A 144,179-nucleotide genomic window follows, 5' to 3' on the forward strand; every position below is an offset into this window, starting at 1 on the left:
AAGCCCTCATTTATTTCCTAGTCCTTTTGGCTTCAGCCAGAGAGATAAGAACTGAGAATCTCTTTTTAGGCTTGGCAGGACCGGAATAAGGGCTTATGCTCTTTCTTTGGCTGGAAAGCTCTAGCTATAAGCCCAAGAGATATGAATATAAAGACAAATATAAGTATCATTTCGGTAACTAGAGATAGATTCTATACTTATGCTAAAGCTAATTCTAGATAGAAATGAATATATAAAGTCAAGAATGACTGATTAATAGTCGCCTACCGCTAACTTGAAATAGTATAACTAGATAAGCCTCTGGGAAACAACCCGTATTAGTGCTGTAACACGCTAACTCACTTTCATATAGATTCATTACCTACTTGAATCTATATGTATGTCATTACTCACTATCTCTTTATTTATGTAATTACTGAACTGATTGATGCTCGTAATTAATGACATAAAGATGGAATGATATAAGGATATCCATTTCATGGCGGCGACTTCGAGTGCGGATTGATTAAGGTGCAGATTCGGGACCACCTACTATGGATCATCAAAAGGCTCATCACTCTTGATTTCTGGTTGGTGATTAGGGTAAATATAGTGACCGCGGCGGCTACAGATGCCAACGGACCTATCTTCTACACGGGCTGGGGTTTACAAGCGAGGGAAAGCGCCTCCCCTTCGTGGAAATACATAGTAGGGAAAGACTAGCCGAGCTACATGGTACAACAACGATGGGCAATCAACCCGAACCGATCCACTCATTCAAACCGTCAAACAATCGATAGCCACTAACGCCAAAGGCAAACAAATCCATCAGCAAAGGCTCATGAACCCGATAAAACATGAGCAATACAACTGAACCAGGGCCCAACGAGCCATTGAGCCATGAACACCCAGGGAGACAGAACAAATCCATCCGAACAAGTAACCCAGGTAGAACAAGTGATCAGACATGAAGCCAAAACCAACGAGGGAAACAGACCCAACGAGTCATCAACCACAACCCAGAGACACGAAGGAACTACACCAGAGGAACACAGATACATTTCCAACCACGGAGGCACTACCCAGGACAATGCCCATAGCCAAGGGAAGGGATTGCCGGATCGAAACTGAGGAACCATCGCATAACCCATCGGAGCTAGCCATTGATGAATGCCAACGAATGCCTCCGATAACCTTGGGAGTATTCTATTCTATTCGACCTATCGCAATGATACAAACCCAGAGCAATTGAGGAACCATCGTAGCCTTACTAATTGGATCGTATTAGCCCATATAAACCGAGGAAGAAACTAGAGGCACATATACATATACACACATAAGAGCTAGACACATCATCAACACAGCCAATCCACATCACTGAAGAAGCTCACATATGAAATAACATCATCACTGACCCTTGATCGGTCTCAGAAGTGGAAATACTTCTTGGTGTGACTCATCCTCACTTGTTCGGGTGAGTGCTAAAGCCCTTGATGCAGTGAAAAGTGTTCATACTTTTTTCCTGGTATTGCTAAGAAGTGGGAATACTTTGATCTCAATCTCAGTCCATTAGTCAATCCATCCCTCAAAGGTGAACATAACATACCGAAATATGCTTGCCTCAGAGATTTGGATGGAAGCAGTGCCTACAAAGAGCTGTACTAATCCTTACCAGTGCCCATCAATCTCCATCTCAGTGCCATCCATTCCAGTGCCTTTACCCTTCAAAGAGTGCTCCCCTTCCCTTCCTCAGAGGCTTCACCGGGACTAAAGCTTAGTGGGGTGGCTTCGAGGGAGTAGTGGTTTTGTACCCGAATTGTACCCAAAATTGTACCTTAAATGGTGGGGGCTATCGAGTACCAAAGGAGCTACTACCGAATACCGATATCGAGGGTTTCAATTATGTATGTGAGCTTCGATCGAACAGCCGTATAATCAATATTTGATATGCTTATTTATACTTAGGGAAACCAGCGCAGGCAGGGTTTTGTTAGAAAGAAGCACAGTACGAGGTGTTACCCCTGATTTCGGGATCGGGAAAGGAATCGCACTGATGCTGATGGGAGAGGCGATTGCTCTGAGATCGATGGGCACGAATGGCTCGGATTCTGATGGGAAAGCATGGTAATCGATACTTGATTTAAAAAAAGAACCCACCCACCCTTGCTGCAGTTCTACAGGTGGGCAGGGAAATGGCGTTTTAGGCCGTTATCGGACTTGCATTCGTGGATCATATAATTTAGCAGGCAGGTATGCTCTCTTTACTGATCCTAGACTGGTTCAGGGAGGTAAATTTAGCACATGCCACAATGCTTTCATCAGGTCAGATACAGTGGAGTGCAAACGATTGGTCGATGGGGGCTCGAGTATAAGGGGTGTCATGTGGAAAGAGTCGACGGTGCGGACACAACCGACCTCCCTAGAAGCAAAAGCTTTCTAGTGACAAACAAGACAAATAAACACTACCTTTCTCTAAACATGCATTGAAAATACAAGTAATCAGTGGATCTTAACATACCTTTAGTCCAACGCTTCGTAGTAGTCCAGTCTCGCCGATCCGGATGAGCTCCTCCTTCTCTTCGAAACCTGCATTCACTAACAAGCCAAAAAATTAAATAGCACCTGATAAACTCATAAAACAATACATATCCATCATACAGACCAAGGAGTATATGAAACAAATCATGAATAACAATCTGTTGAGAAAAATGAGTTCATTTGTATTAAGAGGAAACAAAAGGAACCATTACAACCTGAGCCTTGGTGTTGTGCAAGTCCCTCCTAGGGTCCAGCAAGAGTTTTCCTTTACTTTGATCAGCTCACCCACTCTCAAATAAGGCTAGGAAAGGATGGGAATCTCTCCTCTCAAGCTTTACAAGGGAGTCCTAATTCTAGCAGCATCTACCCTTAGGAATGTTCAACTTTCAACCTCTCCTCCCTCTGGCCCAATGCCTGTATTTATAGTGCTCTAGAGGAAGTTATTCAGGTCCACCATCAATGGGATAAGTCCCTCTTTGGATGGGATAGCTCCCCTCTTGATGGGATAAGTTCCTCTTTGATAGGGATACATGAACCATCTGGAGGCGCTCCATACACGTCAAACAAGCTTCTAGAATGCTCTAGAAATGACCACAAGTAACTTTTTTGGAGTGAAACTTGCGCCTTTTGACCTTTACAGGAGTACGCACCCTCCTCTTTACATACAGAGCGTACAAGTACGTAGGTATTGTGAACTTGGGGTGCGTACACGCAGGTAAGGCTAAGAGAAACTGCGTACCCAGAGATATATAGATTTTTAATGACTTTCTCTCTTTCTTGGAGTTTGACATGGAGAGCAGAGGTATGAGGCTTGCCAAGGAGGATAGTATGACAGTTGATAGAGCCATACTAACTGCAAATAGTCATGGTGACAAATTTTAGTGTAACAGATTTCCCCCTAAAGTGTGAACCCTGTAGTAGATAAGGGTTGCATATCATCTAGGAAGGGTGAAGTACTTTATCATTTCAAGGATTATCTTGTGGAGAGCCCAGTCGGAACCTGCAAGTATTCAATACAAAATACATATATAAGATCATATCATCGCTGAGGTAGGCATTCCCATACTCAAATTGAAAACTTTAACTAATTGACTATCTACTGCTCTGATACAGGAATGATTTTGCAGTACATCATAATCATAGACTTTTTGTAGACACAGTATGGACGCAGCCATCTGTTTATAGTTGGTATACTACATAATGAATACAAAACTCCTCGCAGCCTGGATGGTGGAAACTAGATCCAGGGTCTTCATTTCTACTTCTTGAACATGTACGATTCTATCCATGTGAATAAATGAGTTGATGTCGAACATGGTAGAAACCACTTGATTACCAGTCAATGATGTAAACTGTTAACAAGTGTGAGAGGGACCACCGGTGATGTCAATGGTTCTCAAAGTACCCAGTACAATCCATGAGATGTGAATGAATGAGTTGATGTCGAACATTTCACGGAATCCTTCGATCGAAATTCAATGATGTAAACCGTCGTCAAAGGCGAGAAACCTGCCATTGATGCATGCAGATTTCAAGGTACTGACGATTCCTAGGTCATCTTTCTAGATAATGTGCTGATGTCGATAGAAAGCGACCCGTTGCAGGCAAGCCCACAACACGAAATCATAGATCAAGTTGAAGAAATGTAGTTGTAAGGACTGACTCAGGGATGGTCAAAATGGATGACGGGTATTTTGCAGATGAATGGTTTATATGCAGAGACCTCTTGAACACATAACGACACGACAGATGGCTTGGTGACATTTGACCCAAAGTTAATACCTGGCTGAAGACTTTCAATGTGGTTTGATCAACTGTGAGGTAAAGGATTTCCCAACCCAGGTGAATGAAAAGTGTCGTGTTCAAGAGTGGTAATAAGGCTTCTTCTAAGACAAAGGATAACAAATAGGCTCATTTTCTCTCTTTTTCCCCACCATTTCTGGCAAGCACCTCTTTATTTTTAACAAGCTTGAGGAGGATAACATATGCTTGATTATAAGCTCATCCTTCGGATGAGTCCAACTTAGTTTTGATTCGAACCCTAAGAAGGAGTGGTCCGTTCCTGTTTGTAATCGAACAGGTCCTTTACTGTGAAATTTTAACAAGTCCAGTATAGGAGAAACTCGGCGTTTTTCATTTTTAGAGAGTCTGAAAAAACTTAAGAAGACTCCAGGTTGAACTTTTTCGTAAAGTTGTGTCTCCCAAGCCCGAAAAAGTATAAAATAATACTTGAGAGAACCGCTTGATCTTTACGACCAAGGAGTACTTTCATGATTAGTGTCTTTGACCTGAAAAGTAAAAAGCGATCAAGGACACGTTGTTTTATTTCCAATATCGAATTTGAAACGACAAAAATCCGGCAATATTTTCGTGTTTTTACGGTCAGAAAAGGGCTGTAAGAGGACCGTCTTTTAATTCTGTTTTAACGAGTGTAAAAGAAACGCTCGGCAATCTTTTCATGTTTTAGGAGTCAGAAAAGAGCTTAAAAGAGAACTCCAAGGTTTCACTTTTTCGTAAGTTTTAACGAGTTCGAAAAAATGATAAAAATGTACTCATGGTTTTCATTTTTCGTAAGTTTTAATGAGTTCGAAAAAATGATAAAAATGTAATCATATGGCCATCTTTCAATTTAATTTACGAGCAGGAAAAGATGGAAAGAACTCGGCATTTTCATTTGTTTTACGAGAATGAAAGATAGCAAAATAATCTCGAGATTTTCATGAGTTTAACGAGTCTTGAAAATAACTGAAATTGACTCGAAATAGGTTTCATTTTTACAAAAGCTTGAAACAGAGAAAAACTATGCTTCAAAGTAGTTTCATTTTTACACAAGCTTGAAACAGAGAGAAAACTGTGCTTGATGCCCCCTAAGCGTAACCCACTGATTCATTTTTTAACGAGGTTGACACAGTAAAAGGAACTTTCCTCGTACTCACTGATTCATTTTTTAATGAGGTCGACACAGTAAAAGGAAGTTTCCTCGAACTCACTGATTCATTTTTTAACGAGGTCGACACAGTAAAAGGAACTTTCCTCGTACTCACTGATTCACTTTTTAACGAGGTCGACACAGTAAAAGGAAGTTTCCTCGAACTCACTGATTCATTTTTTAACGAGGTCGACACAGTAAAAGGAAGTTTCCTCGAACTCACTGATCATGGCTTCCAACTGGAAGAAAGACATGTCAATGGACACACCTTGATCATGGCTTCCAAGAGGTCTTCATCAGAAGGAAGAATACTTCTCTGGAAGGAACACATATCAAGGGACTCAAAAGGGATAAGAACATTGTGTTCAAGTAATCCCATAGAGTTTTCCATGTCAATTACCGTATCTAAATCAAAGGAAGATGAGCAAACAGTGAGAGGCTCACTTACATCGGTAACTGAAAACATGGGACTAGTTGCCACATAATTAACCCGTGGCAGGGTAGATACCACTCTAGAATCAGGAACTTTTAGGGGTGTCATATTATTGGTAGTTGAGACAAGACTAGGGAACGAAAGCTGGTCTACAGTCACAATACTGCCATTGTGAGGGAAAGACATCACGCGAAAGAATGTTGATATGACAGCTTTCATTGCATAAACGTAGTCTCGTCCAAGGAGTAAATTGAAATCCAAGGGACCTCGAACTACCATAAGATCAATACAGACAGTTTTACCTTCCAAGGTAATAGAAAAATTAGGAAGGATCCGTAAAGGTTCACTAATGGTTTTGTTAAAAGCTTTCAGATTCTGCGTAATAGGCGCAAGCTGAGGGGAACCCAAAGCTTTCCAAACAGTTGAGGATAAAATACTAACAGAAGCACCTTCATCTACCTGTGTACGATGTATGTCCCTACCACCAGCCTTGACAATGATTTGGAAAGGGATGGAGGAAGGAAGACGAGGTTCTGTCAATCTATTCCAATCAAAGGAAAAGACCTCAGTGCTTGGAGGGGGTTCTATAGAAACTGGTGAAATGCCCCCCGGCATAAAAGAATCTGATGTAACAAGAAGAACCTGAGCGGTATGAAGTTCACTCTCTAAAGGGAAAGTGGGATCGACCGAATGTGAAATTGAATCGACCACTTGATCAACTAATGGATCATCAACCTGAGTGACATGAGTTTCAGTCTCCAATGGGAGAGTGTGATCGACTGTACTTGAATTTAGATCAATCACTCCGTCAGTTGATGGTAGGTTGGGAGAAAGTTTACGGTAACCAGTTGGAAATTCTTGCTGTGGAACAGTAAGGTTTTCCAACAATGTTGAGGCTTCATCCATGTGAGGGCAAATATGATTTTGATGACTCCCTTTGCATAACTTACAAGGAAACCTAACTTTACCCTTTTTCCCAGGAACCTGACTATCACTGGTTGATGGATCAACGGAAAGTTGATGAGATTTTTCTGACCATACTTCCAAGACATTTGGAATACCAGGACAATTGACAAGGAAGTGGTCACCCTTACAAATCCTGCAAGGGTATTTGGGTTTACGATGCATGTTGGAGTTTTCCTCAACACAACTAGCACTTACAGCCACGGTTGGTTGGTTGACTTCTTTCTTATCTTGCTTCTTCTTCTTCTTCTTCTTCTTCCCTTTCTTCTTCTTCTTAGACACCTGGTTACTAACATCAAGGCTTTTACCAAGCGAAGAGGAAGAAATGGAGGAAGAAAAATTAAGCGAAGGAGGTAAAGGGTCAACAGAAGGTTGGTGATGTTGAGATGGTGAACTCTGTTGAGGTGAAGCATTCGGTTGAGGTGAAACAATTGGAGTATTTTGGGCCAATGAAGTTGAAAATAACCATATCGGTAAACCTATTGTAAATCCAGGTAATGACAAAGTAGCCATATAAGGAGGACCAACATTTCCAAAGTAAGGAAAAGTACTAGGATTCTCATTAGGAGGGGTTCCTAGGTTGGTAAATTCCGGAACATTTGCCATTATATTCAACTTCAGTGAATTTTATTAACAATTTATAACTAAAATTAACAATTCACAATTCACACCTAACAATTAAAATTCACAATTCACACCTATGGTCTCTAAAAGTAAAAACAAACAAATTAACACGCGCTATCAAATCTAGGAGTCAAACCACACACAAACAGTAGCCTTCCAGACTGAAAACACTAGTTGGTGATGAAATCCAACATCGCAGAATTCAGTACAGAAGTGGCGGGTGGAACAGTTACCCCGGCAACCTGCTTAATGAATAGACTGGACCAAGTTCCTCCACTTTAACCGTCTCGAGTGAAGTGAACCCCCCAGAAAATCCAAGTGAGTCTAGCCGACGTCTGCTCCAGGTACAGTGGGATCTTCCCTCCACCGTCACCTTGGGTAGAACCCTAAAGATAATAGTCACTAAGGTTACCAACAGCAACAAATATACCTAGGGGAACAGTCTACGACCCGATAGCACGCAAGGGCAGAGTAACAAGCTCAATCCCCTTGCCGGCTCCTTGACAATAATCCAAGGTTTACCGACAAGTGACCCCAGGCTCCTCGACAATGGTCAATCCTAGGTTTACTGTTTGTAGTACGTGCGTATCTGGCGTCGTTCCCAATGAAGGAGGATTGATCCCCTCACTGGTTCGGACACGATCTCGTGCTTCTCCTTTAAGAGCAGCTTTCCCATAGCATAAATGTAACAGTTGGATTTATCCTACCACAAGATGAGCTACTTGTTTGGTTTTACTGTCTTGGAGAGTTAATTACTCTCCTACTCCAAGACACTAGCCTAAGCTATGTTGGTGTATCAGAGCCCTAGAAATGTAAAAAATTACTAGATGAATTTTAATTAAGCGCTGTGTTATTTAGGCTGTTATTACTCAAAGGGGTAAATGGATATGAAACCAATGGTGTTATGACCCGACTCAACTGAATGCAATCGAATATGATAATGCAATCCTTTCAATTCGATGAATCCTAACTAGAGTAAGGAGAGAGTTTCCATTCACTTCCAACAATGCAAAAAATTGATCACTAAGAGAAAATATAACAAATTCTCTAATGCACTAATTTTATCAAGAAAAACTAATGCAAATCAATTTCAAACCATTTTTTATTTTTTTTTTAATTTTATGTAAATTCAAATCAAAGAGAACTGATCTAAATCTACGATTGATCTTTCAGAATGTAAACTATGCAATTGTAATCTATGCACAATTCACTTGAAAAGTATGCAAATGTAATCTATGCACATTTTTCATTAATATTCTGAAAATGAGAATTCTAATTATGCAAATGTGATCTATGCAAGAGAATTCTCAAACACAAGACGATTCTAATGTAATCTAACAACCAATCAAGTGCAAGTCGAGAAAATTGGGTGAGAGTTCCAAAGATCAAAAAATAAAAACACTCAAAGGCGATTAACACTCATACACAATTTAGCCCCCCCCGGCGAATGAGGGGGAAATTTTTTTGCAAAAACAAAAGAAAAAAGATGCAAAATTGTGAAAGGACTGAGAGAAACCTCCAAGCAATGACCAAAGGAAAACAAATCAAGAATTTCTCAAGAAAGAGACTCAAAACACCCAATTGATGAAAGCTTAAAGTAGGAATGCCAATGAAATTAGCCAGGATGAAGATTTATGGCAGGTAACCAGTGGATCTGGGCAGTAAAAATAAGCTATAAAGAAAATCTAATAGGAGAAAAAGGAAAAAATGGAAATTTTCTAAGCTTTTGATAGGGGTACGCAGGCAGCCTGTTTGCACAGGTGCGTGTACGCTCTGTGCACAAAGCTGCAGTGCGTACAAGTACGCACTGTGCTTAACGCATAGGCTGCGTACTTCTAGCAAAAACCAAGAAAAGTAAAATCTAACTTAACCCTAAGCTATTCCACCCAAATTCACAGTCAAACAGCCAAAAACCAGAAAACAAACGACTTTTCTCAGATCAAAATTTCATACAAAGGAAAAAACATTCACATCAATGGAGTTCCCCAGCGGAGTCGCCATTTTGTCATGCGGAAAGAGTCGACGGTGCAGACACAACCGACCTCCCTAGAAGCAAAAGCTTTCTAGTGACAAACAAGACAAATAAACACTACCTTTCTCTAAACATGCATTGAAAATACAAGTAATCAGGGGATCTTAACATACCTTTAGTCCAACGCTTCGTAGTAGTCCAGTCTCACCGATCCGGATGAGCTCCTCCTTCTCTTCGAAACCTGCATTCACTAACAAGCCAAAAAATTAAATAGCACCTGATAAACTCATAAAACAATACATATCCATCATACAGACCAAGGAGTATATGAAACAAATCATGAATAACAATCTGTTGAGAAAAATGAGTTCATTTGTATTAAGAGGAAACAAAAGGAACCATTACAACCTGAGCCTTGGTGTTGTGCAAGTCCCTCCTAGGGTCCAGCAAGAGTTTTCCTTTACTTTGATCAGCTCACCCACTCTCAAATAAGGCTAGGAAAGGATGGGAATCTCTCCTCTCAAGCTTTACAAGGGAGTCCTAATTCCAGCAGCATCTACCCTTAGGAATGTTCAGCTTTCAACCTCTCCTCCCTCTGGCCCAATGCTTGTATTTATAGTGCTCTAGAGGAAGTTATTCAGGTCCACCATCAATGGGATAAGTCCCTCTTTGGATGGGATAGCTCCCCTCTTGATGGGATAAGTTCCTCTTTGATAGGGATACATGAACCATCTGGAGGCGCTCCATACACGTCAAACAAGCTTCTAGAATGCTCTAGAAATGACCACAAGTAACTATTTTGGAGTGAAACTTGCGCCTTTTGACGTTTACAGGAGTACACACTCTCCCCTTTACATACAGAGCGTACAAGTACGCAGGTATTGTGAACTTGGGGTGCGTACATGCAGGTAAGGCTAAGAGAAACTGCGTACCCAGAGATATATAGATTTTTAATGACTTTCTCTCTTTCTTGGAGTTTGACATGGAGAGCAGAGGTATGAGGCTTGCCAAGGAGGATAGTATGACAGTTGATAGAGCCATACTAACTGCAAATAGTCATGGTGACAAATTTTAGTGTAACAAGGGGAAAGCCAAGGCGAAGGGTCAGGGGTAGGTCAAAGGTACTCGGGCCGCCCTAATCTGGTTCACCCTTGTCGTACTGATGACTCTAGATCGAGGGGTTGATGCCTAATACACGAGTTCTGCCCTCATGGATCTGGAAACCGACACAACATGGAGGAAACTTGCGTGCGGAGCGCAATTAATTAACTAGTAGTGCGGTTGGATCTTCCAGCACTAGCGAACTCTCTATGGGACAGGAGGAAATTGATGGGACGGGATTGAGACAGAGGAGTTGATAGGTCAGGTAGGTAATGGGATGTTCTAGCACCGGCGAACTCCCTATGAGCTAGGAAGGATTTGATGCTGATGAGCGAGCAGCGACCTTCCACTCGTACTGATTCTGCTGATCCGGTCCCAATACTAATCGTACTGATGCTTAGTCGGCAGATTGATTGATGGATTGGAAGCTGGGTAGCTGGGTACCGGATAACATGTGCTAGCAAATGGAGACTTCGCCGCTTCAACCCTCATGACATTACCAGCCAGCCGGAATGATGAAAGAACTATTGCCCCGCAAACAAAGAGAAATATTATATCACCGGTGTTAGGGGAAGAGGTGGAATGGAATTTGAATTGGGAGGCAACGGAAACTGAAAACGAGAGGATTCAGTAGTCAAAGACGTACCTATTCCGAGCCCAGCTCCGGCTAATCGATTTACTCAATACAATCTTGAAAAGAGGAGGAGGGCGAAAACGAGCAGGAGGATCATATGTAGCAGCGCCAGGGTTACCGTCCCTCCAATTCGAAAGCTAACGTGAATCTCCCTCCCACTTAACCCGACCTACTACCGGGAAAGGGATAACCGGTAAGGATTAATCCGGTAGGCGACTGACCCGACCTTTTTGCACTACGTGAAAGAAAAGAAATGTATAACCTTAACCAATTCCACGATGGATCGGCATCGTAAATGATGGGATGGTATCGATTTGTTCGTTTCATTATAGGGGATTGGACCATGTAGGGGAGAATGAGTAGATACCAATCCATTCTTTCGATATTGATTTTCACTATAATAGAATATAAAAGACTCGTTCTTCGCATAACAATTGAAAGACTTTACTTGGGCCATACATACGTTATTTAAAAAGGATATTTATATTGATCGGGAGCCAACTAACTGGGCCCTGATCGATTGGGAGCTAATCCATCCATTCATCCACCTTTCTCTCTGCGAGCATGCATGGAAGGAACCCTCCCTTGGGTAGGTAGTTTAACCTATTTATTAACTTAAAGAAAGAGAATATCTGGTTCCGAAGGGGAGACGACCTCCTTAAAATGCCATTGCCCAGACTATCCATGACCAAGAGATATTCTTTACTGCATTAGATAGCCAGGTGCAAAAAAGATAGATTCTATACCGCATTAAGACGAAGACGATAGCCAGGTGCAAAAAACAAAACATAAATAAAACGAATGAGGAGTATGATCATCGATAGCCGCTAGCTTCAAATGAATGAGCCATGCGTGTCGTGTATAAATCATTTCATTAGCCGCAGGTCAAGCTATGTATCAGGAAGGTGGGAGAGAAAGGCTGAATCTCATAGTTGCAAACATGCTCTGTGCTGCGCCAAGTAAAGACTAGCCAATGTTCGCTTCACTGGCGTCCCATCGTTTTACGCTTACTAGTCCAGTTCCATACCTAGCCAATAACGCCTTTCACCCTCCCTTGTTGGAATTTTTTGATAAATTCCATAACAGACAGACAAAAATTGCTCTGTTTTTGTACTCTGTTTTTGCACAGAAAAACAGAAAATCGCTTGCTGGAAACGGTGTTTCAGCAACACAGTTTTTTTTTAGTTGCTGTAACTTGTGTTGCAGCAACGTAAATTTTTGACGTCAAGTATTTTTTGAGTTACGGTGTAACAGCAACAGGAAAAATTAACTTGCATTTATTAAAAATAAACTAATTGTTACAGATTTGTCTTCCTCATACTGAGGGAATTTCACAACTTCTATTACAAAACAGATTCACCAAGGAACCCTTCTGTTCCACACAAATAAACATCTGTTAAACAAATTTCATTCAAATATCTGCACTGCTATGAATTTTTCCCTTTCTGCTCTCTGCTGCGCTGTTGCATCTACTCCTGCTGTGCACTGCTGTGCATTTCACTATCTGGCAAGTATTATCTTCACGCTGTTGCATGCTCTCCTCTGCTCTCTATCAATCTGTTGCTAACCTTTACATTTCAGTCCCTGCACTGCTGTGCAAAAAGCTTCATTCATATGAGCTCGTGCTGCTGCACATTCTTTTCACATTCAACAGAAATTACATTCGAGCGCTGCTGCGCTACATTGCAGAGATGTAAATCACTACTGCCGCTCATTACATTTATATGTTTAAAACATATCTGATTTAAACAATAAAATAATCAAAATATCTTCTAACGCTTATCTGTGAATTGAATGCAGCAAGGCGGTGATGCCTTTCTCAAGAAATCAAGTCGCCGGTTGCAGGGGAATTCATTTCTGAGAATTTAATGCACATTATTGTGCAAAATATCAGGCGTGACTTTGATGCATCGAACAGCCTGGAATATCTACAGAAATTAGATTTCTGTCCAGCTGTTCATTGTTGCAGTTGGAATTAAATTCCAACACTCCCCCTTAATTTCAACTGCTGGGTTATCAGTCATACCCAGACACTTCATCAAAAATTCGAAATTTTTCTGATCCAATGGTTTGGTCAGAATATCAGCAACCTGCTCCTTCTCTGCTCTTATGACAGATTTAATTCCATATATCTCCCCTATAGGAAGATTGATATGATAGAGTTCTTCCAGGGTCATCAATAAATCTTCAATCTCTTCCTCTGTCATATTGACAAGGGTTTTGGCAGTGAAGCCCATCTCAGCCATCTTGGCAAGAGTTACACATTGAACTCCATATTCTTTAAACAGATCTTCAAGGAACTTTAATTCCTTTCTCCCATTCATGGGTTCTGTCCATTTCCTATCTTGAACTCCATCTTCTAAATAAACAGGGTCATCAACATGACTAGATAAAGCAAACAAAGAATTTGTACCTTCATTTGTTGCTTCTTGTGGTGTGCTTGGAGAAGCACATTCATTTCTCCTCAGGGGTGCGACTTGCTGCCCTTGTGTTGGTGCCGGTATTTGGGGATGTACTTTAGCCATCTCCTCATCACCTTCATCGTGAGACAAACATATTTTATCATTCACTGTTTTCTCTAAGCTTTCATCACAAGCTTTCTCCTTAATGAACTGAGGTTTTGCTGTCTTAACTTTCTCCATGCCTTGATAGGTTGTCTTGAGAATATCCCATGCCTCTTTGGATTTTTTTGCTGCTGCAATCCGTGGAAAAATACTTTCATTCACTGCTCGATACAAGAAGTAGAGGGCCAAAGCATCTTTCTTCTTATAGTTCTTCAACAGCTCCTTTTCTGCTTGAGTTAAGCTATTAAACTCATCATCATTTGCTGGTTCTTCAAAACCATCTTCAACAAATTCCCATAAATCTTCTGAGAAAAGAAAGGCTCTCATAACTATTGTCCAATAGTCATAGTTTTTCCCATTAAGTAGTGGGAGCTGAGTATTAAAAATACCCATGCTAGTGCTAACGCTGGTCATTCCTTGCACTTTAAATTATGCTTCAAATACTTGACTGTATTTGAAAATCACTGTCTGTCTTCAACAGTAACACAGAAAAAATTCTTGAGAAATACCTTAGATTCTTTCTTGGCTGAGTCTTCACGCTGCTGGAGAAGTTGCTGCTGCAAGAAATCTTTCCTTCAGCTTCTTTGACACTTCAAAGAGCCTGGACTAGCTCTGATACCATGTTGGAATTTTCTGATAAATTCCATAACAGACAGACAAAAATTGCTCTGTTTTTGCACTCTATTTTTGCACAGAAAAACAGAAAATCGCTTGCTGGAAACGGTGTTTCAGCAACACAGTTTTTTTTTAGTTGCTGTAACTTGTGTTGCAGCAACTCTGTTCGTGGTGTTGCAGTAACGTAAATATTTGACGTCAAGTATTTTTTGAGTTACGGTGTAACAGCAACAGGAAAAATTAACTTGCGTTTATTAAAAATAAACTAATTGTTACAGATTTGTCTTCCTCATACTGAGGGAATTTCACAACTTCTATTACAAAATAGATTCACCAAGGAACGCTTCTGTTCCACACAAATAAACATCTGTTAAACAAATTTCATTCAAATGTCTGCACTGCTGTGCATTTTTCCCTTTCTGCTCTCTGTTGCGTTGTTGCATCTACTCCTGTTGTGCACTGCTATGCATTTCACTATCTGGCAAGTATTATCTTCACGCTGCTGCGTGCTCTCCTCTACTCTCTATCAATCTGCTGCTAACCTTTACATTTCAGTCCCTGCACTGCTGTGCAAAAAGCTTCATTCATATGAGCTCGTGCTGCTGCACATTCTTTTCACATTCAACAGAAATTACATTCGAGCGCTGCTGCGCTACATTGCAGAGATGTAAATCACTACTGCCGCTCATTACATTTATATGTTTAAAACATATCTGATTTAAACAATAAAATAATCAAAATATCTTCTAACGCTTATCTGTGAATTGAATGCAGTAAGGCGGTGATGCCTTTCTCAAGAAATTAAGTCACCGGTTGCAGGGGAATTCATTTATGAGAATTTAATGCACATTATTGTGCAAAATATCAGGCGTGACTTTGATGCATTGAACAGCCTGGAATATCTACGGAAATTAGATTTCTGTCCAGCTGTTTCATTGTTGCAGTTGGAATTAAATTCCAACATCCCTTTCTTGGGCTTTCTCTTGAATAGAATACCTCGGGAAAGCTAGTTGCCTTAATATGGTATTATATTTAGGCACTTCAGTGAGCAAACTGGCTTGATGTATGCATCATAAGGTCCTTTCCTCTGTTGCTTCGGGGTAAGAAGCATTGGTTAGAAGGAACCAAAAAGCCATGGTGATTTAAGGAGAAGGCTCCGGCTGGTAGGCGAGGAAGGATGGGGAAGGTGCCTGATTTAGTTAGTTTCTTTCTCTCAGGATGATGCATGCGATAAGCGTTAGCTAGTAGCTCCAATCGGAAAGAGTAAAAGAAAAAAAGAATAAATAGCTTTTACTTAGAAAGAAAGAGAGGTTTTGGATGTGGGAGCATTCATATAGTGGAAAAAAGGAATACCAATTGGAGTGCAGCACTCATTCCTTCCCGCCTAGATATACAACAGCTGGTTGGGGTGCAGCACTTATTAATTGATATACAAAGGATTGAACATGTGGGAGAAGGGTTTGAAGCAGAGCGATCTAGGAAACACAAGTAGTCTGCCTCAACAAAGTGAGTTACACGTACAGTAGAGAGAGAAAGAATAGTTTAGATGGACGAGGCCGCCATCATTCCTATTTTATATAATATGTGGAGAGCACTCCCGGGGTTGGAACTTGGCAATAGCAGAACTAGGAAAACTTTGGGACTTTACGATAGAGAAATAGGTTGGGTTGGGAAAGGACGGATGAAAGGAAAGGGAAATAATTGCATAAATAAAGGTCCCGGAGGGGCTTGCGCTTCTGAGGGCAAGGAATGCGAACCCCAAGAAAGGAGCTAGAGACGGAGCTGATCTATTAGTGGGAACGGGGTGTAGAATAAGCAAATAAAGGCTCAGCGAAGGACGGACTCTTTCGCGAGTAACCTCTGTCATTGAAGGGGCTAAGCTGGCACAACATCCATTTATTGGCTAGGTGAAATGGATATTCCATTGGCTAGGTTAGTCCGAGAGTAGGGTACTCCCATGATCTCCTAATCTCTAGGTATTGGTATGGAATCAATAGTGTTACTGAGGACGGAGGCATAAACCAATCATCTCGTACGGAGAACCAACTAAGTGCAAAGGAGATATAGCTGATGCCGTGGACCAAGCCTCCTAGCGCGTAGGGGGTGTACTCTCAACATTGGATAACTGGGATAATTGGAGCTAGACCCGCTATGTTATGTGCACCAACCATAGTGAGTCGCCTTCGGAGCTTTGATTAGCCGAGATCCTATTTCTACGTAGATAAAGGCTCTTGGATCTGCCCACTACACAAGCTCTATATGTCCAATTTTGGCTTCTGCTTGAAAAGGATCTTATTTTCTTCCCGCTCCTGGAGAATAGTAAGGTTTTCCCGCTACTGGCAATAGAAGGTGTCCCAATAGGTATGACGGGAGATAGTTGAGCTAGAGTGCACCCGACGACCCCTTCACATTTCACATGACTTTCACGCTCGCTTTCAAGCCTTGCACCGTACTTAGTTCATAACTAAGGCAGATGGTAGGAAACAGCATCACTGAACAGGCAGATGGATATTCACTATAGTAAATCCTTGGTGCCGTGCCCTAATGCTTGGTGCCGCCTAACAGCCAAGGGATGGACAAAGAGGAGGTGGGAGGTGGGAGAAGCAACTAGTGGGGTGAATCCGGGCCCTATTCCGTTAGTCGAGTAATAAACCTACACTATCTCTATATTTGGGCCGGTGATATGCTTTACCTAAAATTTGATAAGAAAGGAAGAGGTGGGCGTCCCCTTAGCTCCAGCGAATAAGCTATAAGTTGTATCCTTTGAAAGACTATTCCACTCAACTCTGATTTCTGCCTTATTCAACTTCAGCCCATGGTTTTACTTGAAGCGGGTCGAGGGGTATTATAACTATTTTTCCTTGCACTAGGAAGCGCAAGCCCCTCCGGGACCTTACCCTTCAATTAGAAAGCTAAGGGAGATTCTTTATACGTCATTTCATATGCATATTACGTATAGAAAGAAAGCCCGAACTCGATCTCAGTCAGTTCGCTGTATCAGCCCCAGTGTGGCAGCCCCTTCCTTATATATAGGATTAGGGGCCGGAAGGACGGACCGGCAAAGCATCATGTCCCCACCCACTCCCAGCGTAAGGACCCAGCCAGAGAGCAGCCTTCGCCTTTGGATCATCTATCTAATAGTAGGGGAGGGAGGGACGCGCAACACCGCCTATCGATCGATATATTGAATCGATCGACCAACCATAGATGGATGGATGTCGGTTGAGGGAGAAAGCTCGACCTTGAATATCTCTCGGTTATGACAGTATGAAACTATAAGTATATCTGTAAGTAAGAACGAACGCCCAGCCCAAGGGAGAGAGCATTAACTCGACCCACGAAAGAAAGTAGGGCCTACAGAACAGATTAGGCACCCACTCTGCCTATTGAATTGATAGGGAGAGGGGAAGCGCATTTCTCTATCCATTGCATGCATTTTCCTCCCATACCAGACAGAAGCCGCGCTCGCTAAACCAATTGTAGCTGCTTCCTTCCAACCGGGCTGGGGAGAAGAATGGAGCGGGGCCGGGACGCATGACAATGATTCCGTCCGGTGTTGGATGATGAATTGCCCAGTTCGGTCACTAGTAAATAAATCCGAACAAGGGCCCTATATTATTTAGGGGTCACTCACTATTCATATGGTGAGGGTTTATTGGAGCTGGAAAACATCGTAGCTCGGGGATACCCAGCCAGACTACCTATTATCCATGCAGATCAAGGTGCTTGTGATTGCACCATCCGAGAGTGCATTATGATTTTTAGAAATGCATCTTTATCGCTATTTCCATGCTGACATGAGTATTTGGTTGGTAAAGGCTGACCAAGCCGAGAGTAACGAGCGATAATCCAGGCTATTCTTTAGTTTAGTTAGTTCGATTCATTGGGATAGATGGGAAAGCTCAAAATCGCTATTGCTCACTGCACCATCTCCTTCTCTATCCATGGGGCTAAAAATAGCAAGTCCACTAGAATCTAATGAATGAATGGTCAAGTTTGACTCAAAACCTGAGCGACAGCGAGAAGTCGTTCTGCCCGATTTCACACACACAATAGGTAGGCATTGAACCTGACTGAACACTGAAGGTATGGAGTCACTCACTATTCATATGGTGAGGGATTTGACGAAAACTAACTAATAGGTACGATGAGTCACGGAGCTGCTGCATCCCTGTTCGATCGGTAGCTTCTTCTCCATTTGCCCCTTCTCCGATTATTTCTTCGCTGGTCTCTTTTGTGGTTATTTTCTGACCAAATATGTATGTATGTAAATATGTATTTATGTATTTATTTGGTTCTTATTGGCAGGTGTTGGTTGGTTCGAATTCCCCCTCCCATGGATGCGCGCTACCATGTGAGTGAGTGTGTTCCAATAACCAGGTTCCCGAGCCAACGATTTCACCTCTCCCTTTTACCGCCCGGTAGTTCGAAGGATCAAAGATGGATGGCTGGAAGGTGATAGGGGTAGCCCCTATATCTATTTGGGCATCACCACCTAACTGGCTATCTATCTCTCTTATCGTTCGTTATTCTCTTAGAAAACCTTCTTCATGCATGATGGTTGTGCTCGTGAAATGGGGGCGCGTAACGAAAGGAAGAATCTCAAGTGTCACTTGCATGTGATATTCTTTCTCTCGCTTTATCGGGCCATATGGACAATGAATATTTCGGATGGGCCTTGCCTAGATATAGTAGGTGAGTGAATAGGTTACGCCTACGCTGGCTGCTTGCTTGCACTAATGCCCACCAAGAAAGAAATAGGGAAGGCCAAGCCAAGAAATCTATTTCCATGCCCATGAATGCATCCATACGTAAGGGGGTTGCCCCGTAGCATATATAGGAAAGCGATAGTGCACTCAACATCCGACCAAAGAAGAAAGAAAGGGTACCTAATGAGCTAAGGAGAGGGATATCATAATGGTATCTGTTGATTGGATCACTTGGTAGGGAACACCCAGTGGGTGCGGGGAGAGTAGGATCATGCCGAAACACGGATAGGAACTTATTTATTATAGAGATGGAACTAGATCGAGAGGGAGAGCCTGATTGATATAGTATAGACGGGGCTATTCCCCTTAGACAGATACTACGGTGGGTGGCAACAAAGGCTTCAGTACCACTAGCAACATATCAAATTAGCTAAGCTACTAACACCAGTTCCAAAATAAAGAAAGGATCTAAAGCAAGGGACGGAGTCGCTCACTCATTCATATGCCCCCCACCCAATAAGCATCAAGGAACTCGTTCCACTTCTCCTGCTTTCTCTACGTAATGATTCGCTTCCCAACGGTTGGTTCTACTGTTGCGAGAGGATACGAAGCGGAAAACAGAACGTTCGGTTAACGAGCCAATTAAGTCATAAACCAGGAGGGATATTGCTTCTCAAAATGTTGTTACGTCACCTTAAACTCCCTCTATTTTCTAAGAACCATGGCAATTACACACACCTGGTTCAATGATCACACTTGATGGGTATATAGTTTACCAATGTTCTATATAGTTCTTTCTCACTCCCCTATGATTGGCCAACCACAAAACTGGAGGACCCGTTTCGCAAAGCTTTTCATTACCACGACCAAGCTCCCCCTTTCTTGATTCCTTTTTTCACGTTCTATATATACATCTACGAGGTTAACCATTTTGTATCTTTTTTTGAGTGTAGCTTGATCTCTGTATCTTGCCCACCCCTGCTGGCTATGCCTGTGCTCTAGCTGCTTTCACTCGGGCAACTTCAATTTCTAATGCAACTTTCACTCCTGCCCTTGCCCGCTCACATCCTTTCAACCAACCTACGGGACAACCAACCATAGCTTTTCATTGATAGATTAGCCGCTCAGTCTAGCGAGGCTCGCCCATAGTACTTTGCAGGCCGATTAGCCCTCGCCCCGCTACTAACCCATGATTAAGAGCGCCTCATCCAATGAAATGAACCCTTGTCCTATCAGAATAGATCCTTGTCCTATCAGAGGAGATAAGGTCACATCCGCAACCCTGCCCTACCTATCCCGGATTCGTTAAGTCATGGTAATAAGTTGACCCGAAATCCCCGGCTCGACCAATACTTTTCTTGATTGCTTGCACCTCAATCGGGAAGCTCGACCATAGCCTATAGGTACTTGCCCGAGCGTAGCGTAGCGTAGTTCATTGTCAGTGCAGCCACTTACCCGAGAATCTTACCCGCTTACCCGAGCCCGAGAATAGCATTGAAGATATTCATTGTCACAGCGTACAAGATATGAATCATCAACGTAGAAGATGTTAATAAGAAACTCACGGGACCAAACCCATAGGCCTAACTAGATTGTTATCAAGGAAACTACAGGTAGGCGATAGTCAGCTTTCAACACGCTATCTCGATAACTATGAGAGTTCGAACATCACTATTAGCGTATATAACTATGATGTGTTAATTAGGTTCATATTGTGTTATATTCAACATGCTTGATTAGCTGTAAGTACAGGTGTAATCATTGAGCTGTGTTTTCTGCATAACATCTTATAGCTTCTATTACACTTAGTTGGAACAAGAAGCTCGTATTATATACTAGTAACTCTTATTACGCCATACCATGGATTTAGTTCACATGTTATAAGCATTCAATCTACTAGTCTCTCTAAAAGGAAACCCATATCCTAGTGCTCTTTATTAAGATACTTCATCATATCAAATACTCTTGTTCCATACTCATCAAACAACCTGGAAGACTTATGGAACTATATCAGGTTCATGAAAGCATAGTGATTACGACATAGAGCTAGAACACTCGAATCAGATTAGATATGTGATATAACTAGCCAATAACAGAGCTCGGATTGGATAGAGATGGTGGTAAAGCCATGTAATGATTACGTATCGTATTGACCTAATATATGATGCAGAGTGAATAGACATTACTTGTAGAGAACAGGCAATACTCACAACATAACAACAAGTTTGGTTACTCATCTTCTACATGCATTGTTTCCATAATAGTTACAACTTAGTATAAATGTGAGTTCATTGGTTCGATCTGCTTGGGTACTGTGATTACGGAAAGAGCTCATACTCTTCTCATAGAGACTTCTATTCCCATAGCTATTAAGTGTTGTGCTAATTAAGAGCAGCTTATAGATAGTCATGTAATTAGAATGAATGAAAGCAGTCATATTTGATAAGTGTGATGTGTAATGTTATAGATGGTAATCATACTATAACTAAGGAGACTAGAATCCTAAGTATTAACATGATAACCACTAGTATTGAGCTTCCTATTAGGTCTATTAGTAACCAGTATGTACATAATATATGGGAATACAAGACCTTTCTTATATGTAAAACAGATACAACAAGCTTATCATAGCTGTGATAAAGTGGACCATAGTGTGATAGGACTGGGTTGGGCCGAGCCCTGTAGACGTAGGTAGATTGGTCAATGACTCTTGTTGGCCCGGTGTGCGTTCCAGGCTCAAGCTAACAACAAGATGGCAAGTCTCTTTAACAGATGGTACAGGGAAGCAATAAGTGTGACGGGCAGAAGAAACCGTAAGTTAACCTCTTCCTTCTCTCGGCTACTGGCCTTCGGGAAAGCTTGGCATTCGTTGTTCTCACTTCACTCCAGTCAATCAAGCCCAATCAACTTTACCTAACTAACTCACTAACTAAGTACAAAGGAAGGGATATGGGCTGGCTTGCTACACAAAAGTGAGGCTTGCTTGTTATAAAGAGTGGATTATTCTCCGTCAAAATTTCCCCTAATTGTCACTGCGACGGACCCTTTGTCGCTGCGACGTGAACTCCGAAAAATAGGGATACTAGCAAGGAACGGTTTCATGTAAGTTTGTGCTCCGAGTTCCTCCGATGGATTGATAGGGGCAAGCAACTGTGACGGGCTATCTTCCCCTCTTCTGATCGAAGGACTGGATCCTTCTTGTGATGGATGGGATTGACCCGATTGATCAAAATGATGGGTTAGATCGAAGGTAGAGGTGAAGATTGGGTTGGAATGATCCCACCATGTTGCTTGTTGATCGAAGAGGCAAGGGAAGATATTAGTTGCTGGATCAATAGAGGGAAAGGGGTATATCCCGATTGCGCACCCCTCCCCTAATCAGCTATTCAGTTTGATAGTGAGCTAATCAGCTGGTCAATAGTGACTAATCCAGTAGTGAAAATCCTTCCCTGATTACAGGAAAGCGCCCTCCGGGTCCTTGTTGCCAAGCCGGGGTAGTAAGCCCCTAGTGAGTGGATGAGGAACCAACCCTAGTCATGATATTTCATCCTAGTGCTTTAAGTCCAAGGACCCTGAACCTTGCGATATTGTTTCTTATGCTTTCCATGACCCCTAGTGGATCGTTCATTCTTTGAAGCCCCCCCACCCAATAAGTAACTTAATCAATCGCTTGAAAGACAAGACCTTATCGCCGGTACCACACCCTCACCCATGCCTGGCCATCACCGCACACACCTGCCTCACCCATACTCATTATCACTATAGCAGCTTTTAGTGATCGCTATCGCGCCCCTTTAACCTGTGCCAGAATCAATAAGAATCTGGGGCCCCTCCCCCTAGGTTCCGCAATAGAGAATAATCTGGTGAGGTGAGTTAGGTGAGTCAGTCAGTAAGGGTTTCCATTCCCAATAGCCCTCAAGTCATTGTTTTTGTCCGTTGTGGGACCAGATGGATTGACTAAAAACCTTATTCATTTGGCTTTTGGCCTTTGTCAAAACCTCATGAGATAGGAGACTCCGCTACGCTAATTGGGCAGACTCTAATGGGAACCAAAGGAGCCATGTTGGTGACTTAACGAGCGTATACACCAACCATGTAGTAAAGCTAGTAGTGTCCATATAGGCTAGTGGGAGCTAGTACTAAAGCAAATTGACATGGAGCTTCTCCTCACCATATGAATAGTGAGTCCCTACCGGGCCTATGGCTTTCACTATTATATGGCCTTAATCTAGGAAGTGTGTCCTAGGGGTAAGCTCTATATAATCCGCCTTCTTAACCTACTATTGCAGCATACCACCTAAGCATAAACCTATTACTTACGAGCATGCCACTTCAGTCATTTGGTCCAATTAAGAAAGCGCAGTCTCTAAGGCCTTACTCCCGACCTACAGCTACCGACAACCATTTTTACCCCCTTTCATTAGCTAATAAAAAATTCTTTATTGGGCAGGAGGACGGGCTTGTAAATCTAAAACTTACTGAATACTTATTGGTTTGGTGCTTTATCCGCGATTCTTTATATAGGTGCTTCTTTCAAGTTCTAGATATGGGTGCCAGTATTGCTATTTAGACCTTCTGCTTCGCACCGCTACGCCCCTGTTGGACTGCTAAGTTGTGGGTGAGGAACGAACGAACTGCCCGAATTATTCACTGTTATATTCTTTATGATATCTTACTTACGCGCTTGGATCGGCACTTACAGCTTTGTATTGACAACCTGCCTGCTTATACCCCCTCCGTGCCTTCTGTTCGATCTAAAGCAACCAACCACCTGGCTGGCGTATTCACAACCCCTTAGAGAACGGTCTAAACTTAGAGCTTTGCACGGACGTTCGAAAGGAAAGATAGATAGCATTTTTGTACGGGCGTTCAACAACACACTTGCTTAAATAATCCTTAGTTGGTAGGCACTTCAACAAGCCATTGTACCTTACCTTTTAGCATTGCCCTTCGATAACACTTGCTTGAGGCACGGAGTGAGGTGGCACTATCTTCTCTTTCTTGTCGGGCCCGGCTAAACCCCAGATACACTTTCTTAATTCAGACAGACAGCACTGGCACAACTCCAGCTTTGACAAGTAAGTGCTGCTTCCTTAATCCAACTACTTCAACATTGCCCTTACTGCTTTTAGGGAAGACCTCCTTATTAATGCTTGTATACACAATTCATATATTTTTTACAGCTACCAACCAACACCCTGTATCTTTAGAACCCTTGATATACCGGCTTACCTGCTAACTTAAAGCATTCATTGCATGAGTGGGCTTTGAATACACTTGCTTGAGGAACGAAGTGTGGTAGGGTAGCAGCACTATACCTTCTTTTGTAGGGCCCGGGCTTAACCCATAGATTCTTTATTTCTATTTTTACAGCACCTTATTTGATTTGCACAACCCCAGCTTTTAGAAGAAGTGCAGAATCCAACTACTTTCACACATGCCCAGATTGCCTTTTAGGGAGGACCTGCTTATTCCTATTTGATCAATTTGAGTTTGACAGACGCTACTAACTGTTGTGGATTGGATCCTCACAACTGCCTGAAGAGAGAGATAAGAGGGAGGTAGACACTTAGACGACCATTTGCTTTCGCACCTTTATAAGCCTACATAATGAATGAATTAATGAATTGTTACTCACAACCTGTTGTGTTCACCATCCTTTCTATACCGGCTCAAAGACCTCAACACCGGCTCAAAGACCTCAACTTAGAGCTTTGCTATTCACCGCTACGCCCCAGCTGCCTCACGAAACTTAGTTATTGAACCGAACGAACCGGCTGGGCTGCTTGCTTAGGCACTTTGAAAAGTCTTATTTACTTGATCAGCCTACCTTACCCTTTGACTTATGAGCATGCTCCTGTTCTGTTTACCAGACTCACCACGGATACCTACTTAGAAAATGGAGGGAGGAACAGACTTGTCTGAATAAACCTTCTTTAGACATAATTTGTCCCCCACTAAACGCTCATATGGGATCTTCTTGAGAAACTTACCGCTCCGCCTCTTCGATCCTCACCGCTGCGCGCTTCTTCTCTTATGTTGCCCCCTTAGTTTTTGGAATACTCTACCAACAGATGTGCCTTCCTATCAGTCGATATCTCCATGAGTGAGCATGCTGCGGGCTTTCTCGAAAGGGCATCGGCGGGTTATCAAATAACTTGAGTAATCCATATGCAGCAAGATGACCACGGACCACCTGGTCCCTCCTGACCTGTCTCCGGAGATGGTGGAAGTATCTATCTCTCCACCGAATCCTCATCAGTGCTCAGATGATCTGCAACAGAGCCCGCTCAGTTAACCTATATTATATTTGCTCGTGCCGCCTGTCCGGCGAACACTCGCCCAGGACTTCGATGTAGCCGAGATGGATCAAATTGTTGAACGATTCTAACAGCGGGCCGATCGTGATTGGAGGAGCTTTAGGATTATGAAAATGAAATGAAGTCGTTAGGTGAGGTACGAGGGACATTAAGTAACTCAATCTCGCCCATCCTGTTAACTAAAACCAATTCCCATAATCATGGGTGTGTTTCTTTTTACAGTAAATACCTGGGATCATAGATTGATTTATAGCACACTGGTTTTTCTCTCTTTACTGCGATTTTCACTGGCTTTGCTCCTGGTGCTATCTTAGCTGGATCAAGGGTTAATCTACAGATGCCTCTATATACGATGCTTCCTTTGCCCTAGGTGCATCTGGTGAGACTAATGGATATGCGAACAGGTCAATCAGCAGCTTCATCAACTACTGAAGAAAGATGAAAAGAAAGCCGAAGAAGAAAGACTCTACTGAAGCACCAACCCTTGCTTCCTCTGCTCTTGCCTATGCTTCTTTCTACACTATAGGTGGTTCCTGGTACCGGTGCTGAAACGACTGCTTCATCGACTGGATCATATGGATCTTTACCTGGAAAGTATGCTGCTAGTGGTGCTTATGCCGGGTGTTAGCTACCTAGACCAATAGGTTTCATATTTCATGATTGGCAAAGAAAGGTCCAAATATGCTCTGCTTTGATGATGCAAAGATCCCATATTTCCAAGAGAAAACAATGTGCGTACATAGTTCTATGTTGACTCAATTTTGATGGGTGATCCAAAAGCCCAATCTGGATCATGCCATATTTCAATCTTTTGTTGTAGAATAGAGGAAGAAGTCTGTCAAAACTGTTTAATATTGGCAGACCAGTAGCTAGGTAGAGAATTAAGGTTCCCAACTGCTTAATCTGGGACCTTGGGAGCAATAAGGGTAGCCTTAGATAGAAGATCAAAAGAAAAAGCCAAAGAAAAGAAAAGGCAAATAAGGGTCTGCAAGTCTAAGTGCACCCTCCATGAAGAAACAAAAAATGCTAGGCAAATAGATGGGTAAGCAGATGGGGTTGCAGAAATATCATTCCTTTCAAGTAAGTGTTTGATAACATAGTTGCAAAAGAATATCAGTGAAAAGAGAAGCTCCTCTTCTCCATCATGTTGCAACAAAACAAAGGAGCATGCCTAACTTCCCATTTTCCCCTTTCACATTCATTTGCTAGCATCCCTTCATCAGTTCAGATTCATGAAAGAATTTAAGGTTCTATGGTGGTTCTTATTCCTTTAAAAAGCCACATTTCTTGTCTAAAATTCTTTTTATTTTGATCTACTTCCTAACTAAGTTTAAGCTCCATAAAGCTTAGTAAACACCATTTCCCATTCTCACTCCCCCCCCAGTACTAAAAACTAACTCTATCTATTCTAAATCCCTTATGTTCCCTTTCCCCCTACTATAATAACACCATGGTGTATAAATCCCAAACAATGTATAGATATCCTCCCCTTTTAGCACTATAGCTAATAAAGTTTGTCTAAGGGAGACATTAGTCCACCAGGGACTATGGTCAACCCTGTCATGCGACTGCCCTGACCTCTGGTTGGAGTAACAACCTCCCCCTAAGCCCTCACTTTTCCTCTGTCCAACAAATTCCACAAAAAAACCCTTTACCTCTGCTCAAACCCTTTTTTAACCCCTTTTTCCTAAAGATTAACCTAAAAACCCTTTTCCTACAGAAAAAACCCATCAAAACCCTTAAATCCTAAGTTCCGCGCATATATATTAAATTGAATATTTTAATGCGGGCGGGACCCGACCCAGGAGCTGCGCGACCGACGGCAGTACCCGCCAGCTGTTCGATCTCTGTTGCCCTGATCTAACGGTGGGCGGGTGATTTTGCTCCCCGACCTGCCTCCCTTTAACGTCCGGGGAAGGGCGGTATTGGGGGCCGTACCCAGGACGCGTGGCAAGCGCGGGGGTTGTTCGGAGCCCCCCTCCCCGATACCGCCTGTCGCCAAAAGCGGTGCGGGGAGACCGCTTACCGCCTCCCCGTTACCACCCTTCCTACGTCACCGCCCACGTCACTCTACTGGCGCGTCACCCTGTCCACCCCTCGCCCCGTGGCCCTCCACGTGGCCTGCCACCGCATCCGCCTGCCACCGCGTCTGCCACTCTGGCCGCCAGCTCAGCATCCACGTCACCTCCGTACCCGGGCCCGCCGTGACGTCATGCTGACATCATTGGCGGAAAAGCGCCAATGACCCTTTTTTCCGAATTTGTCGTTATAAACGCCCAAATTAGCCGTTTGCGGTCATTTTCACGCGAAAACGACGCAGCCGTTGTCAACCAGTTTGCCGCGAAATTGCCTCCAGCCCTCAAATTCGAAGCTGCGACCACTATAACGCGGAAATCCAGCTGCAGTGAGCTCCCCTGTTCGGCCCGAAGGCATTCCAGCTCATTTTCCAGGTATTTCACCGCAAGTTCCCTGTTTTCCCACTGAGCATACCAATTTCTATGTGAATTCTCCATAAGAAACATTCAATTGCCAAATTGCACACTGTTTTTCACCAAATTTACCGTCAAATCCACCTGCATTATCCTTTGCCCCGGCAATTCACTATTAAAACGTTAATTCACGGTCGAAGGTTACCAGTTCGGCCTCGAACTTGCCCGGCATTGTTCCCTTTTGCCGGGTGAAGCACCAAGGCTGTATCTCACCAGATTAAAGTCCGCTCACCCTCTGCAATCATTTTTGTGAATTCACAATCCCTGTGAATTTACCAACAAACAAAGAAAACAAGTCTGCCAAGCCTGCCTTTTCACTTTGAGCAAGATTTCAAGCACTATCTGAAATAAGCCTGTCACCCAAATCCTTGAGGAAATTTAATCACCTGGTCTAAGTTCAAACTGTACAATGGCTGCTCCTGCACCCACAGCTCTCAGTGTGGCTCCTATGAATCCACCAAATAAAGACCTGCAGTCCTTGCCTCTTGCTGACAAGGACTACCTTATCCAAGACTCTGTGACTGGCAGGGACTTTTTGCAGACCTACAAACAATTGAGAGATGACTACCTCCAAGGCAAGGACACCTATGGGATCTGGGAATCAAATCTACCAAACTGCTGCCTTCCCTCTGTCAACTTTTTTCCAGAGGTCATCCACCTATGTGCTGAAAACTATGATGTACAGCACAGAGCTGTTAAGTCTCCATCTGGGAGCATCCTATTCCATATCAATCCAGAATCTATCAATAAGATGCTCAACTTTGATCAAACAGAACTGTTGTTCCCTTTTTCTATGAATTATCTGTTGGACAATGGTGCCAAGATGACCAGTGAAGAGATCCAAAGAATCACCAAGACATTTATGAGGCCTGAGTGCCAGCCCACAGGGCCACCTCCCTACCTGGATGTCTATTTCACCGATGAAGGCAGGCTTTTGCTGGACATGATTGCCTATGTGTTGGGATACAGAACCAGTGAGCATGTGGATGCAACAATGCTGGTATTGTCAGCTGCTTACAGCCCAGGCCAGCCCCCTGCCCGCAAGTACAACTTTGCTAAGTTCATAGCCAATAAGATTCATAATCAGTTGTGCACAGTAGACAGACAGGGTGTCTTCAAATATTCGTCCTATATCTACCACCTCTTCATGTACTATCAGTCTGAGATTTTTCCATGCTACATCAAAAAGCTGGACTCTAGAGGGGAAAGAAGATCTGTGATCTTTTGGACATCTGTCTACCATGAAGTGCAGAATTCACCCTATTCTTATTGTGAATTTATTGATCAATTTGTATATCTTGTGTCTTGCTTATTGATGAGGTGCCCTCCTCCCAGAATATCAGTTGAGATACAGAAGGTCCTGCAGCTCTCCAGGAAGTATAAAATAGGTGATTGGTACCTATATGAGGACCATACAGTCATCAGAGTCTATGGCTGTGAGCTCTGTCCATACAGACTCCCAAAATATGTGCCCATGAGGTTATTTGCCTTGGAGTATTATAGGCAATTAATTCACTCTGACCTCACTCATTTTCACAGCTCTAAAAAGAAAGCCCATCTTAAGTTCAAGGACCACCTGGGACCCTTCGTCATGAATAAAAAAAAAGGATGGACAGAGGTTGACCAAATCCTCAAAAACAAATACAAGCTATCACAGAGCTTCCGGTGGGTCCCTTATGACCCTGAAGGCTTCATTACTGCTAGAAGAGTCAAGTACAGACTACTAGGCTATCAGCACTGCAAATATCCCCACATTGAAAAATATGCCAACTAGCGAAAATGGCAACCGGATACTTTAGTTGAAAAATTAACTGAGGAATAAGTAATGCAAAAGAAGGTCAGAGAATTGGAAAAGATGCTTGACTTAGATTCTATGCAGCAGGTACCCTTCAAAAGACCGCACCCAGCAGGAGAAGGGACCTCGGCCACAACAGCTGCACCAACTACACGGGTACCCTCTACAGCAGCACCAGGTACTGACAAAGGCAAAGGAATAATGGGTGCAGAAGAAGAAACAGTGAAAGAAAAGCCTGCCCCTTCAAATGAGTAGCAGCAAGGGCAGCAACCAGAACAGCAACAAGAGCAGACTGCCCCTCCACAAACGAAGCTACCAGCAGCTCTAGCAATGCAAAATCCACCTCCACAGACTGAGCCATTGACTGCTCCAATTTTGCAGACCCCAGCACATGAGGAAAGGGGTATGAAAAGAGATAGAGAAGAATCCACTCCTATTAGTGGATCCTCCCAACAACCAGGAGCCAAAAGGCAAAGGGTAGACTCCCCAGAGGTAGAAGACATCACTGAAGATGTCCTGGACAGTGCAAGGAAAGATAGGGAGGGAAGCCAACAGACAGGTACAAGCTCCTTTCAGCAGGAGCAAGGATTACAACTTGGTTTGGAGGTGTCTTCCTCCTCCCAACAGAGCAAGAAGCCCAAGAGCACTAAGGCTTCTTTCAAACAAATAAAAGCTCAGAATGATCTGCTGAGGGTAGAGGTCTACAAACAATTTATAGATGCAACACCAGCCCAGCAAGAAAGGCTAATGTCTGTGTATGACATTAAAGAGGAAAAAATGATCCTCAGTCACTTTAAGCCTACAGTGCCGCAGCCTAGGTCAGCTGCAGATTTTGTGAAGACAAGGGTGGAGGTCCTAGCCAAAGACATCCATCCCATGGACCAAATTGAACTCCACAAACAGGCTGGAGAAATGGTCTATGCAACCTTGGTGGAGAGGGCAACCATGGCCCATGAGCTAAAGGAATCCCTGAAAAATACCAACACACAGTTGGATTTTGAGAGAATGTCCTCCCTGGCCAAAGACAATAGAATAAAATCACTTGAGGACATCATTATTGATCTAGGACATGATCCTAGTGATCCAAAGGGTGTAAAGGCCCTTCTGAAGAAGAAAGAAGATGACCTAAATGCATTAAAGAAGAGGTTGAAGCTGCTGCCCACAGAGCACCCTCAAACAGCAGAGCTTCAAAAGGAAAAGCAAGCCGATGAGCAACTAGACCTCATAATGTGGCTAAACCAGAAGGTCCTCGACTTGGAGAAAGAGCTTGAGGTAATATTACAAGACAAACAGGGGGAATCCACGTCCCAAGCTCCTCCAACTACTTCAACAACAGCAACAACTACAGGGGCAGCAGTGGCCCCCACAACAGAAGCAGCAGGAACAACAACAGCTCCAGATGCCAGCACAAGTGTAGAAGAATTGACTAAGGCCATCAAGGAAATGGAGCTCCAGGCAAATGAGATAAAGAAGGCCAAGGAAAAATTGGCAGAAACGGATGCCAAGTATGACAAATCAAAAGTAACTGTAGCAGAGTAGGGCAGAGAAATAAAGGCCCTAAAAGACAAGATAAAGGCCTTAGAGAAGGATCTGAATCTAGAGACTGCCATGGCCGACATAAAAAGGATTCTATGGGCCAAAATTGGCCAATCCATCAGTCAACAATGGAGGTCAATCAAAACAATACATGAGTAGATGGACTTAATGGGCCAAGCACAAGCAGAAATCCATAAGGCCAAAACATTACTGGGAGACAGACCTGAACAGGCCAACAGAATGATAGACTTCCTGAATAGGCAAGAAAAGGAGGAACTGGCAGCCATAGGCATTGCCAACAGAACAGAGGCTGTCCTCACTGCCAAGAAGGTACTAACTCTCAGGAATTATGTACAAACAGTGGAGAGGAAGTGTTATGAGATACAGGGTGATGTGGAGGAATATAAACTCAAGATGGCAGTGCTGCAAGCAAAGGGCCTGCCCAGCCTCCTAAGCGGTGCAGGAAGATTGATCTCCCGAGATCAATTTTCCAACAGAATGGCAACTTTCATTGAAAATCAGATCACTGCATCTAGCAGTACATCTGAGCAAACAGGGCCTCCTACAGGACAGAGCTTATATGAAAAACTTGAAGGCCTGTTCTTTATTGAAAATGAGGTAAATCATCTTTTTGAAACTCCTCCTAACTTTTATAGATATACAGAAGCCGATGAGACCTTGATAAAGATTCGGAGACATCAAATGCCTAAGGAGGATTGGTGGCAAGCAATGCTTCAGATTTTGCCACGGTAGCCTCAGTTGTTCGGCCACTGCCAGCTCCAGGTCACTACAAAACAAACAGCATGACAAAGTCAGCATTAAAGGCAGCTGAAAGGTGACTCAGCACATGGACAATGACAGCTAGCCTAAGGGATAAGACAATACGCAAATTTTGACAGCGTATCCTCAGCCGACTCCAACAGCCGCCAAACCAACTACTTCTGACTATTTTTGACAGCTAAGGCACTAATGAGTTATTTCAACATTAACTCTCTCAGCTACAATGCTCCAGGAGTTGGCATAACATAAATGAGCCATTAACTCATTCTCTGATATTTTTCTTATGTAAATTTTGTATATATACCCCCCTTGGCAACGCATTAGGGGTTGGTGATTTTGACTCTAAGGCAAATCTATTGTATACTTTCAGTTTATCTAATACAAAGGGCTGGACCAGCTCAGTGATTTCCTGAAATATTTGATGTCTGGATGATGCTATGTGTGCTGATGCAGAATTCCTGTGCTGCCTGATGAAATAACAAGTTTTCCTCAATCTCTGTTCTTTTCTTCTTATGTTTATTAAATCATACTCATGTTACACTAAACTAGCAGTAGAGAAAAAGAATAGTGCAGGATTTGTTTTATTACACCTTGTGCTCAATTTTTACTGTTGTAAATGTTTGTCTTCAGAATTAACCATGGACATGAATTCTTAATTGCTCATGTTTCTATTAATTCTATAAGTATGAATGTTATCTAGAAATTCTTCATTGCTTCCAGAATAATATTCTCACTGTCTTTCCTTAGCAGTTTATTGTAAGATTCTTAATTGCCTTGCGTAAACTGGATACACCACATTCAATCACCATTTCACAAAATTGTTTCTCAGACACTAATCTGGCTCTGCAGCATCACTTCATTATCACACAGCACATCAAGCAAACTAAAGGACCACTGACTCCATGCCCAATGGACTAAGACATGCTAGCAAGCACCTATATATATTGACTGGAATCATCACCAAACACATTCCAAAAACAAAACCTTGAACATCATAGCTAGCCTAAAATACTATGAGAACAGAGACAAATCATAAAGAGAGAGCCCTCTCTGATTACAGTTTGGCTAGAAACTGTAACCCAAAGATTGGTTAGTGGTTACCCCGGCCGTATTCCCTTGGGAGTCATAGGGAACAACCTGGGTGATAACACCGGGCATGGAGAAAATGCTACTGGATTGGGCTTACTAGGAGTTTCTTAGAGAGCTTCTTGCTTGGCTTAGTGTTCTCTTAGAGAGCTTAGAGAGAGCTGACAGAGCTTCCTTGGTGTTGTTTGCCCAGTAAAAGAGTGAGTTCCTAGGAGGTGATAAGTGTGTTCTTAATATGCAGAGAGCTAAATAGATGGGTGTTTATCGAGCGAGAAAGCAATGGCGGCCTTATAAGTCGAGCCTGCTTACGCATCCTAAGAAGGGTGAGCAATATAGTGCCTTTTAGGGAGATATTCCCTTCCCCACCACGCCCAGCAGCTAACCCGACAAGTATATAAGAACCTTTGCTTTCTCGGTCAACCTTTGCAGACACCACCTTAGGCGATCCCGGCCCAGCGGCTAAAGAAACAAGCAGATAAGAACTCTTTTCTTTCTTTTATTGGTGCACCTTTGCAGAAACATAATCTATACCCATCCCCCTGTCGACTGATCCCGCAGCGCAAGAACCTGGCAAGAAGCATATAAACTACCTCTTTCTACTGGGTGCACCTCAAACTAACTACTACTACTATGTTGGTTGGCTGCTGTTGTCCGTCCGTTGTTTCCGTATCCGTTGTCGTTGTAGCTGCCGTCGTTGCCGTCGTTGCCGTATTGGTGCCGTAGCTGTTGTCGTTCGTAGTTGCTGTATCTGTTGTTGTAGCTGCCGTAGTTGCTGTATCCGCCGTTGTAGCTGCCGTTGCTGTAGCTGCCGTTGCTGTAGTTGGCGTTGTAGTTGTTGTATCCGCTCGCTTTTGCTGCCTGCCGTCGTTGCCGTATTCGTTCCGTAGCCTGTCCCACCCTCACCAATGTGAGCTATGGGTCCAGAAGGCGTGGAATGAGTATTGTTTCCTGAAAGCATAAAGTGTAGATGCGGATCGATGCCAGGATCTCCCTGTCATATATGTCTAACGTACGAGAGGCTGAGTTTCATAACCAAAGTAAGAAGGTCCCAAGGAGGAGGTGAAGCTCCCAAGTCAGTCTGATTTCCAAAGGCAAGTTGTAGGTATGAGGAAGGCTTAGTTTCAGGTCCCAAGGAGGAGTTTTGTGCATTATATATGTTATTATACGCAGTAATCAACCGCCGTAAGCAACTATATATCCCCCCGTAATTGTTGGAGGGGGGCCCTCATACAGAGGTCTGTAGCGGACAACAGAAAGCGTACAACAGCGGGCATCATACGGACTTAAAACAGACATAAAGCATACAGGAAGCGTACACGGACTTAAAGGGGACATCATACCGAGACAGGAAGCATATAGAAAGCGTACATCATGCGGACAGAAAGCTCCCAGAATGGTTCATGGTCGAGGGGCGGATCTATAGCGAACATAAAGCGAACGGCTAACTGGTTCCTATGGCGAACAGAAAGCGTACACGGAAAGGAAGCGTACTTAATGCGTACAGAAAGCAGACAGAAAGGTAGGTACCAGATATAGAGGAAAGGGGCGAATGCAGATGTAGAGAAAAAGACTAACAGAAAGGGGCGAACTGACTGACTGGGGCGGATTGAATACGGCTCAAATGCGGACGGACTGCGGACCTCATACGGGCAAAATGCGGACATAAAGCGTACATCTATAATACGGGCCTAATACAGACTAAAAGCAGCGGCTTCATGCGTACTTAAAGCGGACGAGAAAGCATAACATAAAGCGTAAACGTACTTAATGCTTCATGCGGCATGAAAGCGGATTGCGGGAATGCCAGAAAGCAATAATGGGGTAAAGCAAACTGAAAGGGTCATGGTCCGAATGCATATCTAGAGAAAGCTCACTTGCTATGGCGAACTGAATGGGGCCTGCTCACTGACTACGAACTGAATGCGGACTTTAAGAGGACCTCATACGGACTTGAAAAAGTGGATCTCATGCAGAAAGCATACAGAACGGGGACATAATAGGACTCCATAAAGCGGACACGGACTTTGGACATCCGTCATACGGACCATAAAGCGTACCATAAAGCGGACATCGGAAATTCGTAAACGGATGCGTACATAATACGGACTTATTCGTGCTTAATGCGGATTGAAGTAAGTAAAGGGTAGTAAGGGTTTGTTCAGAGGCTGCTGCATGGCATGTAAGGTTCCAAGAGGTGTATGAGGCGGTCCCAAGGAAGACCAAAAGTCAGGTCCCATCCCAAGGTCCCGGAGGGGCTTGCGCTTCTGAGGGCAAGGAAGGCAGAGTTTTCTATTCCCAAGGTAGTCTACTATGAATATGAAAATCGTACTGGTTCGCATTAGCTTAAGTGTTGATTGTAGTACGGTGACATTCTCTTTGTTGATGTCGGTCCTGCTAAGATCCATCGGCTACGAGAATATCAAATTAATAATAGGCAGGTCGCTGGTGAATAGCTATAAAGTAATTATAGGTGTGAGTAGCTGTTTGGACGTCTCGACGGTGGAAGCAACCCTAGTAAGCGGTTTTGGTCGGCAACGCTCGTTGAAGGTGGAATCCATGGAATTGGAGCCCCGTCGTAGTCTGAACAGCGTGTGCAAGGAGCTCTTGGGTGTAACAAGTGGTGAAATAGTGACCTGGGGTATGTCGCTGTTGGAAGTAAGAGCTCGTTCATTGGCGCATACGCGCAAGATACGGGTAGATCTGGCCTTAAGGCAGGTTGTTTTGGGTGAATCAGATCTAAAAGTAGCTAAAGTTGAAGAGAGAAGTTCTAATGTAGAACTTTCCCCGTCAGCTCCGGCTGTTGAAGCTCTTGGAGGGAGTGAGGGGGCTCTCACTAGCGAATCGTTTGATGGATTGGATCCCTTTGCGGGTTCTGGAAGGTGGGAATGGGAAAAGGCTGGCTGGGATAATGCGAAAGGGAAATGGTTTTCTATCTGGCTTTCTGACTGGCTTTCTGGCAATGCTGGCTTCATGGGCATTGGAATCAATGGCTGGCAGGAGCGGAGCCCACTTCAGTGTCAGTGTTTGGAGCAATGGCAGGAGGAAATGGCGAGGACTAGGGACATGCCCATGCCTATAGCGGGGGTCTTTTAGTAAGGATAGGTAATTCTAGAGATAGTAGTGGGGATAGCCTTTATCTATTCTGGGGCTAGATAATAGGTAGGCTCATAGCTAGTCTCTAGGATAGGTAATCTCATATCTATGAGATTGATTCCCCAGAGAGGCGTTTAGTCGGCCCTACAGCAAGAGCGGTTAGTTAGCCCTACAGATAGTTAGTTATGGCAACCCTAGAGAGAGGCGTTTATGGCAGCCCTACAGCGTTTAGTAGGCCCTAGAGAGAGTTAGTCAGCCCGGAAAGGCGGAGAGTTAACCCCCCCTAGAGCGTTTAGTTATTCAACCCTAGCCTCGAGTCCCGAAGGCTTGCTTGCTAAGGTTAGCGGCGAAACAAGGTTAGGTAGGGCTTAAACTGCTAGGGCTTAGCTGGTTATGCAAGCTTATCCATCCAATAAGAAAAGGTTAGCTAGGGATAATTCCGATAATAAAGATAAGAAGAATTCCAATAATAAGAGTGAACCCTACAGCATAACGTTAGACCTACTGCATAACGTGGCAACCTACTGCATAGAGGACGTTAGACAGACCTACTGCATTGAGGCAGTGAGTAGAGAGGTCCTATAGCGTAACGTTAAACCCTAAGCATTGCCGCGGCAACCCACAGCATTTAGGTGGATAGTAAACCCCAAAGCATTGATTTCAACCTACAGCTATTCCGTGAAACCTAAGAGTCCCTATAGATAGGCAGTGGGAGTTAGACAGACCTACTGCAAGAGAGCAGACCTAGAGAGAATGTCCGATAATAATTTTTGCATAATGCATCGATCAAAATATTGAACCCTATAGCTATTCCGTTCAAACCTGCCGATAGTGAGTGGCAACCCTATAGCAGTGAGTTATTCCGTGAAAACCACAGATATAGGTGGTTAGTTGATAGGTCCTACAGCATTGAGTTATTCCGGTAACCCTACAGCATTAGACCTACGGCTATTCCGTGGCAACCTACAGCATTGCCGTGGCAATCCCATAGATAGGCAGAGAGAGGCAGTGGGTTAGTAAGACCTATAGCATTGAGTGGCAACCCTACAGATAGGCTTAGTTCAACCCCTTCCGATCATTCCGATAAGAAACCCTACTGCATTGCCGTGGCAACCCAAAGCAGATAGGTGGTTATTCAACAGAGAGAGAGGCAGACCTATAGCATTGGGTTTGACCCCTAATACTATTAGATTGGGTTTAACCCTACAACTGGTAGCCAAAGAGAAGAGTACTGGGTTATGGCCGAAGATTGGGACAGAGAAGAAAGGCTATGGGATAAAGCCAAGAGCACTGGGTAACGCCGATAGCACTTTATTTGGATAGACCCTAATAATAGATGCTTAGATAAAGACGGTAAGTAAGCGTAGAGAACTGGGTAACCGCCAAAGATAGGGTGGCTTAGAAAGAATGGCTATGGGAAAGAAAAGACTTACTGGGGTTAGACCCAATCAACTGGTAGCCAAGAGTACTGGGTCAGGCCGAAAGATTGGGCAGTAAAGAACGGCAGAAGATAAGTCCTATAGCCTAAGATTGGTTCTTGGCAGTGGGTTATTCCGTAGGTAAGATAGACCTATAGCCATTTAGTTAGACCCTAAAGCAAGTGCAGTGGGTAAGACAGAGATACTTAGGGTTAACCAAAAGCCTATCAGTTAGACACTAAAGAAAGGTTGTAGGTAGAAGATAAGACCTACAGATAAAGTCAGTGGGAGAAGCACTTAAGTTAGGACCTAATACTGGGTGGATGGGAGATAAGAGCACTGGGTCAGACCTACAGAACAAAGGCAGTAGGTAAGAAAGAAAAGCCAATCAGTTAGACACTAAAGAAAGGCTTAGAGAGGCTAAGAGAGACCTTTAGAGAAACCCTAATACTGGCAGATAATAAAAGTCAGACGGCGGGCGAAGCGTGGATTAGTGAGCGACTTGGTTGGGACATTCTTTTTTTCCATCCCGGTAAGTAAGTCGAGTATGGAGAGGTACCAGGGTAAGGTACGAGCCTCAAGATCGGTTGGCTGGCGAGAAAGAAGTTGGTCACTCACATCAGTCTGGCTAGTTAGATAAGTTCAGTGGGTATTTGTCTTATTTTGTTTGCCCTGGTGTTATTCTTTAAGGGGGGGAGTTACAGACTGGGGCACCCGAGGACTACGGGAGACTCAGGATAAGCTTTTCATTCATTTATCAGGCAGGGTTACAGGCAGCACCCCGAAAGCAGCTTGTCAAGCGAGAAACGGTCCCAGAACGAGCAATGAGCCCGGTTCCAGAACAATATATGGGGGCCCAGAGAGATACAGAGCTGGTCCCAGAAGGTTCAATTTAGAAGACATACGGCTGGTCCATATGGGACAGGTACACGAGAGCTGGCAGCAGCCACAAACCGGACCGGAACCTTTTACATTGATCTAGTGATTTATAAGTAGCATTTATTTCATTAAACAGTTCAGTTAGTCAGTTAGGGAGTAATTGATTCATTTATCTATGTATTGCAGTTCAGCATCCTTATAGAGTGGAATAAGAGAGTAGAGTGAAATATCCTATATAATACATGACCTTCTTAGTTCATCTATTGAATGAAGGAAGACGAGCTTAGCCAATGAGGAACTTAATAACGAATTACCATAAGGTAAGGATTTCATACCAGTCCTACCACGAGCTTAGTCGAGACTGTTGGTTGAGCTCGCTCACTCTGCTATATGGACAAGACCAACATTCGAGCTTTAGATTGAAAAGGTCCCAGAGGGGCTTGCGCTTCCTAGTGCAAGGAAGTCATTTTTTCAATGTTGATGCCTATAGAGTGAAGAATGATCCGCTTACTCCGTCCGCTATACTCGCTAACAACCGAAGCCGCCCATCCCATTTCATGAGAGCGGCCTGCCCTCCATTTCTTTCAACCTTGAAAGTCGAGTAATTCGCCTCTCCTCTCCCTATTCTTTCCTACTGACCCTGCCAGTGCCTCTTCTCTCTGCCTACTGAAGCACCTTCTTATCTCCCTCTTTCAGATCTGTTGTTCTTGCCAGTAAGGGAGAGGGATTAACGCATGAAGGCGAATTGGCTGTGAGTTCGCCCATCTATCCTCCCACCCACCCCGTTGCCCCCATGCCTTTATTTCTTTATCGATTGATTCTCCCGACCGATGGGACTGACAGAACTAGACCCCCCCAGCAGCTTTGGTTTGGCAGGAGCCGGAGATGGGATGGAGATTAGTAATGGATTACCTAGAGTGCTCTCCTTTCCGCCCAGAAAGGGAAACCGGGACTCGTGATGTTGTGCCATTTGAGGAGAGGATGCGTAAGCAGGCTCGACTGTTAAGGCCGCCATCACCTTTAGGTGCTCGACCATAAGGACCTTTAGGTGGTCGACTATTAAGGATGCGTAAGCAGGCTCAACTGTTAAGGCCGCCATCACCTTTAGGTGCTCGACCATAAGGACCTTTAGGTGCTCGACTATTAAGGACCCTTTAGGGGGCTCGACTGATAAGGAGAGGAGAGGGAGAGGAGAGAGAGAGGAGAGGAGAGGGATGAAAATCAGATGGGTGGATTGGATCCAAGGGCGGGCGCTAAGAAGTCAACTCGTTCGCATGGAACATATTACGTATATAAGACAGTGACCGATCCTCAACTATGAATTGAAGTCTCTATTGATGTTAATAAGTATATGATGTGCCGTTGGTTCTTCTAACCACTCGCCGCATATATCTAGAGGGGCCGAAGGTGGGAATACAGAAACAAAATCTTGAAAGAAAGAGAACCCGGGTCCGAAGGGGAAGGATTCGAAGAAACACTCTCCCGATGAACCGGCATCTCGTGATCCTCTCTCTTTATGTATGAAAAACCTCTCCAATAAGAAGAAAAGGGGCACTCGAGTGCTTGCTAATGAATCCTCCTTCTCGCTAGCTCCCTCCTAATGGCCCAAAGGGTTATGACTCCACAAGGACAGAGATTCTCACTCACGCATGTACATATTGATTTCTTCGCTCACCCGAACCGATGGGACCTCCCGATCGACCAGGGACAATGAACGAATAGAGGAACTAGGAGTATCGGGGTATAGAGAAGTCGTATCTCACACCTCCCTACCCACCTGAGCTTCCGTCCGCTTATGGCTATGGCACCCTCACGAGCAAGCAAGCATCTCCTCCGCCCCAACCGGGTAACAATAATGGATTCAGCACCGACATTCATTGCTTGCGAGATGGTAAGCACCTAGCAGGGGCACGGATCCATCGGAGATAAAGAAGCAAGGTCGAGTGAAAGCAATCATGAAGAGGGGTCGACTGTCTGTTAAGGTCCCTTCAGTCCCTTCGGATGCAGCTAATTAGTTGTTTCAATCAATCCTATTGTAGGGAGGGCCCCTACTATTCGTTGGGCATGAAACCGGGTCGAAATGAATCACCCCGGGGATCCTTTAGTGAACTGCTCCCGATAGAACTATAGATGGTCGGCGCGACCCCCCATCCCATATAGAGAATAGAGATAGGGGTCCTCGATCTATCGTCATATATCATATACAGGGTGCCGACTGACTATAGAGAGATAGTCTCCCTCGATCTATCGATCGAGACTCGACCTCCCTATCCTCTATATAGTAGGCCGTCGGGGCCTATCTAAAGTAAGTAGTCCCCTCCTCGACATATCCGGCCCCCAACCATTCTATCAACTAGAAACTATAGATGTTATATCTATATTACATACGCAATATCTGGGCCTTCGAACCAAACGACTAGCCTAGCCTATATATATAGCTTGCCCTTCAATTCATAGGGCCTCCCCTATAGAGAGTTGAGTTGGCCTGTCGCCATAGCCATATATAGGGGTGAAGACTATCTCTATAGCCTAGCCTAGCTCAGAGTGTGGATCTGATCTATATTATTTCCCCTTCTCCCCCAGCGATCTATAGTACTAGGAGGCAATCGACCCCCCTCTCTAGAGATGGGGTCGCTCGACCGAGAGATAATTACAAATAGAAGTGACCAGCGAATGAATACGAGTTCCTCACGAATAGATGATTGTAATATTCTGTTCCCCCAGCTCCTTCCTATGAGGTCCGGCTCATCCACTGGGATGGCTTAGTGAGCGACTGGCCTTCAGATGGCCTTGTCAAAGTGGGGAAATTCAGTAATCAAAGGTGGCGTATAAGGAGGAAGCAAAGTGTTCTCTTTTGGTATCCTTTTCTATGTTTCGGTGGTGGGAACCTGAGGGACAGATTCTTCAACCTGAAAAGGCACAGACTATACTGGCTGCATAGTACACACTATGGAGGGTCCGGAAGGACGCTGAAAATGTTTCTTTCAACAACGCTTGCACATTGAAACAATATGATGATGATAGACACCATGCATTCCATTCAAATTCCAAAGTATTGACTAAATGCACACTGCAGTAAGTTTCAATTCAGCATGGACTGTTATAAGACTTATGTCCGACCTAGGGCCACTGACAGTGATCAATTTTGGGTCTCTTCACTTCCTTTCATGCTAATAGAACATGTGTTTAATAAGGAGGTTTTCTCATGGATGGGTGTATGGAAGATGAAAACATATAAAGGTACTTTATACATTCTTCCGGAAGTTTTAGTGAATCGCTCAGGTCGGACGTCTCGAAAGCAGGTAGTTTCACGTTCTGAGGTCATGCAGAAAAGGCTTTGGTGGCTACTTCTTATCCTACAGGCAGTTCCACACACATACACACAATAAATAACGAAGGGGAGGTTATCCCTTTCCCGTAGCGAGAAGGGGTTATCCCTATAAGAAACATCTATGGAGTTGTGTTAGTTTAGTAAGCGGTAATGAAAGGCCCGAAGGGTAACCTCATGACCTGGAGTCTGATGGCTGGGATAGATGGATGGGTAGGTTAGATAGGCAGGCTAGGCAGGTAGTTTGTGTAGGCAGGTAGGTAGATAGAGAGATAGATAGAGCTGGGGTATAGCTGGGGATAGAACTAGAGACTACGGATGGGGCTTTGACTCAACACGGATGCAGATAAACACAGATTAAGCATAACGAAGCAATAAGATCAAGCATTCATATTCCAAGCACGTATGACCGCATGAGCATTAAGCAAGAACCAAGCACATTCACCAAGCCATAACCCGGATGGAGACCATTACAGGAGATGAACACGTATGAAGGAGCCTTAACCGAGCATGAAGCATTAATATACCCGTATTCAGAGATCAACCGATAAGCTCAAGCCTTCAACTCATGACCCATAATCTCAAGCCTTAAGCTCATGGATGCATATCATTAATCATCGGCATTTCCTTGCCCCTCCTATTTCTTCTCTGGTGGCTTCGCACCTTTGATTGAATGAATGTATACTAACCAGACTAGCATCTTCCTCCTTCCTTCCCTGTTGGTGTAAGCTTTCTCAAGGTCCTAGCCTGAGTGAGCTAGCTCTGCAAGGTCCTGGCCCTTGATTCCTTCCCCTTGACCAACCTTTAGTTACTTATTTTAGATGGCTCACTATTCATATGGTGAGGACCTTTAGGGTGCGTAAGCACGCTCGACTAATAAGGATGCGTAAGCAGACTCGACCAAAAGGGAGAGGAGAGGTGCTCGACCAAAAGGATGCGTAAGCAGGCTCGACTGTTAAGGAGAGGACCTTTAGGTGCTCAACTGTTAAGGAGAGGGAGAGGAGAGGTACGTAGTCGCTTGCTTGACGTTAGGAGAGCGTTGTCTGGCCATTAGCGCAATATCACCTTTTTCAAGAAAAAGTGCGTTTATCGCTAGTTTGTCGAGACCCATTATAGATTTGTCATTTCCAATATGAACTGGATTTTTTGATTAGGGAACCTCATCATTTCTCATACTGCATTCCGATGGCTTAGCCGGTCGTTTGGCTCTACCCCTGCCTGTTGGTTTGAACTTCAGGTTCTGGAAAGATTGAGAGGTGTTCTCCGAGGGACCGGACCTTGAGGTGTCCTCCGGAGGCCGGGCACCGTACTGAGAAGCTATCTCTCTATCATCCTTTAAGAATGACCAGCAATCACTTACTCATTGTCTTGGTCGGCATTCATTATATATGTAATTACGCTTTAGCAGATCATGCATCTATGGGCATATGTCATTACGCCATCTCACCGAGGTGCACATCTCTATCTCTACCTAAACTACCATGCTCATATATAACTAACTACCAGTAGCATTAGTGGCAAAGCCAGAAGCGAAAGCAAAAGACACAGAGACATATAGAGTAAAGCAAGTAGCCAAGGCGAGAACAAAGGTGCCCACACTGGTGTTGGGTCAATTGGTTCAGGATCAAGCACTTCATCCGCTGTAGGTTTCTCTTATTGATTGGAGAAAGGACTAGCATCCCTGCTGCCGTTCATCCGTTCATAGGAATGATGACCCTTTTCATGCATCTCGTCGCAAACCTCTCTATATCTCGAAATAAGAAGAAATAGGGGGAAGCTTATGACCCTTAACGAGCTGCGACCAATAGCAACAGTTCAATCAAAGCAAGTATATTGATGTGCAGAGATACAGATCCATAACTAGTTCAAGTTCAAATTGGAACACGCTACTATGATTGATATACAGAACCCGTTCCCAAGCGAGATGGATAGCCAGCATCCAAGCAAGTAGTAGTATCCCTCCTAGTTTGAGAGCCAGCACCTGGCCTAGCATCTATTTGTTCTTTTTCCAAAGCTAGTTGTGATGGCAAAGTTGCATAAGAGCAGTCTTCCCGGTTGTGGGTGGGAATAGTGCTTCGTACGGTTCAAGATCCGGCTAGTGCATATCGAGACCCAGAGTTCATTAATGACCCACTAGAAAAAGAAAACAAGCATATGAGGGCGCATCTTCTTTCTCCCATTTGGTTTTTTCTGCAGCATACTAGCAACCAGCCAACAAAGTTTATCCAGTTGATACGTCCAAAAGGCCAGGTTATCAAAGGATCATTTTCCATCCTAGTAGCCAGGTTTCTTAGGCGAATTTTGATGGCGGCCTTAACAGTCGAGCGATGGCGGCCTTTTAGTCGAGAGTTCGCTTTCATTTTACTTATTAGGTGGGGGGGCTGCTGACCCTTGATGCTTATTAGGTGGCCCCTCTCAAATAAGTCACTAAAGGGTGGTCGAGCCATGCTTATGCATGATGGCGGCCTTTTAGTCGAGCGATTTTCATTCCTCTCTATTATATATGATTTTATGGATAAGAAAGACTATTAAGACATCCTCATCAAAAGAGAAGGTTCTACTCTATCAGACCAGGACTAACTGGCCTCATGACTTGCCCCTTTTTCTTTGCATGGTTTAAGTTAATAGGGTCTATTATGTCGGTTAAGCGGATTTGCTTTTCTCGGTCCGGGTGGTTAATACGTATATAATAGACTCTACATGAAAGGGAGAATAGTTGGCCATATTATATACGTATTAACGAGTCGAGTGCCGGCTATCCCCCTCAACCAACATCTTCCCTCGACCTATCAGAAAGTCAAGCGATGGCGGCCCCTCGACCTTACTGCTTTGATAAGAGGTTTCCATCCGCACAGGATACAGGCAGCCGCAGGACACTCTAGCCTCTCTATACTATCCTATCATCTGGCTGGACCTTCCAGCGCTACCAAGCAAGCCTCAGGCACCACCTATTAGATGAAGCTTTTTGATTGAGGAATGGCTCCTTGAATCGTAGCTTCTAATCCTTACCTCTCGCTACGGGAAAGGGATAACCTTCCCTTCGTTATTCATTGTGTGTATGTGTGAGGGTTCAGATAGGGGGTTGCTTTCTATTCATGAGCGACGTGCTGCAGCATCAACCGAGAGTTCTGGCGGAACGAGGTGAATGGGAGAATAGAACATGAGGACTACTTGACTTGAATGGGTTCAATCCCCTTAGATATATAGGGGGGCTCGCCAATGACATCAATCTGAAAGATGCTCTAACTGGGTTTCGGAGATCCATTGATCGATGCTCCAGCCACACAAAGAGATAGATGTTCCTTGGGTTCGGGAGAAGGCAGACCGATTAGCGACCACATGGGACGAACACGGATGCTGTGATATAGGTTCAGCCGGTACTTCGAATAGAGAGCGGGAGGGTTGGACATTTATCAATTTTTGGATCAAAACCCTATAGGATTAGAACGGGAGATAGGATAGGGACCGGACTCTGTAGCGCGGTGTATGCCATGGTATTCGACAGCGAGCCCTATATAGATCAGCGTCCGTGATATGCCGAACAGCATTTACCAGGTCAGCAGATTCCCCGGATCGATAAGATCCAGTTGTTGATCGGGATGTTCCATATCGTACAGAGTAGGTTGTTGACCTTTCGTATCCATCCACCACTATGTAGTAGTAGAGTAAAATAAGGTGGGGTGGTCAAAAGGAGATGCAAAGAGTTCAAGATGCATATTCTCTAGGTGATTGAATTGGTCAGAATGACCTATGCCAGTGCCTGTGAATGACTCAGTTGAAGTCTAGATAACCTCGACCCCTTCTTTGTAGAGATCTATGCCCAGTTCCATTATCGATGGATGCCCAGCTCCCATTCGAGTCACCACCTCCTTATTTCCCATCAAGAAGGCCTTGTTGCATAAGTGTTCTCTTTGCATTTGGTTCGAGTGTTCCTGTGATGTTCCATTTGCACATGTGCTAACTAATGTTCCATCACGTGTTTCTGTAGTTACAACATTCTCTGTTCCCATTGAATGTGTTCGATTGGCTATTCCAAGAGGTTGACTTTCTACAATACATATTGTTTGCTTTTCCATCAATTTTTCCTAGGAGAGTAGTTCTCTTTTCAATAGTCAATGTTTCTGAAATCATTTTATCGTCAAATTCTGTGAAAAGTGAACCTAGCATAAATGTATATAATATATGCATCAAATTAGGTGAAATGTGAAACAAGCATAAATGCGTAATATAATCATCAAATTCAGTTCAATGTTGAAATGTGAAGATGGCATAATCGCATATAATATATTCATCAAATTGAATCAAATTCAGTGAAGTGAAATGTGAAACTAGATGGCATAATTACGTATATAATAATAACCTCACCGACCCTAACTAATCTTCCTTTCTCACTCCCACTAGCTCTCTCCACTTTCCTCACTGCTTTCCCCACTTTCCTCACTGCTTTCATCTTTGTTCACCCCTCCTAGCTCTTTCTTTTTTAGCATGGGGCGAGGTTGCTATTCTCCCATATCCTCTCCTTTTTCTGTCTGATTTCTTCCCTATGTTTCTAGGTGAGAATTAATCCCTTCACGTGCAATCGGGGGATTATCACGGGCGGGGGTTGCTTATAATAATCACGTGTGTGTTACGCGTAATAGTACTAATCGTGGTAAGAGTAAGTTAGGAAGGTAAGTATAGGGGTAATTGTATGTAGGAAGGTAAGTAAGCATCTAGTGTTGTATCGAGTGAATGGATGTCGAACCAATCCCAGCATTCCCAATCCCTGCATTAATTGCAGCATTGATTAATCGCATTCAATCAATCCCTGGCTTAACTCAAGCATCCCTGGCTTAACTCAAGCCCTGGATTAACTCAAGCATCGGTGAAATAAAGCATCGATTCAATCAAGAAATCCCATCCCATCCAATCATCCCATTCAAGAAATCCCTCCCCCTCGATTCATTGCAGCATGGATTAAGAAATCCCTCGACAATCAATCAATTCCAATCAATTCATTCAAATCAATCAATTCATTTTCATGTGATATTGATGGGATAACTTTCTGCTAGCATTATCGTCCCTAGAATTTTGGGTAGCTAACCCTTCCGGTAGCATTATCCTAGCATTTCGGGTATGGTGGATAAATCGAGAAAGTTGTGGCTTGCTGAGTGATTCTCAGGAGGGTCTGTCTGTTGAGGGAAGGGATCCCGGATGAGGCGAGCAGTGTATCTGGGGCTGTCAAACTTCTAAGCGATAGGGAACTTACTGAGAGAGGCAATAGAGAAAGCTTTTGCAAGTATTTGTGCGCGACTGAAATGCTCGTTCAAAGGTTGGAAGATCTGACCAAAGAAGGTGCCTCTAGCGTTCCTGAAAGTGGCATGGTGGGATTAATGAAATTCACTGAATATCTGTTTCGCCTAAGGTAAGATGGGAGCATTATTGGCGAAGCTAAGCTCATGCGATGTTAGTATTCCGGCTCTTCTGTGGCTCCCACGACATCTCATGGAGAAGAGGTGCTTAATGAGACTCCAAAATAGAAAGATTCTGATTCTCTGAGTCTATAGGTTTCGGGCCCAGGTGTCAAATGTGACTCGATGATCTAATGGGTGGAGGTTCTCTAATGGGCTTGTACCACCCGCATAATATCATCGGGGGTATCCAAAGTAACTAAACAATCTGATGGGTAAAAGTGGCAGGATGTTTTCTGGTGCACCCTACACATATTTCTTCGTCGATATGCTCTGTGCCCCTGGTGCACGCATCTATTGTTGGGGCTTTCTGCTCGTGAGGCCTGGTGCTCTCTAAAGAGGAAGGTGTCTCCAAAGATCTATTTCCGTCTCTGTCCTTTCGGATCCACTAGGAGTCTGGGTAGTTGGTGTCTACTGGTTCCCCCCTTTGAGAAAATATCCGTTTTCTTTCTTTCCAAATTCCCGGTTCTATTTGGTGTGAAGGAGGCTCTCTGACCACCACGAATTGGGTTTGGAAGGCTGTTTTGTTTTCTCCTCCAAATCAAATGCACATCTCATGGAGCTAGGTAGGCTGGTCTAATCAACTGTGTGTGTGAGGCTTCCGTTTTCTAGATTGAAAATCTCTGTCGTTTCAAAGGTCCTGAAGGAGATAAGGTGTGCTGCGGTCCGGATGGCATGCTTTCCCCGTTCATGTATCTAATGCGACGGTTCGAGCCTGAATGCGTACCGTGCCTGCCTGAACGGTTCATGTTTCTAATTGGACCCTGCGCATAATGTCTCTTAAGCTTTTCGCGATACTTACTAGGCTGATGGTCTTGTGCTGATGAGGTATTAGGCCTGGTATGTCTGTTAAGGCATTCCCCAGAAAGACTAGGCTGATGAAGTTGGACTGTTGCATACTGACTAGGCTGATGATCTTGGCATGAATAGTAAATAAAGATGGGAAAGACTAGGCTGATGAACTGAAGCTAGGCTGATGTTAGGCTGAGGAGCTCAATATATGGGTATGGGGCTGAAGCAATTAAGCAAGCTTGGGCTGATATTTTCTTACACCCGAGCTCTCAATTAGGAGGGAATTAGCTCTAAGGGAGTGTTGTCTCGCCGGGGTAGTGCTTTTCTCAAAGTTTCAATTTACTTATTGGGTGGGGGGGCTTATGGTCGAGCCCCTCACCCATCAGAATGAGTTAGTGACCCCTATAAAGGAGTAGGGGTGATGGCGGCCTTTTAGTTGAGCGTTCGTTACCTCTCCCATAGGTCGAGAGTTCGACAGGCTCACCCTCACCCTACCGGACCTCTCCTTATCAGTCGAGCCCCGTTGTCGGTCCTTATCAGTCGAGCAACTAAAGTTCCTCTCCTCTCCTCTCCTCTCCTCTCCTTATCAGTCGAGCCCCTCACCATCGGAATAGTGAGTGACCCCTATGAAGAAGTAAGGGCCCTCCGGTCCTTAAAATGGCAAAATAGGAGCTAAAAGTTAAAAAACCTCCGCCTCCTAAAATGGCAAGAATAGGACCTTTAGGTACTCGACCATAAGCCCCCCCACCCAATAAGTAAATTGAGAGAAATCTGTGATGTGAAAACCTCCGCCATCTTATCGGTCAATAATGACATATATAAAGAATGACCAACGGGAGGTGAACGTATGTTTCCTTCTTTCTGATGAACGTCTGAAGGCGAACGTAGGTGGGCTGGAAAGAGGCTGTTCATGAGGTAAGGGAACAGAGAAATAAACCATACAGCCAAACAATCTAACCGTCCACTACAAACCACACTAGCTAACCTACAAGCAAGCAACCTTACCGGAGCTTAGCTGTCCCGTACTTGCCTAAGCGCTCGAATCATCCGATTGGTATAGGGTAATTAGGAAACACTTAAGTGAAGAAAGAGGTAAGGTAAAGAAAGGTTTGATGTCTGCTTGCTGATCCAAAATAACAGAGGAAATCAGATTCAGATCAGCCTAGTTCCAGTGAAGGAACCAAGACTAGTAGGTATTGATTCAGGCTGATTGGTACTGGGGTCTGGGGTGAAGGTCTAAAGGTAAGGGTAAGTCAGATTCCGTCCTGCTTCTGCTTCTAAGAGGTCAAATAGTGGTACCTACTAAGCGCTAAATTGATCCAAGGTAGGGTAATAGGTCGGACAGGTAGGCAGGTAGTAAGTAAACACCAAATGAAGTAAGGTCTAAGGGTAAGAACGTTGTATCATGCATACGATGCCAGCCATTCAATCAATCAATCTCTAACACTTACTCGATTTACTCCGTTTCTCGATGCGTAATTACGTATATATAATTCCTCTCCTCGACCTCGTAACCTCGGCCGAGTCCCTCACTTCTTTGGGGAAGGTGAGCGATAAATCCCTACGGGCCTTATGGTCGAGCCTGCTTGCGCATCATGACCAGCAGTCGCTTACTTATTTACTTCGTCGGCGAGGGCAGAAAAGCGCATAATTACTGACTGCTATAATAGCGGCATTGTCCGCTAGCTATCCACACGTGCCATTTAGGAAGAGCCAAAAGCCCCGGCACGAATATATTCAATGTCATCCCGGGCAGACACCATTGGGCTTTCTTTATATAGTTGGGGGTGGGGCATGAATTTGACGTATAGAATCTAATCCCCAGAACCAACTAACTGACTACAATGGGGTGGGGGCGGAGACTCTTTATTTCATGAGATTGCTCTTCTTCTCAATTACTTATGAAGTTGAAGTCAGACATACCCGTACTCAGATCCGGTCCGGCCGAGCCTTTCCAGAATACGATTCAGTCTTACCAACTGCTTGAGAGGAAGATTCATAGAAGGAATCAATTTCTTATTGGGTGGGAACTTTGAAGCATTGCTAGCGCACCAACTATTGCTTAGTAGGTTTACCAGCTTTTGTATTAGCATAAGTAAGTATACTTCCTTATCTAAGCGTGTATAGGAGCTGAAGGTGAAAGAAACTAATTTCATTATGTGGTACAGGTGGCTTTGGAGGCGGCCACAAAGATGTACAGTAGCTATTACGGCCACCACACCAATACTATTAAGAGCCGGCCTAATGGTCTGGTCAAGGAAGCAGCCAACGAACTAGCTCTGGATGATTACCAGCCCGCAGACTAGCTATCGAGGTGGATCTCACTTCGTTCGGCACCAAGCTCATTCCCTCACTTCGTGGGCATCAGTAAGGGCTCTTAAGCATGTCTCCTCAAAGCCGGTTGACGGGCCAAATCTATATGGAAAGGTACAACCGGCCGAGCACCAAAAAGAGGAGAAGTGTCGCGTAGGTAGAAAAGGTCATTTAATTCAAGGCAGACGTATAGAAAGCGTCTGAGAGGCCTTTATAAAAGAAAATGCCCTATTAGCGTTCGGTCAGTTCTTGGAGCAATAACAATCAATAGTACCGCAGCGTGATCTGAACCATGATATGGACTCCAAGCTGTTATGGCAGGAGCACAAACATAAAAAACTTCAATATTTAGATGACAATTAAGAGCCTAGATGCTGGGAGCACAACTGGGGTCTTCGCCCTTCAGCACTATAAAACAAGGTGCAAAGCCGCCAGAGAAGAAATAGGAGGGGCAAGGTCGATTCTCTGAGATTTGTACGGGGGACGAGCCTAAGAAGCAGACGATCTCTAACAAGGCCGGTGGAGATCAAATTGACACTTAGACCTGACAAAAAAAAGTAAACTAACTTGCACATGACCAATAAGCGCCTCTAAACAGCAAGGTACAAGCTATGGGATACACAAACTAGAGCGGTAAAGAGTATGAAGCAGCATAGACCTAACCTATTCATGCACAACCAAGTAGTAGCAGGCCATCATAACGAATCCACCTATCGATCGATCACATACTTATCACATGCATCGTATCTAATAGCAAGTGCGCATCTCCACCTTGAATTGAGTGAAAGTCTGAGTCGTATCCTGGAGCAGGCCAACCAAAGGCGCCCTTCCCGTCTCTACTTGATGATGGGCTCCCCGAGGAGAGGGTAGTTGAACCGGAGGGGGGAAACGTCGAGGTTAAACCCTATATTTCTGCTCTTCAAATCCTTCACATAGCTCATCTCCTGCGACACTCCTGCGAGCACAGGCAGGTAAGTGGGGGCCTTTGCTTGCCTAGATTCTGGCACTCTTAATCTACGCATGCATGCCGGGCTTTCAACTAGACCCTGTTTCACGTGTTATGGTGTCCTCATCTTTAGGCTATCTACATGATACGAGTCATTATTACTTACTGAAAAGAAGGAAGGTCCCGGAGGGGCTTGCACTTCCTAGTGCAAGGACCCGACAGGGGGCTCGACTGATAAGGAGAGGAAAGAATGTCAATTCAGAGATGACTGGCCAAGGATCTAGGGCAAGAACTTCAGAAAATACTTTTGAACTGCCCAGGAATCTAATAATTGCAATGAAGTCCACAGGCTCTGCCTTTCCCTATCGAATAGGAAGGGATGCATAGCGAAGTGGTAGATCTGCGACTAGAAATGGCTATGCTCCTAGCTCTGACTTTGCTGCTTCAACCGCCTATGCTTATGGTAGGACTGACTATGCTGCTTTCACAAAGACTGCAGATAATCATTGCAATTGGAACTTCCCCCCCATCAATTGGCCCCGCACCCGTATCTTCATATGGATCTCCTACTAGGTCTTTGTGTCGACCAGTCACATTGAAAGCTCTCTTTTCTTCCCCGGTGTGAAGTTACCTTTGTATATACGAAGCTCTTTCTGGTCCCAACCTCCGTGGCATAGGGGGGTCTATTGAAATGGCTTTGCTGCAACCTTCACATTCCGCTATTCTTTCATACAGTACGGATAGACACCTAAGCGAGACATCACATCGGAGCCAGGCATACACCTTATGTGCATACTCCATATCGCGGGACAGGGCTTATACCGGGCATCTACCGGGTTTCAATCTTGGATGCTTCCTTATATACCATTACGCAGGGAGGGTTCGACCCACCTTCGTAACACCTGTGGCGATCGCATGCACATTTAGCATGGCTATATTTTCATTTTCACACGGGACATAAAATAGTAGATATTTGGACACACCCACCGCTGGCCGTATGACATATTGACAAATCACAAACTCATGCAATGGACTGAATGAGTGTCATGGAGGCGATCCGTTAAGGAAAGGATTAAGATACCTAATGGAGGGGGAAAAAGTGTTGGTTATTCATAAACGGTTCAAACTAGCGCTTCTTCTATTGGATCAGCGGAATAAGCTACTGGCTCTCGACCATCCGTATTTGGACTTGGATCTGAATCTAGGCGAGGGGGTGGTGCCTATACATTAAGGGACAAAGGCAGAGCCAATTGATTGATATCGAGCAGCTATTTTTCGGGTTCCATAGCGTGCAGCACCCCTTTATATAATAGCTCCTTTTCTGGTCAGTCTCCCTGTTCCGAAATATGCCATTGTTCCAAGTAGTAAAGTTTCCCATTTGCGCGTGTGATGTTCCAGCATTGGCACGTGTTCCTAGATTATGTGTTCCAGGATTAGCACCTAGTAGTGTTGGAATGACATTTTTATGGCAAATCCATCAATAGCTACTTTTCTTCGTTCGGTTCCACGTATCACTCAATAAAATGAATCCATCCGTAGATCAGCTTTCCCTTTGTCCCTAAGATCTGGCTGGGTATCGTCGTGCTTCACCCCGCTATAGCATGCCTAACCAGGGCGGACTAGAGCTTGATTGCCCTACCCAACCGGTTTTCGTATCCAACCTGGGCCTAAGGGAGCAACACCCCCAAGAGCGGGAGAGTCAAGGGCATAGGTAGGAACAGAGTCAGCATCCCTCCCAGTTCAAAAGCCATCATATCGGGCCTAGCTAGCGTACCTTCCAGTAGTGCTAGTAGCGTACCTTCCAGTTAGAGAGCCCGCACCTTTTCCAACACCCCTTCCAGCACCACCAGGTAGAGATCCAGAGCCACCAGTAGCTTAGGTAGCTTTCCTTCCATTTCGAAGGCAACATCCCTTCCATTCATAGAGCCAGCAACATAGCCAGCAGCAGTAGTAGCTAGAGCTAAAGGTCCAGAAGCAGCCACTACTACCATAGCCAGTTATCGTTCTCGGCACCCACCACCATCTCACTAGCCAGCTTCCATTCGCACGGTTCCTTCTACCCCAAATCCCTATCAAAAGATCTGAATCCATAAGCAGCGGTCGGTTCTATTCGCATCAGAGCCAGAAGCAAAGCCGGGAAAGAAAGGAGCCGAGCCAGCTTTAACAACCAAGCAGCTTTATAAGATCTAGAGTAGTCTGCCCAGTAGAGGAGAGTAAGAAGCCAGGGTATAGGCACCAGCAGTTGATCCAGTTAAAGCAGTTGTGTTCTCCCAGCCTTCGTATTTGACCAGCTCACGTTTTATTTATTCGTAAAGCACAGTGTGTTCCTATTCATTCATTTCATTTGATATTATGGGAATTGAATTCCTATTCCTTGCCCCTCCTATTTCTTCTCTGGCGGCTTCGCACCTTATTTTATTTATATTATGGTAAATGAAGCTTATATATTGAGATTTAGAAACCAACAACGTAATTACATATATAATGAATGAAATATATTATATATGTAATTATGCATTTCAATTGACTTATTGGGTGGGGGCGTTGCTCAATATTGCAAACCTCCGCCAAGGGAATTAGCCATTTGACCGTGGCGGAGGTTTGCAATATTGAGCAACGAATTATTTCATTTCCGACCAAGCCAAGAAGTAAGAGGCTTCCAGTCATGATGCGCAAGCAGGCTCGACCATAAGGGTGAGGTAACGTGTGAGGATAGGACCCGGTAGGCCCGGTAGGGGCTCACTATTCATATGGTGAGGGGGCTCGACCAAAGGCCCGTTAGGGGCTCGGCCGAGGTTACGAGGTCGAGGAAAGCTATCAAAATCATTCTTACTATCGCGATCCGGAGCGTCGCGGTCACTGTACCATGATCCAGGTTGGCAGAAATTAGCTTGGTCGGGATTGCCCGCCTACCGGATTGGGGATCATCGAATGACACTCACACATTGATCGAAACCACTCCTTCGACCCCCAATCTGACACTCATCATGGATCCGGTCAAGATCAACGCTAAGGAAACCAAGGAACCAAGAAGGAGCTAACCATCGGATGCCAACAAGCAAGCAAAGCCTTATCGACCAACACACAACAAACACTGGATACTCCTTCCCTTCACCCTCATCATGCACTACACTCCTAATCCTCGTGCCCCCAAGACGATAACAAGGACACACCGCAAGGCAACCTCCTTGATCGGTATCTGCACCCTTGCGGACCATTTCACCGGCATCACGGCTACGCAAACCTACAACCATATGGCTGGGACGAACCTGGGTCATTCTCCTGATAAGGTAACCCCTATCAGGATGCGGAAACAGGCTCGACAAGGGGCCGCCATCAATAGACCTGCCCACCGGAAGACCTAGCACCTGTTAGCCCTACCTAGATCACTTACTGAATGAAGCAATTAGGAGAAGAAACAAGGTACAGCTATTAACTTATAGGGGCCAGATGGTATGGCATGCATGATACAACCCCTTCCTTTCCCTTTCCTCCTCCCTTACTTCAGTGTTTCCGTTCCGCCCTGCCCACCTATGGACCTATTCCCCTACACCACTTTGATGAATGAGGCGCTTAGTGAGTCAGTACTGCTATCAAAACCCTTTTCTCTTCTCGGGAATGGCTGGATCGACCCCTTACCCGTATTATATTTAGACTTTGTCATACCACCTTACATCTATCCAACGCCCTCTATCTGCCTTCAGCCACCCATTTATATCTTACGCTGGACATCTCAAGCTCAGCCTCCCCCAGCTCCCTCTTCAGCAACTCTCCTTTCTATATGCACATGATTCTATCTTCCTGGGAGCCGACTCCGCTCTATGCAAAACCGCCTCTCCAACCCACACAGCTATGTTGTTTGATAAGTCCAGAGTCTTTCAGGGATGACGATACTATGGCTTATGTGCAGCTCACTCAGCCAACTATGGTCACCCACTCAGCTCTCTTTTGCAAACTACAGGATAAAACATTATACAACCAACCCGCAGCTCTGTTACCACCATCTCTCACATGTCTGGCAACCTTCATCAGCCACTCAACTCTCACGGCGGGTTTCAACTTAGCAAAAACGTTGATCACAGGGTTTTTAGTCTCCACAGGAGCAGTAGCAATGGTCCAGCACCACCATCCAGCGCAGACACCATCTTTCTAGCAGTTGCAGCGAAAACCCCCGCCATACACTCAGCAGTTTGGACATGCCTTACAGCAGTCTTTACCCTCCCTGGTGCCATTCCTAAACTAAACCGCCTCTTTTGGCTACAGCACATCCTGTATGTTCCAGATACAGCATATTACATATAAGAGTCGCCCAACAATAGGTTATCTAGAGATAGCAGTCCACTTATTTCCGTAATCCGTGCTTGTTCTCTGTGTCTACCATCGAGAAAGAGGAGGGGTCGGAACTCGCGGCCCACAACAACCAGAAATGGCCTCGCTCACACCGATTCCCGTACTCATCTTTCTCTGCAAGGTTCCGGATAGCTGGATTGGGAAAGCAGGATAGTGTTCTCTCGGCTTGCAGCACACTTTTCCCAAACCAAATGATCCAGAAGTAAATATTGATCGGATCCCGAGTTGGCTTGTATCTGGTCAGTCCTCGGATTGTGAGTTCCTCGGCTTTCACGATTCCCTCGTTCCCGTATCGGTCAATCTTCCTTCGTTCATCGAAAGATTAGGGTTGGTTCGCCGATGAACAGGAGAGGATTATCAAGGTACATTTCAGGCCGTAGAGCTGGAAACAAGTATCCATCTGAGAAATTGTGATCAACAAGATGAACTTTCTCGACTTTGCCTTGCCAATCACCTTAAACTTCGACTCGGGGATCATGAATTTCGGCAGGAACAGCAGTAGCTCGACCCATGGAAATAGATTGACAGCGATAGACACAGAGGACAGGGGGCCGTGGGCGAGAGATGGACGCGGACTGAGCACAGGACGCCAGGGCGGAAGAATGAAAGGGACTAAAAAACAAACTGATAAGCAGTGCCGAATGTACCCCGTACTTATAGACAAAACGCGGCGGGAATGACCACAAGTTTCCATTTCTGGAAATGACCGGACATAAATGCGGTAGCGTCGTATTGAAGGCTGACGAAATAAAGCTGGATATAGGCAGATCCGAGGAGTGTACGTTGACGGTAAAACAATTCCCGAGGTGTCAAATCAGTAATCCGGTAGAGCAGACAAGACAGATTTCCAAAAAGGTAACTGTTGACGAATGTACGACTTACAGGAATGAAAAGTGACAGCTGACGAGGCAGGTAAGACCGTTTCGACAGGGATGACTTGGACACAACCAACACATGGACAACTGACCTGGACAATGAAATAAAACAGACTGGACTAATAACTATGACTAGACCTCCCCGACCACAATCGGTTTCGGTCTGCCGCAACTAGACAGGACAGAACTACGAAAAAGAATAAAAGTTTCAAAATACACCTAACTAAAACCTAACCTAAGCTCTCGGACAGAGAGCCATGAGAATATGTCAATTAAGTAGCATGGTAGGGCTTCAGGCGGGCGCCATTCACCCATCCAGGTCTGATAACTCCATCCAATTGCGCAAGTCGAACAGCGCCAGAATCTCTGATTTCCGCAACCATAAAAGGCCCCAACCAGTGCATCTTAAGTTGACCAGGATGCTTCAGATACTTGCTGTCGTAGAGAAGGACTTTCTCTCCTACAGCAAAAGACTTCTTCTTAATGTGGCGATCATGCCAAGCTTTTTGTCTCTGTTTCTCTACTGTTTGATGAAAATCAGCCAAGAATCGATGCTCATCTAAATCCCATAATTCATGAAGCCATTCCGCAACAGAAGTCTCATCAGACATCTTTGTAGCTTGAGCAATGTACAGGAATCAGGAACTCTGCAGGCACAACAGCTTCTCTCCCGTAAACAAGCTGAAATGGAGTGTACTTATGCAATCTTTTCCATCCTCAGTTCGAACGTGAAGAATCTTTATTCTTTCGCGTCACCCACGTCATAGAAAAGAAAACAGTTTGGCAGATTGGTCGAAGTGTGAAATGGAAACCTTCTCAAAGTGACAGTTTCTTAGAAAGGGAAGGGTGAGGAAGAATGGCTCACTTGACAACGGCCCCCCACTTAAAGGACTTAGGAAGGCAGAATAAAGGTGGGTGGTGCCTTCTCTTTTTAGCCCTGTCCTGTTCCCTTCTCGCTAACCCGCTTGCTTTCGTTCTATCACTGCCTTGCTTCCGTGGCTTGCTTGCCTTATGAACTGCCATTCTGTTGTCCCAGTAATCCATTCTGTTAGTAAGGTTATCCCTTAGTTAGGTTATCCCCACCAAGGCGAAGGACCTTACCTTCTAGCTATTTGAGGGAAATAAATAGAGGATGCCCCCGGCAGGGTGAGGTACGAACGCTCGACTGTTAAGGCCGCCATCGCTTTTTTAGTTACTTATTTGAGAGGGGCCACCCAATAAGTCAAATGAATTTCTTGCTTGCTTGACGTTAGGAAAGCAAGGACCGGTAGGATGCGTAAGCATGCTCGACTGGCCGCCATCGGCTCGACTGATAAGGAGAGGAATTCCGCTATTGCAACTCGAAGAATCAGTGATCGAATATGATCAATCGATTCATGCATCTGGAAAACTACTGAATCATATATAATATGAAAGCGCCTTACCCACCATAATAGGTAGGCTGTACCCCTCACCCACCCAATTGGCCCAATCAACAACTGAGGAAAAAGGAGCCGGAACCTACTCACTTTGATCCGCAAGATGAGTCACTATACCGGAGCCACCAACACACCAGGGAGGGGGGGCTAGAGCCAGTATTCCAGGAGGGGATAGAGCCAGTAGGGAAGGGCTAGAGCCATTCAACATAAGCCTAGAAATGAAAAAAAGAATGGTGAAACTGCTATTTTTGCTCGGTAAAATCACTCAATATCGCACCTGGCTTCCCCGATTCGGGGGTATAAAATGAAAGGCAGAAGCGAAGCGTTCCGAGTTCATTGTGCCAGCAGTGTTGGCTATGGGGGAGGGGTAAAGGTGACAGCTTTTGGTGTGGTGCTGCTCCACAATGGGGAATGGGCTTGTGGGAAGACGGGTAACGATATCTAGCAATAAATCAGAAAAAGCACATAGACTGTAGCAACATATATAAGATCGAATTATAAATCAAAGCACAACATCCCTCGAAGAGAAGATTCAGTTATCAATCCGTGCCAACTTTGGTGAACTCACTCTCTCGTCGTCAGTTGGCAACTCGGCTAAATCTCACTCATCTGGTGTGAACATGGGGGAACTGAATCTCTTGCGTCTAATGTGATAGGGGAAATCTCTCCCTTTTGGTGGAAGCTTGGTTTCGCTCATCTCTTGCATATGGTGGCTCCTCGGCTCTCTCCCTTCTGTTGGCAACTTGAACTCCCTCAATTGATATCTTATCGTCTGGTGCCAACTTGGCTCTCTCTCTTCTGGTGAAAGGGGGGGGAAATCAAAAAAATAGAGTTCGGTGGATCCAATCACATTAGTAAGAAGCTAATCGATCTAAGTTTGCAGGTAATGATTCGATCCCCCCATAAGATCAGTTATAAAGCTAACCGATCCTGGTCCGAAGGTATTGTCTCGGTCTTCCCACTAACACCACAGTGATAAGGCTGACCGATCTCAGGCCACAGGTCTTTATTCGGTATTGAATTCAAGGTCCCGGAGGGGCTTGCGCTTCCTAGTGCAAGGAGATGCCTACCCAACTCAAGGTGGGAACTGGGTTGCCAATGGGATCGTTTCGCCTAATCACGTTAGTAAGAAGCTAACCGAAAACGACGTGTTTCTATTAGTTTCGACCATAATCGATCCATAGATATGCGAGTATCATATAACCAAGCTTAGTAACCAATTTGATCGTTTAGTTAAGCAATAATATAACATCGATGCATCTCAAGAGGCTCGGATACTAATGACCGGGGCCAAATGATCATGGCTCATGCTAGGTCTTACTTTCTCTTCCCCTCAAACTCTTTGGAGATCGTGCTGCTGGTCATTCTTTATATATGTCATTATGCATTTCAATTGACTTATTGGGTGGGGGCGTTGCTCAATATTCCAAACATCCGCCAGCTCAAACCTCTAAACTAGGAGGGCGTTAAGCCCGTCTCGACCAAAGGCCCGGTAGGGTGAGGGTGAGGGTGAGGGGAAGAAATGCATAATGACATATATAATGATATCTATTTGTATACGATATTACGGGTACGATCGATGATTCGAGCTACGATCCCATACGACGCTAAAGCGTAATGACATATATAATAGCAACATTGTCTGCAATTAGATGAAAGAAACACCTCAAGACGAAGACGATGTTACCACCGGTCAAGGGGAAAGCTTGAATAGGAGGGGGCAATGCTTTAAGACGAGGTCATTAATTGCAGGTTGAGGGGAAGGTCGTTACGGGAAAAGCTTTAATAGCAGGTCTTTAATTGCAGGTCAAGGAGAAAGCTTTAATAGCAGGTCATTAAGTCATTAATTGCAGGTCGAGGGGAAGATAAGAATATTGTTGGGATTGAATGAAACACTACCCGGGATTCGAACACTACCCTTCATTGACAGGTCAGACATTCCATCCAGAGCTATTCAAATACACAGGATACAGCTAATCCTCCATACAGCAATTCCCATCTTATTATTATTACGTATATAAATATACAGAAAATATGCCCCACTGAAACCAGCCGCAGATCAGAGATCAGAATACAAAGACGAAGACGCAACTGTAACATCGATGGAAGTGGTGAGGTCTCTGAAGAGTCAGTCTCTGAAGAGTCATAACCACTTACATGTTAGTATTACTTCGAGTTATTACTATCTAAGAAGGTCTACTTTCAGAACAGATCTTCTTTCCAGTAGCCTAGCGCATTTACCTTTTTTTCACCCACCACCCACCTTGAAGAGACCAATAATGTGGTTGTAGAAGGAAGCGACCAAGGAGGATATGGGGCAGCTACCAGGGATGGTATGGAGGAGGTTATCAAGGAGGAAAGGTTGGCAGACGGTCAGTTCCCATAATATGTTACAATTGTCATTACATAGGTCATATCTCCAAAGATTGCCCACATCCACAAATAGTGAAATGAGGCCACTATAGGAACATCGGTCATGCTACTGAAGATTTCAATACCTTATCCAGAGTACGAACACGTATTGATTCTTTTTTTTACTTATGTTGAGTGCATACAGGGAATCATCATTACTATAATAGCCATGGTAATGTGAATAGTGTTTATAGTATAAACAAGAAGCATGGTTTAGCTCTACTTATAGAAACCACATAATCTATGATAGTGAAAAGCTTAGCCCTGCGCTGCAGGAACCAGACAAAAGAGATCCCGGGAACTGCTATGCGATGGTCTTAACCCTTAACGAATGGGAAAGAAGCCAGATCGGACTATACCTCGGAGCATCCATTGTAGAAACTAGAACAACCTCAATGACCAGACAAAGCGGGACAGAACGAAGAAACAAGAGCCTTCCTTTTTGAGGAGGTTTTCACATATTTCGATGGCGGCCTTAACAGTCGAGCATGCTTACGCATCCTACTAATTTGGCCATTTTAGCTTGGCGGAGGTTTTTCAAGATTCCCCTACTATTATAGCATTTTCAGGAGGCGGAGGTTTTCACATCTTTCCCTCTCCCCCCTGGTTGAGCGTTAAAACCCTACTAATTTGGCCATTTCAGGATACGTAAGCAAGCTCGACTGTTAAGGCCGCCATCACCTTTAGGTGCTCGACCATAGGACCTTTAGGTACTCGACTGTTAAGGATGCGTAAGCAGGCTCGACTGTTAAGGCCGCCATCACCTTTAGGTACTCGACCATAAGCCCCCAACCCAATAAGTAAACCCAAGAGGGCCGCCATCATGCGCAAGCAGGCTCTCAATCTAGGGAGAGGAGGCGGAGGTTTTGAAGCGTAATGACATATATAATGAATGAATTCATAATGACATATCTCGAATGACGTAATTACGTATATAATGAATGACTGGAATCACTGGTCGAAATGAACCAAGGTCCCGGAGGGGCTTGCGCTTCCTAGTGCAAGGAGACACGAACTAGTCTTTCTTCTCCCCGTACGGATGGTTGAGCCTTAAAGCGTAATGACATATATAATAGCAGCTATAATGAATGAATGGAAGGCATGGCAGAGGTTCGCGAGATCGATCTAATTGCTTGCGAAATGACATATATCGAGTCATTCATGCATAATGACATATGCCCATATATGCATTATCTGCTAAAGCGTAATTACGTATATAATGACTGGAATCACGAACAAGTTTCAGTGATTGATGGGTGCGTTAGCACACTCGGCCAAAAGGCCATCATTGGTGGTGCGGTGTGAAGCAGGTTCAATGCCTGCTGTATCGGAAAGAATGCATCGGATGGATGCCCGGGCATTGAGAGGGAAGGACGCTTCCAAAGGCGAAAGGCCGTGGGGAGATACCGTCCGTGATCCATGGATCTCCGATCGGGAAACCGTATCCAAGCCCCGTGGCTAGTCCGCGCTCCTTGGACTTGAAAGACTTAGCGAACTGAAACATCTAAGTAGCTATGGGAAGGGGAATCAACCGAGACCCCGTTAGTAGTAGCGAGCAAAAGTGGATTGGGAAAATACTAAGCAGCGGAGGTTTTCGTTTCGATCTTGGTCTCATTTTCCTAGCCTTGCCTTCTCTGCGTGATTCATTTCAGTTCATTGGATGATGGAAGAACCAGGCATGCCGATCTTTGCCCTTTGATTTAGGCTATAAGGTGCCGTAAGGAACTTGAGTTGCTCAACCATAAGGACCTTTAGGTGCTCGACCATAAGGGCCGCCATCGAGAGGTAGGCAGAATTGTGAATGAAAAGGTTGGAAGATCTGGCCAAAGAAGGTGATAGCCCTGTAGAGAGTCCCATGGTTCGATTCTGTAAGTAAAACGCAGTGTGTTTGAATTAGGATCGCTTCGTAGCTACTCACTGGGAAGGGGCCTTATCCACCACAGGGAGGGCCTTATCACTAGGGCTACTCAATGGGCACTAATCCACAGGGAGGGGCACAGACTACATATACCGAGAAATATGACATTTTACCCACCTGAAGACAGTGAAAAGACATGGCTTTTACTTACGAGCAGATACATTGAGTTTAACGGATTGGATTGGATTGAATTGGATTGGATTTTTCACTTATTAGTCTGATGATGCTGGCCGGAAGGAGCGGCCAGAGGGCATGGATGATTTAGCTTACGTATACAGAACACAAGGTTACTACAGCACCTCACATAGAGATATAGCCATACTGACAGACATAGACAGAAGTCCTTTTTTGATAGCTGATCATTGTAACCAGGCGGGCATAGTTGGGCTTGGATCCTGGGATGGATGGGCTGCTCGGTTGGGCTGCTACTCAATTGAGCTCATGGTGGGATCCTGCCTTGGGATACTCGACCGGGATACTTGTCCTGGATACTTGGGCTTGGTTTGGCTGCTCGGTTTGAATACTTGGCTCGGATACTCGGGCTTGGATACCTGGCTTATGGTGGTCTTGGCTGAAGGTGAAAGGTGAATGGCTTCTGGTTATAGGTGGAAGGCTTATGTCTAATGCGAATGGCTAATGGTTAATGGCTAAACCCTGTCTCAATCCCTTTCAGAGTACCCTTTGCGTATGATCCCTAACTGGCGAATAAACGTCTTTGAGGGGAAGAAATAGAGTGCCAGGACCTTACCTTCTAGCTAGCTATTTGAGGGGAAGAAATATAGGGTCAGTCATATCTTCCCGAACCTCAATTTCACCCGGTAAGTAATGACCTTCTAGCTCAGCAATTACGATCTATAGTGATAGAATGGAGGTGATCCCTTTATGTTCCGATCTTGCAGTAACTCGGCCCTACGACTATCTGTTAGGCCATGTCGGTAAACATGCTTATTGGCCTTTTCTCTTTCTGCCCAACCGAGATGGTCCTATGAAACAATTGGAAGTGGGTCCACTCGGTCAAGATCTGGATTCGGGCGAGATGATGGCTATTGAATCGGCGAGAATGTTGGCTGGGATACTTGCCTTTGCTTCTCTGTCTTTGCCTCTTATGCTTTTCCCACTCTAGCTGACCTTGGCCCACCATACTCCTTTATTCCTGTTCATAAAGGTGCCTGCCCGGAAGGCTTACCGAAGACGGGTTGCAATGGGGTGGATGGATAGCGGGGGCATAACGCAAGACTCATAATTCGATAGCAGAATCAAACAAATCAATCAGGACCAGCATCCGAAGCCGGACAACCAATCATGAGAAAGAAAGGGTTGGGATGATCCTTACTGGATTGACCTTTCAGGACCTGGACCTACCTTCCTTTCATAACCTTATTCTCGAAAGTATCTGTAAGTAAGTTATCTAAGGGTTGATCAGGACCTTACTACTGGGTGGGCAGGACCTACTGCCTGAAAGGACCGACCCTTCGCTACGCTCGCTCAGGTAAGGAAGGTAGGTAGACTTTTCTCTTTTCCCGAACCATATATAAGCTAAGATAAGGGCTTAGGAGATGGGATGGTATGGAGAGTCAAGGACAATCAGTCAGAGAGTGAGTGCTGTTTCTCTGCTACGAGGCTTTCGCCTAGTCCCGCCAGCCCAGCGTTGTTGGTTGGTTTCAACTTATCTGGGACTCTCGTGCGTGTGAGTTTCCGTGCGGTGCTGTCCCTCACTTTTATTGCTTCCTTCCCCCTTTCTTTCCCTCCCCCCCTAATCATATAGAGAGAGAAAGGCAGGCTGCCCCTGTTTCGTGCGTGTAGGTGCCGTACATGGGTGGGTAATACTAAAAGGCCATACTGCCCATTAATTCATTTCTGTATGGGCCGTTAGGGAAAGATAGGCGGGCAGATCATCGCATATTATATATGATGCTATGCCATAATACTAGTGGTTGATCATCCAACCTATACAATACTGGCTGGTTTTTTCAGACCTGCCACAACCCTGACACTATCGGGCGGTCGGGCACTATAACTAGAATTGGATCACCGAAACCGATAGGGAGCATGGGACCGATGGCGGGCACCGGGATATTTTCTACGATGATTTGGTTGGAAGGTTGGATTTGGCCCCTCAAAGAGCAGAGCGAAGCGAAGGTAAGGCTTGCTGGATCAGGAAGTTAGATGAGGGAAACAAACTATATAGATATAAGGGTAGCTGACCTAGTGAAAGGAAGGATATGATAAGCCATCTTGAAACTATTAGAAGGACCTGCCGACAAAGATGGATGCATAAGTAAGTAGTAAGATTATGTCAGTGAAAGCTAGCATTGGACGGTGAAGGGATACTGAGCACACACCGGAATGGTTATGGGGTTAGAGCCTGACGAAGAAAGGTATTGTCCTCAGGACATGAGCTATGGTGTTGGTCTTTCCTACCTGAGCAAGGACTTAGTCATCCATCTATTCGGGGGAAGGAATTAGAGAAGAGAGGTCACTTAGTTTAGGTTCTGGTTGGTCAACTTTGGATTGGAAAGGGAAAGCGGGCAGGACCTGACCTACCTTCCTTCCTTTATGGAGCTTCCTTCACTAGATAGGGGGGGAAATACCATGTGGTTTCAGGTGATAGAACGCTAGGAGTCAAGACATACATATGGGCAGGCGGGCGACGAGTCTGATAAGGGGTATTCTTAATGTGAAATCCACTAGGGCCATGGTATCATTATATCAGGAGGGAGGCAGGGCATTTTCTATTTGGTTAGGGCCGAGCCAGCCAGATTCGATTCAGCCGAGCCAGCCAGATCGCGTTTCATCGCTAATTAGCTGAGGAAGGGCTAATGAAATAACCCTCCTACCGGGCTACAGAGAGAGTGCGTTCCATCAAGCCAGAATCTCGTTATTGGCTTCACCCCATTTCCTTTGGTGCCTTAAGGAAGCTCTGCCTGCTTCAGCATGCATAAGATGTAAATAGCGAGAGGGCTTCTCCTGGTCATGGGAAGTCCACCCTTCGATCAGTGGGACCGCCCGACCGCTAAGTTCTTTCAGTAATTCATTATATATGAGATTATGCAATTTCATATAGGCTTAAATAACTGATAGCGGGAGAATAAAGTGCCGGGAAAACCTTGCCCCCGGAGGGACAAGCGGCTTCGCACCTTGAATAACTGGTCAATTTAAGAGCGAAAAGGAGAAGCGAGGGACGAGCGAGTGGTTCTATTTTGGGGTGGGGGCCCCAAAATGGAGGTGGCAAAAAGTGTAAGTTAGTCATCAGTTAGTCAATGGATCTGCATGAATCTGGCACTGTACTGGTGAATTCCCCATCACGAACGTGGCCTTGTACCTGGTTATTTTGAGAGAGTGAACATGGCATTTGCTTGGTGATTGATCAATCAAAAGGGGTACCAAACAATAAGTAAGTCACACGTAGGGCTAATCGATCAGACTAAGACATAAGCCAATAAGCACCACTACACGTGCTCAGCTGAAGAATAAAGCAGCACCCCTACACGTTGCGTCGTCGATCATCCCTACCAGTGAAAAGCTCATACACGGTACCAAAACACCCTTACCGGTGCTAAGATCCTACCCTTATTGAAGGTCCGTTAGCTACACCAAAGGTATCATGGGCAGGTGCATGGAAAGCACCGGAGGCAGCAGCACAGTCCACATCTTAGTAAGCATAAGCAAAGATGACACCCAAAGTAGAAAAGGCAGTTTTGAACCTAATTTGATAGCGAGATTTAGATTCAGTAGATCCAGCAGCAGGGACGGTTTACCTTGATTCATTTGATCCCGCAAAGGCATAGCCCGTTCGATATTTAGTAGCATCTCTTCTTGTTCGAAAGCCGGTTGACTTTTGTCGATGAAGCAGTTTATTAGCCAGTTTACTAAGTGGAAGCGCCCGTTGAAAAACCCATTTCTCCGTAAGTAGCATCAGTCCCGCGGGGGGGGGAAGCTGTACAACGCGCCATCCTAGTCATAACTTCGCCCGGATCCAGGCCCACCGGGGGCAAAGTACGAAGGAGCAAAACCCGCAAAGTAAGAAGGTTGAGTATGGAGCAGTTGAAGTCGATCCAATTAAGGAGCCCCCTTATTCAAGTTAGGTAGCCAGCCAGAAGCAGTTCGAGATGCAATCAATGAGTCGGAATTCAGATCCGATGCAACATGCAGATGAACCAATTCCTCCTGAGTCCGAAGTAGTGGAGATGGCACAGAGATAGCAACAGGAGATACATAGCCAGCATAAATCCCTTCCATTTCGACAGCTATCAGCTTTCTTTGTTGCAGATTCAATTGACCTTGCCCCTCCTATTTCTTCTCTGGCGGCTTCGCACCTTGTTTAACCAGCAGCTAAGCAAGCAGCATCTAAGGCAGCAGGAGGAAACGCAGGAGAAGTTTCAGATCCTCTAGTAGCAGATCCATCTAATGCAGATTAAGTCCCAGATTCAGTTGATCCTTAACCAGTTATAAATCCATATCCTCCAGCAGCAGAGCGAGATCCATATGCGGTAGACCCATTTCGAGAGCCACCTGTTTCAGATCCATAGCCTTCTAAAGATCCAAATCCAGAGCCTTCTGATCGAGATCGATACCCAGCAGATGATCCTGTTCCAGATCCTAATCCTGTTCTAGTCCCATAGTCAGTCTTTCAATTTTCTAAGTAACAAATTTGATAGCTTGTCATAGAGTCACTATCATTTTTCTAGATAGGGTAGGTAAATGAATAGTAGAGGCAGGCAGCAGGTCGATGAAGAAGAGAAATGCGTCAATAACAAATTGGGAAAAGAACAACAACAGATCGCGTAACCCCAAACACAAGGAGTCAGTTATGCGTCGGTCAAAGAACAACAACAGGTCCGACACAATAGACAACTCCAGCCAAAGAGTACTGCGACCCCAGCTCCACACAGGAGACAGGCTGTTTTATAAACACAACGAATCCATCAGACAATGCTCAACTTCGAGCAGCTAGGTGGACAACGAGCACAACATAACGATGGCAGTACAATGCAATAATCCACTCCACACACACGAAAGAAGCAGACCTCCACACCAAACCAACCTTCAAAAATATTGAATCAACACCTTGGGAGGATGCACAGAAACTCTCCCATCTCTGGTCTAGGTACCCTCCCTTGGTCAGGATCACGCAGATAGATAGCTATCACTCCCTATAACATTCGCGAAGGGATAGCCTTGCCTTCACCTCTCCATACAGCACAGGTAAAGCAAACTTCAACCACTCAGAGATAGCTAGAATTTGATCCTGTTGATCCTGTTGTTGATCCAGATCTAGATGCAAAGGCATAGGCAAGGACAGGTGCATCAGTTGATTCTGTTGATCCTGTTGGTTCAGTAGATTCTTCTTTAGATTCTATCGTTGATGAAGCAGATGATCCAGGTGGTGAAGATCTAGAGCGTGATCCACCAGATCCTAGCTTTCGTGATCGTGATGCTGATGCTCGTAGTAGATATTTAGAGCCAGAACCACCACTAGCATAGGCAAGGGCAAGATATAGGTAGGTAGGAGCAGGATCGAAGGTGGAAGGAACAGAGGCAGTGAAAGCAGTCGATGATCCAGGACCAGCAACGGAGGTCAAAGCAAAAACAGTAGTTTATCCAGTACCAGTTCCAGTCCTATACTCAGTAGCGGTTCCAGGTCTAGCACATCGAGATCAAGACCCATAAGCAGGAGAAGCAAAGAAGATAGGAGCAGCAGTTCATTCTGTTGATCCTTCTATTGGTTCAGCATTTGGTTCCGCAGTACCAGGTCCAGATGAAGCAGCACGAGCAATTCCAGTCCCAACATCCCTTCTAGTTATAGGAGGACCAGGTGAAGCAGTCGATGATGCGCTTGACTCTGTGGATGGAGCAATACCAATAATAGCATTTGAACCAGCAGAGCTAGTCGTAGACCCGGTTTCAACACCACCCGCATCAGCCGTTTCTGAGTTTGATGCAGTAGATTAAGCCATTGACGCAGTAGCTTAGCTGTAGACCCATACCTATATCCACCAGTTTACTTAGTTGAGACCCAGTAGCAAATGCGGAATGTACAGTGTTACCCTCCATGTCGTATTCGCCTCAGAAGATGTAGTAAGTATTCACCGACTAAATGTAGTATTTGACGACCCTCTTCTTGTTTATTCGGCCTTCTTCTTGACGGGTACAACGAGATCTGGCGATACTTGCTTGCTTACTTACATTATTCTTATTGCTCCGACTGAATATCCAAAATTGACCTTGATACGACATGATGAGATCCGTCCGATGGGCCTAGGGATGCGCTTGATGCTCGTGCTGTGAGTTATGTTCCCGATGATGTGTGTGTTTCCTTTTCTTCGCGCTGGAGTACTTCTACATGTGGGTGCTGCTCGCTCGGGAGCGATCCCCATAAACTTGACTGGATCAAAGGATGGGATGGATCGACTTTAGTAGTTCCCTTGGGGCCTCACCGAAAGAAGGAAGGCTCCCCACATGAACAGAGATCGGGGAAGATTGAAGTCTTAGATAGATGTTGGGGTGCGTCTGCCTATTCATGTTCGCCAAGCTGGTTTGCTTATGTGCCGGTAGCTACAGGGCTGGCTACGGGTCTGATCTTCCCGGTGGAGGAAGACGAGTCAATACTGGACTTGAAAGCTGAGTTAGCAAGTAAAAGCACAAGACAGATATCTAGGAAAGTCTTTGAGGGGAATAAATCAAATTGAGGGGAATAAATCATTGATAGCTCGAGTGCTTGCCTTATTCTTCCTTGAACTTACAAAATATGCTGAGTTTACCCAGCATCCTATCAGCACCAGTATCAGTAGAGTAAGAAGCTGATACGGGGTTTAGACAGTGGTTTCTTGAGGATGCGCAAGCAGGCTCGACCGCTAGGATGCGCAAGCAGGCTCGACTGTTAAGGATGCGTAAGCAGGCTCGACTGTTAAGGACCGGCAACGGGGCTCGACTGATAAGGACCGGCAACGGGGCTCGACTGATAAGGAGAGGAGAGGAGAGGACCTTTAGGGTGCGTAAGCACGCTCGACTAATAAGGACCTTTAGGTACTCGACCCCAAGGGAGAGGATGCGTAAGCAGGCTCGACTGTTAAGGCTGCCATCACCTTTAGGTACTCGACCCCAAGGACTTTTAGGTGCTTGACTGTTAAGGACCTTTAGGTACTCGACCATAAGGACCTTTAGGTGCTCGACTGTTAAGGAGAGGGAGAGGATGCGTAAGCAGGCTCGACTGTTAAGGCCGCCATCACCTTTAGGTACTCAACCCCAAGGACCTTTAGGTGCTCGACTGTTAAGGATGCGTAAGCAGGCTCGACTGTTAAGGCCGCCATCACCTTTAGGTGCTCGACCATAAGGACCTTTAGGTGCTCGACTGTTAAGGAGAGGGAGAGGAGAGGGAGAGCATGCTTACGCATACTAATAATTAGGCCCCACGAGGAGGGCGGAGGTTTTCTTCAAGGATGGGTGTGTTAGGCCAAGCTTGGCGGAGTTTTTTTCAAGATTTACCTCTCCTCTCCTTATCAGTCGAGCCCCCTAAAGGGTCCTTAACAGTCGAGCATGCTTACGCATCCTAATAATTCGGCCCCACGAGGAGGGCGGAGGGTTTTCTTCCTTGATGCTTCCCTCTCAAATAAGTCACTAAGGTCGGAATGAGTGAGCGACCGATGGCGGCCTTGACAGTCGAGCCGATGGCGGCCAGTCGAGCGTTCGTACCTCACCCTATTCGATCGAGAGAGCGTGAATGCATATATTATATATGTTATTATGCCATGAATGATAGATCGATTTCTTCCCCTCAATTCAAAAGGCTGGTCGATGAACCAAGGGCTTGTTCTCGCTTGCTGGTTGAACCCGAGGCTTGACGAAATCACTCGAAGCTGGTCGAAAACGAGGGCTGGTCGATTAACCGAGCGAGGGCTGGTCAACCAAAGCGTAATGAAATCTCTCATATCGGTTTCTGAATGAGGGAGATTCCGAGCATATATTATATATGTCATTATGCATTTTCTGCTAAAGCATAGCGATGGCGGCCTTTTAGTCGAGCGTTCGTTACCTCTCCCTGCCGGACCTCTCCTCTCCTCTCCTCTCCTTATCAGTCGAGCCCCCTAAAGGGTCCTTAACAGTCGAGCCCCTACCGGTTCTCTCCTTATCAGTCGAGTCACTAACGTACCTGGGATGGTGGTAGTTAGTTATATATGAGCATGTAGTTTAGGTTCAGTATGGCATAATGACATATATAATGATAGTGATTTTCTAGCTAGAGAGAGAGAGAAATATTGGGGAAAAAGAAAAGAGAGAAAGATTTCTTCGCTCTTCTCTTCAAATAAGAAATCTCTTCCGTTCATGAAGAATGAGGGTGAGTCACTTTCCTTGGCTACTTAGCTTTTCTTTTCTTTAATGAAGAATGAGGGAGGTGGTGTGGATGCAGGTAAGTTGAGTGCATTAGGCTGGCTATGCAGGTAAGAGAGAGCTAACTGAGAGGGTTGATTAGGTTTTGCAGCTTTAGGTTTGAAACAAGTTAGGCCACCACGTCTAGTAGGCAAGGCAGCGGGTAATAGAGACCTCATCGGGTTGGATCGTTCTATCTCGAAGACCCATCCCTCCTGCCATTCCCCATAAAGCAAGCTAGCAATCGCAGCAATGCCACCCAGCCCATCCATCTATCCAAAGCTGGCTCACCCAGCTATCTATCCCATCCAGCCCAGCTATAAAGCCCACCCAATGCACTTCTTCTCTCCCTGGAAGATCCATTTCATGCAGTGTTTCCCCCGAAGACCCATTGAATGCGGGTTCTCCCTCACTAAAAGACCCAATGCGATTTCTCCCTGACCCCCCCGCTGGAACCACTGTCTATCCATAAATAATCCTCATTGCTAAGACACTCGCTTTCACTGCTTAGTTAGCACCTGGTAGATGAGAATGGGATAACTTACAAGATATCTATCAGAATTTTCTGGCACACTGTTGTTATAACCTTATCACGATTATGGTCTAACTCTGATGCACACCTTTTAAGGTAAGATCAGTTCGCGGGGTTCGAATCCCCAGCGCCAAGTTCCCTTTCACCAAAACAACCATAAGCACCTTTCTTTAGCATCGGTGTATCACAAATATCCACCTACTTATCCCTTCCATGTCTCGATCCCGAAGCATTATAAAGCAGTATAAGCCAATTTCTAGCAAGCTAATCTATAGCCAGGAGCAGAGGTAGCAAAGTACTCATCGGCTTGACCAATTTCAGTATCAGTTTCTCTATTAGTTTCCCGAGTGGATCCAGTTGCTTATCTACCAGCAGCATAACCATTTATTTAAGCATCTAATCTAGCATGTAAACAAGATGTACCTCCATAGTATAATATCCCATCTCAATATTGAATTATCTACCCCATAGCTAGCAGCACCTATAGCGCCTATAGCACCTAGAGCACCTAGAGAAAATCATCTATAAGCAGCTAGAGAAGATCCAGATCCTGGTCCATACGATCCAGTACTTAGCAGTATACTGAGCACCTGGGTGTGTTATTTCCTTTCTTTCACAAGCACCTGCACCGGGACCAGGCTTTGCTGCAGCACTTGGCTGTGGTACTTACGGTAAAGGGTAAATATAGAATAGGCGGTATCTCTACCTCGTTTGTTCGGTCCAAAACTATGTCCATATATGGTTTCATCTCCAATTCCAGCGGCATACCTTCAAATTCAATTACCAGATCGATACCCAGGAGCAGTTCCTGGTCCATAACTTTCTCTATCCAGCACAACTAGCTAACTAGGTTCAGCACCACTAGCTCAAAAATCAAGCCCTATAAGTCAAAATACCTCGAAGCAAGGGCAACGGAGGTAGAGGTAGCGGCATATGATCGATCCATCAGTAGCAGATCCAAATGCATCTGAGTGAGCAGCAGCAAAGTAAGCATCTCGCTTAGCAATCCATCAATCCATCAATCCATATAGATTCTCTCGATATAAATAAGCAAGCAGCACCTATGGCAAAGGCACTGGCACCTCCTTCTTCAATTAGTTTCCTACCCACCTAGTCTGAAGCAAGACAAAGCAATAAAGCCATCATCTACTAAGCAAAGCCAATAAAGCCATCTAACCCAAGCGAGCTTGCCAGCAGCATTCCTTCCTACCAGCAACAGAGAAAGCATCCCTACTAGCAGCAATTCATTCTGTTGATTCTGTTGATCCACCAGCGAAAGGAGCCGGTAGGTGGAGGCAATTCAATGCCCGCAGCGTCCCTTCTGGTCGTCCCTTATGTTCTGGTTAGATAAGATCTATACCCTAAGTTGATTCTGTTGATTCTGCAGTTTACCCAGTAGCTTCTTCAGCAGTTGATTAAGTAGATTCTAATCCAGCAGCAAAAGAAAAGGTAATCAGGGCATAGGCATATCCAATTGATGATGAATTGTTCCCACCCATCAGTCTAAGTCGAGGCAAAGGACACATCTACATAAGCCATAGCAGCGGAGTAAGCCTCCTAACAAGATATCGTGCCATATACTGTAGTAATAGATTCAGAGGCAGCTAGAGCAGCAAAAAGTAAAGTAACCTAAGTGTTCCTTGTTTCAGCATATCCAACAGTAGTCTATCCAGTAGCAAAGAAAGAAGCTAGGGTGTATGGAGCATATATGGATCCTCCAGCACAAGCATAAGCTTATCTAGTAGTGTCAGCAGTACTAGCGGCTTATCCAGCAGAGGTAGCGAGGGTAGAGCCAGTTCCAGCTTCTCAACTAACACAATCTTATCAGTGTTATAACGTATGTAATATTCGTTATGGTCAATATTCACGCTCCACTTTCTGTACGCCTTAGCTTGGCTGTAACCGCTACGCTCTGCTCTTCCGCTTGCTTTCTGGACACTGAAACTTTCTTGCTTTCTGTACGCCTTTAGGGTGCGTAAGCATGCTCGACTGTTAAGGAGAGGGTGCCCCCGGCAGGGCTCTCAATATAAGGAGAGGTGGATTTGAGCAAAGAGAACAGTTTTGGGTGTGTGTTTGTCTTGTGATTCAACCCCTGATAGATTCGTAAATACAAGTATCTCTATCTCTAAATCTAATCCCCCTCCCTTCTTTCCTTTCAAATAATTCACAGGCCTCCTATCAAGAAGGTGAAAGCAATGAAATAGAAATACTTCCAGTAGGGTACGTAAGCATGCTCGACTGTTAAGGAGAGGGTGCCCCCGGCAGGGCTCTCAGTATAAGGACCTTTAGGTGCTCGACCATAAGGACCTTTAGGTGCTCGACTGTTAAGGATGCGTAAGCAGGCTCGACTGTTAAGGCCGCCATCACCTTTAGGTACTCGACCATAGGACCTTTAGGTACTCGACTATTAAGGATGCGTAAGCAGGCTCGACTGTTAAGGAGAGGACCTTTAGGTACTTGACTATTAAGGATGCGTAAGCAGGCTCGACTGTTAAGGAGAGGACCTTTAGGTACTCGACTCTTTTTTTACTTATTTGGGGGGGCCAATAAGTAAACCTAAGAGGGAGAGGAGATGATGCGTAAGCAGGCTCGACTGTTAAGGCCGCCATCACCTTTAGGTGCTCGACTGTTAAGGAGAGGGAGAGGAGAGGGTGTTTCAATATTTTTCAAATCATGTCAACTTAGGGCCCTATATTTATTACTTAGGGGTCACTCACTATTCATATGGTGAGGTAATCCTTTCAATAATCTCCTATATATATCTTAAGTTTCTTTGTCTGTTCATTCAACCGAGATCAATCAAATTTTCATAATCAAATCATTGACAGGCCGATTCTCAAGAATCTGTACCAAGGGTGTGTGTTTCTTTACCTCCACCAACTCAATTCAATATTCAGACTTTAGACTTCAAGTTCTTCATCCTTCCAGTAAGGGGTGTTAAAGATATGCATAATGACATATGCCCATAGCAGCATTATCTGCTAAGGCATAATGACATATATAATTCATGACTGGAAGAAATGCATAATGACATATGCCCATAGAAGCATTGTCTGCTAAAGCGTAATTACTACTATTATATATGTAATAATGCTTTAGCATCTACTGGTATCTCCGCTCTCATAATGGATCGTACCAGAATCTCGTATATAGATATAATTTGAAAACATGACTCTTCAAATTTGAGGGAAGAAAATAGGCTATAACGAAGACTTCACTTTACTTATTTCCTTGCCCTCAGAAGCGCAAGCCCTCCGGACCTTGGCTTGGCCTGGAAAGTCTTTTCATGGCTCTTCCTTGACGTACGAAGTCGCTCTCCCGACGTAGGAGGGCCGCCATCAATGCCGGCCAAGGAAAGAAATAAGTAAGTGTAGCCCAATGTCCCTCACCCATATGATGGATGAGCGAGAAATCGATGGCGGCGATGGCGGCCCGATGGTCGAGCTTCCAAATCGATGGCGGCCTTGACAGTCGAGTGTACTAACGCACCCTCACCCATCGGAATGAGTGAGTGACCCCTATAAAGGAGTAGGGGCGATGGCGGCCTTGACAGTCGAGTGTGCTAACGCACCCTCACCATATGAATAGTGAGTGACCCCTATGAAGAAGTAAGGGCCCTCACCCATATGATGAGTGAGCGTTAAAACGATGGCGGCCCCCCTCTCAAATAAGTAACTAAAGGCAGTCGAGCGTGCTTACGCACCCTCACCATATGAATAGTGAGTGACTCCGTCCCTATGAAGAAGTAAGGGCCCTCACCCATATGATGAGTGAGCGTTAAAACGATGGCGGCCCGGGGGTCGAGCGTTCGTTACCTCACCCTCACCATATGAATAGTGAGTGACCCCTAAGTAATAAATATAGGGCCCTCTATTTTGGGAAAATAGAGCTTCCAATCGATGGCGTTGGTCGAGTGTGCTAACGCACCCTCACCATATGAATAGTGAGTGACTCCGTCCCTCGACCTCCTCTGTCGGTCGAGCGAGAAATCGATGGCGTTGGTCGAGCCATGCTTACGCACCCTCTCCTTAGCAGTCGAGTGTGCGTTCCTCTCCTCTCCTTATCAGTCGAGCCCCCTAAAGGGTCCTTATCAGTCGAGTCACTAACGTACCTCTCCTCTCCTTATCAGTCGAGCCCCCTAAAGGGTCCTTATCAGTCGAGTCACTAACGTACCTCTCCTCTCCTTATCAGTCGAGCCCCCTAAAGGGTCCTTATCAGTCGAGTCACTAACGTACCTTGATGCTTATTGGGTGGGGGGCATATGAATGAGTGAGTGACCCCTAAGTAATAAATATAGGGCCCTTGCTTTCCGAATGAGGGCCTAATAGCTACAGTGAAAGGGGGACTTATGTTTAGAAGTGTACGCCGGGAAAGTCATTCCAAAGTCTCTTGCTTGACGAAGTTTGCCATATTGACTCGTATCACTTCGGTAACTAGAGATAGAAGAAAGAGAAAACACAGGTACGGTAAGTGAGAACCTTACTTTATTTCATAGGCTTCTACTTGAAGAAAGAGCCAGATATGGATCAAAGGTAGATAGATTATGGATTCCGTGTTTGTTGAACCGAAAAACTTCACTGTATAATGCCCACGTAGTTCGTCGGTGAAACCAACGATTATTTTCGCCTCATATGTCACACTCTTATCAATGAAAGAACCATCCATCCCTTCCTATTCGTAAGGGAGAAAGGAGGGGGAAAGGTACTTACCGGGTGAAAATGAGACGGGAAGATATGAAAGGTAAACCCGGGTTCAATTTAGGTTCGGGAAGATCTCAAGTGATCCCTTACCTTATAACGAAGGTAAGTAATAACCTTCTCTACCACTTTGTTTGGGGGTTACGAGTTCAGGGGGGGGGGGGGTTTACATACAATCGCAACCGAGGAGCAAAGTGGTTTATGATTTCGTCTCAGAGGCATTCAACTCATTTGGTAGATCAAAGTCCATGGCCTCGGGTTCACTCGGATCTTTGGCAACCACCGTTGGAGGTGTAATGTACATGCACTCATTTACGGGGGTGCAACACGGATGAGTTTGGGCTTAATCTTTATACTATATGCCATGTTCGTACGGCGGCGCGATGTTATACGTGAATCCAAGTTGGAAGGACATCATACCGAAGTAGTACAATTAAGACTTCGATATGGTTTTATTCCGTCCATCGTATCGGAGGTCATGTTCTTCTTCGCTTTTTTTCAGGCTTCTTTTCATTCTCCTTTGGCACCTGCGGTAGAGATCGGAGGTATCTGGCCCCCCAAAGGGATTGGGGTTTCAAATCCTTGGGAAACCCTTTTCTTAATACCCCTATTCCCCCTCCATCCGAAGCTGCCGTAACTTGGGCTCATCATGCTATACTCGCGGGGAAAGAGCAACAAGCAGTTTACGCTTCAGTAGCCACCATTTCACTGGCTCTAGTATCCACTGGGTTCCAAGGAATGGAGTATTATCAAGCACCTCCCACTATCCCAGATGGTATTCATGGTTCTACCTTTCCCTCAGCAACTGGGTTTCATGGTTTTCATGTGATTATAGGTACTATTTCCCCAATCATACGTGGTATTCGCCAATATCTGGGTCATTTGACCAAGAAGCATCACGTTGGCTTTGAAGCAGCTGCATGGTACCGGCATTCCGTAGACGTGGTTCGGTCATTCCCATTTGTCCCTATCTATTGGTGGGGAGGTCTATGAAGAGACGAACAAGTGGATTGAGAAATGAAAGCTCGGGGACAGAGAGAACCGGGCTTTTCCGAAGAATTACTGCTGCTTCCCCACCCCCTTTGATTATCATATCGAAAGTTTTTTCCACTTTTCTACCAGATATCTATTTATTCCAGCATATTCATGTGGGGATCGAAGATATTATGGAAGATTATGTTCACCAAGGAATGACCCGAAATTGGATTTTCATCTATCTGGGATCGTTCTTTTTCATAGTAATAAAAGATGTTTTCCTTTTTTCCGTTTCTTTTCTTAACAAATGGAATAACCCAATGGATCGACCGCTACGAGAAGAAGGTTATCACCTTTCTTTATTCCCCTCAATCTAGCTAGGTCAGGTTATCACTAGATTCTTCCCTCAATCGCTCGCTAGAAGGATATGATAAGGAGAGGATGCAAAAAGCACGCTCGACTGATAAGGAGAGGATGCGAAAAGCACGCTCGACTGATAAGGAGAGGATGGGAAAAGCACGCTCGACTGATAAGGAGAGGATGGGAAAAGCACGCTCGACTGATAAGGAGAGGATGCGAAAAGCACGCTCGACTGATAAGGAGAGGATGCGAAAAGCACACTCGACTGATAAGGAGAGGATGCGAAAAGCACGCTCGACTGATAAGGAGAGGATGTGAAAAGCACGCTCGACTGATAAGGAGAGGACATTTATGCGCTCGACCGACTAATGGAGGGAGAGGACATAACACTACGTGCTCTTTGAGGGGAAGAAATCAAGGGTGAGGTAACGTGGCCCCTCTCAAATAAGTAACTAAGACGTGTGGGTTATCAGATGTTTTAGATAACAGATATGATCTCAGTTTCTATCGCTGTCTGTATTCAGAGTTGGCTTTTCTTCTGGTCAGGTCAATAAATCCTGAATAATTCATAAAGCAAGCTAATTCGCGCTGTTCGATGAGCCCGCGTAGTATCAGGTAGTTGGTTAGGTCAAGGCTGACCAAAGTTCATCTCGTTATGTCATCTCTAGGTGGGTGGGAAAAAGCGCGCTAACATGATTCTGTGCAGAGGCTCTAATGAAGCCTCGGGATAGATGGGATTGAAAGAGTAATAGGGTAATAGGGGATGGTTTGGATAGCCGTTATGCAATGATAATAGGGGTTTTCAAGAGGGGCGTGACCATGACCAATAGCGAACCGAAGCGAACCGATGATTCTATTAGCGATGATTCTCTCCTTAGCCAAATGATTCTATTGAAGAGGCGTGAAGGGAGATCTGTCACTCATCCATTATCTTTCGTAGCAAGGTCTCTCCTGCACTTGTTATAACTCATATATAAGATCGACTCCCTGATTTGTGAGGTCAGTTGGATACCGACTCCCTTATGCAGATACCTAAAATAGAGACTGTATCCTAAACTATTCAGTGACTATAGATCGATGTACTATAGATCTAAGTACGATAGATCAAAGAAATGAAAGAAGTTATCAGTGCCACGACTGTCTCATAAACTGGTAGGTGGGTGGATAGAGAGATAGGTGGGTGTACGAAAGGGATGGGCTCGGCCCCCGGAGGGTATTCATGCCTCCTCGCTTCGCTCACTGGGGGATAGCGGAAGGAAGTATGATTGGAAGGTATATATATTGGAAGGAAGTATTGGTGGAAGGGATAGCTTGAGCGAGAGTGCTAGCAGAAGTTTGCGTAAGGGATTGGGTCAGGCTTCGCCTTCCTCTACCAAATCATTTCTCCAATAAAGAAATCTAACCTTCATCGGCCTTCGGCCTCGAATAGCTCATAAATAGGCTCTATAGACCTTAGCTCTTTCTATAGAACCTGGCTCTATAGACCCTAGCTCTATTCAATGAATTGAAACGGATGGAAGTATAGCGATAAGGGCTTTATCTAATTCTTTATGCCACTGTCTCTGATTTCTCTCAAAAGGTTGCAAGCAAGAGTTCAAGTGAGCTGTTTATCGAGAAGCTAGAGTTGTCATAGCATGAGGAGGAGGGGCTTCTTTGGGATTATTTCCCAAACATCGAATAAAGAATCTCCTGTGGGCTTTTATAGAAGTGATTACTACATGTAATGAAGTTGTATGAATTGTTTGTTACCTATAAGTGATATGAATGGTTAGTAAAGCCAAGTCAATCAATAAATGGTGGTTTGACCCTGTCGAGTGTCCCTACAACCGCAGCCCCTTCGGTCGCTTTACGTCCGTCGTTCTGGTATAGCCTGGCGTACACCGTTCTTCGCTTTGAATCATAATACATTAGTATCCTTCCGATTCGGAGGGCCCGTCTTATCTCATGCGGATGCTACTAGTACTTTCAGAGACAAATGCATTATGATCCTTATTCACGATGCACTATTCCCACTTTTCTGTGTTGATTCCTCTCCCTCTCCCTGAAATTGAGAGCCCTCTCCTCTCCCTTGGGGTCGAGTACCTAAAGGTCCTTATTAGTCGAGCGTTCGTTCATTTTACTTATTGGGTGGGGGGGCGTTGGTCGAGTCACTTAACGTACCTCTCCTTATCAGTCGAGTCACTAACGTACCTCTCCCGTTGGTCGAGTCACTTAACGTACCTCTCCTTGTCAGTCGAGTCACTAACGTACCTCTCCCATAGGTCGAGTCACTAACGTACCTCACCCTGCCGGGGGCATCCTCTCCTGTTAGTCGAGCCTGCTTACGCATCCTCCCGGTCGAGCAATTTCATTCCTCGATGAGGTCGGCTTGCTCCTGATCTAAGAACTAATGAATCCAAGATAATTGAACCAAGCTCATGCTAATGCCTAATCAATTTGATTCTCCTAGGTTGTTGTTCATTGCTCCTAATATTGATAAAGAATCAAGGTGGCGTCAACCCGGAAACCAACGTAATGGAAACTAAGGGTGCGGACAGCCCTATGGAAGACGCGGTCGGACCCGATAAGTAACCACTGTTGATAGCCTCGAATGGACTGCCTTGATCAAACCGGTAGTCTGTCTATGTTCTCTTATTTGTGTGCTTGACTCTCTCTGTTCTGCTGGTCTGCCTTTGGTCGCATGTTCCCAGGGGAGTGGAGAGCTGCCTGCTGACCGGGGTGTGGTCTCGTTCAGTGTCTTTCTTTGCCACCTACGTTCAGCTTGATGGGCTGGTCGTCGTAAGGTTTTTCACGCCGTAGTCTTTTTGGTTTTCAGGGGATATGATCAAGTCTCCTGACCGCCTTCGGTTCTATGGTCTGTCACTCCTTCCATCTCCGAAGCCAATTTCTTACTGGGCCTCGGGTATCTATCAATAACAAGAATCCGCTTATCACGTCACTTTGCTTGTGAATCTGCCTCTCTATAGAGCAAGCATTCCACGTAACAGCCACAGCTGCAAGAAATTACCCTTCCTTGCCCGGTGCGGACAAGCAAGAAATGACCTTGCCCGATGCGGACAAGTAGTTCCTTCCTTGCCTTTCTTTCTCAATCCGCGCTACCTCCATGGATTGGCCTGACCGGACTATCTCATGATTGGAAATGCCATGCAATGTATTTCACTCGTAGCGGCGGCAGGGATGGATAGCCCTATGGTATGGTTCCTTCCAGTGCTCTTTCTACCGGCTGGGTATCAATATTGGTATCTCACTAGTAGTCTCTTTCTTCCCTGCCATGCGATCAATTTGTATACAAAGTATCGCGCATCGTGATAGCTAGACAATGGGTGTTCATGTCTACTACATCGATAGTTGCGCAGATGCTCTACTGTCACAGTGCGAGAAGAAAAGAAAAGGAAGCAACAAGTGCATCGATAGACTTTCCCAACTGCATAAACATAAACATAGATAGAAAAATACAATCGTTAGGAATAGATCGTCCGAGGGAACCTTTCTTTATAGTTGATGTTGATTCCTTCGATCAATAGAGAGTTACTATATCCTTAACACATAGGATTTTGTAGATTCTCCGTTCGATCATTCTCTATAGGGACCTTCCTTCTCTAGGTCTTTCCGCTGATGGGCTTTCCCGGCTAGCAGTGCAGTGAAGTGTTAGATCTCAGAAGTTGGATTTCAAAGCAGTAGCACAGACGAAGAGAGCAACCCTCGCTTATCGATATGCCACAAATTCATGTTGTAAATTGCCAAGGTGCGAAGCCGCTTGTCCCTCCGGGGGGCAAGGAAGAGGTCCAATCCGTAGCATGTGATTAATTTGTAGACAAGTTATCACGTTGTAGTTAGACCTATTCAATGGGTAGTGAGACCGCCCTATCCATTGCTTCCACGTTCAGATCGATAAGACAGGCTTCTCTCCCCCAGCGCACGTTAGATTATTGAATAAGCTCACTCCGTACACTTCGTTCGCTGCTCGCTCTAAGTGGAATAGCTCGCTTCATGTAGGGTGGAATAAGCTCGCTCAGTACTTCGCTCGCTGGGGAACTTGTTGCAATTCAATTTGATAATTCTATGTTTTTATGCTGACAGGGGGAAGTGTCTTGCAGACTCTGTCTTTGATGACCAAACGAAGAGGTATGCTTGTCTTCCACGGCCTCAACCTGCGAACCAGGTTTTTGGCATCCAAGGGCGGCGGGCGGGGGCTTTTGAAGAGTAGTTCCGCAATCCCATGCATGTCATTTTCCTTATTATCCTCCCCCACTCCAAGTCAAGTCAAGTTCTTCCCGATAGGCCGCATGGGTGGGAAATAAGCCATAACTCCTTGTTATGCTTAGCCTTATTCATTCCTTGGGCCTAGTAGATAGGAGAGTGATCCAACCCCTATACCATTCCACCCACTATGTATGGGAAGCCTTCTATGCCTGCCTTCTATTGATTGATAAGAGTTTTGATGCTCCTTTCTATAGCCCAGCAACCATATAGGAAGGTTTCCAAGCTTGCCAAAAGCCCCTATGGCATCTACATTACTGTATGTAGTCTGCCACTCGTTCCCATCCCTGCAGGCGGGCAGGCAGAATGGGGGAGGCTGGGCTGGCTTTGGGCAGCAGAGAAGAGAAATATTCTCTCTCTCCTAAGACGGAGATAACCCCTCTTTAAAGCATCCCTTGCATCATCTCTTGACTCTTGTTAACAGCATCTCTTGATGGAATATGGACCTCCCCTCTATTGGTCGATCGAGAGTGTATCTGGGGTAACTGACCGAAAAGGATATTAGAAAGGTTTGGACCTACCTGCCTCAGGTCACGCGGGTGCTCGAGGAAACATCACACACCTCACCTGGAATTGGTCGCAGCATCACTTTGACGGGTTTTCTACAGCGAACTATATTTTGTTCGGAAGTAACCTAACTTAGCGTTTCAATAACTACACTAGAGGCAGGGAGGTGCACTTACTTCCCGGCGAAGACCAACCAATTTCTTTCAGAATTGACACGCGACCTACCTAACCTAAAGGAAGGCCCTGTCGAATTATCCGTAGAAAGGTCTAGAGGTTCACACGAGAGCAGGGATGGGAGTTCTTCCTTCATGGGGCTTCCGATTGACTCAATTTCATTGGTTTAGGACTACTTATTATGGACATGAAATGCCGCCCCCACCCCAGACGGGTTAGTCGCGTTAGAATCTAAACGAAAATCCGATTCAATGCCAAACTCTCTTCGCAGCATCCCGCATCGGATTAAAGGGAGAATGAACGTTACCGACCTACCTATTAGTAAGTTCCCTATTCTAGATAGATAGGTACTGTAACAAGTTCCTATTAGACAGGCAGGGCAGGGTATTGATTCGCACTGACTTCCCGGTTACTATTGAGCGCGGTCCTCTATAATTAGAATACGCGATTCTTCATATGGTTCAAAGGCAGGCAGTGGTACGCCTTTCTTTCCCAATCGAACCAACAGAAAGCCCTGTTTTATATAGGTGGTAGTACCGCTTCTTAGTCATTGACGAGCTACCCATTCCTTGCCCGGTGCGGACAAGCAATAAATTACCTTACCTTTTCTCTCTCACCGGCGAATCTTCTTTTTCGCCCTAGTGATGTGCTCAAATCGTTCCAGCAGATGTCCTGTCTTTTATATGCTCTTTTACCTATATAAGGTGAAGTTATCGATCCGGATTACTTCGTTCAAAAAAATGCCCTATCTCAGGTTGTAGGTGAGCTTTCTCTTCTCTAGCTCAGAAATACTATATTCCCCCACCCAGAATGAGCCCAGCGATAGAAAGGTGAGTTCGGGCCCAGAGAAGGGATGGAATGAGTGCAATGTTACATCGGGCATGCGGGAAGAAAGCCTTTGTTGGTTCTAGTCCGGAAAATAGAGATATTTTCTCGTACGAAACAGAAATATCAGCTTCGAATGCGCAGAATGCCTTTCCCTCTTCCGGGCACTAAGAACTAACTACCGGGGAAAGGAACCAACTCTTTTCTTGGCAAAGTAAGCTTGGTCTTCTGCGCTCCACCTCCCTCCCTAATAGATAGGCATTGATCCGAATCTAGAGATTCGATTGAGTAAGCTAGACGATTTGATTAATAGAAATCCCAAACTAAGGAAAGCCCAGTGCATGCACCTAGCGAGCTCGGCATCACAAGTTGCTTATACTACTTGGTTTTTGATTGATTGCCTGGTCCTTATTCTTTTCACTGATATGGGTAACAGTTTTCACTAATACGGCAGGCCTTACCAAAAACCAAAATGGGTAGCACCATTATGTCTTTATTCAGCGAATGTCTAAGAGGAACAAAAGCTAGATAACCCCAGCCCAGCGAAGGAGATAGCTCCACCTCTACTTGTCATATTTTTGTTGTCCATTTTCTTTTTACTTGTCGGTGAGTACTTTTCCATCCAGTAAGCGGTGTGCTTTTGACCGTGGACACGCGGGCCGACTCTGTACGCCGCATCGGGAGGGAAGAACTAATGGCGGATAACGGGTCGTGCATCGTACTATTTGCAAGACTCACGAGACTCCCTGGAGGTGTGTGGTAGGTGTGGATGGCGTTGAGTTCTTCGTGTGCGGATCGCGGGGTGCGAGTGACTAGTGTACGTTCGTAGGGGTTTCGGATGGCAGTGTCCGGGGTGTAACGTTATAATGATGGTCCGGTGTCGACGTATCATTATGCTTTTTCTGATCGGTCTGGCTCATACGCTCCCACCAAGTGCACATAATGCATCGTTTACCCCCGGTGACAAATTGAGATCGAGCAGCAGTTGTATTTTCTCCAATACCTGTAACATAGCTTCTAGATCCGTAGCCCGCTGCATACCGCCTATCATTATAAGAAGCGAAGGCAGGGGCAGGAGCCAACACTGGGGAAGCAAAGGTAGCATCTGCGCTCATTGAAGTTTATCCGGAACCACCAGCAGCATTAGTGGCAAAGCCAGAAGCGAAAGCAAAAGACACAGAGACATATAGAGTAAAGCAAGTAGCCAAGGCGAGAACAAAGGTGCCCACACTGGTGCTGGGTCAATTGGTTCAGGATCAAGCGCTTCGTCCGCTGTAGGTTTCTCTTATTGATTGGAGAAAGGACCAGCATCCCTGCTGCCGTTCATCCGTTCATAGGAATGATGACCCTTTTCATGCATCTCGTCGCAAACCTCTCTATATCTCGAAATAAGAAGAAATAGGAGGAAGCTTATGACCCTTAACGAGCTGCGACCAATAGCAGCAGTTCAAGCATAGCAAGCAGATTGATGTGCAGAGATACAGATCCATAACTAGTTCAAGTTCAAATTGGAACACGCTACTATGATTGATATACAGAACCCGTTCCCAAGCGAGATGGATAGCCAGCATCCAAGCAAGTAGTAGTATCCCTCCTAGTTTGAGAGCCAACACCTGGCCTAGCATCTATTTGTTCTTTTTTCAAAGCTAGTTGTGATGGCAAAGTTGCAGAAGAGCAGTCTTCCCCATTATGGGTGGGAATAGTGCTTCGTACGGTTCAAGATCTGGATAGTGCATATCGAGACCCAGAGTTCATTAATGACCCACTAGAAAAAGAAAACAAGCATATGAGGGCGCATCTTCTTTCTCCCATTTGGTTTTGTCTGCAGCATACTAGCAACCAGCCAACAGAGTTTATCCAGTTGATACGTCCAAAAGGCCAGGTTATCAGAGGATCATTTTCCATCCCAGTAGCCAGGTTTCTTAGGCGAATTTCGATGGCGGCCTTAACAGTCGAGCGATGGCGGCCTTTTAGTCGAGAGTTCGCTTTCATTTTACTTATTGGGTGGGGGGGCTGCTGGCCCTTGATGCTTATTGGGTGGCCCCTCTCAAATAAGTCACTAAAGGGTGGTCGAGCCATGCTTACGCATGATGGCGGCCTTTTAGTCGAGCGATTTTCATTCCTCTCTATTATATATGAGTTTATGGATAAGAAAGACTATTAAGACATCCTCATCAAAAGAGAAGGTTCTACTCTATCGGACCAGGACTAACTGGCCTCATGACTTGCCTCTTTTTCTTTGCATGGTTTAAGTTAATAGGGTCTATTATGTCGGTTGAGCGGAGTTGTTTTTCTCGGTCCGGGTGGTTAATACGTATATAATAGACTCTACATGAAAGGGAGAATAGTTGGCCATATTATATACGTATTAACGAGTCGAGTGCCGGCTATCCCCCTCAACCGACATCTTCCCTCGACCTATCGGAAAGTCAAGCGATGGCGGCCCCTCGACCTTACTGCTTTGATAAGAGGTTTCCATCCGCACAGGATACAGGCAGCCGCAGGACACTCTAGCCTCTCTATACTATCCTATCATCTGGCTGGACCTTCCAGCGCTACCAAGCAAGCCTCAGGCACCACCTATTAGACGAAGCTTTTTGATTGAGGAATGGCTCCTTGACTCGTAGCTTCTAATCCTTACCTCTCGCTACGGGAAAGGGATAACCTTCCCTTCGTTATTCATTGTGTGTATGTGTGAGGGTTCAGATAGGGGGTTGCTTTCTATTCATGAGCGCCGTGCTGCAGCATCGACCGAGAGTTCTGGCGGAACGAGGTGAATGGGAGAACAGAACGTGAGGACTACTTGACTTGAATGGGTTCAATCCCCTTAGATATATAGGGGGGCTCGCCAATGACATCAATCTGAAAGATGCTCTAACCGGGTTTCGGAGATCCATTGATCGATGCTCCAGCCACACAAAGAGATAGATGTTCCTTGGGTTCGGGAGAAGGCAGACCGATTAGCGACCACATGGGACGGACACGGATGCTGTGATACAGGTTCAGCCGGTACTTCGAATAGAGAGCGGGAGGATTGGACATTTATCAGTTTTTGGATCAAAACCCTATAGGATTAGAACGGGAGATAGGATAGGGACCGGACTCTGCAGCGCGGTGTATGCCATGGTATTCGACAGCGAGCCCTATATAGATCAACGTCCGTGATATGCCGAACAGCATTTACCAGGTCAGCAGATTCCCCGGATCGATAAGATCCAGTTGTTGAACGGGATGTTCCATATCGTACAGAGTAGGTTGTTGACCTTTCGTATCCATCCACCACTATGTAGTAGTAGAGTAAAATAAGGTGGGGTGGTCAAAAGGAGATGCAAAGAGTTCAAGATGCATATTCTCTAGGTGATTGAATTGGTCAGAATGACCTATGCCAGTGCCTGTGAATGACTCAGTTGAAGTCTAGATAACCTCGACCCCTTCTTTGTAGAGATCTATGCCCAGTTCCATTATCGATGGATTGCCAGCTCCCATTCGAGTCACCACCTCCTTATTTCCCATCAAGAAGGCCTTGTTGCATAAGTGTTCTCTTTTCATTTGGTTAGAGTGTTCCTGTGATGTTCCATTTGCACATGTGCTAACTAATGTTCCATCACGTGTTTCTGTAGTTACGACATTCTCTGTTCCCATTGAATGTGTTCGATTGGCTATTCCAAGAGGTTGACTTTCTACAATACATATTGTTTGCTTTTCCATCAATTGTTCCTAGGAGAGTAGTTCTCTTTTCAATAGTCAATGTTTCTGAAATCATTTTATCGTCAAATTCTGCGAAAAGTGAACCTAGCATAAATGTATATAATATATGCATCAAATTCGGTGAAATGTGAAACAAGCATAAATGCATAATATAATCATCAAATTCAGTTCAATGTTGAAATGTGAAGATGGCATAATCGCATATAATATATTCATCAAATTGAATCAAATTCAGTGAAGTGAAATGTGAAACTAGATGGCATAATTACGTATATAATAATAACCTCACCGACCCTAACTAATCTTCCTTTCTCACTCCCACTAGCTCTCTCCACTTTCCTCACTGCTTTCCCCACTTTCCTCACTGCTTTCATCTTTGTTCACCCCTCCTAGCTCTTTCTTTTTTAGCATGGGGCGAGGTTGCTATTCTCCCATATCCTCTCCTTTTTCTGTCTGATTTCTTCCTTATGTTTCTAGGTGAGAGTTAATCCCTTCACATGCAATCGGGGGATTATCACGGGCGGGGGTTGCTTATAATAATCACGTGTGTGTTACGCGTAATAGTACTAATCGTGGTAAGAGTAAGTTAGGAAGGTAAGTATAGGGTAATTGTATGTAGGAAGGTAAGTATAGGGGTAATTGTATGTAGGAAGGTAAGTAAGCATCTAATGTTGTATCGAGTGAATGGATGTCGAACCAATCCCAGCATTCCCAATCCCTACATTAATTGCAGAATCGCATTCAATCAATCCCTAGCTTAACTCAAGCATCCCTGGCTTAACTCAAGCCCTGGATTAACTCAAGCATCGGTGAAATAAAGCATCGATTCAATCAAGAAATCCCATCCCATCCAATCATCCCATTCAAGAAATCCCTCCCCCTCGATTCATTGCAGCATGGATTAAGAAATCCCTCGACAATCAATCAATTCCAATCAATTCATTCAAATCAATCAATTCATTTTCATGTGATATTGATGGGATAACTTTCTGCTAGCATTATCCTCCCTAGCATTTCGGGTAGCTAACCCTTCCGGTAGCATTATCCTAGCATTTCGGGTATGGTGGCTAAATCGAGAAAGCTGTGGCTTGCTGAGTGATTCTCAGGAGGGTTTGTCTGTTGAGGGAAGGGATCCCGGATGAGGCGAGCAGTGTATCTGGGGCTGTCAAACTTCTAAGCGATAGGGAACTTACTGAGAGAGGCAATAGAGAAAGCTTTTGCAAGTATTTTTGCGTGACTTAAATGCTCGTTCAAAGGTTGGAAGATCTAACCAAAGAAGGTGCCTCTAGCGTTCCTGAAAGTGGCATGGTGGGATTAATGAAATTCACTGAATATTTGTTTCGCCTAAGGTAAGATGGGAGCATTATTGGCGAAGCTAAGCTCATGCGATGTTAGTATTCCGGCTCTTCTGTGGCTCCCACGACATCTCATCGAGAAGAGGTGCTTAATGAGACTCCAAAATAGAAAGATTCTGATTCTCTGAGTCTATAGGTTTTGGGCCCAGGTGTCAAATGTGACTCGATGATCTAATGGGTGGAGGTTCTCTAATGGGCTTGTACCACCCACATAATATCATCGGGGGTATCCAAAGTAACTAAACAATCTGATGGGTAAAAGTGGCAGGATGTTTTCTGGTGCACCCTACACATATTTCTTCGTCGATATGATATGTGCCCCTAGTGCATGCATCTATTGCTGGGGCTTTCTGCTCGTGAGGCCTGGTGCTCTCTAAAGAGGAAGGTGTCTCCAAAGATCTATTTCCGTCTCTGTCCTTTCGGATCCACTAGGAGTCTAGGTAGTTGGTGTCTACTGGTTCCCCCCTTTGAGAAAATATCCGTTTTCTTTCTTTCCAAATTCCCGGTTCTATTTGGTGTGAAGGAGGCTCTCTAACCACCACGAATTGGGTTTGGAAGGCTGTTTTGTTTTCTCCTCCAAATCAAATGCACATCTCATGGAGCTAGGTAGGCTGGTCTAATCAACTGTGTGTGTGAGGCTTCCGTTTTCTAGATTGAAAATCTTTGTCGTTTCAAAGGTCCTGAAGGAGATAAGGTGTGCTGCGGTCCGGATGGCATGCTTTCCCTGTTCATTCATAATTCTTCCTACCTCTCGATGGCGGCCCTTATGGTCGAGCACCTAAAGGTCCTTATGGTCGAGCAACTCAAGTTCCTTACGGCACCTTATAGCCTAAATCAAAGGGCAAAGATCGGCATGCCTGGTTCTTCCATCATCCAATGAACTTAAATGAATCACACAGAGAAGGCAAGGCTAGGAAAATGAGACCAAGATCGAAACGAAAACCTCCGCTGCTTAGTATTTGCCCAATCCGCTTTCGCTCGCCGCTACTAACGGGGTCTCAGTTGATTCCCCTTCCCATAGCTACTTAGATGTTTCAGTTCGCTAAGTCTTTCAAGTCCAAGGAGCGCGGACTAGCCACGGGGCTTGGATACGGTTTCCCGATCGGAGATCCATGGATCACGGACGGTATCTCCCCACGGCCTTTCGCCTTTGGAAGCATCCTTCCCTCTCAATGCCCGGGCTTCCATCTGATGCATTCTTTCCGATACAGCAGGCATTGAACCTGCTTCACACCGCACCACCGACTTCGTATAGTCGAGTGTGCTAACGCACCCATCAATCGATCAATCACGAAGGATACGCAAGCAGGCGCGACCATAAGCCCCCCCACCCAATAAGTAAATTGAACCTTGTCCTCTCCTCTCCCTCTCCTTAACAGTCGAGCACCTAAAGGTCCTTATGGTCGAGTACCTAAAGGTCCTTATCAGTCAAGCCCCTATTTCTTTTCCTAGCCTGTGTCAGGGCCAGCCGGGTTTGTTTATTGTTCCAACCCGTTTCTTCTTTCAACAATCCAGCCAGTAACGAACGAAGCGAGTAACTGTACTAATTCACCAATGGTATATTATATATGTAATAATCCAACAAATATCTCAGCAACTTATATGCTTTTCCTTGCACTAGGAAGCGCAAGCCCCTCCGGGACCTTCCCCTCCCTCCTTTCATGAGAATATTTGGATTGAAAGCGAACCTAACTCTTCATTATTCCAGCCAGCAAGCAGCCCCTTCTCCCAGCCCATATATGACTAGCGATTGGCTGTATGGCTATGACAACAGGCTATGACCGCCACCTTATGGCTATAGCACTGACTAGACCTTATTCTTGCAACTATTCTTATAGCAATGAGACTTAGCTATGACCGGCATCAACTCTTGGCTCTCCTATCAGCATCCTGTCAATGTCCCTCCCTATCTGTGGATTACCCTGTGAGTGGCTATACGTGGTAGCTCATTATAGATTAGCCCTAGATGGGGGAATGAAATAGATTCAAGTTGAAAGAAAGCTAAATATAAAAAGAAACACTTGTATTGACACCGGGCATTGTCTATCTGGACTGGGCTTGTTGCTGTCGAAAACACGACACGGTGTTTCCGCCAATTGAGTCAATTCCGGAATTCACTCTCCCTCTTCTGGGCGGTCAAGCAAGTCGCCAGCCATTAATGCATCTCTTCTTCGAGCCACCATTATCCTGAAAAGATTGACAGAATCTATTTTGCGAGTTAGTCATTACGGGTAGCTCGTACAATTACAAAGGATCAGACTAATGGACATCTAAAATACTTTCGTTCTCCGTGGCTACATAGTCTCTTTTTCTCCTTCAAAAACCTCTCTATGGGTGCCCCATCACCTTACAAGCATCCGTCAATATTCACGAATTATGTCACTATGGGCTGGGCTCACGCCTTTAGTCTATTAGTGCTTATAGAATAGAACCTTCCGAGAAAAGGAGACAGTGACTAAGCTGGATAAGTTTACCCAGTTACTCTTCTCCTGGTACGGTAGCTTGAGCTTTTTCCGGGTGAAGGTTGTTACAGCAGGGCAAGTCATGTATAATGGGAGCAAGCCAACAAATGGCCCTACTATATAGAACTTGGCGGGGCAGATTGATCCGGATCCGGAACTAGAGAAAAGATTGGACAGCAAGCCTACTAATCAAGCCCGCCAGGAGGAGGTCATAGCGCATTATTTCCTACGTACGGTGTCAACCCGCCAAACCAGTAATAGCGCATTCTATTTCTCTGCAATATCGAAGCGGTATCAAAGCTGTATCGGAGCAAGAACTTATGGGCACGACCCAGCCGGCGGGGGGAAAGCAGATTGAGGAGGGCACTAACGAATGGACGAATCAGCCAGGTAGACTCATATTGTAGGTGGTGGCACCCTTCCGGTTGCACTAAATAGAATGAGGAAGCTGATCGATGGGCTCTATCCTTCCTTCCTATAGTGGGATTAGGAACAAAGATCAGCGCAAAGTGGAGCTGCTGGATCAGAACATAACTAGGTCAGAGCAGAGCGTTGGATCCGGATACAGAGATGAAACAGATTGAATGGAGAAGGCTAGGTTGGAACAGAACACGGAGCGAATAGAGCTAGCTGGATCAGAACTCAACGTTGCGAATGCCCAATCCTTTCTCAAGTGGTTGGATCGGCGGGGCATTACATCGAATATGAAGATATTGATCCAAGAACAAGAAACAAAATGTCAGGTCTCGCTCCAGTGGGGGGCCGGGGGAAGACTGAATAAGGTTGGGATGGGATCTCCTTGATTTAGAAATCTCCACTAGTCCTCCATTGGTGTTAGCTAATTCAATCCATCCAATCATGATGGGGCCTCAAATCCCCTTTCTTCGACCACTACCACTATAGAAAGGTAGGACGCCTATATAAACAATGGGGCATTATGTGTGTGAGTTGGGCTTATGGTTATCATAAACTAGAGAAGAGGAGGGGGCTTCATTTATTATATTGCTTACTATCTCTATCCCCCTGTTCCTTGGCTCATGAGGAGATATATATGGATAGGCTGACTTCCCTGAGTTCATCGGGTGTATAGGGTTGGGGTTCAATAAACGGAACATAAGCAGGAGACAAAACATGAGCAGGAAACATAGTATAAGCGGGACAGAAAGCATGAGCAGGCGGGTCCTCCCATAGCTCAAATAGATACCGTAAATCCAATAGTAGATGCCGTAGCCCCAATAGTGATTCAAGCCCATGTGATAAAGAAGTAGACCTCCCATGTGATAAGCAAGCATAGTGAGCGAGGTCCCTACTCTATAATGGCGGGCCCTACCGCTACTATAGTTGGGCAGTGAGCCAGTGATGAAACCAAATTATACGCTGAACCAATGATGTAACATCCGCCTGGTAACTAACTCATTTTTTTGATGACCTGCCAACAACTATAGTAGCGCCCATCCCACGCGATTAAGCATAGTAATTCCCCAATAAGTACTGTTATTAATGAACTACCTTACTCCTTTCTAGTCGGGTAAGGCGAGGCGAATATTAAGAGTTTCAATAGTTTCTGAAGGAGCATCACCAGCTAACTAATGAGTAGAACCCACGCTCTATACTATAGTTGCCCGCGGGTAGGCAGATTACTCACGTTAATATGGAACCAGATTTTGTTGATAGGTAGGCGACATGCGGACTCATCACCAACCCCCTTCCCCGCTAAGCTTGGGAGGGAATAGGATAGTGACAACCTGAGTGATGGCCCTATTGAACCCGACTATAGTTGGCGAATGCGAGCTCTTATAGACGTAATAGTGAATGAACCAGTAACTAATCCTTTTGATGACCTGCCCCTCCCAATCTGTTTATTTATGATCTCATCCCACGAAAGAGTAATAAGGATATCCCGCCCATGAAAGAAAGATGTCCCACTCCTACTAGATATAGGCCAATTCTATATTTCCGCTTGTGATGAATCGAGTCAAGGAATGAGGAATCTGAGGAGAGTTAACCTGCTAAGGAGAAATCAGGATCCCGTTCATCAAGGAATGAATACAAGGCAGGGAACACAGTAAGAAATCCCCTCCACCTGCCGGCCCACCCGCCTTTTGTTACATTAGTATTAATATCCATTCAAAAGCTTCGATAGGTAAAAAGCTTCGATAGGAGTTACCTCCCGCCCAATTCATAACCTTCCCTTCCTTCGAGGGCCGGGGGATCACTTCTTTCCTGCCTGCTTCTCCATCTCTTACTGGCGGGCGGGGCTTCTCTATTTTCGAATACAGGAGGGGCTGAAGCATAAATTCGTGTGCGGGATGACAAATTCTTTGATTTGATTTAGGTGGTGACGCTTGCCCAATGCACTATTGAAGTCACCAGGAGCACTTCTTCATTTATCTTCCAACCACCCCATCCAGCTAGCCCAAGAGCTAGCAAGCGAGTACTAGTCCTCCGCCAAGCTCCCGCAAGAAAGCTCCCCCGCCCCTAAGATTGTTTGGAGAAGACTTTTTAGGGGTGCATTCAGTGACCCTTACTGCAAAGAGCGAGTAGCGGGTGAATTCAAGGAGGCGGTCAAGAGATAGAGGCTAGGTGAGGCAGTGTTCTGGACAGAGAGAACCAGGGAGGGGGCTATTATGACTCTTACCCTTGGCGGTGCTAATCGAGCCATCCCCTTAATCAATTCTTATATTCCCTTCAGTCACTGTGTCGGCACTAATCGAACCATTCCCTTTGTGAGAGAGAATCCGCCCTTCAGTCACTGTGGTGGTGCTAATCCGGTCACTATCTGTCTGTGGCTCATTCACGGAAGAACTCATATCCCCAAGCACTGCAGAGAGCTTCGAGGGGATAAGGCTAGAGTGAGACGGGGCAGTTATAGGCTTAGGCGGGTGCCGGGATAAACCGATTCTATGACCATTTTTTCGCACTGTAACGCCACTTGAAACCTCGGAAGGTAAGTCAAACGAATATTAAGCCTTCCTATCGACTGGACTAGACCAGTGAGTGCTTCTGAACCAGAAACCAGTAGCAATCGAACCATCCAACAGAGCAGTTGTAAAGGGTTTATTTGAACAGCGAATCTCTCGGCAAATCGAATATCCGCCTCTTATGCTTCTGGGTCGACTGCTTTTGATACTGACCTGCTCTCCGTGCGGGTAAGAACTCACCTGCAGCAGAGGACCCCAAGGGCAGCTGAAGGACCCCAAAGGCAGCTGAAGTACCACCAGCACAGCGTATGATCCTGTTGCCCTACTAGTTTCTCCAAGACCAACGGCTCTAGGCCAGCCAGCGTAGTCCTAGCCGGAAGTCACGAGGATGGAATCAAGCCTCAACCTGCCTGAAGGATGGAACTCCCTTACAGCTTTCATCCCTCCCTTACAGCTTTCATCCCTCGGTTGGCCTAACTCACTAACCCAACCACCTTCTCTGGATGTCTTGCCTGGTTCCACTATGGTGATTCGATCCATTAGGTCTGGTTATTCCAGCGAGTCCAGTCATGAATGTTCCGATATGGGCATATGTCATTATGCTTTTCTGCCATTCATGAATGAGATATGTGTCAGACCAGATTCGATCGATAGAGAGTGAATGCTGCTATGGGCATATGTCATTATGCATTGTCGGCGGTCATTCCAGATATGGGCATATGTCATTATGCCTTCTCTGCTAAAGCGTAATGACATATATAATGATTAAGCCCACCACCCAATAAGCATCGAGGAAGGCAGGTGTGGGCAGTGTTGGTTCAACGGGTGAACTGTGATACGATGGGTGATATAGTGATGAGGTGAGTCGAGTAGGGAGAATCAAACCTCCGCCTCCTGAAAATGCTATAATAGGAGGGAAAGATGTGAAAACCTCCGCCAAGAGAAAATAAATTCTTAGGGTTATATTCAGCCTACGCAGGACTGAATCTCCAATGAAAAGACCTCCTCAGTTCAAGCACCCTACACATGGTTCTAAGGTGAAGTCTGATAAGAAACTACAAAGGGAGCAGCGCCGTAGGGATAAGCATGCTAAGAAGGCAGATAAGCCACCTCCGTAACTAGCAATGACGTAATTACGTATATAATGAATGCCGACCAAGACAATGAGTAAGTGACTGCTGAAATGGTGGTAGTTAGTTATATATGAGCATGTGGTAGTTTAGGTTCAGTCAGTTCCTTGCTTCGGGCGTACAAGACTCGATAGCAAGCTCAAAAGCCCTCTCATTAGCAATCGAGCGTACTAACGTACCCTTGCCCCTCCTATTTCTCCTCTGGCGGCTTCGCACCTTTATTTATCAACGTCGAGCAAGAGAGGACCCCCCTCTATGAGTTAGATATTGAAATATTTCAATATTCTATTTTCGGAATGTGATAGAATAGAACGGATGATAAGCAGGGATTCTATTTTTGAATTAACTGCTAAATTATGAAATTCCGCTAGAAAGTGAAACTAGTCAATTTGTTCATTCCATCGTTGAAGAGGATAGAGATTAGTCTTGACAAGGCCAAGAGAGCCAAGGAGTTTATTGAGCTACTCCTTTTATCTATCTAAATGTATAATTATGAAACTCCTGTCCTTTATCTATGTAATAATGCGATGGGACAAGTAATGAGGCAAGCTCCCCTTCCATATGGTGGAGATAGAACCAAACGGATCACCGAGAGAGCCAGACCAACCAAGTCCCCCAGAGTAGTCACACAGTCGCGAAGAAAGAACCACCCCATCGTTACTACCCGAGAGAGGAGATGTACCCCATTGCCATATGAGAAAAGAATGGCTCGTGCTGTTGCTAGAGTTAGTTAGTTGACTAGCTCGTGGGTGGGGCAAGGAAATGGAAGTGGATTGCTTGCTTTTTGATACTTGCCGGGAGTAAGGCAGACGGGGTTGGACAAGAGAGATGGAGATGAGGTTGAGCCAAGTTGCCAACAGACAACGAGAGAAGTTTCCCATCATAGCTAAGGAGATGTACCCCATGCAACATATGAGAGAATGGATAGACGCGTTGATAGAGTTAGTTGCCTAGCTTGTGCTGTTGATAGAGTGAGTTGAATAGCTCGTGGGTGGGGCAAGGGGACCCAGATATATAATAGGGGGTGCGGTGAACGACGATGTGCATGGGACAGGGGGGGCTATTGCAGCAGTGATATCTTCACACCAAGAGTGAGGTACTACAGCTTGTTATATACGATTCACCAGGTGGGTGAGGATCATACGCCAGACACATAGAGATATTCAGAGAGGGGAGGGCAGATAGATAGAGCCTTCAGCGAAAGAGGCTAGGTTGAGCCATTCATGCAGGTCAGCTAGTTTCATTCACGCTAGTCAGGTAGTTTCAGTCAGGGAGGTGGGGTAGATTATCTGTGTGGTATTTGATCGATACCCCTTTCCCTGTTCGATGTGAACAGTTTGGCATGCCCAGGAGGGTTCTTTTCCCCATCAGTTGCGATACCCCGTGCCCTGGATTGAAATGGTCATGTTTTACCAGTTCGATGTGACCAGTTGTTTTTCCCCCGTACACAAGTTTCGTGCGTGATATGTTGGTTACACGATCATTTCGAGTTCGACGTTGATGTTGATTCGCCATGAACGATTTATTTGTGTTGGCAATTGCTTGCTTTTATTTACTTTATTTTACTTATTGGGTGGGGGGGGCCGGGACTAGGCATGCCTGGGTAGGTCTTCGAGATTGGTGGGTCGACCAACGGACGGATGATGTAGCCGTGTTAGGTGGATTTATAGAAAAAAGAAAGAATATGCCGCTTACCCAGATATTTCGACAGAGGGGTGGTACCCAGATGATGTCTGCGAAGGTTTGCTGCTGGCCGGTTTCACACATTAACCAATCTGCCCGCATTCAGTACGCTTTCAGTCCGCCTGCCCTGGACACTCACCCAGAAAGAAGGAGTCTCATTCCCGCACAAGAGAGGAGGGAAAAAGACACCCGCGTGACCAACTAACATGACGAGAGAACGAACCCTTGAATGGAAGGACAGTTTCAGTCTCGCATTCTCTTTCCTGCATGAAGGCATTTACGCTTGCCTCTTTGTTGCTGGTTGATCGCTAACGCTTGCCCATGCATGATCTGCTTTGAAGGTGAACTATCGTGGCCTTCCTTCCATACCTTCCTTTGTAGAGTGTGATGGAAAGGAAAGGACGTCTCCATGGCCTATATGAACACGACGTAGAGAGACCATATGGATGAAACAGGCATGCACGACTCTTCCTATGTAGAACCCCCTACCTGGCAAGGAAGGAATGACTAGCAGCTATGGGTGGCACTGCCTAGGGCACGTACACTGGGGCGGGGCACATACAACTGGCATGCATGAACAACGTTTCTTCTCCACCTGTAGATTAGGCTCCTTTGATTATGCCCCTGACTCCGGTTAGATTTCCCAGCTAGGTCTTATCCTTGGACAAGGTCAACATCTCCATGACCACCTTCTTGCAATGACTGGATATCAGCGAGGAGGAGCGCTATGGGTTGAGGAATAACGACAAACAACACTTCTTACTTACTGCCTTGGGTCGGGTGGGTACCTCCCCCTCGATCGCTCTCCACACTAAGGCTCTTGGATTGAACTCGGAGGGCATGGGATTAAAGCTAAGAACTAAGTAAGAAGAGAGAGTGAGAAAGATCATTTCTTCTTATTATGTTGCAAGGACGTATCTATGCGAGTATTGATTTCATAAGGTTTCATACTAGGTGTAACTGGGCACGGAAACGACTTAGCACGGACAATGGGGCACCAGCAACTACGGGGCACAGGGTATGGGTGATCAAAGCACAAGGTATACCCCCTGTCGTCGCACTCTCTACATCATGCCATCACATTACACCTTGCCACCTAATCCCGTACACATTACACCTACTACCAGCTCGCTAAGCGTCCATCCCTGACCTTGCAACATCACTAGTTTCACCCGGAGCACCCCTTCCCGTTCTTCCACCACTATCTCGCTCGGTTCCTAATCCAGTAGCCGTACCTGCAGTATCAAAACAAGTAAAGGCATCACCCGCGGAGGAATAGGCGGGTCGAGAGCTAGTAGAAGTTCAGGTACCAGAGCCAGTTGACCAAGCTTATGAACTTGAACCCGCATCTATGCCAATTTACCGAGTAACAGATCCAGTCGTTGTTGATTCACCACCTGTAGTTTCATATCCTCTTTATTCAGATAGAGGGCCACCATCTTCAAAGGATCCCCTCTACCCTGATGATCCAATGGTTCAAACAGGAATCTAAAAGCAGCACTTACGCACCTATGTATGCCATCTGTAGTTAATCTAGTCCCGTCGAAGCAACCTATTGCCGAGCCATAACTACTAGTTAGTAACTATAAGATAGATCTTGCCTTGCTCATTCACTGAGTCCTACGTGCTCTCTCTCACCCCTAAGTGTTCTCGCACCTGCGCGTCCCATGTTCCTACCCCATACGCGACGCGCCTACCACTGGGCATTGAGTTAGATTTAGTGCTGTGCTTGGATCATGACACGGTCAATTATTCACTTGTAAAGTAGCCCGCTTGTTCATCGCATAAGGTAAAGCCCCAGAGCCTATTCCAATTCCAGTTCCCACTAAAGAATAAGCAACAGATCCCATTGTAGTTTACCAAGTAGCAAAGGCAGCATCCGCGGGAGAGGTAGCTGGAACAAAGCACACAGCACCAATTGAAGTTTATCCAGAACCACCAATACCGGTGGTAGAGGCGGAGCTAGAAGCAGTAGTTACGGTTCCAGGCTTTGCGCTAGTTAGTAACTTTAAGCCAAGACCTTGAGTCTCTTTCCTAATCAAAGTGGTACCAAGATATGCTGCTGGCTATGATGCGGGTCAACCTAGGTGGTAAATTGGTTAAGGTGTAATATATAAGATGAAAGCCGCCTTGTATATTAGGAATCTCTATAAAGATAACCAACCCAACTACCTGACCGCCATGGGCCCATCGGGACTGAAGCAACTGGTTCATTGCATATATTTCAGTAGGTAGACCGATCCACGCTTGGTGCAGGTGTAATATCGATAGATGGCGACACTAGGTGGCAGGTGCGTTGCGATGGCTAGTGCTTGGCATGGGCGCTCGGAACCGAGGGATACCAATCGGGGTAGGGGCGGCCGGTAAGATGGTTGATCCCCGGGCCCAATATGGTCCCAGTAGCAATCCTTCGCCTGTTCGACAAGATCCTTGGGGCGAGCGCACAAATGAACCCCTTGCATAGACCGCCTGGTATAAGGCTGCAGGAACAACAAGAGATACAACCCGTATAGCGGGAAGGCTCGGGGCGACCTTAGCATGGGTAAACCACGTAAGGTTGGAAAATGCCTTATCTCCTCCACATATTGCAGGTGGAAGGCCGGCCGGGCGGACACCTATAAATCGTACCGCTATGTGTCGTCTAGTAACTCACTGCGGAGGTAGAGATGGGCACATAGGCATAGAATGGGGCATTATGGGCGTATACCTTCCAAGCACCGTTAGACCTTCGTGAGTGGGATGAATATTTTCGAGATCGAGATGAAGAGTTTAGAGACCGGGATAGGTAAGCAACTGCAGAACCAACTGGAGAACCATTTCAAGGGTACTAAACCTCTCCGATGAAACTACTGATGCTATTGGATCTACTGGTATTGGATCGGCTGCTTATGGACCTGGAACAGGATCTCAATATGGGTCTAGAAGCTATGGGTCTGTCTCTGCTACTTACTTTTATTCTACTGTTGGCTCACCAGGATCTCCTTGCTGCTACGTGTTCGGGTCTTCGTAGTAGCCCTCCATTATGGTAAGCTTATTCCCCTTTCTTTCCAATAATGAATCGGAGGTGGGTTCAGTCGCTCCACTTCTGCCCTCACTCCACCCGCTGGTAAACTCCCTAGGGCTCATCCTTTGTCCGTCCCAAACACCCACCCACTTACTTTCGAACCACGGATCCTATCTATCCATAGAGAGACACTTGTCTCGTTCACCCTTCCTTCCCGTACTGATAGTTTCTTACAATCATGGCTTAACACCTTTTATTGAGCCATTGGAGAGGGTCATTGAGGGAAGATGAATAGAACCCAAACAAACTAGGCGAAGCAACAGATGCGTTCAATAGGGGATCATGCAATAGATTATCGGTTCCGGTTCTCTAGGGATAGATCTCGATCGATTGTATATATCATATAGCATAGGGGAGGGGGCCCCACAAGCCTTTCCCGTAGCCGAGGGAGGGGACCTTGTTCAAACATGGGTTTGTAAAGTGAAATGAAGCCCCGTCCCTGAGGGGACCTTTATGGGGCTTGGACTTCCTGTTGTAAGCTCTGGCCACTTCCTTCCTAGTAGCATTCAGTCTCCTTTGTCTCTTCCCTTTCCTTCTTCTTCTCCATGCATTTTTGTTTCCTCTTCCACTTCCCTCACCCCTTGGACACTCAGGGAAAGCTTATCCCTTTGCCATAACCTCTCTCTCCCCTTTTGCTTTAGTCGCATTATCAATAGGCAGGTCCCCTCTAGGTCGTTATCTAAAGTACGACCCTACTCGATATAACCTCACCCTAGCCAGGATCCACTATTGTGTTTTTGGTCTCTCTCCCGAGATGTCCCCTCAGTTGTTCATGTTCCATAGCCTGTAGCTACGGAGCCCCTTATGTAGTGGTTTCATCTCCTCCCCTCAGTTCCTTTTATTGCACTAGTATACTGTTGGCACTGGTCTTCTTTTTTGCCCACATTGAGCCTAGGCTGATGTATGTCACCTACCACACTCACATCAACTCCCCGTCAGTGTATTGAACCTCCCACACTCGCATCAACTCCCCGTTGATGTACGTTGTCTCTTGCACTTGCACTAACTCTGGATTGTCATACGTGACCTTCATGCGCATGATGACTTGGGTTAGTGTATGTCGGCTCTTATGCTCGTGCTCTCTGGATTACCATATGATGCATGGGACTCCCACTATGTCCTTGGCTAGTGTATGATGTCTCCATGATCGTTATAATCACGGATAAACGTATGTTGCTTCCCGTGCTCACGCTAGCTACAAATTACCATATGTCACCCCTTCATGCTCATGATAGCCCAAGATTAGTGTATGTCACCTCATGTTCTCATGTTTTCTCTTAGCTGGCGTATGTGGCCTAACCCCCCCTTTGCCAATGTAATGCCAGCATAACTTGATTCTGTCTCTGTTCCTTGGTTTACTTATAATGAAAATCGCTTGACTAACAGGTTCTTTATTGCTCACCCATCAAGGGTGAGGAGAGGTACGTTAAGTGACTCGACCAACGGGAGAGGATGCGTAAGCAGGCTCGACTGATAAGGATGCGTAAGCAGGCTCGACTGTTAAGGAGAGGACCCTTTAGGGGGCTCGACTGTTAAGGACCCTTTAGGGGGCTCGACTGATAAGGAGAGGAGAGGAGAGGAGAGGATTTGATCGAAAAGCTGCTTGTGAAACCACATGCTCATATATAATGTAAGGGCACCGCCATACAGAACACGAGGAAGCATTCGATGGCGGCCTTGACAGTCGAGTGTGCTAACGCACCCATCAATCACTCAGGACTGAAACTTGTCCGTGATTTCAGTCATTATATACGTAATTACGCAATCTAATTTGAGGAACTTTAGTTGCTCGACTCTTTTTTTTACTTATTTTTTTTTTTTACTTATTTAGGGGGGCAAATAAGTAAAAAAAAAATAAGTAAATTGAAGCGAAAGCGCTCACCCGACCTAAGAAGGGTGAGGTAATATCTCAAATGAGTGAGTAACTCCGTCGAGGGTTCGGCCGGTCCATGGATCTGTATTGTACGGTTTGCCTTCCCTAGGTGCACAATGTCATATAGGTGGTAGGTGTGCTCCCGGTATAGATAAGGTGGGATGGCCCGCATCAGGATCGAGTGGTTTGGCATCTGCACGTGGCATAGCAGCTATTGGTGAATCGAACTGGGGAATCGGCAATTGGTGTTGGCTCAAGATCGATCAGCATAAGGTCATCAAGTCTGGATATATGCACTTGCTATGATATACGATGCAATTATGCGCTTTGATGTCCCTAGTCGGGACTGGTCCGTACTGGTAGGTTGGTGACCCTGCTTGACTCAACGGAGATATGCAGGGTGGGTGGGGGGCTACTGATCGGTGACCTGACCTGCTTGGCGAAGATCCATTTTGGTTTCGTACAGCTAGGGAGGGTTCGGCCGGTCCATGGATCTGTATTGTACGGTTTGCCTTCCCTAGGTGCACAATGTCATATAGGTGGTAGGTGTGCTCCCGGTATAGATAAGGTGGGAATGATGCCCGCTTATGAGGTATGCTCTCAGGTATCCGGAGTAAGGTCTCCCGCTGGGAGCAGTATCCACGGTGCTCTCAAGTGTAAGTGCCTAACAGGCTATCAGGTATAGATGCCCAGTGTGATGGGTCAAAGGGATTGACATCTAAGTTACCAGGTGTTGGCCTTGAATTAGTTTATCCCGCAGCAAAAGCAGTTTATTACCCCGCTCCAATTTACAGAGTCTAAATTCCATATCCAGGTGCTAGTTGATTCCGTAGTTACATAGCTTGTTCCAGTCCCAGTTGATGGACCAGTTTATCCAGCAGAAGTTTCACCTATTGATCCACCTACATACGCACCAGAAAGATCAGTTTACCCAGCAACAGACCCGACAGCATCATTAGTAGAAGGTGCAATGCTCCCCGTATTTACCATCACGAGAAAGCAATTGGGGCCCCCCTTCTGATTAATATAGTGGGCGGACCATACATGGGAAAGTGAGACGCGGGACCATTAGAAAAAACGAACGACGCCGGATTATTAATAACGGCCGACCGTCATTAATAATATGCTACTCCTTACCGATAGATCCCACAAGAAATCTCAATCCTCGCTAGTGCTTCTCAGGCACCGACTCCAGCTTCTGGACCAATTACAGAGCTAGTTTGAGTACCAGGGCCTATAGACCGAGCTGATCCAGCTTTAGAGTCCCTAGTAACAGATCCAATTCCAGCTATAGAAGTTTCAGTTTCATCAGTCGATCGAGTTGAACCAATTAGAGGTTACCCATCACCTTGAAGTCGCAGCAGATCATCCTGTTGTTGACCTAGAACCAGAGGTAAAGGCGAGAGAGACATATCCAGGCACATAGGCAAAGCTACGCACGGCGTATCACCTTACCTATTCCCACACAGAGCAATCACTATCAATGAATGAATAGTGCCAAATGGTGGGTAAGATTTTGTTGTCTCGATCAGGCCTTTAGGCAGCGGTCGTATAGAGATGAGGCATAGTAACGAGACTGAACAACGACGATGTGGCATGCACCCCAGCGTGATAACTGGAACTGTGGTATATAAATAAAACAAGGGTGGTATCAAAAGCCGGAGAAGACCATTGATCAGCGGCTTGTGGTGGATGACTTATGGATGCACGTGTGTGGATGCATAGGTTGGGCATAGAATGAATCGTATATAAATGCAGTGGGTAGCCAGCAGCAGTTTAAGAAGCAGCTTACCACCTTTTGTACATTCAAACATCAGTAATTGTACATTCAAACATCTTCTAGCCTTCAGATACTAGTGTTGCATCAATGCCTTCAGATACTAGTGTTACATCAATGCATCGATAATAGTAAAGATATGCATCAATAGATTATAGTGAAGCTATGTGCATCGATTATAATAAAGAGACTATATGGTAACTTTGCAAATGATGGTAAGACGGTGTCACTCTTCATATTCAATCATATTATCCCCAGGTTTGGTGTACCCAAAGAGCTTTTCACTGATCATGGTTCTCATTTCCAAAACAAAATGATTATAGAACTAGTATAATATATATATAATGAATGACTGGAAGCCTCTTACTTCTTGGCTTGGTCGGAAATGAAATAAGAAGAAAAGCATAATCTCATATATAATAGGCATGAGATTCAATTTATGAGTGAGGGGAATAAAGAAATAGAAGGTTATCCCCTGAGCTACGCTCTTTGAGGGGAAAATACGGGGCGTAACAACGTATTTCAAGCTAGGCGTAACCACGTCACGTATTATAAAGTGAGTCTGTAAGGGAAGGCTACACGTATTGAAAGCCTTTGAGGTACGGAGTTGCGAGACCAAAGGGAGAGAGAGGGGAATGGGGTAACTTTCTCTCAGGTAAGATGTGAACGGGGTAAGATTATTGAACAGATGGCTATGATTGAACAGGTCCTTCTATTTCATCTGGTGAATCAATGGGTGAATTGAGGTGGTATCACTTACATAATCGTGGCACATATTCGTTTGTATACCTCCTTTGTATACCTCTTCTTCGTTCACCACACATACACGCCCGTAGCACCTCATTCGTAGCAGCACCTAATAACCTAGCCCCTCTTGGTAGTTGCACTTCTGGGTAACACCTCTGGGTAGCACCTGTTCGTTATAGCCCCGCTCCCTGGCTCTATCCTCTTGCACGTTATAGCAAATAAAGGATCTCAAGCTCAAAGCAATTGTCCAATAGGAAATCATTACCAGAGGGGCATTGACAGCCGAGAGACCATCAGTCCCAGCCGAGAACCAACCCAACCGGTCAGTCCCAGGAGGTGACAGAAAGAAAGGTACTCCTACGGTACTAACATTCTCTACTGTGTCCTGACATTCTATCCATAGGTGCTCTAATAGCAGTATTTTGTTTCATTTTGATACACGCTAAAAACACCATTACATTACGGAACTTTACATCATTCACTCTCCACCCACAATTCCCTACAGTATGAGATTGGGTTTTGGCGATTCCGATGCTCAATTCAATCTTTAGGATCTGGATCGCATGTTAGATCCTTCATTGGACCATGCATCATACACACAAATTGCCCTATGTCATATTACTTTCTTTTAGGACTCATTGTTGTTCATTTGGTTGGTTGATTGAGTGACGATAACTTGTATAAGTTCCTATAGTCCCTTGGGCTTATTTATCCCAAATTTACGGGTAGCCAACCATAGCGCATATCAACTGCTAGTAGCCCACCTAATCAACTAGCCCAACACTGAGGAAGATATGACCACCTAATCAGATATGGATTATCGACTTCCACTTGCAGGGACTCGCTCAATAACAGTTACTAGCTATATGAATACCAGTGGAGAATAGGCTATGTATCAACGTTCAATCTATGAATTAGAAACTTTCACTAGTAAGTATGATAGCAAGTGAAGAGATGTGAACTAGTTAGTATGAGCGCAGCGGAGGATCTGCTTCTGCCGTCTCTGCTACTTGCTTCATCGCTGCCTATTACTCTACAACTAAATTAGAATCAGGAGATAGAGGGGGATCCATATGGACCTTACACCTAAAAGTAAAAGATATAGAGATTTGCAAACAACGGGCAGAACAACCAGAGAGGATAAGAGGGATTGAACGGGTAGATGAGCTGCATAATACAATATTAGGTCAATGGAGATATAGTTTTTACCCTTCATTAGAATATATAAGTCACTGTTCGAGAAATTCCAGGTCGAGATCCAAAGCCATCACCTATAGGGTAGGGGCTCGTTCCTTTTCCATATCCAGTTGGAGTTCGAGCAGCGGGAGGAAAGGCAGAGGCTTAAGAGGCAAAGGTAGCGTTTATTGCATGGAAAAAAGAGGAAGCATAGACAAAAGCAATGGTTTACTCGGTTGAAGCAATAGAGGCATAAATAGAGCTAGCAGCAGACCTCATGACAAAGAAAGCTATAAGTAACCAATTCAATAGAGGACCCCGTGCCTGCAGGAGCAGCTTACCCCACAGCAGAAAAGTGAGAAGCACCAATTTTGGTTTCTCCGGAACCACCAGCAGAGAAAGCAGCAGAAAGGAAGGTAGCAGCAGTTCAAGATGTAATTGACTAAGTTCCAGCAGCAGATTCAGTGGCAAGGTCTCTAGGCGCAGAACGACAATATTTAATCCATGTTTGAGAGCATGGATTAAAGCCAGAAGCAAAGGTAGAGGTAGCGGGCCGTTGATTCAGAACCAACGAGAATTGGTTGCATACCCAGTTTCCTCCATTTACTCAGATTCAGTTGGAGTTCAAAAGCTTGTTCCAACATCCGAACCAATTTCAATAATCTTTCTTTTGCTTATCTCCCCGAATAATGGTTATTTCGTATCTTCCAGGGTAGTCATTCAATATCTCCCCATTTATCTCCCCTAACCACCCTCTAAGATGAGGAGAAATGGATTGATGTATTATTCGACACATTATTACATATATATAAGGATAGTTGGCGTATCAACCCACCAGCTAGTGAGAGATGCCCACGCATACAGCATCAGTCACGGTTTTCGCCAATGAAAGTCGTACTTTCCCCTTATTGACTATGCTCAGGGAAAGGCCTGATAAGCCCAACTATAAATCAGGCTTACGGTAAGGGATAAGCCTACCTAGGCAACTGTCGTTCTTTTTCCGTAACATGAAAATCGAAAGCAACTCATTCATTCATACGGACATGGTTTGGCCAGGCGGGGAAAGAAAGCCCTACCTTATCTCATAGTTAGGACCCGGGCTTCTCGGTTATACCCCTATGCTTTTTTTGACCCATTCATTCCTCTCCTTGTCAGTCGAGTCACTAACGTACCTGAAAAAAAAGTCATTTGGGATGCCCAGGATAAACATAGTTCTTTGGGGGAAGGGAAGTTATTAGGTGTTTAAGTAGGGTTCTTATGTGGAGGTTAAGGGGCCTTTGTTAGTAGTAAAGTGGTTTTAATGAGGGGCCAAGGTTCGTAGTCAAGTGTGTTTACTGAGGGGGTAGGCAGGCCTTTGTGAGTATGTGGGTTAAGACTCTCCGGTTGGCGTTTCCGTGAAAACTAACCTCCTTTCAGTCGGTCTTCGGGAGATAGATAAAGACCGAAGAGTGTATGTCCTCAAGCCCAAGATTTCGTTCTAGGAATTGAAGTTCGGTGTTAGACATACCATTGTGCCAGGCCAGTTACAATATAGAGACCTTAGGATAGGGCCAAGATTCTTGATTGAAAACTAGTGGGTAGTCACCCTAACTTGGTCACTAAGAAAAAATCCCGGTTGTAACAACCCAAGGCATAGGAAAGGACTAACTATCCTGCCCTAGGAGAGTATGTTATCTCCCGCCATTGAAAGCTAAAGAAGGTCTATCGGTCCCCGGCTCTAATTGTGAAGTATATGCTTCGCCTGGCACTCTCTCTCATAGATTCAAGAGATGAGAGCAAGTATCTGAACAAAGCCTATTCCTACCTAAATGGTAGGATAGGCTATAATTAATCGTTCGTCGACAGACTCCTCACTATTGGTATGCTAACCATTGAGTTCGGAAAGGTACCAGAGGAGCTCTTCCGACTGCCTTTGCCTTGTGGAGAGGTGAATAATGACAAGGTGAGGGCAGTTGGTCGTGTGGGCTAGATCTTGTAAAGTAAGAGAGGCGGGTGCCAAGGAGGTTGACTGGTCTTCGAGCTTTTGAAACCAACGACTGGGGCTCAGGCTCCCCACCAATGAAAGGAGCCTCAATGGACTGGTTAGCCAGGTCCAGTAGTCTGTTTTAGGGATCACTTCGTGTTCGTAAAACCTATTGACACTGAGGCCATATAACCAACAGCACCTGTGAGACTGACAAGCTCTTCTAGCCCAGTGAGGTGAAAGAAAGTAGAGATCAAGCAAGCTTCGCTTTTGTAGAAGATGAAGGATACTTTATAGCCAGCACTTACAGGAAATACATAGATCAGATCTCGACCAAAGGCCCTAACGGGTGAGGGTGAGCTTGCCGAACTCTCGACAAAGGCCCGAAAGGGACTCGGCCGAGGTTACGAGGTCGAGGAGAGGTAACGTGTGAGGGTGAGCTTGCCGAACTCTCGACAACGGAGAGGTAACGTGTGAGGTCCGTCAGGGGCTCGACTGATAAGGAGAGGAGATGAACAACTCTCTTTTGGGGGAGGGGCCCCAAAAGCCGCCATCAACGCGAAGAACAAAAGGCCGCCATCGGCTCGGCCGAGGTTACGAGGTCGAGGAAAGGGAAAGATGTTCAAACCTCCGCCTCCTGAAAATGCAAGAAGAGGAGGGCCCTTACTTCTTAGGGGTCACTCACTATTCATATGGTGAGGGTGCGTTAGCACACTCGACTGTCCAGGAGAGGGATTTATCTCTCTATTTTCAGAAAATAGAGGGACTCATCCAAGGTTAGGAGGGTGAGGCCCGGAGGGATTTATTGCTCACCTTCCCTAAAAAGGTGAGGGACTCGACCAACGCCCCCCCACCCAATAAGTAAAATGAGAGATGATCAAATGATAGGTCAAACTTCACTAACCTCCGCCACGGTCAAATGGCGAATCTCGTAGGTATAATGTCCAAAAGCTCCGACAAGGGTGAGCAGCAGTCAGTGCACCCCTCAAGCCTAGTTACTTCCCAAATGGACTCAGTTATCGAATAAACCTGTTCACGACTTACCAAAGTTTCACCATCTGCTATTTTACCTACTGCCCACGGGTAAATATTAACCTGTTCCCATAACAACCTGCTTTTACCGAAGAAGCTATGGGCTGCTCACGGGTATCTTTTAGACCTGGGCTCTATTCAAACAGTTGGTCCCAATTAGACTCTGGGCTTACCACACGGGTCTCTATTAAAACAGTTCACAAATAGCGGGTCCCAAGAGACATCTTATCCCAAATGCTCTGTTATACCTGCTGCATATAATCAACCTGCACAAATGGACTATGTTCTCTAATCAAATGGAGCAAACAAACTATGTTACCTACTGCCCATGGTTTGTTATCTCATCAACCTGGAATAATCACACCCAGTCCCAACATAACTATGTTCTCTAAAGGCTAATGCCCATGGGGCCTAAGACTAAGCAAGTGTTCAGAACTCTCTATGGCCGCCTTATGGCCGGTACTAAGACTTGAGCTGTATGGCTGCTAGTTTCCATAGGCTAGAACTACTCTAATAGTTCAACAACTTTACGTCCCAAATAGTTCAACTTCAGTCCAACTAGTGTAGTTATAATCTAATTAGCTGTAGTGAACTCTGAGTCCCAATCAATTAGAATAGTGGAAATAAGACTTATTTCTAATTAGTGCAACTACCCGGGAAATCCTCATAGTAAATGCCTATGGGAAACTCTAAGAGGTAATACAATGTGATAGCGCTAGTCGTTTTCTTACTACTAATGAAAGGAAGTCTCTAAGGCCTTTCCTTTCTTAATAAGGGCAGACTCCCCTGAAAACAACCAATTTTCCCCATATGGGGGAGCATTAGCCAACCAATAAGAGTATAGGAGTTCAAGCATACACGTTCTGTTCAATAAATGAAATGATATACATATATACTAGCATATCTACGTGATACTCTTCTCTCTCTATCAATTTTAGATACATATGAGACTCGCATATCTACGTTGAACTTTCTCCCCATTTGAATTGAATAGTGTAAATCCATTCAAAAGCAAATAGCCAAGATTATTGACAGAAGGTGTGTGCTCATTCCCAGTGGTCAAAAATAGGAAATCATTGCCAATAAAGAAATCCGCTTATAGTAAGCAGGGAACATTCATTTTCAGGTTATCCATATATAACCCGCATATCTATGTTGAACTTGTCCATACCTAAGGGAGAAGGTACTAGAGCTATTCAGGTTCCCACGTTCCTTGGACTCGCATATCTACATTTCACTTTTTCCATTTCAATAGGTGGTGTGATCCCCTTAGCGCCTACCCCCATTCCATAAATCAAAAACCAGTTGAATCCATGTAAGTAATATGTGTTATTTAATACCTTGCTTTAGTCCCCTTATTTAGTTCAAATTCCATATCCACAACCATTCAAAAACATTGAGGTAGGTGTAGTAATCCCATTTCCCTGCACGAAAGACACTTAGGATCGGCAAGGACTCCTGGCTGGGACTACCTGATAAGAAAATAGAATAGCTGTAGAGTAAGTACTAGCCATAACGGACACAACAATAGACTATGAACTAGCACTCTTTAGACTATTAGCTTTGTCCATGCACTAAGTTCCATAGAAGAAGTACGGGAAGGTACGGAACCAAGTGGAATGAGTGAGGCACATGGGTTCGCTGAGATACCATGCCAAAAGGTCACTGCCAGCCAATAGGTAGATCCCCAGGATGAGGTGATGGTGCCCCAATTACCGGTTGCCAATAGTGGGAATAAACCAATGGGACTAAAACTATCCATTTTAGGTGATCCTGCCTGAACACCCATTCCATAAATACCGAAACCAGTTGATTCCACCTAGCTTATTCGCTCTATTCTAATAATTCCCCTCTAGACAGGACTAGTTAGTATTGCCCTTCTTATTTTGCCTTAGCTTAAGTCCTACGAGTCATATCTCTCACCTTCAACCTACAACCCTACACAGTAAGGTACGGCTATATACATATGATATCGCATGGAGACGTGAAACCAAAAGAAAGAGAATAGGTGTTCGTGCCAAGTTCTCCGTGGACCCATAGTACCCACCACACTTACTATGCACCTCAGGATCTTCGAAAGGACACATGGATGGGTGAATTCTATTCTACGTTTCACTTTTCCATTTCAATACCTCACCTCATTTTTAGGGGTTGGAGGAATATCATCGGGGATCATAAAGTGTAGTTTTCTTCTTGACGAAAATGGCATTTCCTGCAGTTTACCTCTGATGGGTGGGGGTATGATCTAACACCCCTTTCATTTCACTACTTTTGCTAGAGATCAAGGCAAGTTGAAAGCTCATTTCTCCTACCTTGGAAACTAATAAGTGGAACTACTAATAAGTAGGGCTAATAAGAGAAGGCTCTTTCTTACTCTACCCATTGACATGGATGGACTACACCTAAGGAGGTTACCACGTGCCCAGGAAGGTGGTTATCTATATGGGCATGGTTCTTACTGACAAATGAGGACTAGCCAGGATACCTAACCAGGATACCTAGCCATATCAGCCAGACCTGCTACTATACAGCCTATTACTATAGGATATCGCATTTATACGTTTACCTTTTCCATTCAAAAGAAACTAGCCCTAGTTGAACTACTAGCTTTCCCACTTCTAACATAGCTGATAGGAAGGAGAAATAAGTCAAATAGTCACATTCCAATAAGTCCGCCGATAAGTCAGTCCCATATTTGATTTGCTCGCTGATAAGCCACCAACCAGTCTCAACAGGCAATGGAGACTTCACTAGTAGTTCTGAATATGCCGGTACTACTACTCCATGTCCAGTGGAAATGCCAGGTTTATATGCCAATTCCATCCAAATAACAAAACCAAATAATAAGAAATATAGAAGTGTGAAGTCTACACGTGAAGCCATATAATAAAGTGACTGAGTACGAAGGCATATATCATTCCTATATATATATTATGCAATCTTAGGGCATACGATGGAAACATACTATTCCACATTGTCAGAGGGTCCTTGCACTAGGAAGCGCAAGCCCCTCCGGGACCTTGTGTCATACAGCTGCCAGTAGTCATACATGTATTATGATACCGGTAGACCATAAGACCTAAAGGATAAGGGACTATACTATTAAGGTTCCCACGTTCGTTTCCAGGAAGTGAGTGATATTAGTAAGAGAGAAGGTTCCCCATATCAACCATTTGCTTGCCCCCTAATTTGTCATATTACTGGCCTCTGGATGTACACACAAATTCCCTTATTCGCTGGCTTAGTCCTAAAAAGTAAGTTCCAAACTTTCCCTAAGTTCTTTCTTTTCAGTTCTTTCTTTCTCGACTACTACCCTTCCTCATCCGTAGAGAGTGTTCTCCATATATATAGAGTTAGAGCTGTAGTCTGTAGAGTAATAACTACTTGCCCTACTACATTTGTTTGAAAGAAAGAGGCCCGGTAGGGTGAGCCTGCCGAACTCTCGACTATAAGGAGAGGGACTCACTATTCCGATGGTGAGGAGAAAACTACGTGTCAGTTCCTCCTATCCGAGGAGACTCCGAAGTGATAGTGAGTATAGATATTTCTTCCCTGTAGTGGTGTAAAACTATACTAGTTGTTTCCGTAAGAGCTCTACTACACTTGCCTTTAGTCCAAGTAGGACGTCTCGATGCGATTCTACAGTTCCTACATAGATTATAAGTTATTAGGTCCTACTTGGACTAACCTTAGTGACTTATTTGAGAGGGGCCACCCAATAAGCATCAAGGAAGAAAAACCTCCGCCTCAGGGGATTGGGGTGGGTGGGTAAATAGTGGTCGAGCCTGCTTGCGCATCCTCTCCCTTTTCAAGAGACTAGTTCCTTCCTTGCCCTCCTCACCCTTGATGGGTGAGCAATAAAGAACCTATTGTCGAGCAAGCCATCCTTCCTCACCCATATGAATGAGTGAGCAATCCTCTCCTTATCAGTCGAGCCCCCTGTCGGGTCCTTGCACTAGGAAGCGCAAGCCCCTCCGGGACCTTTCAATTTACTTATTGGGTGGGGGGGCTTATGGTCGAGCGGCCTTACGGCACCTTGTTTTCGCAATAGCAGCAGGCAGTCAATGGGTGGGTGCGCTTCGCCTCCTGCCAGTGATAGGGCCACTGGTTCTACCACTTCATAATAAATGAGTGAGTATCCTCCCCCGGGACCGGAATGATTATCCCTGTCCGATGGGTCTACATTCATCCCTGGATGTCGTCGGGTACTTTTCACTTCCCCGCCATTCTTGTCACCGTCACCTGCAATCCGCGCAGGTGTGTCCGCACCCCCTGGAGTGGACGGGAAAGTCTTTATCGGAGCAACCCTCCCTGGTTCCAGACCCAGGAGTGCACTTCCCCGTATGAGCATTCGGTACATGCATAGGTGGTTGGAAGATAAATGAAGAAGTGCTCCTGGTCACTGGTCTTACTTTCTTATCAATATGTACGGAACCAGGCATTAGTCGCTGGGATGGGGACCACGCTGGAGTCCTTCCAATAACTTGAGCTGGATTAGTGGAATGGATCTATAGAAGCAATGGATCCTCGGGCCTTTCCTCAGGCTCTCAAGAGTCTTTCCATCCAATCCTTAACGCCCACGGAACCGGGTCTTTCCTCTAGTTCCCGCTGGAATACGGAGTGTCCTTCATCCAAGGGTCTTTCCTTTACCGGAAGTAGGATAAATTCTCAATAAGTAGGCGCCTTTTCTCTTTTCAATTTACTTATTGGGCTCTCAAATAAGTCAAAAAAAGGGCCTGCTTGCGCATCCTATGAAAATCTAACATGTGTGACTCTATATCCTAGTTAAGAAGCACCTCTCTCAATTGCTTTTGCACTATATATAGATATCTGACTCCATCACATGGCCTCTAGTATCCCTTCCTATCTTAATAATGCAAAATCATCTACATGCTAGCCTCACTGGCCCTAAACCTCGATCATTATCTTACACTATATGAGTCTTGCTACTCTAGATGGCCGCCTAGGTAATACAATCATAAGAATATTTTTATGAGACTTTACTTGTGGTGGGAAGGATGGAAGGTCATAGGAAATGAGTGCTAGATCTACTACTCTATGCTTAGTGGGTGGCTGTAGTGGAATGTGTGTCTTATCCTCCTCTATCTTCTTAATGATCTCCTCTCCATCACAATGCTTTAACCGTAAGATTCACCCACCTGACCTGACGCGGTCGATCCTACCTTTGAAAGCAAGCAACTACGTTTCAATTTACTTATTGGGTGGCCCCTCTCAAATAAGTAACTAAAAAAGTCACTAACGTACCTCTCCTCTCCTTATCAGTCGAGCCCCCTAAAGGGTCCTTATCAGTCGAGTCACTAACGTACCTCTCCCGTTGGTCGAGTCACTAACGTACCTCTCCTCTCGATGGCGGCCCTTAAGGTCGAGCAACTAAAGTTCCTCTCCTTATCAGTCGAGCCCCTCCGGTCCTCTCCTTAACAGTCGAGCCTGCTTACGCATCCTTATGGTCGAGCAACTAAAGTTTCAATTTACTTATTGGGCTCTCAAATAAGTCAAAAAAAGGGCCCTTACTTCTTAGGGGTCACTCACTATTCATATGGTGAGGGCCCTCTCCTCTCGATGGCGGCCCTTATGGTCGAGCACCTAAAGGTCCTCTTGGTCGAGCACCTAAAGGTGATGGCGGCCTTAACAGTCGAGCCTGCTTACGCATCCTTTTAGTCGAGCGTTCGTTACCTCTCCCATAGGTCGAGAGTTCGACAGGCTCACCCTCACCCTGCCGGACCTCTCCTTATCAGTCGAGCCCCGTTGCCGGTCCTTATGGGCATATGTCATTATGCATGAATGAGATATGTCATGAATGAGATATGTCATTATGTATGTCATTATGCATTCATTCGTTATATACGTAATTACGCTTGAGCACTTAGCATGATTAGATCTGACCTGACATGATGCAAATGAGAGAGATCGATAATGAGAGAGATCGATTTGGTTCATTTCGACCAGTGATTCCAGTCATTCATTATATACGTAATTACGTCATTCGAGAACGGAATGACATATATAATTCATTCATGCATAATGACATAGAGAATATCGAAATCTCTCCTTGCACTAGGAAGCGCAAGACCCTCCGGACCTTCTCTCAATCTCTCTGGTCATGTCAGAAATGACATCTATCAGATCAGTCATCAATCTGGTATGACACATATCTCATTCATGCATAATGACATATATAATGAATGAAATGACATGAATGAAATGACGTAGATAATAGATAGAGATGATGGCGGCCCGTTGGTCGAGCAACTCAAGTTTCAATTTACTTATTGGGTGGGGGGGCTCTCCTTATATTGAGAGCGATGGCGGCCTTTTAGTCGAGCGTTCGCTTTCATTTTACTTATTGGGTGGGGGGGCATAGGTCGAGAGTTCGACAGGCTCACCCTCACCCTGCCGGCCTTCACCATCGGAATAGTGAGTGACTCCGTCCCTTGATGCTTATTGGGTGGCCCCTCTCAAATAAGTAACTAAAGGTTGGTCGAGCCATGCTTCGCATCCTCTCCTCTCCTCTCCCTCTCCTTAACAGTCGAGCACCTAAAGGTCCTTATGGTTGAGCACCTAAAGGTCCTCTCCCTATGGTCGAGCCTGCTTACGCATCCTTATCAGTCGAGCCCCGTTGCCGGTCCTTAACAGTCGAGCATGCTTACGCATCCTTATGGTCGAGCCCCTGCCGGTGATGGCGGCGATGGCGGCGATGGCGGCCCTCTCCTTAACAGTCAAGCGCCTCTGGACCTTATGGTCAAGCGATAAATCCCTCTCCTGGATAGTCGAGTGTGCTTATGCACCCTCACCATATGAATAGTGAGTGACCCCTAAGAAGTAAGGGCCCTTATGGTCGAGCGAGAAATCGATGGCGGCCAGTCGAGCCCCTCCGGTCCTTATGGTCGAGCGGCCTAACGGCACCTTTTGGTCAAGCACCTCTCCTCTCCCTTGGAGTCGAGTACCTAAAGGTGATGGCGGCCTTAACAGTTGAGCCTGCTTACGCATCCTCTCCCTCTCCTCTCCCTCTCCTTAACAGTCGAGCACCTAAAGGTCCTTATGGTCAAGTACCTAAAGGTCCTTAAAAGTCGAGCACCTAAAGGTCCTTGGGGTCGAGTACCTAAAGTTGATGGTGGCCTTAACAGTCGAGCCTGCTTACGCATCCTCTCCCTCTCCCTCTCCTTAACAGTCGAGCACCTAAAGGTCCTTATGGTCGAGTACCTAAAGGTCCTATGGTCGAGCACCTAAAGGTCCTTGGGGTCGAGTACCTAAAGGTCCTTATTAGTCGAGCGTGCTTACGCACCCTAAAGGTTCAATTTACTTATTGGGTGGCCCCTCTCAAATAAGTCAAAAAAAGGGCCCTTACTTCTTAGGGGTCACTCACTATTCATATGGTGAGGGCCTGCTTCCGCATCCTCTCCTCTCCTCTCCCTCTCCTCTCCCTTATGGTCGAGCACCTCTCCTCTCCCTTGGGGTCGAGTACCTAAAGGTGATGGCGGCCTTAACAGTCGAGCCTGCTTACGCATCCTCTCCCTCTCCTCTCCCTCTCCTTAACAGTCGAGCACCTAAAGGTCCTTATGGTCGAGTACCTAAAGGTCCTTAACAGTCGAGCACCTAAAGGTCCTTAGGGTCGAGTACCTAAAGGTCCTTATTAGTCGAGTGTGCTAACGCACCCTAAAGGTCCTCTCCTTAACAGTCGAGCCTGCTTACGCATCCTTAACAGTCGAGCACCTAAAGGTGATGGCGGCCTTAACAGTCGAGCCTGCTTACGCATCCTTAACAGTCGAGCCTGCTTAAGCATCCTCGTGAGGCCAAATTAGGCTATTTCTGATGTCTACGCAGGTTCCCCAGCTTGAGCATGTCAAGTAGCCATAAAACACACGCAAATGCCCTCTCCTCTCCCTCTTGGTCGAGCACCTAAAGGTTCAATTTACTTATTGGGTGGGGGGGCTACGGTCGAGCCTACTTATGCATCCTTTCAGATGATTTCTGAGGTTCCCAGCTTGGGCATGTCAAGTAGCCGTAAAACGCACGCAAATGCCCTCTCCTCTCCTCTTTTGGTCAAGCCTTAACAGTCGAGCATCCTACTAATTTGGCCATTTTAGCTTGGCGGAGGTTTTCACATCTTTCCCTTTCCCGGTGGTCGAGCGTTCGTTGCCTCTCCCAGAGGTCGAGAGTTCGACAGGCTCACCCTCACCCTCCTATTATAGCATTTTCAGGAGGCGAAGGTTTGAACAGATTTCGATGGTGGCCAGTCGAGCATGCTTACGCATCCTACTAATTTGGCCATTTTAGCTTGGCCGAGGTTTTCACATCTTTCCCTCTCCCGGTGGTCGAGCCTTCGTTGCCTCACCCTCCTATTATAGCATTTTCAGGAGGCGGAGGTTTTGTAATGACATATATAATTCATTCATGCATAAGGTACGGCTCTGATTTCATTTGAATGAGAAGGGAACGAACGACTTGTCCCTTTTGTCTATCCCTTTTTCGGTATCACCCTGGCGACGGGGAAACTACCATCACTCGGTAGGAAAATGAGAATACAAAATATTCATATGTATGTGACCATTATATTAGAGGCACCCTCCTGTTTCCACCTCCGCTATGACAACGTGTCACAAACAATATTGGAAGTCATTGGTTGGGAAGAGAGTACAAAGCTCGCAAGCAACTTTGTGAAAAACGAGTGGGATACAATTTTGGAGAGGGGCGATGGCGTTTCTCAAGGTATTTGTCTTCTTGGAGTCAAGGGAGATAGTTCGGGGGCTGAACTACATCACCGCCTTATCTCGGCGTTGAAGCCTTTCAGTATTTCTATGAAACATTTCTTCGTGTATAGGAGTTTGAGCGCCGCCTGCGTAGCCTTCTTAGTCAAAGGGGATCGCCGTAATGGCTCTATTTGGACTATCTGGGGTGTGACTGCGGAGGAGATCTACAGCCTCGCTTACGCGAGATGTCACAAAAAGTCTCTTAAACACGCTCGGTACATCGTCTCTTCTGAGAACCCCAGTATTGAAACCATTCTGGGATCCTATGGATTCGAGAAGGGGCGGAGCGTAGAACGCGAGTTGGAATGGCGTGAGATGCGCGAAAGCGAGAAGGCGGATATGGGAGGGAAGCGGGGAAAAGAAAGGCATCCTCATATAGAGAAAGAAAAGGCTATCAGTGAAGCTGATTCCGGTTAGGCCAATACGGTGTATGAAAGGGGGACCTTCTCTGCACCCATGGCTGGGAGACCAAGAAATCCCCGCAGATGTAAAGCCCCGCTTCAGTGAGGCCGAACTGCGATAACAAAAGGGGGTTGATATTAGATGGTAAAAGCGCTTTCTAGCGTTCTCCCCGGTTCGAATCCGGGCGCCCCCCCTTCCAGCCAACCTAACCATAGCAGCCAGACCTGTAACTCCACATAATCACTCTACCCCACATAGCCAGTCATACTCAGACCCTTGAAATCAATGCTCACGTCCCAATCAAAGGCCCGAAGGGTGCTAACGCACGCTCGAATAAAAGCCGCCATCAACTCGAAGAACTAAAGGCCGCCATCGCTCGACTAACAGGAGAGGTACGTTAGTGACTCGACTGTAAGGGAGAGGAACTGGAGAAGAATATCGTATACAAAGAGATATCTCATTATATATGTCATTACGCTAAGGTAAGGTGCGAAGCAGCTTTCCCTCCGGGGCAAGGACCCATTCTCTGGCTCGAAGAGACAGAGCCGTATTCATAAATACTCGAAGAGCTCCTTATGCCTGCTTGAGTGACTAACCCTGAAAGATGACTACATTAGTTTCACCCCAGCCCTGGGCATACTCTGCCCCGTATACTGGGCAGATGGCTTTATTGCATACCGGAAAAAGGAAAGAGGTCCATTAGGTTATTCCATTAGGTTATTCCATAGAAACAAAGGTCCATTAGGTTATTCCATAGAAACAAAGGTCAGAGGGGGGCCTCTCGGAGAGAGAAAGAAAAAAGCTGGCATATTATAGTCTTTCCTACTTGCGCCTTTTAGGGGCGGAGTCCTCACTATTCCGATGGTGAGGGCCTTTCAGAAACTTGTGTTGCTCCCGGTGAAATTTCAATAGTATGTTCTTCAAAGCAGAATCTGTTTGTTTCCGAGTTATAAAGGGCACGGGGGCTCTATCCAATGCCGGACCCCATTTCTTCTTAATAGCGGCTAGGGGGGCGGAAGATATTTTCGCCAAATGAAGTAGACACGCAGTTAGCATTTTATGTCTAAGTAACTCCCTGGTTTTGCGGGAGTTATGGCCTTTGCAGTAAAAGGCAAGATAACTCACTAACTTGTGACTATAGAGCTCGATGACGCTCTTTTGCTGTTTCTCTAGATCGTCCGGGTCCGTAATTGGCGTAATCAATGCTTGATGCGTCTCAAATAGAGTAGTGATTTTGTGCGATATTCGGGGTAATGGAGCAAATAGAGTGATATGGCCGTCCCCATAAAGTTTGATCAATATTCCCAAAAACAGAAAAGAAGGGCCCCCCTTCTCATGAATAGAGATGGTAAGGCTCAATTCGAGATCAGCTACAAGGGAATTCAGCTTTTCTAGGATGATCTCCTGCTTGATGAGTTTGACCCCGCAAACACCCACAAGGATGTTATCCGCGTAGCGGACGTAATGGACGTAAGGGGAGGCGGCTAAAAACGTCTGCACCCTCATGTCTAGCTCATGCATGTAGATGTTCATCAGTACTGGAGAGAGAGGGCACCCTTGGGGAAGGCCTCTCTCTCCATCATAACGAATACCTTTCTTGTCCATTATGGGAGTTTTGAGAAAGAAAGAGATGAGATGAAGCAGCTTAGGATCATCAACGACATTCCCGATATAATCTAACAATCGAGCGTGAGGAATGACCTCAAAGCAACGAACGACATCCGCGGTAATGCAATAGTGAACGTCTTTCCAACCCAATACGGCCCAATAACACGTCCTGGTCCCTCTGGCCTTTCTAAACCCGTGGGAACAGTCAAGAAAGATGGTTTCATAAAGTTGACTTAAGACCGCTCCTAATGCATCCATTACCAGGACGTCCTTGGGGTTAGGAATGGTAATAGGCCTAAACTGCCCTGGTCTTCCCGGTTTGGGGATGAATACCCGGTACAACGGGAGAAACCTGAATGATTCCTCATGAAGAGAGTCTAGGATTTTGAGATACTCCGCCTCGTCAAGAGCATACATGTATCGATTCGGGGTGACATCCTTCCCATTGTGCTCCTGATACAACTCTTTTATTTGGTCAAGAACGAAAGGGAAAAGACGTACAAATCTTCCATGCCCAGGTTCTTGAGGGAAGGAAGAACCGGAGCGACGAAAGACCAAATAGAAGCTCGAGAAAGAAGAGACGATCTCGAAAGGTGAAGTGAAGACGACAATCATGGGGGGACTATATCTATATATATATATATATATATATATATATATATATATATATATATATATATATATATATATATATATATATATATATATATATATATATATATATATATATATATAGATATATATATATATATATATATTATGCGCATAGGGACTTCTGGGATCGAACCAGAGATCATTAGCATTGCTAAGGATCAAGAAGCCAATATAGTCCCTCGACGGTCCAGAAAGGGTTTATGATGCTCGCCGAGCAAGTGTGGGTGGGAAACTGACAAGAAAGAAAAGAAACGACCAGACGAACACTTGTCTGACCTATCAGGTTATTCGATCCATAATAAATTGCCATACCATTGTATGATCAGGTTGTTAGGTGCTTTTGTCAGGTTTTGAAGGTAGAGGTACGTTAGGTACTCGACCATAAGGACCTTTAGGTACTCGACCATAAGGACCCTTAGATACTCGACCATAAGCCCCCACCCAATAAGTAAACCCAAGAGGGCCGCCATCGAGAGGAAAGATGCTATTCAAACCAATAAGGGGGGGGTGTAATTATTCTTCCAATTGTTACGGTGATACTTGTAAATTGGGGGGTGTAATTATTCTTCCAATTGTTACGGTGATACTTGTAAATTGGGGGGTGTAATTATTCTTCCAATTGTTACGGTGAGACTTGTAAATTGAAGGGTATAGTGGTAAACTTACAAGCGTTAACAGAATACCTCATGTGATTGATAAGTAAATGATTTTCACCCCAACTATGGAAGGCCAACCACGCCTACCCATGGTGCCTAGCCCTCGGTGAATCCGTCCTCCCCGCCTTCCTTTAATTATCAATTACATTGGTCATAGGAATTCTTGTAGAATCACTATGGGAGGGGCCTAACGGACCAAAGAGTCGGTCGAGCCCATCGCTTCACCCCAGCATGAGGCTCGGCTATGAGGGAAAGTGCCAGCTAACGAGGGAATCCATCGAGCCGGTGCTGTATACATCAGGACGGAGGGGCAAGGATTTCGATCAATCAAAGTTAGATCCAGGTCGATCATATCTTTCTCGAAATCCTGTCCCGGAGCGCTGGAGCTCATCCGATGAGCGAAAGCGTCCCCCCTTCGAGAGGCTGTTTTATGGGCCCTCAAGGTTCGATTCCTTGCCCGATGCGGGACAAGTAAGAAATTCCTTGCCCTAGGACCCTTTAGGGGGCTCGACCATTAGGGAGAGGAAGCGCAAGCCCCTCCGGGTCCTTGCCTTTCAATTCCAAGATTCAGATCCCACGAGAAAATCAAATCGCCCAGATGACCTGAATTCGAATCGTGCCCTCTTCTCCCTTACCTCCATTCAGTTACTCAATGACTCATGTCCCAATCTCCAAGTTCCTCAGGTCCTGTTCTACGTTCCTCAGGTGCCTGTTCTACGGTATCCGCCCCCTTATTGGCGAGACGAATCCTATTTCCGAGCGATACGCACCGGGTCTTCAATGGGTCCGGTTGGGTTGGAGCCCGGGCAGCTGGATTGGAAGATGGCATGGGGTTTTCAATGATTCTCTTATAGGGAGATGGGATCCTCGGCAGTTGAGGTGATGCTACCCTTTCCATCATAGGTCACTTTTCGTTGGACCACGTGATGGCTGCTGGGATGGAGTGTAATGTGAGTGGGATACGGGCCGACTTCCCATATTGGGCCGAAGGTGGTTCCCGCACCCCACCAGGTGTGTCTAACGCACCCAACCATTTTCTCCAGAACGCACTCTACGCCAGAGTCGACGCGATGGCCCATTATCGCGTTCGCGGGACTATGTCTTTGCTCTCCCACCCATGAAGCATGGCGTTGGAATGCCATTTAGGTTTCGGGGTTTCTTTCCCTTCCCGACAAGTGGAGAAGCGCCATTCAGATTTCCTTATACGCTTACTTATGTCGCCGGGATGCCCCCGGACCTTTTTCGATGTCGAAGGGGATTGATTCTTCGATGCATCCGTTCCCTTCCAGAGAATGAGAGATATTGATAGCAGATATTATATATGTCATTATGGTTTTGGGTTTCACCCATATTTCTTTTTTCACACGGGGATTGGGGTGGGTGGGTAAATAGTGGTCGAGAGTTCGGCAGGCTCACCCTCACCCTACCGGGCCTCAGGTCAATTTTATCGAATTAAACATTGGGTGGTGGGGTGGGGATCCACGGAAAGGCCAACCAATCATGATAGCTCAGAACCGCTAGTACCACTATGGCCCGGGTGGGAGGGAACTATAGGGCTTGCCGGATGATTTATATTTATCAGAAGCTTTCTCTCTACCAAGTGCTATAACGACGAGATATCCCCGAATTGGAGAGAAGGACGGCGATTTCACATATCGAGGTCGAAATGGGATCGGGTGTGGTTTCCGTCTTACAATCCGCCCGAGATGAAATGAAAGACTATTTGGTTGGTCGGAGAGATCTCTGCAATTATATACGTAATTACGTCATTTCCTCACCATATGAATAGTGAGTCCCTCTCCTTCGTAACCTCAGTCGAGTCCCTCCGGGTTTTTTGCTTATCATAAATATGAGAAATGTTTTAGCATAATTATGTTAATGAAGGATAATTTTTTAATAGTGAATGGTTAATTTGTTATGAGAACATTATTTTTGGAAAAAAAATTAAACATAACATTTTTCGATGAGAAACATAAAAACCTAAAACATAAACCTAAATAAAAATTGGTAAGACAAATAAAAAAAAATCCAACTTCCTAGTCCTAATTCCAAATGAATATTTCACCATAATTTCAATGTACTACAATAACTATTTATTTATTTAATTTATAAAATATTTAAAACCTAAACTTTCCTAACTACAGATAGATTTAAAAGACTATTAACCATGTTAAATTATTATAAAATTTAATAATGAAACTCTATAAGTTTTTATATAAAATTAATAAAAATTAATAATTGAAAATGTAAATTTTTTATAAAGAATTTGTAAATATAAAAATTTGTGTGGTTAAAAAGTTAACATTAAGAAATTCAATGCTAGAACGTGCGTATCTTATTCAAAGTAGACACTTTTCTTTCAAGCCTGAACATTTTTTTTAACGGCCATGCTAAGAAACATTCAAAAGATTAAGCAATTAAATTAAAAATGCAAATTGTTTCATAAAGTCGACTTATTATTTTTGACATAAAAAAATATAGATTACATAGGTATGTTATTCAAATTCAAAGTTGACACTTTTCTTTTAATCTTCAACACTTTTTTAACGGCCATGCTCCAAAAAAACATTCAAAAGAGTAAGCAATTACATTAAAATGCACAATTGCTTCATAAAGTCGATTTATTATTTTTAATATAGAAAATTATAGATTACATATGTTTCCACACTCCTAAAATGTGTTACGAGTATTTTAATAATTTTCAATAAGTTATTTGTCTCGACACTCTTCAATGTGTGGGGGCTATTTTAATACTTTTCTCTATTTTTGCTGATATCGAGTCCCATTATATGAAATATAATGGGAGAGATCATGAAGAATTATATGTTGTAAATTTATGAATTTTCTATTCGCACAATTATATTAATAAATGAGATTGATATATAGTATATTAATTATATATAATTATATTATTAATTAATATATATTAATGAATAAATTTACTATTGATATTAATAAATATATAAATATAATAATAATCATTATATTATAAAATATTATTATTTTATATTATAAAATATTGTTATTATTATATTATAAATATGATAATAATTATAACAATTATAATAACCATTTATAATAAATAGTATTATATTATAATAATATGATAATATTATTGATATTATCCACAATCTATATTATTAATAAAAAAGATTATTAATATTATAAACTCAAGGCATTATAAATCTCAATAAATAATATTCAACACAAAAGATTAATATTATAAACTCAAGAGATGAATAAACACAAGGAGTTCATATTATAAACTTAATGGATTATAAACCCAAGGCATTTATATTACACCTTGGGATTTATATTATAAATCTTATGAATAATATTACACCATAGGAATATTGTACCATGATTGACTTTCATATTGAGACAATCCTTGTCACAATGTGACGTTGGACCATGATTGACTATGATTGATTTTCATATTGAGAGATTTTTTGTCACAATGTGACGTTGGACCATAATTGACCATGATTGACCATGGCTGATTTTCATATTGAGACAATCTTTGTCACAATGTGACATTGGACCATTGTTGACCATGTTTGATTCTCATATCGAAACAATCTTTGTCACAATGCGACGTTGCACCATGGTTGATTTTCATATTGAGACAATCTTTGTCACATTGTGATATTGGATCATGGTTGACCATGATTGACCATGGTTGACAATGGTTGACAATGGTTGACCATTGTTGATTTTCATATTGAGACAATCTTTGTCACAATGTGCCGTTGGACCATGGTTTACCATGATTATAAACTCAAGGGATTTATATTAAACACTAGGATTAATATTATAAACCCTATGAATAATATTATACCCTAGGAATATAAACCCTTAGATTAATAAACCCAAGGGATTGATATGATAAACCCAACGACATTAATAAACACAACGGACTAATACTAAAAACCCAAAGGAATAATATTAAACCCAAGATATTAGTATTGTAAACCCATGGTATATAAACCCTAAGAATATTAAAAACCTTAAAACAAACATGGTTGACCATGGTTGGTTTTCAAATTGAGACAATCTTAGTCACAATGCGACGTTGGACCATGGTTGACCATGATTGACCATGTTTGACCATGGTTTATTTTCACATTGATACCATCTCTATCCCATCACAACGTTGGACCATGGTTGTCACAATGTAACATTAAACCATGAGACAATCTTTGTCACAATGTGACCATGGTTAACCATGGTTGATTTTCATATTGAGACAATCATCGTCACAATGCGATGTTGGACCATGGTTGACCATGGTTCGTTTTCATATTGTGACAATCTTTGTCACAATGTGATGTTGGACCATAGTTGACTATGATTGACCATCGTTGATTTTGATATTGAGACAATATTTGTCACAATGTGGTGTTGGACCATAGTTGACTATGATTGGCCATCGTTGATTTTCATATTGACCATGATTGACTTTTATATTGAGACAATCTTCATCACAATGCGATGTTGGACCATGGTTGACCATGATTGAACATGTTTGGCCATGGTTGATTTTCATATTGAGACAATGCTTGTCACAATGCGACGTTGAACCATGATTGACCATGGTTGACCATGATTAATAACCATATCAAGAAAATCCTATAATAAACACTAAGAAAAATATTATAAACTAAGGTACATAAACCCTATTATAAATATTATAAACTCTAAAATCAACATGGTTGACCATAGTTGATTTACATATTGAAACAATGTTTGTCACAATATGATATTGGACCATGGTTCAACATGGTTGACCATGATTGGTTTTCATATTGAGACAATCTTTGTCACAATGTGACGTTAGACCATAGTTAACCATGGTCGATTATGCTTGATCATGATTAACCATGGTTGATCATGGTTGATTTTCATATTGAGACAATCTTTTTCACAATGTGACATTGGCCAATGGTTGACCATGGTTGATTTTAATATTGAGACAATCTTTGTCACAATGTGATGTTGGACCATGGTTGACCATGATTGACGATGGTTGATCATTGTTAATCATGGTTGATTTTCATATTGAGACAATATTTTTCACAATGTGATGTTGACCATGGTTGACCATGATTATAAACCCAAGGGATTTACATAAAACCTTAGGATTAATATTATAAACCCTATGAATAATATTGTACCCTAGGAATATGAACCCTTAGATTAATATACCTAAGAGATTGATATTATAAACCCAAGGGAATAATAAACCCAATGGATTAATACTAAAAACCTAAGGGATTATAAGCCCAGGGGAATAATATTAAACCCAAGGGATTAATATTATAAGATCAAACTATGTAAATCCTATGATAAATAAAATAAATTCTAAAATAAACATGGTTGACCATGGTTTACCATGGTTGATTTTCACGTCGAGATAATCTTTGTCACAATGTGACATTGTACCATGGTTGACCATGATTGATTTTCATATCAAGGCAATATTTGTCACAATGTGACTATGGTTATTAACCATGGTTGACCATGATTGATTTTCATATTAAGAAAATCTTTCTCACAATGCGACGTTGGAGCATGATTGACCATGGTTTATTTTCATATTGAGACAATCTTTGTCACAATGTGGTGTTGGACCATGGTTGACCATAATTGACCATGGTCGACCATGTTTGAAAAATGTTAACCATAATTGACCATGATTGATTTCCATATTGAGAAAATATTTGTCATAAACCCATGGGATTAATATTATAGACCTAATGGATATAAAACCTAAGATAAATATTATAAACCCTAAAATGACCATCAAACCCTAACATTAATATTATACCCTAGGAATATGAAACCTTAAATTAATAAACCTAAGGAATTGATATTATAAACCCAAGGGAATAATAACCCCAAGGGATTAATACTAAAAGGCCATGGCATTATGAACCCAAGGGAATAATATTAAACCCAAGGGATTAATATTATGAACCCAAGGTATATAAACCCTAAAATAAACATGTTTGACTATGGTTAAGCATGGTTGATTTTCATATAGACACAATCCTTGTCACAATGCAGCATTGGACCATGGTTGACCATGAAATTGATTTTCATATTGAGATAACCTTTGTCACACTGAGATTAATAAACCCAAGGAATTTCTATTATAAACTCAAGGGATTTGTATTAAACCTTAAGATTAATATTATAAACCCTATCAATAATATTATACCCCAATAATATGAACCCTTATATTAATAAACCCAAGGGATGGATATTGTAAACCCAGGGCACTAATAAATCCAAGCAATTAATATTAAAATCCCAAGGGAATAATAAACCCAAGGGATTAATAATATTAAACTCAAGGGATTGATATTATAAATGCTAAGGTAAATATTATAAACCCTAAAAAAATATGGTTGACCATGGTTGATTTTTATATTGAGACAATCTTTGTCACAATGCGACATTGGACCATGGTTAACCATGATCGATTTTCATATTGAGAGAATCTTTGTCACAATGCGACGTTGGACCATGCTTGACCATGGTTGATTTTCATATTGAGACAATCTCTGCCACAACGTGACCTTGGACCATGGTTAACCATGGATGACCATGGTTGTCACAATCTGACATTGGACCATGAGACAATATTTTTCACAATGTGACCATGGTTATTGACCATGATTAACCATGGCTGACCATAGTCGATTTTCATATTGAGAACATATTTGTCACAATGTGACATTGGACCATGGTTGACCATGATTGAACATCGATAATTTTTCATATTGACCATGATTGACCATCGATAATTTTTCATATTGACCATGATTGACCATCGATAATTTTTCATATTGACCATGATTGACCATGGTTGATCATGATTGATTTTCATATTGAGACAATATTTATCACAAATGCAATGTTGGACCATGGTTAAGCATAATTAAACGTGGTTGGCCATGGTTGATTTTCATATTGAGACAATCTTTGTCATAATGCAACGTTGCACCATGGTTGACTAAGATTGACCGTGGTTGACCATGATTGATTTCCATATCTAGTAAATCCTATGATAAACACTAAGAAAAATATTATAAAAGAAGGTACATAAACCCTATGATAAATATTATAAACACTAAAAGCAACATGGTTGACCATGGTTGATTTACATATTAAGACAATCTTTGTCATAATATGACGTTGGACCATGTTTCAACATGGTTGACCATGATTGATTTTCTTATTGAGCCAGTCTTTCCCACAATGCAATGTTATACCATGGTTAACCATGGTCATCATGTTGACTATGATGCCCATGTGGACTATATTTGACCATGTAAACAAAAGTCAACCATATTTAACATGTTTTGATGTATAAATATTATAAATCCTAAAATAGACAACCACATTTTCTTTTATTTCTTGTTACATTGTGACAATGTGTGTCATAATATGACCTTGGATAGATTTCTTCACCATTCAAATGGCACAACATTAAAACCTAATGTTATTATAAACCCAAGGGATCAGTAAACCCAAGGGATCAGTAAACCCAAGGGGCTAATATTATAAACCATAGGTATTAAAAACCCAAGGGATTAATATTATAAACCCAAGGAATTAGTAAACCAAAGGGATTCATATTATAAACCCAAGACATTAATATTATAAACCGAAGGGATTAATAAACCATAATTTTCTAATGTTGAGAGGTGACATTAAATAAATTGTGATGTAATGTAACATTATGACAATGAGTATCAAATTAATTATCATCTTGTGACAATGTTTGTCACAATCCAACTTTTGATTGATTTTTTGTAGCATGCAAACATTCACAATATGAAGCCCTATTGTACTGTTGCAATGTGACATTAAAAAAATTGCAATGTAATGTAAGGTTCCAACAATGATTGTCATATTGCTTGTCAAGTTGTGATAATGTTTGTCATAATGCGATATTGGATAGATTTCTACACCATTCAAATATCACAACATTAAACCTCGATGTTATTATAAACCCACGGGATTAATATTACTAACCCTAGGGATTAAAAACATAAAGGATTAATATTATAAACCAAAGGAATTAATAAACCCTAATTTTGTAATGTTGAGAGGCGACATTGAATAAATTGTAACATGTAATGTGACATTGTGACAATGAGTATTAGATTAATTATCATCTTGTAGCAATATTTGTCAATATTATAAACCCTTAGATTATAAACCATAAAGTTAATATTATAAAACCAAAAGTTAATATTATAAAATATAAGATTAATATTATAAGTCTACATATTATACACTCTAATATTAATGTATTAAATACTAAGCTAAATATATTAAACTCTAAAATTAATATTATAAAACCTCAGATTATAAACTATAAAATTAAAAACCCTAAGTTTAAACCCTAGGATTAACACCCTAGGAGATTACGAACCCTAAGATTAACACCCTTAACACAACCATATTAAAAATTTTGTGAATACACCCTTTAGGGTAGACACATTAATATTAATCCTTGGGTTTATTGAGTATTATTAGTTACACATTATTGATTCATTGCACATTATTAACCATAGTAAACCTAACATTAAACCTAATTATAAACTCAATATAAAAAAACTCATACTAAATTCTTATATTAAACTCTAATATTAAAAATATGAAATAAAAAGAAAAATAGATAATTATTTTAATTATTATAATATAATTAAATTAAAATAATTTTAATAAAAAATATAAATAAAATAAAATAAAATAACTAGATATCATTTTTGGGATTCAACTGCGTTAAGTAAGTCATTCAAACGTATGACCATTTCCATGAGAGGTAGTCGTAACTGACTAATTTCTCATGATTTTTGAATAGTTCACTTAGCACTCATTGCATCGGGTGATGCTCACAGGGGTGAAGAAGTGGGATTGAAACTAGTGAAATGTGGAGAACGAATCACATAGCATCAATCATCACTTCCGAGGCTTGCACCCGGTAACCAGGACTTCCCAGGAGGTCACCCATCCCAGAACTTCTCTGGCTCAAGCGCGCTTAACTGTGGATTTTTCCCCACAATCAAGCCCACTTAGCTTGCTACCCCATTTGCAAAACCTTAGCAAGTATTGTGCCTCATGAACCATAAAATAACTAGTTTTATAAAAAACAAGTTTATTACCCATTTAAATAACTTGCCACGTTAATTTCAAAGACTTACTGTCTTTCAAATTCACATGATTATTGTAGATCGTGTGGATCAATGTGGAATCTTGTGTTATTTTTTCTTAGAAATGACATCTCAACAAAGTTCCAAAGTCTCTATTCATTGCCCGGTATACCCATCCATTTACGATTAAAAAAACAATTGTAGAATAATCAACCTTATAATAATACTTTTGCTTAATTTTCCTTTCATATGTTTTGACTAATAATAACATTATTTAATATTTTATCATCTTATTAATCTCTCTCTTTTTTAAAAACTCCTAAATCTTGAGACGTATCCAATATTCATGGTACAAAAAAGCATTTTTGGGTGAAAAATTCGACTATTACCTTTGCTCTAGAATATAACTACTTAAAATATTTATGTTTCGATTTCATATTTTCTTATCATTAAAAATTTTCATTTAGTATCAAAACTTTATTTAATTTCAAATTTTCCCTTCATCTTCATTTATTATTATTATTTTTAATTAATTAAAGAACTATTTTCCTTAATAAATTAATTGATTACTAAAAATATATAATTACAAAGAAATAAAATAAATTATTTATTATATATATTTTTCTTTCCTATCATTTAATCTAAAAAATTAAAATTCCAATCAATTTAATACCCCTCACTTTTTAAAACATCTTTTAATTTAAATAATCTAACAAATCAAAGTTTACAATCAATTAAAAATCTAAATAAAGTTTCCAAACATTTAAATTAATTTGAATTGAAAAATAAACCTTGAGATCAAGCCTTGCTCCATAAAATTTGGATAATATCAAGTGTATTTTTTTCAAATTATCGATGCGGCCTTGTGGATTTTTTTTATTTTTTATTTCATATTAGGAATATTTTTCTTTATACAAAGATTTTCGTACTTTGATTTTATTAGGAAAAAAATATATAATACTACAAAAACTAAAACAAAAATTTATATAAGTATACAAAAATTAAACATATTTATAAATGAAATTTGTTAACTAAATTATTATCTATATATTTTTATCAGTCATAATATAATTTATTTTAAAAATAATCAATACTATATATATAGTCATTATTTCATTGAAAGTAATGTTTCCATGTGTCATTATGAGTCCTGAGGTGTCAATCTAGAAGTAGTCATTTTCCTATTTGTGAGTTGTATTAGCTATTTAGATCCACTTTCTGAGGATCTAAATTCCTCGAAGTTTGTGATCCATATCCTGTATATGTAACTACTTTGATCAATAAAGATATGAAGTGATTTGTGTGGGTCATAATGTGCTCTCTTTCTATTTTCTAATGTGGTATTAGAGCATCACTTTGGATGGTGTTGCAACCATCATGCAATGTGCTAATGAGCGATCCGCTAAGGTTGACCGAGATAAAAAATTGCAGCTCTATCACAAAATTGGAGTTGGAAAAAGGAATTGAGGAGAGACTTAATTATGTTGTGTGGGTTTGTGGATCAAGCAACTAGTTGTTGGTGATGTTGGACATAACTTAAAAATAAAAATAAAAACCTAGATAAACATAGGGACTCCCATGTAATTACCGAGTTAAGGATAACAGACTAGCATGTCTTCTGCAATAGAGTATTTCTGATTGGAAAGCTTTAATCTTTGGGGATTTCTGGTCCAAGATCTATTTTTAAGATGTCGTGTGTTTTTTTTATGTTATAGTTAATATGTTATTATATTGTGCAAAACTCAAATGATGTAGAACCACAAAGAATAAAGGAATTATTGAATACATTGATGTGACATATCGTACTCTGGGAGCATTAGTCATTGGTAGTTCTTAATAAGGTGAAGTTGGTGTGACCCGTTGTGTTCTCGAGCATCAATACAAGTTATTTTATACAATATTAAATTGTAGAATTTTCCGCTGAAGAAATTTTGTACCCATAATGATATCGTAGATAACTGGTGAATATAGTGAAATGCCATATATTCAACAGATGGTGGCAGTTCCGTAGGATTGTTCAGTATTGATACTGACCCATTGTTGCTCTAGGAGGTTGAGAAGCATCAATTCTGCAAAGTACGTCAATGATGGTCTAAAACGGTTATGCCTTAAATGGATCAAGTCCAAAGCTCGAAAGTGTGGTAAAGAAAATATTAGAAATTGTGAGATTTCAAAATGGATATGAATGCTAAAGATGATAATATCGTACAAATATGACAAATATTCATGTATGTGTGTTTTCTATATTTTCTACATGTAAGCATTAAGGGAGGGTATTGGAAGTATTGCTTCCATGTGTCATTATGAGTTCTAAGGTGTCAATCTATAATTATTTGTTTTCCTATGTGTGACTTGTATTAGCTATCTAGATCAACATTCTTAGGATCTAGATTCATCTAATTTTGTGATCGATATCTTATATATGTAACTACTATGATCAATAAAGATATAAAGTGATTTGTGTGTGTCATAATGTTCTCCCTATTTTCTACAATCTTATTTAAGATCTCAAATACTACATGATTTGAATGTTGATTGAAGTTCAATATATCTAAATATATATATATATATATATATATATATATATATATATATATATATATATATATATATATATATATATATATATATATATATATATATTGTAAACATGGTAGAGCTCTCTGTATTTACTGTTTCAGAAAATTTTTACAAACATGTCCCCCAGCTAGTCACCTGCCCGGAGGAAACCAGGTGACCACCGGTCAGCATTATATCCACTCCAAAATTTGAATAAGTTCATCAAAAAACACCTACTTCTCGAGAGCTTATCCCTATTGTCTTTACAGGACATAACAAAATTGCTCATTTTCTGCACTTTAATAACATTCAAAGATAAATGACAAAATAAACTAGTCCTCATCAGAGGATGCTATCTGAACTGAAGCCTTCGCACCAGAACTTGGCGCCTTCACCCCAGGGCCTGGAAGCTCGCGACCCTGTGACAACTTCCACTTTATCTCGGACAGTGTCTGCTCAATCCGACCCAAAGCGAGATTATTCCTGTAGGTTTGGATTTGTATAGTCGCCAGGTCTTTCAGAATTTCCGCCCGGACAGGTTCTGGCTCCTTCCTCCTTTCCTGCTTATCCAGGACTTCCCCTTCCATGTGTTCCTGATGGAGCATCATGGCTCTAGCTACGACGTGCTTCATAATCCAATATTGTTGCAGGGTCTTTTTGAAGAGCGATTGCCTGCCGTTTGACGTTCCCGGATCCTACAGCATTCCTTCCCATTCATCCATGGGTAAGTCTCTGCCCCTGAGGTTATTTCTCAAATCTCTTTCCCAGCTCCAGATTTGTTCTCTAACCTCCTTCGGGTTGCCCTCCATGTATGAATCGATGATTTTCTTCATTTGCTCTCTGTGCGGCTGCCTGCCTCTTTTCTTCCCTGCGTTGCTGGTGCCTTCTTCTTTTTTCACTGTCCTCTTGCTACGCCTGGGAGCCATTCTTCTTTTCGTCTGTTCCTTAGCTCCCTTTGCCTGTAGCTGTTCGTTCTAGTTTGCAGTTGCTCCCTTTCCTTGGGTAAGACCTATCACAGAATGAGCATTGATGTCAGTGTTATCAATTATGTTTGCATTTTTATCCAGGGTATTTCTCCCCCCTCTCTTCTTGGTTTCTCTCCGACAATTTCCTTCCCTCTGAGGTTCCACCCTCTGATTTCCTTCCCGTTTATACACTACTATGGCCTCTCTGATTCATTTGGTTTTGGAGTACCCTAGTTTACCTCGGCGTGCACTATGCATGCTGAAGTCCTTTTCCTGAGTCAAATGCTCAGTCTTTCTCAAGAGATCGCGCCTCTCGCTAATTGGGTTGCATGCCCCTTTCCCAGTTTTAGCTTCCTCAGTATTGTTAGCCATATCCTGGCTGTTTATAGTTTCGCCCCTCACCATGAGGTGCCACTCATTCCTCCCTGGTTTTTGGGTTTTCCCATCCCCTCTGTCGTTATTCAACACGACATGCAACCTTCCTGGACTGTTGATAGCCAGGACGTCACTTTTACTGTTGGGATCCTGCAAATTTGGGCCCTGCGAGCCCTTTCTCTCCCTCGCCTTACCCTTACTTTTATCCTTCTTTCTGGCCTTGGCCCCCAGGGATTCCTCATTGTGAGCTTCTTTCTTATCTCTACAATATCTACCATAGTTTCTATTATCTACCCAAAGCTGCATAACATTTTTCATACCTATTCTATAATTCCTACTGGTTATTTCTTCACAGGGTGGGGAAGGAAGTTTCACATACCCTTTTACGTCCCTTCACTTCACTGTCTCCTTCGGCTCTCGCTTGCTGTTTGTTCTTTCGAGCTCACCACCTTTCTCCTTGCTCGTCCGCATGCAATGTGCGTGTTTTGCCTTTTCCTTAGGCTTTATCCCTTTGTCATTTTCCTTCCGTAGTTTTACCGCCAGCTATCCTCCCTTCCCTCCTTCCTTGGCCCGCCTCCCTTCCCCCCAGCCTTGGGATTATACCCACCTGTCCTGTCCGTCGTCCTTCATTTATTGCCTTCCTCTCCAGGCTGCTCTTGCATCCATTTGGCGCTAGATTGCTCCCCATCCTTAGACTTGCTGTCCTACCCTCCCTTCTTCCATTCCTTTCCATCTCTACGCCTGATCTCTCTAGGCCTGTCCTTCCTCTGTCTCCCTCTGTCATCCAACTCAGCTCCGTCCTTTCATCTGTCCTTTGCTATTCCATGTCTGACCTGTTCTGTCCCACTTGCATCTGCTCTTGTCCTTTATCGCGCCTGTCACCTCCCAGCGAATTCGGTAGATGCTCACCTTGGTGTTACACTAAAAAATGTCACCTTGACTACTTACAGTTAGTATGGCTCAAATCAACAGTCATGCTACCCTCTTAGGCAAGTCTCATGCCTCTGTTATCCATCTCAAACTCAAAGAAGAGAGAAAGTCTTGTAAAAACTATGTTTATCTCTGGGGTCGCAGGTTCTCTCTAGCCTTACCTGCGGGGACGCTGACCATGTTCACAAAATCTGCGTCCATGGACGCTCTGTATGTTAAGGGACAGGTGCGTCCCTCTGTAAAAGGCAAAATGCGCGAGTTTTATCTTGAAAAAGTTACTTGTGGTTACTTCTAGAACATTCTAGAGGTCGGTTTGATGAAATGGATGCGCCTCCAGTTGGTTCATGTATCTCTATTAAGGGGGAACTTATCCCATCAATAAGGGAGCTATCCCACCCATAGAGGGGGATGATCCCATTGATAGTGGGCCTGAATAACCTCTTTACAGCACTATAAATAAAGGCATTGGGCCAGAAGGAGAAGAGGTTGGAGCTATACATTTTCTTTGGGTAAATGCTGCAGGATTTAGGTCTTCCATTAGAGCCTTTGTGAGGAGAGATTGTCTTCACTTGATTCTACTTGGGAGAGGGTGAGCTTTGTCAAAGTAGAGGAAAACCCTTGATGGACCCTGGGAGGAACTTGCACAACACCAAGGCCAGGTTGTAAGAGTTTCTTTGTTTCGTTATTAATACAAACTGGTTTATTTTTCTCAATAGCTTGTGTTAATGAGTTATTTCATGTGTTCCTTGGTCTGCATGTTGAATATATGTTTTATTATATGAAATGCAAGTGCTTGGTAATTGTTTGATTGTTTGTGGTTGCAGGAATTGACTTGAAGGAGGAGCTCATCCGGATCGTCAAGAACGGACTTCAACAACAGCGTTTTGGAATAAGGTAAGCCTAAACACTTGTAGCTTTCATGTTGTAAAAGGTGTATTTAGAGAAAGATCACTCCATTTTGTCTTGTTTGTCATTAGAACGTCTTAGACTTCTAGGAAGGTCAGCTGTGTCCGCACCCTTGACAGATTCCGTGTGACAAATTGGCGACTCCGCTGGGGAATCCATTAATGAGAGAGTCTTTTCCTTTATATGAACTTTGCTTTGAGAAAATCATTTTTATTTTCTGGTTTTTGACTGTGAGAATTAGTATTTGGGTGGCTTAGCTTTAGTTTTAGTTGGCTTTAGTTTTTCTTCCTTTTTCCAGAAGGACGCAGTCTCTGTGTGCTGCACAGTGCGTCCTTGGACGCGCTGTTGTCGACTGCACAGTGCGGGGCCGCACCTGTGACAACGGGTGGCCTGCGTCTTCCTGTAAAAGTTAAGAAAATTCCATTTTTGCTTTAAATTGCTTTTAGATTTTGTTTTTTCTTAGTATTTTCTGCCCAGATCCTTTAGTACCCTGTCAAAAATTTTCACCTGAACTTGTTTCATTAGCATTCCTGCTTTTAGCTTTCATCAATTGGGTGTTTTGAGTCTCTTTTTTGAGAAATTCTTAATTTGATTTCCTTTGGTCATTACTTGGAGGTTTCTCTCAGTCTTTTCACAATTTTGCATCTTTTTGCTTTTGTTTTTGCAAAAAAATTTCCCCCTCATTCGCCGGGGGGGGCTAAATTGTGTATGAGTGTTAATCGCCTTTGAGTGTTTTTATTTGATCTTTGGAACTCTCACCCAATTTTCTCGACTTGCACTTGATTGGTTCTTAGATCACATTAGAATCGTCTTGTGTTTGAGAATTCTCTTGCATAGATCACATTTGCACGATTAGAATTCTCATTTTCAGAATATTATTGAAAAATGTGCATAGATTACATTTGCATACTTTTCATGTGAATTGTGCATAGATTACAATTGCATAGTTTACATTCTGAAAAATCAATCGTAGATTTAGATCAGCTTTCTTTGATTTGAATTTACACAAAAATAAAAATAAAAATTGGTTTGGAATTGATTGCATTAGTTTTTCTTGATGAAATTAGTGCATTAGAGAATTTGTTAAATTTTCTCTTAATGATCAATTTTTTGCATTGTTGGAAGTGAATGGAAACTCTCTCCTTACTCTAGTTAGGATTCATCGAATTGAAAGGATTGCATTATCATATTCGATTGCATTCAGTTGAGTCGGGTCATAACACCATTGGTTTCATCTCCATTTACCCATTTGAGTAATAACAGCCTTAATAACACAGCGCTTAATTAAAATTCATCTAGTAATTTTTACATTTCTAGGGCTCTGAAACACCAACATAGCTTAGGCTAGGGTCTTGGAGTAGGTGAGTACTTAACTCTCCAAGACTACAAAACCAAACAGATAGTTTATCTTGAGTAGAATAAATCCAATTGTTTCAATTGCACTCTGGGAAAGCTCCTCTTAAAGGAGAAGCACGAGCTCGTGTCCGAACCAGTGAGGGGATCATTCCCCCCTCGTTGGGAACGACGCCAGACAGTACGTATTACAAACGGTAAACCTCGGATTAACCATTGTCGAGGAGCCAGGGGTCACTTATCGGTAAACCTTGGATTGTTGTCAAGGAGCTGGTAAGGGGATTGAGCTTGATACTCTGCCCTTGCGTGCTGTCGGAGTTTAGACTGTTCCCCCAGGTGTATTTGTTACTGTTGTTAACCTTAGTGGCCATAATATCTAGGATTCTACCCAAGGTGACGGTGGAGGGAAGGTCCCACTGTACCTGGAGCAGACGTCGGTTATACTCACTTGGATTTTCTGGGGGGTTCGCTTCACTTCGAGACGGTTAAAGTGGAGGAACTTGGTCCAGTCTATTCATTAAGCAGGTTGCCGGGGTAACTGTTCCACCCACCACTTCTGTACTGAATTCGGCGATGTTGGGCTTCATCACCAACTAGTGTTTTCGGTCCGGAAGGCTACTGTTTGTGTATGGTTTGACTCCTAGATTTGATAGCGCATGTTAATTTGTTTGTTTTTACTTTTAGAGACCATAGGTGTGAATTGTGAATTGTTAATTTTAGTTTTAAATTGTTAATAAAATTCACTGAAGTTGAATATAATGGCAAATGTTCCGGAATTTATCAACCTAGGAACCCCTCCTAATGAGAATCCTAGTACTTTTCCTTATTTTGGAAATGTTGGTCCTCCTTATATGGCTACTTTGTCATTACCTGGATTTACAATAGGTTTACCAATATGGTTATTTTCAACTTCGTTGGCCCAAAATACTCCAATTGTTCCATCTCAACCGAATGCTTCACCTCAACAGAGTTCACCATCTCAACATCACCAACCTTCTGTTGACCCTTTACCTTCTTCGCCTAATTTTTCTTCCTCCATTTCTTCCTCTTCGCCTGGTAAAAGCCTTGATGCTAGTAACTAGGAGGCTAAGAAGAAGAAGAAAGGGAAGAAGAAGAAGAAGAAGAAGAAGAAGCAAGATAAGAAAGAAGTCAACCAACCAACCATGGCTGTAAGTGTTAGTTGTGTTGAGCAAAATTCCGACATGCATCATAAACCCAAATACCCTTGCAGGCTTTGTAAGGGTGACCACTTCCTTGTCAATTGTCCTGGTATTCCAAAGGTCTTGGAAGTATGGTCAGAAAAATCTCATCAACTTTCCATTGATCCATCAACCAGTGATAGTCAGGTTCCTGGGAAAAAGGGTAAAGTTAGGTTTCCTTGTAAGTTATGCAAAGGGAGTCATCAAACTCACATTTTCCCTCACATGGATGAAGCCTCAACATTGTTGGAAAACCTTACTGTTCCACAGCAAGAATTTCCAACTGGTTACCGTAAACTTTCTCCCAACCTACCGTCAACTGACGGAGTGATTGATCTAAATTCAAGTACAGTCGATCACACTCTCCCATTGGAGAGTGAAACTCATGTCACTCAGGTTGATGATCCATTAGTTGATCAAGTGGTCGATTCAATTTCACATTCGATCGATCACACTCTCCTTTTCGAGAGTAAATTTCATACCGCTGATGTTCTTCTTGTTACATCGGATTCTTCTATGCCGGGGGGCATTTCACCTGTTTCTACAGAACCCCCTCCAAGTACTGAGGTCTTTTCCTTTGATTGGAATAGACTGACAGAACCTCGTCTTCCTTCCTCCATCCCTTTCCAAATCATTGTCAAGGCTGGTGGTAGGGACATACATCGTACTCAGGTAGATGAAGGTGCTTCTGTTAGTATTTTATCCTCAGCTGTTTGGAAAGCTTTGGGTTCCCCTCAGCTTGCGCCTATTATGCAGAATCTTAAAGCTTTTAACAGAACAATTAGTGAACCTTTAGGGATCCTTCCTAAGTTTTCTATTACCTTGGAAGGTAAAACTGTTTGTGTTGATCTTATGGTAGTTCGAGGTCCCTTGGATTTCAATTTACTCCTTGGGCGAGACTATGTTTATGCAATGAAAGCTGTCGTATCGACACTCTTTCGCGTGATGTCTTTCCCTCACAATGGCAGTATTGTGACTGTAGACCAGCTTTCGTTCCCTAGTCTTTTTTCAACTACCAATAATATGACACCCCTAAATGTTCCTGATTCTAAAGTGGTATCTACCCTGCCACGGGTTAATTATGTGGCAACCGGTCCCATGATTTCAGTTACCGATGTAAGTGAGCCTCTCACTGTTTGCTCATCTTCCTTTGATTTAGATCCGGTAATTGACATGGAAAACTCTATGGGATTACTTGAACACGATGTTCTTATCCCTTTTGAGTCCCTTGACATGTGTTCCTTCCAAAGAACTGTTCTTCCTTCTGATGAAGATCTCTTGGAAGCCATGATCAAGGTGTGTCCATTGACATGTCTTTCTTCCAGTTAGAAGCCATGCTCAGTGTGTACGAGGATAGTTTTTTCTTGTATCAACCTCGTTAAAAAATGAAACAGGCTGTCATGAGCATAGTTTCTTGTCTTGTGTCAAGCTCATTAAAAAATGAAACAAGGGTTCCGAGGAAAGTTCCTGTTACTGAGTCAACCTCGTTTAAAAAATGAATCAGTTAGTTCGAGGATAGTTCCTTGTCTTGTGTTAACCTCGTTAAAAAATGAAACAAGGATAGGTTATATAGATAGTTAGAAAGTAGGATTTTAAGAGGGCAGTTCCTGTTACTGAGTCAACCTCGTTAAAAAATGAATCAGGTGAGAGGACAGTTCCTATTACTGAGTCAACCTCGTTAAAAAATGAATCAGGTGAGAGGACAGTTCCTGTTACTGAGTCAACCTCGTTAAAAAATGAATCAGGTTAGAGGATAGTTCCTGTTACTGAGTCAACCTCGTTAAAAAATGAATCAGGTATGAGGATAGTTCTTTTCTTGTGTCAACCTCTTTAAAAATGAAACAACTCCCTTTTCAAGTTAAATATTGAAAGTAAACCTTCATTTCATCCAGCCGGTTGAATGCAATGAAGCCTGGGGGGCATGTACCTCATTTCGCATCATTATGCTGGGGGCATGCGAACTTTTTGAGCATAGTTCCTTGTCTTGTGTCAAGCTCGTTAAAAAATGAAACAAGGGTAGGTTAAGTAGGTAGATTGTAGAGAGTAGTCATGAGCATAGTTCTTTGTCTTGTGTCAAGCTCGTTAAAAAATGAAACAAGGATTTTAGAGCATAGTTCCTTGTCTTGTGTCAAGCTCGTTAAAAAATGAATCAAGGTTTTTTAGAGTATAGTTTTTTGTTAGGTAGATTGTAGAAAGTAGTTATGAGCATAGTTCCTTGTCTTGTGTCAAGCTCACTAAAAAATGAAACAACTCCCACGAGTCTTTCCAAGATTTTGAAAGTAAAGCTTCATTCCATCCACCTCATTGAATGCAATGAAGCTTGGGGGGCATGTACCTTGATTTGCATCATTATGCTGGGGGCATGTGAACTTATAACAAGCATAGTTTTTCGTTTCAAGCTTGCATAAACATGAAACTGAATCCGAGCATAGTTCTTTTCCTGTGTCAAGCTCGTTAAAAAATGAAACAAATCCTCCTCTAATTGAGTCGAGAGTTTGACTAGACCTCATAGATGTTAGGTTGTACGTTTAGGTTAGTTATTTCAGTTTTTGCATAATTTTCTTACAGTTTTAGGTCGAGTCTTTCAAATGATCTCGTTCTTGAACCTTCATTTCATCCACCTTAGTTGAATGAAATGAAGCTGGGGGGCATGCGCTCTAACAGTTATGCTTAGGGGGCATCAAGCACAGTTTTATCTCTGTTTCAAGCTTGTGTAAAAATGAAACTAATTTGAAGCATAGTTTTTATCTGTTTCAAGCTTTTGTAAAAATGAAACCTATCTCGAGTCAATTTCAGTTATTTTCAAGACTCGTTAAACTCATGAAAATACCGAGATTATTTTGCTATCTTTCATTCTCGTAAAACAAATGAAAATGCCGAGTTCTTTCCGTCTTTTCCTGCTCGTAAATTAAATTGAAAGTCGGCCATATGAGTACATTTTTATCATTTTTTCGAACTCATTAAAACTTACGAAAAAGTGAAAACCATGACTACATTTTTATCCCTTTTTCGAACTCATTAAAACTTACGAAAAAGTGAAAACCACGAGTACATTTTTATCATTTTTTCGAACTCGTTAAAACTTACGAAAAAGTGAAACCTTAGAGTCATCTTTTAAGCCCTTTTCTGACTCCTAAAACATGAAAAGATTGCCGAGCGTTTCTTTTACACTCGTTAAAATGGAATTAAAAGACGGTCCTCTTATAGCTCTTTTCTGACCGTAAAATCAGGAAAAGATTGCCGGGTTTTTGTCGTTTCAAACTCGATACTGGAAATAAAACGACGTGTCCTTGATCGCTTTTTACTTTTCAGGTCAACGACACTAAACATGAAAGTACTCCTTGGTCGCAAGATCAAGCGGTTCCCCCAGGTATTATTTTATACTTTTTCGGGCTTGAGGGACACAAATGTACGAAAAAGTTCAACGTGGAGTCTCCTTTAGTTTTTTCAGACTCTCTAAAATTGAAAAACACCGAGTTTCTCCTATACTGGGCTCGTTAAACCTTTACAGTAGAGGACCTGTTCAATTACAAACAGGAACGAACCACTCCTTCCTAGGGTTCGAATTTAAACTAGGTTGGACTCGTCCGAAGGATGAGCTTATAATCAAGCATATGTTATCCTCCTCAAGCTTTTTAAAAATAAAGAGGTACTTGCCAGAAATGGTGGGGGAAAAGAGAGAAGAATGAACCTGTTTGTCACCTTTAGTCTCGGAAGAAACTTTATTACCACTCTTGAACACGACACTTTTCATTCACCTGGGTTGGGAAATCTTTTACCTCACAGTTGACCAAATCACTTTGAAAGTATTTAACCGGGTTCCAGGGGTTAACTTTGAGTTATACGTCACCAAGCCATCTGTTGTGTCGTTATGTGTTCAAAAGGTCTGCAAGAAAAAACTTTCATCTGCAAAATACTTGTCATCCATTTGACCATCCCTGAGTCAGTCCTTACAGCAACATTTCTTCAACTTGAACAATGATTTCGTGTTGCGGGCTTGCCTGCAACGGGTCGCTTTCTATCGACATCGACACATTATCTAGAAAGATGACTTAGGAATCGACAGTACCTTGAAGTCTGCATGCATCAATGGCAGGTTTCTCGCCTTTGACGTTAGTTTACATCATTGACTTTCGATCAGAGGATTCCGTGAAGTGTTCGACATCAAAACATCTATTCACATTTCACGGGTTGTGCTTGGTACTTTGAGAACCATTGACATTACTGGTGGTTTCTCTCACGCTTGTTAACAGTTTACATCATTGACTGGTAATCAAGTGGTTTCTACCATGTTCGACATCGAATCATTTAATCACATGGTTAGAATCGTACCAATTCGGGAAGTAGAAGTGAAGACCCTGGATCTAGTTTCTACCATCCAGGCTGCGAGGAGTTTTGTATTCATTATCTATGTAGACTAATCATAAACAGATGGCTGCGTCCATACTGTGTCTACAAAAGTCTATAAAAATGATGTACTGCAAGATCATTCCTGTATCAGAATAGTTAGTCCATTAGTTAAAGTTTTGAATCTGAGTATGGGAATGCCTACCTCAGTGATGATATAATCTTATCCATGTATTTTGTGTTGAAAATTGTAGGTTCCAACCAGGCCATCCACAAGGCAATCCTTGAAATGATAAAGCGCTTCACCCTTCCTAGAATTACAAAACCCTATTCTATTCCAGGCTTCGCACTTTAGGGGGCAATCTGTTACACTAAAAAATGTCACCTTGACTACTTACAGTTAGTATGGCTCAAATCAACAATCATGCTACCCTCTTAGGCAAGTCTCATGCCTCTGTTATCCATCTCAAACTCAAAGAAGAGAGAAAGTCTTGTAAAAACTATGTTTATCTCTGGGGTCGCAGGTTCTCTCTAGCCTTACCTGCAGGGACGCTGACCATGTTCACAAAATCTGCGTCCATGGACGCTCTGTATGTTAAGGGACAAGTGCGTCCCTCTGTAAAAGGCAAAATGCGCGAGTTTTATCTTGAAAAAGTTACTTGTGGTTACTTCTAGAACATTCTAGAGGTCGGTTTGATGAAATGGATGCGCCTCCAGTTGGTTCATGTATCTCTATTAAGGGGGAACTTATCCCATCAATAAGGGAGCTATCCCACCCATAGAGGGGGATGATCCCATTGATAGTGGGCCTGAATAACCTCTTTACAGCACTATAAATAAAGGCATTGGGCCAGAAGGAGAAGAGGTTGGAGCTATACATTTTATTTGGGTAAATGCTGCAGGATTTAGGTCTTCCATTAGAGCCTTTGTGAGGAGAGATTGTCTTCACTTGATTCTACTTGGGAGAGGGTGAGCTTTGTCAAAGTAGAGGAAAACCCTTGATGGACCCTGGGAGGAACTTGCACAACACCAAGGCCAGGTTGTAAGAGTTTCTTTGTTTCGTTATTAATACAAACTGGTTTATTTTTCTCAATAGCTTGTGTTAATGAGTTATTTCATGTGTTCCTTGGTCTGCATGTTGAATATATGTTTTATTATATGAAATGCAAGTGCTTGGTAATTGTTTGATTGTTTGTGGTTGCAGGAATTGACTTGAAGGAGGAGCTCATCCGGATCGTCAAGAACGGACTTCAACAACAGCGTTTTGGAATAAGGTAAGCCTAAACACTTGTAGTTTTCATGTTGTAAAAGGTGTATTTAGAGAAAGATCACTCCATTTTGTCTTGTTTGTCATTAGAACGTCTTAGACTTCTAGGAAGGTCAGCTGTGTCCGCACCCTTGACAGATTCCGTGTGACACTTGGCGCCTGTCTTCTTTTGCTGCCTGAATCAGTTGTCTCATTTCCTCTTTTTGATGAAGTTCTTCCGCGCTCATGTCCAACTGCTGCTCTCTATTCTGGAATCCCCAGTTCGCAAGGAAATCAGTTGGAGCATTTCCTTTCTGCTTCACATGGGACGATATGGTGTATGCAACCTTCCTTAATTGTTGGCTTATTTCGGTTATTACCCATGCCATCCACCAACTTTTGCTTAATTTTTCAGCTGGAGTACCCTGCTGGATTTTTCTAAGTGTTTCTATCACTAGCAGCGAGTTGCCTTCAATCTGCAGGCTTTGGTATCCTTCCCTAACCACAATTGTTAATCCCCTGTTTAACACATGGAATTCAGCCTCGTTATTGGTGGCGATTCCACAGTTCATTGCATAGGCCCTTCTAATCTCCCCTTCGTCGTCTCTGAATATCCCTCCTATTCCAGCCTCCCCAGGGTTGCCTTTCGCGTGCCATCAAAGTTTAGCTTGGTGAAACCCTGTGGCAGGTTCCTATAGCTTTCTTTAGCTCCTGTGTTTCCTGCCTTGTGTTCCTTCCCTATCTTGTTTGTGGTTTTTTCTTTGATTTGTAAGCGGTTCATGATGTAGGTCTCTGTTGCCTCCGTTTTCCAGTCTTCCTCGTTCCAATTTTCGAGGATCACTGTTTCTCTTATGTTTTTCATGGTTTGGCTCCATAATTCCTCTTTGGATTTTCCATCTTCCCTGAATATCACTGTCCAGGTAAAAAACATCACTTTTGGCCAAGTTTTTAACTACCATATTCTATCCCATTTTTTTATGTCTGTGTTTCCTATTCTTCCTGCCTTTATATGATATCCTTTTGAGATGGTAAACATGCCTTTTATGCGTTTACCCCATCTTATTATATCTGGTCCTTCTTTGAATGCAATTTTCCTTGTTTCCATTTCTTTTTGGTAATGTATCCATTGTTCTGTATCTGGTGCTTCGGGCCAGTCGCTCTTCATTTTCCATTTTCTCCAGTACCCGTCCTATTCTG

This window comes from Pinus tabuliformis, chromosome 8, assembly GCF_031772625.1.
Source record: "Pinus tabuliformis cultivar Carrire ecotype Pingquan chromosome 8, CPIR1, whole genome shotgun sequence".
Classification (NCBI taxonomy): Eukaryota; Viridiplantae; Streptophyta; class Pinopsida; order Pinales; family Pinaceae; genus Pinus; species Pinus tabuliformis.